This window comes from Solea senegalensis, linkage group LG12, assembly GCF_019176455.1.
Source record: "Solea senegalensis isolate Sse05_10M linkage group LG12, IFAPA_SoseM_1, whole genome shotgun sequence".
NCBI lineage: Eukaryota > Metazoa > Chordata > Actinopteri > Pleuronectiformes > Soleidae > Solea > Solea senegalensis.
In genome coordinates this window covers 13,506,660-13,635,378 of record NC_058032.1, presented here as the reverse complement: position 1 = coordinate 13,635,378, position 128,719 = coordinate 13,506,660, and the positions used below count along the sequence as shown (strand labels likewise).

The following is a 128,719-nucleotide window of genomic DNA, read 5'->3' as shown; positions in this document are numbered from 1 at the left end:
AAATGACCAAAACAAATGTATAATGTATAAATAGAGGATTTTTTTTGAACAGACAGAATACAGTGGATCAAGAGTCAGTGTTGTGTTGTCCCACGCCGAAGCTAAAATGAACACAATGAGCGTGTAGACACTTTTAGCTTTAGCACAACAGTGTGAAAGAGGATAGAGTGTGCTCCGTGAAGTGAGAGGAGCAGTTGATTATCGGTTTGTCTGTACACAGAGTGACCCTTTCCCATACAGTATACTCACGGGATCCATTCATAATGTAAACATATTGATTATAGCCACCAGTATTAACCAGCACATGAGCCAATTACATAATAAGTGAGACACAAGTTAGTTTGAGATTAACAGCAACATAGATGGAAAATGATATTTTCCATCCATCAATATCCATATCCATATCCATATCCATATGTATATGTATGTATATATGTATATGTATATATATATATATATATATATATATATATATGTATATATATATATATATATGTAACTTCTCTGGCTCCTTACATATAGAAATAGAAACTTAAAAGATTAAAGGATTCACGAGATATGAGGCAAATGTTTCATACTTGGCTGCCAGCTCCATCATTGGAGGAATTGTTTACACTTTGGGATTTTAGGCATCAAATTGCTCAGTACCCCACAGCAGGTAACAGTGATAGAGAGATAATTTAGACTATCTTCTTGTAGACACTTGTATATCTTGGACGTGCTTCGAAGCTGATTCCAATAAAGAGGTGAAATACGAGTGAGATGCATGTTGTCAGCCTTTATATGTGCCAGGATGACGGTTTACGGCCTCTCTGTTCCCTGGATGTTATCCACGCCGCTCGTTTCTGTTGCTCATGTGAGACTGCCACCTCAGAGGGCACAACCTCTGCCAGCTTCAATAAACACTCACTACCCATATCAAAATCTCTAAGCCAGACCAACAGCATGATCAAGAGGCACACCTGAGGTGAACCCAGAGGTAATCTACCTCTCAGCTCATCTCTCTTCGCTGCCTGCTTTGTTTATTTATCTCTCTGTCTTTTATATTCTATTGGCTGATGTTCTCTCCTGGTTTAGAGTGGGAATTATATACTTGCCGTGTCACTCTTACTGAATCTTCAACCATATCATGTCATGATAATCTAATACGCACTTGTGCCAGGGTTTTCCATTTCCCACTTTGGACCCCATGACCTTAGTCCATTTCATACGCTGCCAGGAGAGCACTATGTCAACCAAACCAAATCTTTTTTTTTCTGTCTCTTTCAATCTCTCACTTATTCTCAACTTGGATCCCAGCTTCCCAGCACAGCCATTTCTGAGAAGAAAAATATCCATTTGCTAGGGTCAGTGTTCATATTTTTTTCCCCCCTCATGGGGTGAGTTCACCTGTTGTCTACAAGATGAATGATTTGAGAACTCTGGCAGAGAAATTGCAGTAGTTAAACTCCATAATCCTCCCCGTCTTCCTAACAGTTGAACGGGCAGGTTCAAAAAAATGTGAATGGGAGGTGTGAAAAGGCCAACCACCGAAAGTAATTGCTGTTATGTTCACCAGCGAGAAAGAAAACATCTCACAAAGAAGCTGCTTGCAGCACATCATAAGAGCTAACATATCAAATTGCCCCCAGTTAGAAGTGGCACAGATTAAATCACTCGAAATGAGCTAATTCATTTTGAGGTATGAATTCTCTCTTATTTTGACACAAAGACCGGTTTCAACACTGCAGCACTTTCGCACATTGGAGGCTTTAATACGCAGCAAGGGCAACAAATGTGTACCCTGATACCCAGGCATCAGTAACCTAAGTAAATCAGTAACACGGCACTGTCAGGTCTACAAACCTGGCTCACCTGCGATGGTTTATGCCAAAGTAAAACTAGAGGGACAGTTGGATCGCAAACATCCAACAACGTTTTGTTTGGCAAAAGCTCTTGTAGTAAGCCTGCGTGTCACCTCCAAGTGTTTTGTGTTGGGAAATGATCTGGGTGGAGAACCTATTCAGTGACAGCCACTGTCCACATAATACATTCGCTGGATCTCGGTGTGTGATATGATATTTTCTCTTTGTTGGAATCTCACTGAGTCGGGATTACTATATTACTCTTTAGCCGTCATTACAATCTATTACAGTCATGCCTTTACAGCTTTGAACATCTTTGCAATCAGTTGTGAAAACGACCTCATCTAAACAAAGCGTGTCATGTAAGGGCTTGGTCAGATTAAGAGATATTAAGCTTATGGTAACAGACTTGCAAAAAGGTCCCCACCCATTGCAAAGTGTGTCTCATTGTAGTAGTATTACGCATGTTTGTTGATTTCTTTGTGATCATTTTAGATCTGTATTTCTTTGTAGTCATTTCAAGGCTCTTTGCAGTCACGTTGAGTTTCTTTGGTGTCATTATAAATCACTTTATGGTCTTTTTGGTCTTTTGCAGGCCTCATTTGTAAAGTCCTTGTGCCAAGTTAACCTGTTTGGAAGTCCACACGTGAAGGTCAGATGGTTTAAAACACATTTTAACTCTACATATCCACTGCCTCAATGATTGTATTACATTTAACCCAGTGTACACTATGTAGCTAGATATACTCATTCATTCAATTCCAGTGTCAGTATTGTCTCATGATTGTAAGAGCATGTTTTGTGCCAGTCTCTCCTGTAGACAAGAATCAAAACTTTTACTTGATGGTGGTGGAGGTGGAATTTGCAGCAATCATCGATTGACTGTTGAGATAAGTCTGCACCAAAATAGTAGCTCAACCAACAGGCCAACATTGCAATGCTGCCAAACCACCCGTGTGGCTAAAAATGAATTATTATTGTCATGGTAAAATCCTCCGTTCTTTCAACAGCATCAGATTATATTTCAAAAGCTGTGGCCTCACAGTTTACTCCAACAATCTGGACCTGCAGCTGTTTGTATGTGTGGTTAACAAAGGCCCCGCTCAAATATCTGCGAGGAACAGAGCGAAGAACCGATGTTTGTGAGCCTGCAAAGGCAGTGGATCTTTAACGATGTAATAGCAGGTAAATTAACAATTCAATCAGTATATTTTTGTTGATATGAAGCCTGAGGTCCTCAATGATTTATTTCATCTCATGAGATTAAATGCCGCCAAGCCCTGAAACAATTTGGATGCAGCTATATAAAACCGTGTATCACTGGTTTGCAGTGCCTGTGGTGACAAAGGCCCAAGGGAGCGCACATTTGAAGTGTAGCCTTCTTTGCTGTCGGTCACATGACACAAGCTCATTTTTTGTGAGCTGTGACTGGACTGCACTTGGGTCGAAAACATCATTATGATAAATTGTATCCCTAAATACGTTAGAATTAGATCGAGATGGCAAATAAGTATTTGACCAAACAGCAAGAGAGGTATTTTGACCTAAAAATGAATTCTTGAAATAAATGTCATGGTCAAGCTTCAGTCACTTCCAGTAACTTTCACAGACGAAGACAAAGAAAGTAACTTACTTTGATCGGAATATCTGCTTGACCTTGAAAATGGCCTCAAATCCCCCACTTTCACTTTGTGTTAAGACTTTTCTGCTGATCATCTCAGCGCCTTCACTCCACCTCATTATCTCTCCAAATATCATAACTTATTCAGAAGCCCTTAAAAGGCAGACTTTACCCTGACACAGCAATATCCAACAGGAATCCGCCAGTTCATTAAAAAACCTCATCAAACATGCACAACACAAACACGCAGAGACACACATAACACACACACACACATTCAGTGTTGCCCTGTGGAGCTAACCATTTTCCCTCAGCCCTCGTGTATAGTTTCAGATGTTGAAATTGTCCCACTGAAAAGAGCTGTTGTCGGAACACACGGCGTGAAAGGCAGCTTGGCTTCAGGCTGTGGCACATGAAAAGAATCGCGCTGTCCACAACCTGTGAGCAACCTGTGCAACTCTGGTGTGTCACAGGCAGAGCCGCTGACATGAAAACCTTTACATTATGTCGTCAACTGTCACACACTCTGATAATTTTCCCTCCTGGCATCCAGCATTTAAATTACCCGCACCTGGTTGCCATGTTGGTTTCATGTTTTTGATGAAAATCACTTGCCAACAAAGAATGCTTTTCAATAGTCTCAGTAGAATAGCTTAAGGCTTTATTAGGGACCATACGCCTGTCTGACAGCACAGTTCTGATGTTGTTTAAGTCCCATATGCAGCTGTGTGTTACTCACAGCATCTTAAGGTGTGCGTGTGTGTGTGTGTGCATGCTGTTGGGTAAACGGCCCTCTTCAGCTTTATTACCTGGCCATGAATCATGAGCCTTCATTACAGCCTGCTCATTGTGCTCTGAAGGTTAAGCAAACCAATTAGAGTTCCCCACACGCCGTTGGGGTTCTAAGCAACAACTGCCTCCCCATGTCTTGCATTTTAAACAGACAAACGAGCGCTAGGATTAAACAAAAAATAGGAAACTAGAAATGGAAATAAAGATGGTCAGGGGGCTGGAAAGGGTTCATGGTTAAGGGAGAAGAAAAGGAACTATTGAGAAAGGGGAAGAAGAAGAAGAGAGAAGGGGAGAGGAAACAGTCTATCATCGAGGGAAAAGAGAGAAAGAGAAAGAAAGAAGCCCTATTAAAAGAAATGACACTGTCATGGTTCACTGAGCGCATGCACTGGACGGCAGTACCCTTGTGCTTAATGCTTTCTGGCTGTCAGCGCCACAGTCAGCAGCACTGCCTGGCTGCTCTCAGGGGGAAACTGTGTTGGTCTATGCTCTCGATTAACTCTGCTGCTTATTAGAATAGATACTGGGAAAAGACTCAGCCAACCAGAGAGCAGATCCGATAGAGTGCAGACATGGTGTGCTGTAATCATAATGTGAAGTGTAATTTGGAAAAGTTCCTCTACAAGTCAGATCTGTGGTGCAGATACAGCCGCGGTGCCATCAGAATCTTTGATTGCGCCCACATTTGATCTCCGTCCGCGCGGGTTTTTAACTGATACACCAAGGCCTTTTTTTAATTGTCCTCACATTCATTTTTCTTGAGATGAATGAGAAAGAGGAGTTGTTAGTCATCAGGAAGAGGCCTGTTTGCATCTACGTCAAGCAGAACACTGGGTAGCATCTGTGAACGCAATAGCCTAGCTCATATCTAGGAGAGCACCCAACTGTGAGTAATGTCAAAGTACTTTTTTGAGAAACAGCAACAAAAAAATGATGGCTTTCATCCACGTGCAAAGTGGTTAAAGATGACTGAAATTGGTCCTTTCAGAACATTGCAAAGGAAGGTCACTTTGTCGGGGAACTGGGAGTAGTGCTTAGTACTGCGCCTGTTTTTGTTTTCCTTGTTTTGCAGGAAAATGCAAAATGTTCCATGACTGCTGACCTCCTTGTGAGTTTGTAGATATTATAAATAAGTGTGAACTTAACGCGGTGCAAATTTGTGCATATCTTGAAGAGAAGACAGAGGGACAGAGCAAAAGGGAAAGAGAGAGGGAGAGTGATCTCATCCAGGAGATATGAAGATGTGAGGCTGCGAAATAAGGCTGACTCTGCCACACTAAGTTGCTATATTAGCATTTCAGAGGATATAGCAGAGGAATCTGCTAGGAAACAGAAAGGCTGTATCAGCACTGACTGACACAACCAAGGACTAATGTTCAGTGAAAAAAAAACCCTTCCCATACCTCTTCCTCCTTCTGCTTTTCCCTCCAGATCCATTCAGCTAGAGCACCAGCCAAACATGAAATGAATGTCAGAGTTTCATTGCATCTAGTCTTCTTCTTTTTTTATTTGAGCTGGAATCAGTGTTAGTGCTAAGACTTCAAATTATTATCTCCCCATTTTTCTCCACTTGGAAAGGTCAAATTATGTAAGGTAAAAAGTTACTTCAGTGCTGTACGTCAGTACAACTATGCACCTTAAAGTTGTTCCACTTTATTTCACTCTATTTCAAACTAATTTACAATCAAAAACTTTTTACTTTAAGGGACCAGGTGTATTTTCTTTTTAATTTGATGTCTATATAGATTCCGGTAATAGGATAAAAAGTGTATAGGAACAAATTACACACTGTAGCTTTGACACCATCAACAAAATTAAGAAAATTAGTAATTCTGCATAATGAATACTTTATTTTAATTGTCGTAATGTTCTCCTGCAGTCCAGTTCAGGACTTGTAATTGTTTGTGGCGTTAGTACTTTCAGTTCCTTTAACTGAATCTTTGAATATAAGCCCATTCCACATAACCTGTTTAAGCCCAGATTTAAATGGGTTTTGGACCAGTAGGAATGTGTTTAAATAGTTCACATTGCAGATTCAAGTGACTCGGCATTGGATAGGAACACAACACCTCATTTCTTCTTCGTCATCTACATTTTGGCAGTGATGCACATGCCTACGCCTCATTTTACACATTCATTCAACTTCTTAACGTAAACGTAACCGTTAGTGATTCATGTTTTTCACAAATTGCTACTTTTTAGAACTTAGTACAGCACTCAATGTTTTTCATTTCATCATTTTGATCAAATGAAAGATCATTTGAAAGCAGGACAGAAGTAAAAGCTACAAAGTGTACCCACCATGGCATGTTCACAAGTTGCACAGTCATGCAAAAAATAAAAAACACCCAGGGCAAAACAGGTGTCTACTTTTGTGGCCTTGGATACAAACGTGGAAACTGAGCGACACCAACACCACTTTATGAAATTCCATTCGACACTTAAAATCCCACAAAGGAAGGTGAGACAGGAAGTCAGTTGTTTGCCATTGTGAGCTGGTTCTGATTAGTGCGTTTTTCTAATATTTGAAATGCATTTCCACTGTTTAATGTAGGCCTAATGTCAGTATTCTTTACATTTTACCTAGTTTAGTTTTATTTATTTTCATTTTATTGATGTTAATAATGTTTTTTTTTTCATAAACAATTCAGTTGTATGGGACCATGAAGCCGTCCTGACGATGCTAAAAAGAGCACTGTATTATTTATACAATGTTCTTTTTAGCATAAATGTGGAATATCTTCTATATTCATGATGACTTGACTTGTAAGTTACTTGATCTAAAGCAGCGACTCGACTTGAATGATTCTTGCAAGAATGACTTTCGGATTTGCTTGAGACTTGAAGGTTAAGACTTGCTTGCGACTGCCCCTGCAGTTACGCCGTCCAGTCGTCCATTTGTCAGATTTCCCTCTGTGGAACAGGATAAAGAGGTCACTGCTCCTGCCATGTCAGCCTGACCCGTTTAAAAGGCCACCATCATCAGAATGAAAGCACCTTCAAATGCCTGTTAGTGCTGAGCTGCGGCTTCCCATTCACAACTCTCTAAAAGCCCCACAACGCAACCTGATAACCGGTCCAGGTGTCTGGGTGGCGTCCAAATAGCTGCCTTTAGTCTTCATTCACTGAGAATGGTTCAGTACCTGCACCCTTGCTGTCACTATCTCCCCCCCCCACCTCTTTCATTCACACTCCTTCTCCCCCTTATTTGCACATCTACTTGTTTTCCTTTGGCCTATCCTGCTGCCGGGGAGATCCTGCTTTGCCTCTAAAGGACGATTCTGTATTGATAAGCACGATTACTGAGTGCTTTGACAAAGTCACTTCAGCTTGTATAGTCTTCAGCTCAGTGCCTTTCAGCACCAGTTCAACTCCATGCAGAGATGGAAGTCATGTTAACTGCAGTCAGCAAGTTTATTATGGCTCATATTGCTTTGGTAGCTGCTGTTTCCATATGATTTTTTTGTAATGTCACATCTCTTGGGATAGTTTGTATAAGGCGAGATAAAACCATTAAAGTTATATCTTAGCTATTTTATGGCCTTTGTACAATATTCATGTGCAAGGTCATTCTAGGTAAATTACTTTGGGGCATCCCTGGTCTCATATTGACCCCTAAGGATGTGTATTTCTTTTATTGTTGTTGTGTACAGCACCAAGTTCTGTTGCAGCTGTGAGATTTTGGATGTAATAACCTGTCTCTGAGACAATGGGTCTTCGGGTGAAGTTATACTCACAACTATTTCCCCCTTTCTTCTGTTCCCACACTCGATGTGCGAGTGGACATATCCCAAAGTTGCCAGTCGCCAAAGTTCATTTGCTGAATTAAAACTGGCTCTCTGCTTTCAAGCACCCTAGAGTACAATGCAAATGCTGGAAGTTCTCCCTCCATTTTGCAACTGGAATGCAAGAGAGCTAGTTTGACCCAGTTTCTCTATTAACACAAAATGTTCAACATGCAAAAAAGGGAAGATGAGCCTTAAAATTAGAAGACCCAGTTTATCCTTGAGGCACAGGGGTGGAATGAAATCTACACAACCTAGGAAATCTGTTTGCCAGGGAAGGAGACACCCAAGCCTTTTTGATATATTCATGTTCCACCGGGCACCTGCCTTCATCTCGTCCCTGCCTTTACTTGCTTCTTGGCTCCCTGTGTGGATGGCTCCTGTCCCACAGGCCTTCTGGCACTCCAGGTAATGGAATCATGAGGCAAGTATCAGTTAGACATTCAGGATGTAAAGGACGAGTATGTGTTCTCTGTCAAATCACAACCCTCACAGTGCCATCATTCTCGACCTGAAGAACGCCTTCGTCTGAATAAGCTGATATGGTAATGTCATTACTTATGTATTAAAGGGTTTCTAATATAGAATTTTAAAGGAGCTGCCAGCTTTTTAATTTTGCTGTCAGTTCTCACTGCCTGCAATGCAACCAGGGAATTATTTAACTGTACAATTAAAATACTGTCAAGTGTTTTCAGTTGTGTTTGCATTTGAATGTCATTAATGGCAGCCTGAAAGGCAGTCAGTGCTTATTTGAGATGACATGGAAAAGATGACAAGGAAAGAAAAATAACCACCCACTACATCCAAGGTATCCAGAAGACCATCTCATGTGTTCATTTATAAAACCATTAGTAGATGCCATGAAATGAGAAACCCATTTTTGTTGAGATCTACATGAAATCATGCAACAGCTAAAAAAAGACGGAGAAATTTGGATTTCCATTGTCCTCATTATATCGTGGCTGTCAGTGAGTTCAAAAATAAACCAAAGCACAAAGTGTCAAACTTAAGCACAATTACTCTCCAAGGGGAGACATTTACTTTTGTGAAATCTTTCAATTATTTCATGAAAATCCATCGTTTCGGCTGAAATATTGACGTACAGTAGCTACAGTTGTCAGATGGAGATGGAAAGTCAATGCATGCTAACACATATTTCTGGAAAGAAAATCGCAGTTGCTTCCTGCTATGGCGGCAGTAGGTTTTACCATATCTTCCACTCGTGCATCATCCCTCTCACTTATCTAACACCATTCACTGCAGATGGTGCAACAAACAACCGCAACCATTTGAGTCATGCTTCATGAAAGGCAGGCCAATTATTGAAAACATATTCTTTCAACCATTTGCTATGAATGACTTAAATTAAAGTGTTTTGGAGCCTCCCTGCATCTTAGAAATCTCTTTCTCAGGGTCCATTTACAACTGGGAGTGTCGATGGAAGGCTTTAGGCTTGGTTGCCGCAGTGCGAGGGTGGTATCACGATTAATTTAGGCTTGTTTTTCAGTGCTAGAAGCCACAAAAAAGCTCATTATAATCAGCTTGGTTTTGTCACAGTCCTGGCTGTCTCTCATCTCCCATAGAGAAGCAGAGCGATACCACCTCTCTGAATATGTATTGATGATGATTGCATGATTTATGCATGAAAGTCATGGTTCCTTAGGACTATCACTCATTGAATTAGAGCTTTTGTCACTGTTTTTAAAAATGTTTGTTTTAGGCATTCGAGTATACATCACTCACTCACTCCACTGAATATGTGTTGAACATGGCAGAATAACACGACTGGTGAATATTTACCAAAAGTTTGTTCAAAGCCTTTGGGGAACACAAGCTGTCATGCGACACTCACTTTCTTTCACTGATGCTACCTGCAGTTGGGCCTTCATAATTTGCCTCAGCCATAGACATGGAAGATGGTGATTGATGGTGATATGTGAGTCACCGGAGTGATCTCCGGAGTCATCTGATGTGGGTGCTGACCCTTTGATAAACACAGGCAAGACAAGGCTTTTGACACAGCACCAGAGTTTTCCCTTTAGCTCTGATAGATGATGCACTTTTCTGTTTTGTCAGAAAAGTTGCTGCCCTTTGCTAACCTCCACCTAACGTGTGTAGTGGGTGAAGAGATTCAGACCCTTTGTTTCATGCAGTATTCATTTCCAAGTGCTTGTTACGAATAGGCCCTATGTTTTAAATGTTGCTTAAATAAGAGCAGTGTTGTTACAACACAATCCTACACACATGCAGCGGACACGTCAAGTGAAATGCTTCTCATTCACATTGAATGGGAGAGGCCTCAAGCATCGCCACACTGCATCATAGAGCCGTTCCTTCCTCTGTGCTCACACGGTGTGCAACAGAAGCTGCAAACGCCACTTAATCAAATCACGTTATGCAAATACTCCAGCACAGATGCCAGCCAATAATCATGTCTATAGACTCCTGTAGTTTGGGCTAAAACAGTAAACTGCCTAAACTCTCGAGCTCTCGGACAAGGCCGGTGTCCTTGTTTGCTGGTATTTGTGTCGCCTGCAGTGGCAGACACAGTGCAGCATTATAGGAGCTCTTGCAACACAGTCGACACAGACGCTGATCTAAAATGGAGAGTTTGAGGAAATTAAAGCATGAGCAGTCCATGGACTGCAGAAGACCATGCAGAAACAAGGTACACATCTGGATCGCTGCTTGAAAACTACATTGACTACATTGGAGCAATTCTATATTCTATAAGTTTTGTACGAACATTTATTCCATCTACATGGTATTTAAGTTATAAGCTAAAACTATTTGTTTTGGTTGTTGTTCCTTTGTCATCAGTCTGCTGCACTGGACTACACAGTATACACTCAAATAAAATATCAAATACGCACACAAAAAAGAGAGAGGTGATAGCCTGGTTTATAGCAAGGTCTGGGGGTCTTGGGCTTGTAACTGGGTTGCTGGTTCGAATCCCCGCCAGGTCTAGGGCTGGGCTACCCCTGAGCAAAGTACTACATCCCCATTACTCATTGTTAATTGACCCCAGTTCTACTCAACTAAGTCAAGTGTAAAAGCAAATCAAAAGTCAACTTTGAATTGTTATGATTAAAGCCATGACCTAAGTTCACATCTTAGGTCTTCAGCTCTCATACCGCTGTTGGTGCCTGTCCTCTCCTCCTCTGTGGCGTAATAAACGAGCAGACACATAAGTCACTGACAGATTTTTGAATGTTGACTCAGGCAACTGACAGCTTAGTCCCACTTCAGAATGAAAGATGGATGGTGGCTTTCCTCACATCTCTGGGAAATGTCTGACTCTCAGGTAGCACTCCCCTCCTCCGTAGACGAGGCTGGTTTGCTTTGTTAGCGGAGGAGCAGCAACTTCATGAAAGTACAAACCAATCTGGAGCCTTTGATGTCAATATGCATGGCAACTCTCTCTCGCTGCAGACATGTATTTTCCCTCTTGCTCGTTTATACCCTCCCACGCTCCCTTTGCTCCCCAACTTTCTTCTCTCCTCACTCTCTCATCTCCCTCTGCTGAGCCAGATCTCTTCCCTATTCCTTTTTTTGCTCAGGTCTACAGACTGAGACAGATTTATTTAACAAGCTCCTGGCAGGCTGAGCTGTGGATGTGGCAGCTGTGGAGAAGAGGTTGATGTGGCCCTCTACCACAGGAGTGTGAATCCCGGGCAGAGAGTCTCCAGATGGCCTCGGTTTGAAGCAGTTCACTCCTGGTTCCCCTAGATGAGCCCCATACGGGATACAACTGCATATGTGAATACCAAATGCAGATTGAATGTAATTAATAACCTGACTGCATTTAGGTCTTTATTTACATGCTTCCCTGGTCATTTCCCCTCTTCAGTAAGTGTAGTATTTAGTCATTTCTCACACTTCACGAGTATGTGTATGTGTTTGTACATTCATCTAAATAATAAAACACACAACAAACCACAATCTGTGACGGATGCGTTCAGCTCTTCCTTCTTCGATGCCTCTCTCTTCTCTGACTTGTGTCGGCTTCTTCCTGCGTGCCTCAGTGCTGACACTGCTTTCCACTGCATTCCATCGATTCAGGAGACCTAAGTGATAGATGGGTTTAATAAAGCAAGGTGCAGTCCCCCCCAAATAAATGAGCAAATGCGGGATTTATTAACAACATCTGCATTTTAAGGGGAGTAAACAAGGCCTACGCTGTTTCATTTTACCCAAAACCTACAGTCTGTGCCAGAAACATTCATGCATGTGCAGAGCTGCACGTGCGCGCACACACACACACACACACACACACACAGCATGTGTGTACAGCATGTTCAACATTCTAGTCAGTACACTCATGGACATAATGCATTCCCTAGCCTCTTACCTTCACCTTAACTTTAACTGTACAATTAAATGATTAACGCTAACCTAACCTTAAAAATAAACCAAGCCTTAACCCTCAAAAAAACCTCACAAAGAGAGGTTTGAATTACAATGTGTCTTTGCAACCTGCGTGCATGCAAGTGTGTGCATGCAAGTGTGTGTATATATATATGCATATACATGATGCACACGTACATTTCCAATCACTGCCCTCTATCATCATGTCTTTCATCCTCAATGTCACTTGACTCTCACATCTCGATTCATCTTTCTCTTCCAATAAAGGGAGACCTTGGAAACTCTCTCTGCCATATCTCGTCCTCTCAGTTATTCATGTTCCTCAGCCTTTTTCTTTTGTCTTTCCTCTCTTGTTCTGACAAACGTTCCTTCCTTTTTGAAGCAGCACAGAGGGTGAGAGAGAGAGAGAGAGAGAGAATATTATTTGACCCAAAGTGCTCATCACTTAGTTGTCACCGTACACAATATGATAGTCTTTTTGTCATAAACAGCACTGTCCCTCTCCTTTTTTTGTGATGGCAGGCTACAGACTGCTTAGTGGTGGTGATTTATCCATGTGCAGTGCCAGTGGAGCTAAATCTCCACTTCTCTTGGCAGCGAAACAGAAGAGTATGCATGGTTTAATTTCAGCGCTGAAAGAATGTTGTGCTGCAGTAATAATGCGGGCCTGTTCGCCAGTGATTGGACTAATTAATAGGCTCACAGATGAGCCACGGCTGTCTAACCCAGTCATTGTGTTGGAGGATGAAAAAGCAGAGGGGGGAAAAAGGAGAGAGCGAAATATAAAGTAGTCTGACCTGTGACCTTTTCGAAGCCCCCGTAGAAACAGTGGGTTCACTCACTCATTTGCATGAAAAAGAAACGGAGGCAATAAAATACCAGATAATTGCCCTCACAGATGACTGCAATTTTTCCGAGCATGTTTTTTTAATATATTAATGACAGCATTTTGACAAGTCAGTCTGTAATTACAAACACATTTACCATCTCTTTCGCAAGGTTCACACACTTAAAAAATGCCCCGTGTGCTTCTGTTACTGTTCGCTAATCGCTCTCTCTCTCATATACACACACACACACACACTACTAAACACTCCATACTTCAGAGGACATTGCATTGACCTGGATTCATTTCCTGGAGACTTACTCTAACCTTAAGCGTAATTATTACTGGCCTAATTGTAACCCTGAACCTAACCTTAAAGCTTTGGAGCGGACAGCCCCATAAAAACGCCATCCAATCATATTGAACGGCCCGAACAAATGAATTGGATCGTGATGCATCAATCAAACTGCCATCTTGGGTAAGCTACTGCCAAGTAGCTCCAAGTAGCATCGGTGCTACTTTATGTCTTTGTGTTCTTGTCAGAGTATTTGTTGTTTTTCATCATCATGTTGTCTACTGAAAAGTATCCAAAAAACTTAGCGTCACTGAAAAAGTTACAGATGCTGCGCAGTGTTCGTGAATCTGTGTTCGTAGCCTCGGGGGGTCTGAAGTCTGAAGAAAGGGGCTTAATGAATTTAAAACGTAGCCTGCTCAAACGGTGTTTCCAGGATCTCCAAACCTACCTTTAACCTAACTTTAAAACATTTCTTCAACTGAAAATGTAGTCATTTACGTTATGGGGACTTGATTTTTGTCCCCATAATGATTTAGGTACCCACAACATAAGGCCTACCAGGTACACAATTAATGTAATTATCAACTACTAGTCACTAGAAAGTGTGTGTGTGTCCCAATCCCTAAAAATCCCATTTAAGTGATGACTTTCTGACCTTGAACAAACTTAAATGCTTGTGCATCTTTGTCACACACACACACATGCCACTTGTCTGTTCTCACATGTGAATCTCTGTTCATCAAGTGCATAATAAAAAAAAGAAATGTATTTACTTCAAAGAATTACTATCTAAACAAAACCAGCAGTGGGGGTGACACTGTTGTAAGAGAGGGCGCTATACTGCAACAGAGTGCTTCACACTCATTTGATTAACCCCGTTCATCTCGCGTAACGGCTCAGTATGGGGGAAATGTGCAACAATGCAAAGTACAGATGTATTCATTTTCTGTAGGCTTGTGATACACATGTATACCAAATGTATCCCTGCAGTGCCTGGTGAAAGTGGCACGTCCATGTGGACATTTGTAGGCTGTTGTTGGAGCGCTGTGCTCACCTTACACGCGGCACGCGCTTTGGAAGGTCGTCGTTTCTCCACATGCAGAGCCACTGGACTATTAATGAAGCTGTTTGCATGAATAATTACAGACCCAGATGCCTCTTACTCATATTTCACTGCTATTTGTATTACAGAGAGCCATCCGTGTTTTAAACCCCCAGTCGGTTGCACAAATCTATCTGAAATTGGGGTGTGGGGTGGGCAATTAAACGTTAATGCAATAGTAATTTAGCATCTAATGTCTGATTTCCAGAGGTCACTTTTAGGGCTTTTTAGGAATAAGTCATGGTGGTAAACTCTGCAGGTTGTAACACTTCCTTAACTCTTAAAAAAAGGGCTTAAACGTGAACTCATCACTGAATACTTGTCCATGTGGCCTCGTTTTTCTTCACTTGTAGCATAGTGTTTATATCGTGAGAGCACAGTGACATGATGTTCTCCTGTTCTCTGTAGCCTTTCATCCAGTCATCTGCTGTCGATGTCTTTTGGGAGTCGCTTGGCTCACAAATAAGAAAACCCTCATTCTTAAAAAATAATACAAGAAATAAATTAACCATTAACACAGTGACATATTACAACTGAGAAAAGTAATTATCTTAAATTTATGGGGGCTTTAAGGAATAAATTCTTGAATGATTCTTCAGTTACATGCTTTAAGATTTATACTCAGCTGAACTGCTGAGTATAACTTAACATCGCCCTTTTTTCATTTAAAGCATAACTAAGTGTGATCTGAGGCTAACTCCACCCAAAGCCTAATTTTGAAAAATGTCTAAAAGTGAGCAGGGAGCATGGCACATGGCATGCGTTCCTTTAGATGTTAATTATAGTTATTTTGAATGTGTTAGTACGCAGCACCAAACATGACATGGGAAAATAAAAACTCTGATTTGTGCCCACGAAATACTAATTTGTTCCCATGAAATAGGTATAACGTCCATTTATCCATCTTCTACTGCTTTATCCTCCACACGAGGGTCACAGGGGGGCGCTGTGCCAGTCTCAGCGTGAAATAGAGTGAAAGGCGGGGTACACCCAGGACAGAACGCCAGTTCATCACAGGGCCTCACAGAGACAAACAACATCCACTCTCACACTCACACTTATGGTCAATTTTAGAGTGTCCAATTTACCTAATCCCCATATTGCATGTCTTTGGACTGTGGGAGGAAACCAGAAAAAAAAGGTAGAAAAAGCCTGGCATTGCAAAGAATCATTGTTAGTGAGAGGCATTGAAACAGGTACAGGTAGCAACATAACCCCGCCTCCGCCTTGCCGAATGCACACGTGCTCCCACAGCAGGGGGATACAAATCCTGTCGGGGATAACTACCTTGGCACCAACTTTGTAACTCATTTCCAACCTAAAATAAAACTCAATCACACTATCTCTGTCTGTTAGCCCTCTTCGCTCGCTTTACTTGTGCAGCTCCCAATGGAAATTCATGAGAATGTTATTAATGTTATTAATTTTGTGCACACAAAATACTATCTTGTGTGGCCGTAAATCAGAGTTACTTTTCATATATACAGTATATGCTTTTGGTTGACATTTGTCTTACAGTGTTCAGACAATGACGATTTCATCACTTACATATCAAGTTCTTGCTCAAACTTTTTTTTTTGTCCATGTAAAGCGAGATAATGAGTTCAATGTTTATTGCTGACTTTTTAAACTGTCACTGTTTCCAAATTCAATATCTACAACAGCTTAAGAGCCACAAGATTATGTGCAGCATTGGGACCTCTTACTGTCCAGAGGCTGCTCATTTTTTGCCAAACAGCAACTTGTCTATGACAAGGCTATCTATATGAAGGACAAAAGATGTTTTAAAAAACTCTGTCAGTGAGTGAAATTAGATTATGTAGCTGACGGTTACACATATCAGATAAAGTTGAATCATGGTGCGCCTCCTCCTCGCAGCACAAAGGAAAAATCCGCTGAGCAGATTTGTCAGAAGAGACTTTAAGTAAAGATGAAAGTGAAGTGTGGGATGATCAACTTACACTCGATATGTCGTAGCACAACACGTCCCATCAGTTGTATTAACAGGTTCACATCCATACACAACTCCACTGATCGTATCACTGTTGAGGACGTCTACCCAAAGTCTTTGCTTCAGTAGAATTTGAGAAGAATTAATTTGTGAATTAAATGATACCCACCTTGCTACATCCTTTGTCTACAGGGCCCATAAAATATATCAGAACTAATTGCACAGCCATAATAATAATAATTATTATTATTATTATTATTGTTTGTTTGTTTCATTTAATTTATTTCCGTCATCTCACATCAAAAGACAGAATATCAACAGAAAGGAAAAATGCAACACAATACCCCAAAAGAATGAACAGCATCACTCAACATTTTAAGAAGAGATTTTGATGTCATTTTATGGGGATGTATATGATGGAGATGAAAAATGAGAGGTTTGAGCTTTCTGAGTGCTTTCTCCAATTGTGAAAATAGGTTCTAGATTGTCCATGTCTGATCTGTGAGCGATGGACAGTTCATAATAAAACACTGACCTTATATAAGACAAAGACAGATGCATTGTGCCAGATTTGATATCCCTTTACATTGCATTTAAAAGTAAATTAGCTTTAACTTAATCTTGCATATTTACATGCAAGTGTTCATTAACATGTACTGTCCCATTATAAATAAAAATAATAAAAGTATGATCATTTTACATAGTAATAGTATGATAAAGATTTTTTTTTAATATAGAAGAAGTATTAGAGTAATTACTGGACTTGCTCATAAGTGGTGGAGGTATTAACCGAAACACTTCTCATTCACTTTGAATGGAACAACATCAAGCGCACTGCATTGTGGGTACTCCAGGGAATGAATGTGGGCATTCACTTTGCTCACGCTGTAAGAGAAAGACGTTGAGAGATGTCGAACTTTCCAAACATCAGCTCGAGCCTCAGCCAATCAAAGCTCTTGGACAAGGTTGTTCTCCTGTTTACCGATGTTTTTCTTGGATGAAGTGCACCCTAAAATGCCCGACATGGTGCACACGACATCACGATCACATTTTTAAATTGCGAGGTCAGTGAGGGGCCACCCTGACGGAAATGTGCCCGGCAACATGAGCAACTCTTATGCAGATCATAACAATTGCTGCTCTTCCGACTTGTGATACCTTCAGTGTCAAACCCGTCCACTGTCAGTCATTAAAGTCATGCATGGGTGTGAGTCCAGTGTGATACCTTCACATGAAAAATGTTGGGAATTACAATATCATAATGTTGAAACGCATCCTCCCTTATGTCGCACACACTTTTTCCATTGTTATTACCAAGCTATTATTTGGTGAAACAGAAAAAAGATGTTTTACATAATATTACATCAGATTACACAATGCTTACCAATTATAGAATTAAACCCACTATTATGGGCCACACGGTGGTGAAGTGGTTAGCACTCTCGCCTTGCAGCGAGAAGACCAGGGTTCGAGCCCCGGTTGGAACAAGGGCCTTTCTGCATGGAGTTTGCATGTTCTCCCCGTGTGTGCGTGGGTTCTCTCCGGGTTCTCCGGCTTCCTCCCACAGTCCAAAAACATGCAATGTGGGGATTAGGTAAATTGGACACTCTAAATTGACCATAGGAGTGAGTGTGAGAGTGAATGGTTGTTTGTCTCTAGCTGTGTGTGGCCCTGCGATGGACTGGCGAACTGTCCAGGGTGTACCCCGCCTATCGCCCGATGTAGCTGAGATTGGCACAGCACCCCCCGCGACCCTCTGGTGGAGGATAAAGCGGTTAGATGATGACTGACTGACCCACTATTATATACCACACTGTTACTGCTGTTTCCCTGGTTCAGTGGAGTACAAAACACATAGTCCAAAAAATCCCAATCTTACCGATTCTGCCCGACCTAGTCACAATTATTCACAAATAAAGTTGCAGCAACAACTTTTTACACATTTTCACAGACACGCACACAGTCTGGTTTCCATTACTTCAGAGGATACTACGTTGACTCTGGACATGACCCCGTAATGTGGCTGTGTAAACAGGTTTAGGTCCCTCATGTATTTTGATATTTCTCTCTGCAGAACTTTCGCCTGTAAGGCAGTACATTTTCATGTGTCTCTTGTTAACTCCAACGCTCAACCTGCCACACTCCTTTTCCTGAGATCATAAAACACATCTGTAACAAGACCACTAAAGAACTGTCCGAGTCTGTGTCCTGACATCTGAGCCTTAACCAGCTCCTCTAAACGCCATCCGTGAGAGAGCGAGAATGCAGTCAGACCCAACACTAAACCTCCCCATGGGGTGAACAGGTGCAATGCCACCGTAACTACATAACAGTCTCTTTCTGCATGCACCTTCGGGGTCAAAATCATTGTGTATTCCAGAGCTGTTGGTTCAGTGCTGCTTGAGGGAGGGGAGTCCAAAAGCACAGCAGCGTGTTAGCAAGCTGTTGGAGCACGGCTGTAAATGATTCATATTTTACAGGCAGGCACGTTTAAGCTGGCACTGATTTTAAAGCCGCAGCTGAATGATGTCCTCTAACTCAAGGTCTGGGGTCCCTGAGTGGATATTACGCCTCAGGTTAATCCTATTAATGAGGAAGGAGTGATTTCCCATCTCTTCGTAATGTTGTTCACATATGTTTCAGGAGACTTTTGATGAAATGTGGCAATGGAGGACTCATTAGTCCAGGAGTACACAAGTCCCCACAAAGCTGATAGTAATCTGCTCTGGGGCAGTCCCTGCTGGCTTCACTCCCCTAGTGGGAACATCGTCTACTGCCAGTGGAATGAACAGTACATTCCCATCACACTCCGTTCCCCCCCGTCTTCTCTGGGGGCTCATTCTCTTGTCTCTCACTAATCTCAGTCTCCAATTCGCTCTTCCTCTCGTACACCGCTCTTCCCTCCATGAGCATGTTTTTGCCCCTCAGTCAATCCCCAAGAAGATGAAGGGGTGGGATAAGGTCGCAGCATCTGTGAAGGCTCTCATTGGGGCTTAATGAATATCATTAATTCAATCAGGGGACTTGTTGAGACGACCACAGCCTTTGTCCAGTCATGATTAAGTGATGATATCAGTTATCAATCATAATGGGCTTCTGTGGCCACGGGAGACAGGCCTCAGCTGGTGAAATAATAACACCTTGGTCTGATGATGGCAGGTAAGGCCATATGCATATGTGTGTGTGTGGGATACTGTTGTCTTTTACTGAGTTAGTAACTGCTAGTGCTCAGAGTTAGTAACCAGAGACTGATATCATCACTCATCATGTCTGCACAGTAAATACAGAGATATATAGCTGGTTAACTTCGCACAACAGCTTGCCTGGGTCTGTTCAAAGCCTCAGTCAGCGCTCACTAATAAACACATTACATCTTATCTCTTTAATTGGTAATTTGAAACATGAATACACACACACACACACACACACACATAATTACATACACACAGAAGCCCATGATTACATCATATAAAGGCTACATTGCAACATGAAATGGTTTGATCTCATTTAAAGCTGCAGTGCGAAACGTTTGGTGTCGTAACAGCCTCTAGTATATGTATACAGGAAAATGTGGCTGTGGTTGTGATCCTGACACTCAGGGTGATTAAGTCTGACTGTCACGCCCCCGGCCTAGGACCCATCCTCCTTAGACCTGGCTCTCTGCATGATCCCCACTGAATGACAAGTGAGGCATCCAATCCCCAGCTGCCTGATGCTCCACACCTGATCCCACTCCCCCGTCAGCCGGGGCTTTAAATACACACCAGGACTGACAGCTTTCACCAGATTATCGCTCCTGTTTTCCTGGATTTTTGCTCACACGTTACAGTTTTTGGAGTATTTCAACATTCTTCCCTAAGCCTGTTTGGACTGTGTTTTCACCCTACAATTTTGGACTTTCCTGCTCTGTGACTGCTACCTTTGTTCCCCCTAACTGCCAGTGTTTCTAAACTCTGCCTGTTTTTTTCCGACTCCTGGATTTTGCCCCAACCCCACCTGTACTGTTGTCAGGTTTTCGACTATCTCGTTTGACATTTTTTTCATTCTGTGTCTTATTTAACTTGTTTATTAAAAAGGAAAATAAACCGTAACCATCATTCTGCTCCTGGATCCACAAAGTTTTCCGGCCTCGTTGGCCCTGACAATGACGGTTATTTTTAATACAGTAGTATGAATGGCTCTTTTCATTTTCAGTTATTAATTAGGCTCATTTTTCTTATGGTCATGCACTCTCAGCAGACAGAGTTGATTCTATATTTGATGCAGCACTCTATTTGGTTGATGGTGAACTGCAGTCACTGTCTCTCAGCGTATTTATCATGTTTATGTTATTACATTACAAAAAAACAGCATTATTTGAAAGTAAACTACTGTTTGTTGGGTAGTGTTTTGGTGACCCCACACATATGATTTTACTGCATTCATGGGAGGTCAGATATCGGCTCAAACTCAGGCCTCCACAAACACTCTATTCATAATTCATCCATTATTTGAATGCTGCGAGCAACAATACGTTGAATAACATCCTAAACTTTTGAACTTTCTAAACTCTGTTCTCGAAAAGGTGGATGCTGGGGTGGCGGCGGCAAAGCTTTGCCAGCGGCAGCAACGGGAAGCGGCATTGGTGGTGGACCACCTTGGAGTAAGAGCGGATGTGATTGGACCGTGACTGACAGACTGTAACCAGCTGGCTGTGAGCTGATTACAGCTATGGTGTAACTGTAACCTGCATGAAGTAAAGTAATGCTTCCCTCATATAGTAATGTTATTTCCCAGAATGGTAAAGGAGTTGCTTCAAATAAATAAAGAAGAGAAACATGCATCCTACACATTCAAAATCAAATTCACCGCAGATTTAATTCAGTCCTGAACATCTTTTCACCATCAAATCACAACATCTTTCCTGCTCATTTCTGTCACTGCTGGTTGCTTGTTATGTCAGGGATGTTTATGCCCACACATGCTCATTGAGAACGCAGCAACTGCATGGTCTTTGCCCTCCAAGATTTAAATAATTCAATGAGAAGCGCAGTCTCAATTCCATTTTTATGTCCCCCCCAGTGGCAGTTCAAGGCAGTTTCAGCCTGTTTATATCATTGTCTCCCTTATGTGCCCTCAAACCAGAATTTCTTAATTTTGCATTTGGTTGCAGCCCGTGAAGCCTTAAACCTTTATGTTCTCTCCTGATTTTTAATGACAAACCCCACTAGTATTATAAGGATTCTGTGGCATTTTCAAAGAACTATTGTCTTGATAAACACTCACCACCTCCTATGATTCATGGCTTTGGATATTTAAGTGCACGTATGACTGTTTAAGACAATCCTAAGGGCAAATTCCTGAAACAACAAACAAAAACAACCCATAACCGAGACTCACTGAGAGCTGAAGGAATATTGTGGAGGACTATACTGAGCAGAGCAGCACCAGGCCCGAAGTGATGCACTGCTCTCATCTCTCATAATGTTATTAAAAGTTTGAGCCTGGAGGCCATGGAGGTTTAGCAGAGGATTATTATTTCAAGCTCGCTGCAAAATAAATCAATTCTTTATCAAAGTCCGCAGTCCCCATGAACTGCGTAATCAAATTGAACAGTGTTCTAGGCTAGTATCCCGTTACTGTTCTATTAAACTGAGCTATTGCTGAGGGAGATGGCAAATATAGCCTTCCACAAAAGACATGGGTATTATGTGCAGACAATTGAAAAAAAATCCAACAAATGTGGCTCTGTAAAACGTTTTTTTTACTAAAGGATTGTTTCCTTGAAGTGTTTTTTTTCTTTTTCTTGTCATTACCTCAAAAAAGGTGTAAGGTTATAGGTGTATGTATTTTAAATACAAGACATTTTACTCTATGCACTCCCTACACTCTCATCTTTGCATGAGGTGACCAAGAACGCCTCTCTGACATTTGGAGGGATTATATTGGCCTTAACTATTCTTATTGTGAAATCACATATTCCTGTAATGTCATTTGTAAACAACAATCTCTCCTTCTCGTTCAGGCTGGTAAGCTTCCCGTAACTTGGTCGAGGCCGCCTTGCAGGCTTGGCACTTCTATTCAGCTGCTCCCTGTTCAATAGTACCCATCAAGTTGCTGTTATGGTCAGTGAAGAAATGACTTGCTGTGTTTTAGATTTAGATGCAGCGCCGTTTCCATCATGACCCCCACTGTTTCCTTCACAGGGTTTCCAGTACTCTTGGCAGGGAATTCACCAAAGGAATCATGTGACATGCTTTTGTCTAGGGCTATGGATACATTGTGTGTCTGAGACCACACTGGATTTTCAAGCAGGACTGAATTTCAGGTCAGGTCAGGTTTGTTTGTTCCAGTTAGTCGTCACAGCATGAGAATACATAAATATTTGGATATAAGCATTTTTATCAAGCAACAACATAATGCTCTTGTGTCAGCAACATAAGCTGTACAGACTTGACCAATGCTAAGGCTGAGAGAAAACCAGGTCATGCACATTTCCAATAACTGTTACCCTGACCTCACTCTTTTGTGAGATATGAAGCTTGCAGAGCTCATTTTTAAAGACAAGAGCTGCTGGGACTAGAGATTATGAGACTAGACGAGCACCTCGTTCATTTTCTAATTCAAAACAAAAGGTATTTCAGCATCAAACGTCATCATGTAGTTGTGTATACTGTTTGCAAAACGGTTTCTTGAAACACGCGTGTCCTCTTTTCATGTGTGTACTGAAAAAAAAAAAAAATAGCAACTACTTCCCATGCAAAAGCATGCAGCACAACTGGCTTACAGTTAAAGTGAAGCTTTGATTGAACTTTTGATGATTGCTCAAAGGTGTTTCCAGGTACATCCTCACTCTATAGCTGCACAAGAAGAAAGAGACACGCTGCCTTTGGAGCTCTAATTAGGTTCTATAGGAGCTACTGTGACAGGAGCATCACTTCCTGTTCAAAGACCTGGACTATGTTGCTCGTCTCCTGTACACAAGCGTCTTCTTTCCAGCAATAATGAGTCGGGCACAGCCTCATGCAGGTTTTGTTTTTCACTGTCTCACATTCACAGGGTTTATTGTGTTTTTTTGTCATGAATAAAAAGCCACTGCTAGTATTAACAAATGTTATTCCTCTGCCTCTAACACACAACCACTCTCTGTTTTTTTTGTCTTCTGATGCTTCACTGAATGAATTGACTTCTCTGACTATGCACATCCTTGTTATTCATGTACTGTCTCAGGTCTGACAACTCTAATATGGTACAGAGGGGGCAAAGTCGATATGAAACAGGTCTAATTGTGTGAAAATGTGCATCGATCACCTGGTATGATCATTTCTTAGTTCTTACTAACTAATTTAAATTCTGTATCAATATGATTTCCGGCCCAAACCATGATTAGTCACAAATAAGTCATTAGGAACAGAAATTACATTTCTGTCTACCTGAATGTTGTTGTTTTTTTTAAGGAAATAACCATGCTTATTTGGTTAGTTTATTGCCACTTGTCTGCAGCTTAGCTTGATTATGAACGAAAGCAGCGTGTTTTGTGCGAGGTTTATGCCTCCTGGTAGCACCGCTAACAAGCCTTTAAGTGATAATCAGTGAACCATGGAGATGTGTTGTTATATTTGGACTTTGGAGGGAGCCAGACACGCTGTTTTCTGCCTTTACACTTTTTTAGCGCTAGCTCCATACCTAACACAAACAGAGGCACCAATCATCTCAATTAGTGGGTTTTACACAGATTATTTTAGAACATTAATAACACAAAATTAAAAAAAAAAAATTACTAGCACATTTGTCCATCCACTACTGATAATAAACTGTATATAGCTTTTAAATATAAACATGCTGGTTGAGTCTACATGGCTCTCAGTATAGTTCAGATCTCTCTGTTTGCATCACATGTCGATGGGTGACATTGACAGGAAACAGGAAGTGCTTTGTTTTATGTCAAGACCGATGGAGGCAATATCAATATTGTGTTTTTAGACACGCTCCCTTGCGCAGAAGAATACAGCATACAAATAAAATGATCCGCTTTTAGGAAACATGTCCGAGGTCAGTCTCAGATATTATCGCATATGACGCAGGGATGAGTCAACAAATTATGTAGAGACCTTCCTTTGTGTATGGGCTGATGTGTTTATTTATGAGAATGTGAGAATGTTATCATTCCCCACAGTTTAGTAAAACCCACTATGTCATGCACGCCCCCCCCGGGTACAAACAGTGTGACTGAGAAAAAGCTGCAGTTGAGCAACAAGATGCAATTGAACTTTCATCTAAAGCCAATCAGTGGTTTCTAGAGGGAAAGAGCAATGTGGGGAGCAATTACAACATGATATAAAAACTGTTATGATGTTTGGATTATGCATCAGACTGTAAAATCCAAAAGTGAAGTCCAATGACCGGCACAACCTTAGCAGTTACCAAAGCAATTTCGCTCTGTGAGAAATAACAGTGTTTGCCGCATGTGGCAGCTGATGACTGATGACCACTTCTCTCCGTGAATGTAGACCCAAGTGGGCAATATATATTGGCCAGCATGAAATCAAAGGGGATACTTTTGCAGTCATCTGCGTGTGGTGAAGCCTGGTGGAATATTAAAGTACATTGTCCAAAATGTAAAATCACACAGAGCACACAGTCCCTTCTATAATGGATTCTAAAAATGTATCTCTGCAGGACGACGTGGCTCCCGCTAGCATTCGCTTCCATATTGTCCTCTGTTCTCCACGTATATACAGACAAAACGCACACATGAATAAAAAAGCTGGTATAAATCGGTGGAAAATGGTTGAGAGGACTGTGAATCTTTGCTGGGGAGACTTCATTCGATGATTTTATCTTAAGAATAGCTGAATTCATTAGAGCAAAAAAGCTCCACAGGGATGTTGGTACATGCTGACTTTCAGCTGCAGCACCTGCATCTGGATCCTTTATTCTTCGGCGTGAGCATTTTGTTCCATCTCATCCCAGAGAGAGAGAGGTGGTGCTCTATTTAGGTTGTGTTTCCGTACATGGATTTGAAGATTTGCCCACCTTAATTTATACACAGATAAGCAACATCATTATAAACCAGTTAATATTCTAATAAACGGTGGTTTCACATGAGTCGTGCTATTTTTTTTTTTGGCAGAGAATTGGTGATAAAATAGCACTTCTATAAATGAGTTTCCAATAAATTACAGGCCGCTATCAGCACGTGGTGGACTCAACTTCATGCAGTGTTGGTAAAATCTGCCTACAACTGTAAAGCACTCCAATTAACGTTTATTGCAGATTTAATCTTTTTAATCCACACAATAATTGAGATGCAGAGGTGCTATAGGCAGATTATGTAACCTTCACACAGCACAAAAAGAGACAATAGTTACCACTTTAAATTCACCGTAGATAAAGATATAGCATGATATTGCCCAGTTAATATGAAAATACTTTAGTGAGGTGTTAAGATGGTGATTTTTCTTTGCAGATTGGTTTATTTAGTTAATTATGATTTGAGTACAGCTTTAATGTTTGATTGTGTACTAATGTTCTAACCCCCCCCGACAATCAATAATGTAATGCAGCCGCGGGATATTTTGAGTGCACAACATCTCCGATAAAACCTCCTCGGAGCACAAGTTTCACTTTTCTCAGATGGAAATGAGAAGTAGGAAATCATGACTGGGGTGTCAGTGAGTGAGGAAGGTTAAAGGTGACATAGAATGCTTGTATCACACATATATGTCAGTTATGGAGGTCTACATATATTAACTTGTTTTCATGGTTAAAAACCTCCTAATCGCTGCAAACGAGCCGATCAAAATATCTCCTCATCAAAACCACACCCCCAGAACGTGGACTGTGTTGTTATTGGCCAGGTACCTGGAAGTGATGTAATAGATAGGCCAGCTCTCAGATACACAGCTCCCCCTCTGGCACGGTGGATGCTCTGCATCTCAGCAGCTACAACAAGAGTAGTTCTTCTTCTTCTGCGGTTGAATGTACGCAACCGGATGTGCCCGGACTAGTGCCCGCACCAGGAGGCGCTACGGTGGTGAGAGGAGTGGTGAGGATTTCTGATGACGACATCAGATTAAGGAAGTGCCGATCCGCTTCGCAGAGCCCAGGAAAATAATACAACACTATTTTCTCAGCAGTGGCTGAACTGTTTGTTCTGAAACTTTAGGGTTTCATAAACGAGGTAATGACGCAGATACACACACACAAACGCAGCGCTAATTGGAGCTTCCGGTCTATGTGGGCTTTAAAGGGAAGTAAGCAAAAGTCTGAAAAGTGGTCGGATGCACCAAGGCAAGATGAAGAAGTGTGACTGGTAATCCCTAGCACACAATATTGAAGTGTACAAAGGCATAAACCAGAGTTTAAAGTTTGATCCACAAACTGGCGGTGGCATGTTACAGCAGAAAGCAGGATTCATGGAGCGTTTCTTGCCTCCTGACCTCGCTCTCCCGCTCTCTCTTTGAGGCTTTTCAGCTGTTTGAACTGCCTGCATGTGCTTTGTATATCACAGCACTCATTCTCTATTAACTCTGTACCCCATGAGTCTGAAGAGCAGAACGCTCCCATGAGAGCAGCTGTCTCTGCAGATGCTGGAACTGGCACATATTGCCAGTGATCACACTGTTCAAAGTCACATCATGGGCCTTGCCCATTCATGTTTAGTGAAACCTTAACAGCGTCTCCTCCTGTTTTTCTGTGAGTCACACCGACACTAGCTCACCATGTGCGGAGGTGGCGTTTTTATTGTCAATATTTAAATATTAATATGGGCAACATGCTATATGCAAAACATGGCGGACGTAAACAAAAATAACGACACAACACTCATGATGTATGTAAATCATATTCAATGCAGAACGCTAACAATATTTCAGGGTATTTTTTTTTTTTTTCATATCTCATTGTTATATGAGATATATTCCAGCCCTGAAGGCTTCACATATGAACTCCATGTGTAATTTCTCTCTGTCGTCTCTGCAGTCGTCGCTTCAAAGAGAACAATCAACAGCTAAACAAGTTTGGAATTGTTCTACAAAGCAGGCGAGGGAAGTATGCCAAACAGAAATAGCAATAAATGTGGGAAAAAAGTGCTAATATCAAAAGTCTGTCCAGATTTGCTCTGTTTATAATGACGACCTTTGAAGTGTATATACATTTTGTAATGGTATGGTGTGTGTGTGTGTGTGGGAAGCTGATCAATGTCAAATGCACTTGAAAGTCACATGCTTAAGGTGCACTTAAGATAGCTGAAGAGCCAAAGGGGAGAAGAGAGGGAAATGGAACAACTGAGTTGGAAAGTGATTTATTCATCGTGCCCTTGGAGAGAAAGACAGGGTGGACGACTGTAGTACGACTGCACAGTGAGGGAGCAAGTGAACCAGAAAGTTCCTTTTTTCCCCCCCTTTAGTGTTGGTAATCAAAGCATCTCTCACTCACACACACACACACACACACACACCAGAGCTCATGTTGGATCAGATTGGCTTCTCCAGCCACTGTCCCAGAGCCCACAGTCAGACATTCACATTCAACATGCGCGAAGTGTGTGATGACACAGTGGGAGATGATTCGTTTTTTTCTCTTAGTGAAATGAAATGTGCTCTCCTGCTTAGGCAGATCTGCTCCCCCGTGTGCTTTTCTAAAAGAACGGCCTCAACCCACGTGCTTGTTGTCTCTTTGTTTGTGTTGCCGTTCTTGCAGGAAAGACGGTGGAATTGTGTCACCCTCTTTAATAGGTGAGTAAACTAATTCCAGACAATACTCTCAAGAGCATCGTGTGCTGCAGTGCAGCAACAGTCTCTCCCACATCTTCCTAGCACTTCATCTCCCCCCCCACCCTCCCCCGTTTGAAAGCGGTCCAGGTCGAGGGGAGGAAGAGAGAAAAAAAAAACTGAGATAAAAAAAGAATCACAAAAGGAGAGGACAGGCAGTGAAGCAAAGGAAGAACAAAAAAGCAATATCCTTTCATGCTTTGTCAGAAATGGGCTGTTTGAATCGTACAGTAGCATTTCATACAGACAAGAGGCGGTTCCACAGGACTGGGGCAGTAAATAACTCCTGAATCATAGTGTCTGCATCCAGAAATGAAAGAAAGAAGGAAAAAAAAATGACTGGTGTTTTGCCATGGTGGTTGGATTTGTTATTTGTGCTGTGGCAGGCTGGATTTCTGGAAGGAGGAATTCATTTTACTGCACAATGCAGACCCGGGGACCGGCAGAATGACACATTGTCTGGGTTATCTGTAAAGAACTCCACTGACTTAGTGTATTTGTGAGGATTTACACTGTGGGAATAAGCAGGGCTTTACGTGATGAACTGGAGCTTTGCCTTGTTTGCTAATGATGAAAATGCCCTCACTGAAACACACACACACACACACATACGTATGTGTGCAGTTTGCTGTGTAGGCAGTTTGTGGTTATAATAATAATAATAATAATAATAATAGTACATTATCGGTGATGTCACAAGGCATCTTGCAAAGAGGGAGAGAGATCACTTGTGAGATGAAGTTGTCAATGAGGCCTTCAATCAGTGGATGCACAGCAGGAGAGCGAGAAGCGTGAAGCAGATGGTGCTTACTATTGATCGAAAACACACACACACACATATACTTCCATTGACTAATGGCTCAATATCAGACTATTACAAGAAAAAAAACCCTCAACCCTGTTTGTGTATTTGCCTGCAGGGGGGCCCGCTGATACCGACGTATGTAGTGTGTTAAACATATAAGCATAGTGGTTTTATTCAACACACAAAAACAAAAGAAAAGGTTTCAAGATTGTTGTGACACAAACACAGACACAGGGATCCTTTCTGTACATTTTATTTACAAAATGTATTAAAATTCTCTGTACAGCACCTCATTAACGAGGTTCGGCAAATTATGCATGCATCGCTTGCTCTTTTGTACCCACAACTATGCCTGGCTTTTTTTATTTTTTTTATTTATTAATTATTATACTTTTTTTTTGTTGTTTTTTTTTGCAGAAGGTGAGGTGTACAAAACGAAAAAGGGGGTGAAACTGATTAACCGAAGAATAACCAGGCCACGGGTTTCTACTGTTAACCTAAGGTTGAGGTGTGTGAGTAGCAGAGCTCGTCAAGCATCACTGATTTTTCACATGCAGTTTCTTAAAAAGGAGAACCAATCTTTCATCGTGGAATATAAATAAGTCTCATTTATCTAAATGTACACAGTTCTCAAGTAGTTTATTTTTCACCTCATATCTTTTTTTCCCTTTTTTTTTAATATATATATATATATAAAACTATCTGCCCATCGGTTCAGGTGGCCACGCATGTGACGCCCTGAATCCCATGGAATCACAGTCGTTTAGAGAGAAATTATTACAGCAATAGGGGGGAAATGTGCTAAGCGTCAGGAGTCTCCCTGGTATAAACTTGTACAAATCTATGTTTTCCCTTGTAATCGTATATTTTTCATTTACTAAGTGAAGTCACCAAACACTGTAATGCTCCTAAAGGAAGTCAAATTAAAAGCAAACCACAGCTCATTGTATCATCATGTGCAATCGTTAAGGAAAAAAAAATAATAATGTTACGGTAATCCAAAATACTACAGTTCAAAAGCCATTACTGTTATCCTTTCATTGGATTGCAGTTCATCTACAGCTGAATTACCCCTTTATTGTTTGGTTTTACTGTCATGTACAGAAGACTTGAATGACTTCAGCAGCAAACCTCTGCGAGTCAGTGCTCCTTTGATATTTTACAAACTATACGAATCAAACTGATTTGGTGTTGTCTTTTTTCTTCTTCTTTTAATCAAGCGTGAATAAATTTTTTTTTTGTATATTCCGTTTGTCATACAAAACACACTCATGGCAGTATTGGAAGTGCGAATAATGACCTGGTTCTGCGGTGCATCAAAAAGCCAAACCAGGTCATCTTCACATCTTCGCGAGTCTCTGTCGAACGTTCAGAAGACAGTGGCAGCAGCACCAGAGTTTAGAGTTGAGACTCTTCGTCATTTTGGGCTGAATGGCTGAATTTCGCTCCAATAGGTTCCGTCTGTCTCTTGAAACAAGTACAAGGTCACCACAAGTGTTTACAGCAGTATAAAAGCTATTGTCTACCAGTGTCTTACAGTGCACTGAGTCGATCTAATAAACCTATCTGAACACCTATATGACCAGTGAAAATCTGGCAGCAGAAGGATGATGTGTAATCTGATCATATTGATTACAAGAAACCAATTAGACACTTGTCATATAAGATTTGTCATCTATGTGGCACTTCAAAATGTGCTTAGGGTTGCAAATGATGGCTTTAATTCTCTCATTCACCGTTTCATGTCAAATGTATTTTATATATAGATTCTTTTTCTTTTTTTTTTTTCAAATCACTGCACCATTCTTCTGTTTTGTTTGAGTTTCAAGCAAAAAGCAGTATCAGTGTGAATGAGTTGCATTGGTTGGACTTGGAGTTCCATAAGGCACTGAGAGGAGGGAACCGCATCGGCTCTTCGCGCGACCAGTCCAGTCGTGTCGTCATTGCAGATTATCGTGCCATGTCCACACGAAAGGAATTTGGCACGGAGCTCAATCCCTCGTGATCCTGTCCTTTGATACTGTAGATGTTTAGTCACAGTTGTGAGGGGCAATGCAAGTGTTTCCTAAACCTGTGTCAACATACGGAGCAGAAACAAACACGGGGGAGATGTGAGGTTCCGTGTGAATGTCGGGGGAAGTTTAGCAGCGGCACAAAAAACTGCATTAAAACAACATGCGGCGCGTGTGGTGACTTCCTTTGATCAACGTGGAAGGCCTACACTTTTAAAACCTACGAATATGCACAGGATGAAAGAAACGATCATCGAAATGAATTTGAAGAAGAGTTAAACTCAGCTAATCTGCTTGTGTTATTATAATTTCCCATTTTCAGCTTTTCTTTTGACTATTATTTACTTTTTTTTCTTTTTTTGGGGGGTTACGGCGAAAACAATACATGCTGAGGTTTGGGAAAAACAACTACTTTGTTGGGTTTTGTATAAATACCATCAAAGAACGTGCATGAATCAGGATGTGGTGGGCGGACTGGCAAAAATATAATTATCCAAGAGACTGGGGTTCAACGCCCATCGCTCCTTTTTTTTTCTCCTCTTTATTATAATATTTACCTTTAACTTGTTTGTTTAGGATTAGGCACCAAAGCCACTTGGATAGACTTCCAAAAGCTCACAGTGTCAATCCTGCAAATGTCAGGGGAAACTAAATATGCATCTGCTGTCCGTACAATGAATCCTATTACAATATTTTTGCATGTTTTCTTGCCCCCCCCCCAAAACATGCAGAAACTGCACTTTAGGATGCTTGTGACAAACCTCGCGCTTAGCAAGAGCACACAGGTGCAGTCAGTCCTGTGTTTATCAGTGTTACTGTCGGCGCATGCTCCGTGTTAAACTCTGCAGCTTATAGGCTCTGCATTAACGCTCATTTCACTGCAGCCAAATAAGTAAATACATTAAAAACGGTACAGGTGTTCATCTTTAAATGTTTTATGCCGTGAGCTACTGAATTCTGTTCGCCTCCACCATATTATGATGGCTGCTGACATCTAATAGGGACTGTATATCTCAGACCTTCTTCCATGACGTAAATTTAGCCTAACTATACAGTACATACATAGCAACTCTAAACTAAGCTGTATATTCTGGTGTTTGGGCAGGTGTGTGTGTGTGTGTGTTAGTCCAACACAGCAGCCACAAACTATTTTTTCAAGCATCATCTGCACAGTGACACACACACATGAATTATTCACCATCACGGCGCCCCTGCAATTTCTCTGGACGGTGAGCAGCGGCGACGTACCTCTAGATCTTAACGCTCTCGGTTCCGTACACGTTGTAGCCTTCTCTGTATGTGGCAAAGTTCTGGGTGTTGGTCGGGGGAGCCGGCTTAAAATTCTGGGCATTCTTGGCCAATTTCAGCCGTTTGGTTTCTTGCCGTGATTTATAACAGAACTCTATCAGAGCCACCATCATGGCCAGCCCCAGCCCTCCAACCAGAATATAGAAGACACCAGCCACATTGCTTAGACTGAGAGCACTTGTCTTGTCCTGGGGGAAAGTGAATGGCAACGTTAAGAGTTTTGCAGTGGAGCAAGGACAACATCACACAAAATGCAGCCTGTATCCTTCACACTGAGCCTCACGTAGCCTGACTTTCAACAGTAAAAAATGCTTTCATGAATCATTACACTACATTTTACTGATGCAAGTTCATAAATAATCTACTAACAGCTACAAGCAACGTATCATTTAAGGTGAAATCAGGTGCTAAGGCTATAATTTTGACTGAAACGATTTTCCTATGGCTGTCACAAAGTTATGAGGAACTTCAGACTGCCATAGTCAAACCATTCTCCATTACGGAGCAAGAAGCCAACTCTTAAAACTCTCTCTGCTGGTGAATGTAGATCTTATGCTTCCCTACACTGCACCAAACGTATGTAAAATGGCTTCTTCTTGACCATGTTAGGAAGCTGGTCAGTATCGCATAGGTCAACAGCTCTGAAAATCCCTATCTTTTTATTTTATTTAAATTTTTTTAAATATCATCTTGGAGACATGTACGTATAACTCTCAAGGCAACATTGTCATACAGTACAGTCAAATTCATAATAGATGAATGATAGCTCCATTAAAGGATCACTGAGGATCAAACCATTTTGCTGCTGCTTACTTCCCAAACTTATTCATTAAAAATTTGTTCATTGGAGTTTTACTATTTGCAGTTTAACCCTATGAGCAAGTAGATGGATAACATAAAGCTACCCGGTAAACCCTAACATGTGATCTGAACCTTTGGAAGCATCTCAGAGGGTTAAATAGTGGGTTTATTACATTCCTCAACTTCTTATGATGTGCAAACAGAGACTCCAACTTCAACTCTGAACAGCCATGAGATGTGGAGGACACCCTACAGTGCCCGTGCCACTTAGAGAGGTTGAATTTGACTGACTCATCGCAATAAAAGGCTTTCGGCTGTTCGTCACACCACAGGAGGCTAAAGAATCTAATAGACACATCTCAGTGCAAACTAGTAACAACGCAAATAAATCAAATTTTCATTAACAGTTTGGTTAATAGAAACAGCAGCATAATGGTCAGAGTATCATGAATGTCAAGAGTGAAAATGAGCAAAAATAGCATTTATCAACAACTATTAACTGCTGTGATTCACTTGAAATCATGTATCTGAAAGGCACTTCCCCTTTAGCATTATCATTACTGTATTTCTTTTGTATTATCACTTGTCAAAAATGTGTCATTCCTATGGCATAAGAGAAAGAAAAAAAAAGAATTTGGGGGAAACAGTGCCATGTGTCAGTGCCACGTACAAAACTGTGTTACAGTTGGTGGCGCGGAAAAATAGAATACAAAAAAAGAGAAAATAAATTATGTGTAGCAAATAAACAAAATGTATACTAGAGACGTTTTGTCTTGCATATGAACAGTACGTCAAAATGCAATTTGGAATCAGTACAAAAGACCTGCAGCGACTGACCTTACTTCCAGAGTCCTTGGTTCCACATTCACCCTTATCGTACCACCATTTGTTTTTCAGCTTGTCTAAGATGCCTTGTTCACTGAGTTTCAATACTGCAAGGTTTACAGGAGTTCTTCACGTGGGAAATAACATAAATAACATTATATTATGTTATTTTATGTTATTCAACTTTTAAACTACTACATACTTAACAAAGCGATAAAGCAGAGCTCCTGGCAATGTCAACATCACAGAGAGCAGGCATTCTACCTATTACCTTCATAACCCCTAGTCTAAAGCCAGGGCCTGCCCATATCGCTTTGAGTAATCGGCAGACGCTGTTAGCGGGGTGACGGGCAGGTACTGAAACATACAATCTGCAAGTCCATGAATATCAAAGAGCGACATTAGTTTGGGAGCAGGAAATCAGTCATGGGGTTTGTTTTTTTGTGAACAGTGTTTAACAAATTCAGTCCAACGGGATCTTTGTCTTAACGAACAGAAAAAATGCAACTGACTATACTATACACTATATCTCCATTTCCACATTATCAGCGTACCCCTACAGTGGCTGACTCTGTCTGTCACTACAATCACACCAACACATTTGGAGGCATTATCACCCGTTTCACACATGACCGAAAGTGAAAGCTTAATAAATTCTTACCTATTCTGACATTTTGCGAAGAAAACTTTATCTCCAAATTACGCCAGATTAGTGTCAGGCGAGTGTGTCCCAATCAAAACGCTCAGAGCTGCAAGACTAAGCTCAGATTTATCAGTAAAATAATTCCACTCATATTTGCCCGTGGCGGCTTTCTCTAATGCCTGACACAGCTGTTTCTTGCTGTTTGATATCTCTAAGAGTTTTATCATAACCCCCCCCAATACTGCACGCCACTATAAATTACCATAACGCTCTAGTGTATCTGCATTACGTCTGAAAACTATCATAAAGCCATGAAGATCGCACTTTGTAGTCATAACATCATTTGCATTTCAGGTCAATCTCTCCGTAAACAGAGGAAAGCAAATTGGAGGCAAAGAGAAATAGTGCATCGATAAATGAGTGACCTGTCTTCTCTATGGGAACAATGTCCCCCAAGGGGATCCATGCAATGCATAATGCACTGAGAGAAGATTACACCACTGTATATCCCTCATAGCCAATCTGGAGAAAAGGACTGTGAAGACCAGACCATTGTCTTGGCTCAGAGAGACATTGATTAACAATGCAATTACCCAGTAACATGCTCTGTGTCTGAAACTCAATCTAGGCTACACTCTTGTTGTGCCTGGGGGCAAGCGAGAGCTGTGTCAACTGTGTGCGAGAGGGTGAGAAAAGACACCGTGCACATGGCTGTGTGCGGCTCCTGTCGTCCGTTGGAACGCGGAGCTGTGAGCACGACGCGCCAGAAGATGCACCGTTAGGGAACAAAAGCGCTCCGGGCTGCTTTATTCCACACGATCAGGCCTTTCCGCTCATTGGTGGAGAACTACAACAAGGCAGGAAAACGGAGGGAGAGCGCCGCGTATACCTGTGCGCGGTAAAAGATCACTCAGAGCTCAAGAGACAGATACTTTTGAAATGGGACTCTTGAGTAAAAGATGACCGAAATTAACCACAGGCGTTTCACGGTGCATTATTTGACCTGTGCCTCATGTAGCCTTTCTATGGTGATGCCTTTTTTTAACAGAGTCACAGCCGGTTAACTTATCTTTAAAGCCCAGTCCATGACAAATCCATGACAAATGACACTGAGGTTGTAATTATACAATGTGCCACCCACAGGACCTTGAAGCGGGCGTGTAATCCAGCCAGTAATCTGACCTATTGCGTCACATGTGGGCCATTTGTCATTAAATTGACCTGAACTGTAAACAATACGATGCTTCATGGCAAATAACCAGACTGACATTACACTAAGTTGTTGTGAGTGAGTGGGTGTTTCACACTCAGCACCATTAGCTCCCATAATAGAAAAATCATTCATTAACTAACCACAGAAGCAGAAGGAAAGATCTGATGGTCGGAGGGGTCATCGCAGTGTAGGTGATGAGTTGAGGTGCAGGAGATGCATGTGGTGGAGTAAGACCACAGACGCTTCATCCGAGAAATTATTCACAGTGAATCATAAAATCTTTTGTTCAATTAGAATTCTCACGTTTGACTGCAATGCTTAGTCCCCTCAAGATGCCGCTGTTCCCCTTGCTTTCCTGTCGGGCGAAACTAACTTGAATTTTAATGAGAAATAACAGTCTACGACGACTGTACACAGACAAAAGTCAGTGGGCGATCTGCCCTACAGGTTTGTAAGGATGGATGAAACAAGCTCAACCTTTCCAAGCTGTAAGGCAGTCAATCAGAAGACACCTATGGATTCTTATGAGCACTTGGTCTACTTTACGTCTGTGAACACAGCGGTGTCACCAGAGGCAAATGTTTATTTTTCTGTTGGTTAAGCAAGAGCTCCTTCATTTGATCTGAGCTGTTAAACCCACTGGTCAGACTCTCAGTTAATTTGGTTATCTGCTTTAGGGCAGCAGCAGGTTGCTGGGCAGTTGGTTTGGTTATGGTTGGACGGTTGTAACAGCCTTGCCGATTACTCTGCACTATTGTACCCGATTGTTGTGACATCGAGGCTGACCTTGGAGTCACCTCCCCCGCTGCCGCACTCTCCCTTGTCGTACCACCATTTGTTTTTCAATTTGTCCAAGAGGCCTTGCTCATTCAGTTTTAAAACTGCCAGGTTAACAGCATTTCTTGAAACGATAAAACATAACTTGTAAGAAAATGCACAGGTCCGTGAGAAATCTAATGCAAAGTAATAATTGTACGAAGCATCATAATGATAGGTAGCGGTAGTGAGACTACCGCTGACAAAGCAGGGGCTTATGCACATACTATCGGCTAATCAGAATGGTCTGGGAAAGGACAAATTGTTCAAGAATTGAAGGAATATGGAGAGATAAGAAAGGCTCATATCAGGTAAAGACAGTGTTAAATCTTGGAAAAGGTGGCATGAAGGGTTACATTGTTTAGAACTGAAGTGTGCGGGATGGGGACACTTGTCATTGAGAAGAGAAGTAACAACAACAAACATCATGCAATTAACATTCGTCACAAGTGACAGCGCAGCTTTTAAAGGCTAAATTGAAAAAGCATTGAACTGTTAAATTAAAAGTGACAACACAACAGTCAGGTAGGACAGCACATGGGACAGGAGGGAAGATTGAAGGAGAGAGAGAGAGGAGAGAGCAGCAGTAAAAGAGGCACAAATATGACGTGACTGTTAGCTTTAGCCTTAATATATAAATAGAAACTCTAAACAAATCTATAAAACAAACATTAATTATCATTATATAACTTTTTTTTATCCACTTTTATATTGTATTGTTACCTGCATTCATAAAAAAAAAACATATAAGAGGAGGGAGAGAAGAGAATGACAACAGGGGGACATCAGGGTAGGTGGAATACTATAACAACATGGAGGATATTGTTATATTATTCCACCCACCTTAATGCTGAGCCTTTGGGCGTCGCCACACCGTATCCTTTCGAGTCGAGGTTCCCGCCCACTTTCATGGTGTCGCACGGCTTCCGCTGCTCGATGTACTCGTTCATGGTGGACTCGAGGAGAAAGGCGAACTTGCCCTTAGACTTTCGTACCCGGGCTACGCCGTCAGGCGTGGTCTTAACAAACACTGAGGGCTCAGCGGATTTCATGTATGACCACATCTTCTCATACACTGCTATTTTGGATCGCTGTGCGGGGGGAAGAACAGGAGAAGAGAAGTCGTTTAGAGAAAAAAAAAAAAACCCAGCATTAACAGTTTGTTCTAATGGAGTTTGTAGGATTTTTGCGCTTAATGAGCACTCCCTTAAAATTGCCGTCATGAAGTATTAATAGACATCGCGGAAAGCAGCGGTGCGGTATCTTTAAATACTTCCACAAAATAGAGCGGGAGGAGAACTTTTGCAAGACCAAGAAGCGCAAGAAATTACAAAATCCATTTTTCTCCATCCACATTTATGTACTCTCGGAATATTGGATCTACAGTATGTCGCAGCTTGAAACTCCAATCCACTGAGTGTGACGAACGACCATACATCATCTTTACAGCAAGCGGTGTCATGCAAATTGGGTTTAAGCAGAAATACTGGCATTTGTGGGCTGGATTAAACAAAAAAAGAAGTTCAATCTTTTTTCTTTTTTTTTTAGTGACAAAAAATTGCAGGTAATAATCATTTACATGGAGTAAAAGTTTGTTTAAAAATACGTCTCAGTGAATTAGAGCCTTGGCTCGTAGATTCAATTGAACTCCGACACAATGATAGTCATTCAGCGACGCTGTCGTTAATGCAAACTCTCAACTGTGACTCAGAGTCGATGTGCAGAAGAAGCAATAGAAGTGAAGCAGAAAGTGTGTTATTCAGACAGGAAACCCATCACAAAGTGACACAGATGAGCATTTTCTCAGCGCCTGGGGTCAAGCTTAGCAAGAACTGTAAAACCTCTGGGACTGGAGCCCTATCTATAATAAGCCTCAAGTAAATTATTCAGTGCCACTGGATTTATTTTGGCATGGGCATTTCAGACTCTGAACAGATCCTGGTCCAAACAGTGATGAGCCAGTTCCTGATTGGCACTGTGTTTACTGAAGACTGGATCTCACATAAAAAAAAGAAAAAGAAAAAAGAAAAAGAGAGATACCCTCTTTCAGTAAAGGCCAGAGAATTGATGAAGTGGCTGGATGCTTTTCAAAAAGTGGTTGAATCAAAAGGTCCACTTTTGGTCAATGGGTTTGTTAATGGAATATGGATGAGCTGTTCATAGACCAACATCTGTCAGAGATGCTTTCCTGGGGCTAATTCTTTTTTTAAAACTCTCATAGTCATAAGCCATGCAGCAATGGTGCAGAAAAACAAGAAAACAGCAGAAATAGAACACATAATATATAAAACCGTGGTTCAATTATGTCTTATCACCTGAAAATTAGGAACGGATGTGTTATCATCACCTTTTTTGCACACAGGGAGCGGATCCTCTTCCATGGAGTACGTCATTTTGTACCATGTTTGTACAGTTTAGCCCAGAATGAAGAAATCAAACTCTGGGGTGGGCGTCTATAATCTTTAATGTTCTTACCTGAAGGTCACAGCAGTCTTGCATATACAATTAGACTGTGAGTGTAAAGCAACATTATATTCACTTGCAATATTCAACTTTACCCCTAGATGCCACTAAATCAGACACACTGACCCTTTAAGTAATTGTCAGACGTTCGGATCCCGTTTGAGCCAGGATTCAGCACTTGTTCAGCATGTAAAACGCATAACATAATAATATTCAACTGTGTTTTCACAAAAATAAATGTGCATATTATTAAATAATGAAAATGGAAGTCGGCCGAGCAGTGTATTTGGGACGACAGAAAATAGGATCTGAGCAGCAAACAAAATGAAATGTGAAAAGTCTCTTGGACTGAAGCTGTATTTAAAATTGCAGACAGAGGATATTTAAACTCTCCGGGGCTTAGAATGCCCAAACACATTTATCAGTGAATAGACTCATCACTACCCTGAATTGGTAAAAGCTTCCTTAATAGGAGTATGTAAAAGCCTATCCGTCTCTAATGCGTTTCTATTCATAAACAAAAGCATTAACCTTGACCCGACTTAAGTGCTCCACCGGCATGTAATCACACACTATTTTGTTTGTAGACATCTGTCATATAGAGCGTCAGACCAGAGGTGCAGATGAGATGTGATGGCAACAAGACACACATTTAAAAAAAGAAATAAGTCTGCATGATGAATGTTTCCTTCAGAAGGATTTCAAGGCGATGGCGGTTCTATTTTAATGCAAATACAACAGGGGAGGGAGACGAGTGGTAGGCGGTGGTGGCAAGTTGGATATGGATGTGATGTTTTTGTTTGCAAATCTTGTTCAAAGTGGAAAGGACACGAGTTTGGAGGACATTTCCCCCAAAGGACCGAGGCTCAGCAGTGGGAATGGCGCCTCAAATGAGGAGAGAAGAATGGATCTGTGCATTGATTCCTGATGACAGAGTGTGCTGCCTCAAAGCCTTATGAAGTCAATTGATCAATATCAGAGCAGGGACAAAGTGCAACAGAGACCGAAATAGGCTGATTCCACTGCAACTCAAGTAACCAATGAGATGCTCAGGGCCGTATGTGCTATGTTTTCATTTCAAAACAATTAGGGTGTGAGTTCAGTCTGTTACCTGTGACCAGCACCAACAGGAAACAGATTCCTGTTCCTCTACTACAGTGTTTTGCTTGATTTCAGAAAGTACTACTTACAAGAAACAAGAGCGGTGAGATGCAAGGACGGAGGATTGCTGTTATGAGACTGCCAAGCAGCTATAAATGAATCTGGAGGTTTCTGAGCTTTTCGTTGACAGCCGAGAGTCAATTTGTGGCCAATAAGAGCCGGTTAGAAAGGCAATGTGGGTAATGCAGCGCCGCAGTTTTCAAATGAAAACAGCCATTGTTTTTCAATGTCTCTATTTCGGGGGCGTTAAAAAGGCCGGCAGTGTGGATGACAGGTGTATAATACTGTCAACATTAGACAAAGAAGTAGTGTGGATGTAGCATGAGAGACAATAAAGCAGTATGAAAGCCCAGAAGGGGAGGAGGGATGTTTGATTATTTACTATTGATTGGCTGGCCCATAAATGTGCACACACACACACACACACCACAATGTATTGAAAGCCTACTCTCATCTCCATTACAATCTAATAATTTACGTTCTGGTCTGCAGTCGTCATTTAAAATTCAATTAGGGAATAATGGCTGCAAAAAGTCCATCATCAATGAAAAGATAACTTGCTGAGCAATTACAATCTGCCCTGGATACAGCTCTGTACACGGGGCTCTACTTTACACCACACTATAACTGCCCAATGCATTCTAAATGATCGTCCAGACGGTTAACAAGGAGTTTATAGCTGTTGTATAAAATATAACATGACTTGCTATGTGTTGCAAACAGCATAACCCTCCTTCTCCAAGTGTTTTCACACTATACTAAACAACCATATATATATGTATATATATATATATATATATATCGTATATATGATCTCAGGCACCCCTCCTACTGCGGTGACACAGTTACATCTTCTGTGTAGGTGTTCCTCCCACAAATCTGTCTGAAGCTGTGAGTTCCCTGCTCGATTCTAAATGGCATGAACACAAACTTAGGTGCCTCATTCCAGCCTGGTGACCGAGGATGAGGTATGATCACTTCTTCATCTTCTTTTGGCCTTTAGGGGTCGCCACAGCGGATCATCTGCCTCCATCTTGTCCCGTCTCCCTTGTGTCCTCTTCGGTTACACCAACTGTCCTCATGTCCTCCTTCAAAACATCCATGAACCTTTTCCTCCTATCCGGCAGCTCCATCGACAACATCCTCTGTCCAGTATAATCACTATCCCTCCTATCCCACTATCACTTTTCCCTTTATAAATCACAACAGACCAAATATAGTAGTCTGCTATAAGTTTTATTTAAACAAGAATGATGAAGCGCCTTGAAATCTCTTTCACCTAAACCCACAGCAGCAGAGGAACAGCACTGCGGTCTTATTTTTATTTACTATATTTGGACTGCGAGACACACTTCTGTGATGATCCAATTTGTACAAAACATTTCACCTTGCTTGGATATTTGCATCATTTTCAGTCAATCCTATTATTTATCAGTTTATCCACTCTAGTTTCCTGTATCCATTCAGTGGTCAACATTGAAATGTGTTCACACATAAGGGAAAACGTTACCTGTCGCCAATCGGTTGAACGTTTTGTTGGCCCACACTTGACTGTGCGGCCCCAGCATTCCTCTACAAAGCCAAGCTCACACTATCTAATGTACGCGGTCAAAAGATGAAAGTCAGACTAAAATCATTAAGGGGGAGAGACAGATTTGCTTTTAAGTATTTTACTTAATCTATTGTTTGAACACTTGAAATCAACAACGTCATTAAAATGTCTTACAGGGGACAAGTGATTAAAGTCCAAAGTCAAGGAAATTGCCCTGTTTGTTCTAAACAACCACTTAATATGTATTGATTTAGAGTTACGCAGCGTTTCCAGACCTCTGTCCGCTGCCCTTCGAACCACAGTCTGTTGTTTATTCGTCCCTCAGTATCTCAGGCTGCCTCCCTCACGCACTCTCCCCCCTGCTTGTATATCTAAATGCCATCTCAAAACACGCACCACTACATTTCCTTCAACTTTACTTCCCCTCTATTTCGTTTGTGGACATCGCCACTTTCCTCCAATATCCAGTTTGCCGGGACTACCTGTATCTCAAGTGCGGAGAAATGAAAGTTGAGGCTCTGTGGTTGCACTTTGTCATTGAAGTGCCACACACTGCGCCCTGAATACCAATCGCTCATCTTTGCTTGTTGCTGGACTCCAATAGCTCCTCCTGCGCCTGCTGTGCCACACATCTAAAGTTCGATAAGGCTCTCTGAGGACAGTGCTTTCCCCTCAGAGGTTACTTCTATCTCGCACGAGTCTATCATCGCTTGTGTCAGCTTTCTCTTTTATGCAAACAGGCTCTAATCTACAGAGGAGCCTCCCCCTCACTCAGCACTACGGTAAAACACAAAATGACAAGAGCTCAGGAAGTTATGTTACATTGTGCTGTGTATAATTGCAGGGCAAACTAAGGATTTTTTTTCTTTTTTAAATAAATAAATATCTGTGCTGGCTCCTCTTCCAGCCACCCTGGATAAATGCAGGTCTGCTCTCCACAGAAAAGCTACTTATTAAACATAGTGTTGGACCAAGCGGAGGCTATAGTGCCGCAAGAGCTGAGACGTGAAATTGATTTCAACGCATAGTAAAATGCGCCGGTGACTGCACTCAAGCTGTTGTTACCGCCACACCTGCAGATCAGCAAGATGCATGTTTGCTGCGAGGCTCTGACGAATGTCTAATCGTTTGAGAGGGTACAGAACACAGTTCCGTGGTATGTCATTACGCTGTGCAATTATCAGTCTTTCATTGTTACGCTGTTAAATGAGGTGCATAAAGGGACAGCAGTGTGGCTGTCTTTGATGGTCTCACCCCAGTCTTTACACATAATTAAACAGCCACATCAGCCCATTTTATCATCTTAACCATTGCTATGATCCGGCTTCTCCTTCGATTTCGAAACGTAACTGTGCCAAGCCGTTTGATTGAATACAATCCCATCAAGGCGACAAACATGGCCTTGCTGGTACAGCTCATCATTTTCTAATCATCCCGAGCCCAAATGTTCAACTGACTGCATGAAAAGACCCAGAGCGGGTATTAAAATCACGCAATTAAGCTCAGAGGTGCAGTGGTGCACGGCAGCTGCCGTGTTGAGGACGGGCAACACAAAGCTTGAAGCGATCTCACATTGTCTCAAGGTAAAAGCAACACACAGGCTGCAGACAGAGGAGAGGACGCCCAAACAAAGCAGGAGCGTCTGGGGGAGAGGAGCCAAGAGCAGGTAGAGCCACGCTGCCAAGAGCCTACAGCGAATTCACAGGCTGCCGCTGAGCCCGTCAACAGGCTCCCAGGCCAGCTGTCCTGGTTGGTTAGGAGCAGCAGAATTGGGGCTCTCATGGCCAATCAACACTTACACCACTGTCTTTGGAATTTCCTCCACAGCTCCTCTTCATTCCCGTCCCACAATTAAGACACACGGTGATGCAAAAAACTGTAACTGTCAGGTAATAAGCCATGTGTTCAAACTGCCAGCTTCTCTCCCCGAGGGCATTTCTTAAATAACAGAAGACGCTGAGATCATTTACCAGATTCTAAAACAGGGAAATGTTGATGGTTTTGCAGCTAATTATTGTGTATGTTCACATTATGGTATTTTCATACCACTACAGCCGTGCTCGGGAAAAAGGGTCACGACTGAGCATGTTCTCCTCTTCAAGTAACTTTGGAGGATAAACCAGGTGAACTCATCAAAAATGTAACACCACAGGTGTCAGAGATGATGACATATGTCTTGTTTGAAACATTGGAGTTGATTTAAAAATTTCCAGCTGGCTGATGCCACACGGGTCTAATTAAGCCTGAATGTATTTCCTGAAAAACAGATCTGAGATGAACTTAGACTCTTATTAATCAGTGTGTGTGTGTTTTTCTTTTTTCTTCTTGTCAGCCGTCTACAGCTTTAATTAAAAGTTCCTCGGAATAGCAGTTCACGCGTGTCATTTTCTATTTGAGGACTTGCAAAAGGATGTGAGTGGAACACTTGTTATCAAGAATACAGGGGAAAACGGTGACTTCATGACCACCTCTATGATTGTTCTACTTGCTGCACAGCTTCACAGTCACAGTCATGATCTGTAATCTGCATCAATACTGTCTGAAGACAAATACTGTTTATGGAGCTGTGTCGCATCTGTGATGAAAGGGAGAGTGATGGCACGCCTTCTGAGGTTCTGTGCGAGTCAAGTGTTGCTGTCATACATGTCATGTGCCATGTTGCCCATGATATACGAGCTTCTCGGCAGTTAACAACTTTAAACACAAGGTTTGTGTGTTTTTTGTTTTTTTTTGTAAATATAAAGACGCTATCTTTTTCGCCTTTCTCTAGAAAAAAAAACCATGGATTTGATTCTGCATGTTGTTGTTGTTGCAAATCAACCCAGGGGTAATACAAATGAATTGCTCTTGCTGCCAAGAGGCTGCAGCTGTGAAACATATGAATTGTTCCTCTCCTGCTGATGAGTAATGGGGGGGTGTAAGATAAAAGACTGTCATATTGCCTTTTCGTCATCACAGGCAGAGTGCAGATTCATTAATTATTTTTTTTATTTCTAAACGACTGGACCTCCAAAGTAGCCGGGCCACACGTTAAGACAACAGGGAATTTCACAGCAGAGCAGCTGACTCACGTTTAACATGCAGTGCTGCTGAACTCCTGCATGTGGTTGCCTTTCACAGCCTAACATACTTTCTCTTCAGATTTTAGTTAATTTATGACTTCATTCCCAGCTAGTCCCTCATGTTGATGGAAATATTTTTGCTTATTCCAGACTGCTCGGTTTGACCTACAGGGCTCTTCTTCATCAGGTCCAATTTGTCAGCTATGGCTGGCGAGCTAATTATATTCCGTGCGCTGACCCCTCTGAGTTGGAGCCTGATGTATTTGCTTTGATTAGCCCTTTGTTTTTATCACCTCTGAGTCTTCCACGTTGTTATCACACTTTCTGCTGACAGCCCCGGTGCCTCAAGGTTGCACACTGTAGAGCCGCCGCATCAATTTCACATTCGTGTCACAAGAGTTCAAGAACTGCTTCTCTGTCAACATGCCTCATTTGGAGCAATCCGGTGCAGGTCAGCAGGGCAAAAATGCAGGGATGGGTTTATTGAGCATGTTAAAAAAGCAGTTCTTATGTCTAAGTGCAAAATGTTCCTTCACATTATTTGCCATTGGGATCTAAAAGCACCTGATTAGTCTGGTGTTGTCTGCATGTGTGTGTGTGTGTGAGAGAGAGTAATAGTATACAGGCACAACTCACCCTAAAAAACTCTTTTGTGGAACCTGAGTCCAGAGTGCCATATGCTATTTCTGTCTGCTTGGCCAGATCTTCGGCACTTTCTATGGGAGAGACCATCCTCTCCACTGTCAAGAAGGCAGCCAGGTTGGCTGTGTAGGAGGAGATGATGATGAGGGTGAAGAACCACCACACACCACCGACGATACGGCCTGACAGAGACCTAAGCAAGGGGGGGGACACAGAATGTAATTACACACAGTGACGCACAGTGGTGCCCATGAAACCGCTAAGATCTAACCAGGAGTGTCTAATGTACCGAAATGCATTAGTCATCAGAGTTTCCTGGTAAAATCGTTCCAACAAGCCCGGACTGTGTCAGCAACTCTAAAACACCGCAACCCCAAGGCACCAGTTGTTTAAAATGTTGTGCAATCCAAGGCATTAAATGTCTGTTGAACAATTGGGGTTAAAGATCATTTCATAGCCTGAAGACGGGATTGAAGAGACAATTTTGTTGATGATGATTTCAGTATTTAAAACTGACAAAAGCCAACAGCACATACAGTGCAACAGCTGAGATGTTTTGTGTGAGGATTAAATTATCACAATATGTCATTTCTGCCACTATGTGTCTATCAGTTAAAACAATAACAAAAAAACATAACCGGGAAACAGCACGGTCGGCATCATGAGAATTGTTGCCTTGTTTGGTTTGCACTTTACGTGGCAGAACATGCATCAGTGAGTAGTTGTGATCTACTCACAACTAATGAGTGACAAATACACACAATAACATGAAAAGACAAAATACAACACACTGGCTGACATTTCATAGAGGGTTTGCCCCAGAAGTTATACCTGATGGGGGTAAAATCTGCCCCACACTAGAGGATAATTGGCCAGATTTCTGTCCCGAAATAGCCCTTAAGACAATCTTGGGTGTCCTCCAATTTAAGGTTGATTTGAACAGATAATCTAGCCAAATTAGCCCGTAGTGTGAGGAGTTAAGCGATGTGATTTTAACGTCATTGGACGCATCATAGTCTTCCTGATTTCAAATCGTATTTAACACGTTTGACATGTACGACTGAACAGCGATTGGGGCGTGAGCAGAACCCCATGATTTGTGATTCCGTCTTCACAACCATCCGCAGTTCATCCATAGTTTCATGTGTTTCTCAGCACAAGACATCTCGCACTCAACAGCTATTAACTGACGACGCTGACAGTCCGCCTCCATGTCTGTTTATATTCTGAAGTCACAATAAATTACGCAACTTTCTTTGAGATTCTCCCTGAAATTGTTTGATTACTTCTTGACTGGATCATCTAGTCCTTTCTCAGGATTAAAACATTGAAAATCGATAACAAAGAGGTCGTCAAACCAAAATGGTGCACTATAATAACCAAAATCACATTAGTCCTGTTGTATTTAGATATTGCATTGCAGAGATATTGCCGTCCCCTCCTGGTGTCTATTGCAGCTGACTCACCTGGGGGAGATGTCGCAGCCCTGCTGCATGAAGGCGCCCAGTGAGAACCAGAGGGAATTGAAGATGCCAAAGTCATTGGGAGGATCAGGGGGAGTCTGGGGATCTTTGGTCTCATCCTGTTCCTCCAGGTTCCACTCATAAGGACTGAACCGACTGACCAGGAACAGGACCACGCTCACCCCAATATAGGCAAACACTATACACATCCAGATCTCATAGGCCAGCGGGTCCAGGAAGGAGAAAACACCGGGCTTGGACTTTTGTGGCTTCTTTATCATAATGGAGATGCCCAAGCTCATAAACGGCTTGGAAAAGTCTATCACCTCCTCTCGAACCAGAGTAATGGTGAGAGGCGCAACAGCTATATCTGCTCTCTGGAAACAGGGACATGCATAGTGAGCATTAGTTATGGCCTGTATAAACAAATAGGTCATTTCAAATGTATGTGTGAATGACTGGAGCTGTGGAGAAAGCTTAAAACAATGTTGTTAGCACACAATTGTTCACACTATCCTAAGAAGCCTCTGACTGTGACACTTGAAGGAAGGCTGAAACGACAACACACATCACATACACACAGGGAAAAAAAGCAAGAGTGGCATTTGCACAGCGTTCCACCCAAACATGGCAACTAGAGATTCAGTCAATTTAAGTATATTTTTCTCTGAAATGTGTCGAAAAGCTCACTAAAGTCCTATGAGACTTTTTAGAGAGACAGCTTGGGAAAAAAAAATCCACCAAGGCAGATGGGAGTTTGAGTCACGTTTGACCAAATGCTTCCATAATCAGGACTCAGGAAGAAACAGTGGGAGACTTATTCAAACTTTTCAGTGGAACAGTTCTTAAAACAATTCATTCCATGCTAAAGCTTGGAGTGAAACTGCAACTGAATAATTGAAATGCTTGATTCAACCGTGAAGTCACTTCACGCAGCTATTTATTAATGTTATTTGAACTTAAGATTGACATAAAGAGGTTGCTGGCATTGAAAATAGGAAGAGAAATGAAAAAGGCTCGACTGTGTGCGCGTGTGTGTGTGAAATGCAGTAGGCTGGATTTCCCAAACCCGGCTTGTTCTGGCATTAGCTGTATTTGTTTTATTTTGCAAGCTGTTTCTCTTTATCCCCCTCATTTACTCTGCTCCTTCAATCACATTATGCTATCAAAACACATCCACCGAGGTGGCGCTGCCTTTTTAGAAATCACAATGGCTCCCTTTGTAAACGCGCAAAAGAAAATAATTAATCACATAAGACAGTCTTACTGCAGCTAGTGTGTGTGTGTGTGTGTGTGTGTGTGTGTGTGTGATTAATTAAATAAGTGCTTCTCTTCAAAGGAGCCACTCAGCGAAGGACAGTTCTTTGTGTTGTGCCACAGCGTCTTTTTATGTCAAACTGAGAAAACGTTGGACTGAGGCTGCACGAGGCAGAAAATGCTTCTTACAAGGTCAAACTAGGAGCAACACAAATAGACCCGATAAACATGACTGTTTTTCTTTGTGCTGTCAACACAACATTGTGAAGGGCTATAACCATTTAATCCTTGTGCAGGCGTAAGCAGCACTCAATCAATGGTGAGGGAAACAAAGCAATAAAGAGCAGCCTCGGGCCTAACCTTTAAAAGACAACTAAAATCAAATTAATTTACTGGTCAAAAGGTCACAATGTACAAAACTATTAGTCCCGGACCACCTGCTGTAAAATTACAGGCCTGGAAAGACTTGACAGTGACATGATTGAGATATTTGTTCGCCCTCCCCTTGGCAGGGAGTGGACTTTTCCCATTTGAAAGATAATTTGGTGGCTATAGCGCATCAAACCAGGCAATCTCTCAGTCTGATAGTTGGGAAATTGAACAGATGAGGAAGTCTAACCCCTCATGCATTTTGAATTTGGCCCCAGCTCAACTGTTGTGGCCTCGGAGAAAAGCGAGAAAGGGCTGGGGGGATGGGGGGGGGCTAGGGTAATTTTGTAATGGTTAAGGTGTTGTGTGAGAGCTCTGTCAGATGTAAAACATGGCGTGACCCTTTGCTAATGTGAGCGGTTCAACCTTAATGGAGCACTACACATATGGGTCTTGTTGTTTCAAACCACAAAGCATCATTTTGCTGTTGATTCTAAAGCAGACTTTCTCAGCTGGGAATTTACAATGTGGTATATTCATCATACACATCAAACATGGAACATAATTACACAATCACTTCAAAGGCATACAATCTTTCATTCATCAAAGTGATTACAGTGTGTTTGCCATATGGACTCATTGTTTTCATGTACCTACCTCTGTTTCGACTGTAAGAGAGAGAAAGACAGAGCACGTTCTAGGCTAAGTAAGAAGGATTAATTGCAATGAACAGCACTGAGAAATGATTTCATTTTCTCCGTCTCAAGATGATCACCAACTCCCCAATGCTTGAGGCTGCATTTCACAAATTCACTCACAGCTGAGCTTCCTGGAACAGCATCAGACTTTGAACTAGGCTTATGAGTTCACAACGGGTTGGTGATAACCTTAAGACAGAAAAATGAGATCTCCTCTCATGTTGAAGTTCCTTGCAAACTGTCATGTAATCAGTGAAACCAAGGCTCCCAGTACTCACCCCATAGACCAGTTCACCCACCATCCCGTTCCACGTCTTGGTCTCGGGGTCTCGGGCTCCGTACTTCCCATCCATTACTATAGACAGTTTGTACTTAATTCCAACATGTTTGGCAATCTCAGATGCTAAATCGACGCAGTAGCCTTCATATCTGTCATTCCCCTCCAGATGCATATAATTTTTCTTGTACATCACATAAGGAGCTTCCTGTTGATTTAAACACACGCTGGTTTATTACCTCCCAATGCCCTGGCCCACATTCACAGAAATATGCATACATGCACTCACATGTACCCATGCACACACACACACACACACACTCACACTATTGCACTCACTGCAGTCTCACACAGCCACAACCACACACACACACACACACACACATACACGCTAACACAGAGATTCAATATAATATAAGCTGCTAAAAACACATCCATGCAGTCATGCTTACAGAGATGATGCCCCGCGAACGCACAAATATGCTCTTATAACAGCAGCATGATCACGTTGTTGTCACCCTGCTCTTATTAAGCCATGGCAGCCGGCAGACACCAAGCCCAATGCACCCAACCCATTGTGAGCCCAGGGGCTCAACATTAGTGGCGTAATACAAGAAGGTTAAAGCAAGGGAGAGCAACGTTTGTTTTCATTTCAACAGGACAAAACAAGAGGCCGGAATGAGCTTTCGCAGGGCTGGGAGTCATTGGCAGGCGAGGTGTGGGTCAGCTCAGAGGTGGGTGGGGATGGGAATGGGGATGGGTTTCATAAGTAAATGCCAGTGACAGGAGAGGGATCAGAAAGTGCCCATTGTATCTCAACATATTCAAGCACATTGCACCAGTGCGCACTTAAAGACTGCTTCATTCCAAAAAATAAAAATAAAAAGATGTAAATAAAACAAGACAAAACAAAATTAGCCATTATTTGCTATTCAGAAAAATGCACAAAATACCCACTAAATAAAAAAAATAATTACATTAGGAGAGCAGGAGCGTGCTAGGTTTCCTCTCCTTTTCAAAAAGCTGGTGCAGCTCATCTTTTCTCTTTCTGAGCACATCATCAGAGTCAAACAATAGGGCTGCTCAGGAGAGCACGCATTGTCATTACAGCCACACGCAGTTAGAGTGCAAGTAGGAGCACAATGGTTTGTTTGTTCTGTGCTGAATGTATCCCCTCACCTTGCCTCCAATTCACGGTTTCCCGTGAGTTAACATGTGTTAACCGCCTTACTGTGTTCCTCATTTAGAAACGTTAAATGTTTCCACTCTCTACTGTGTGACTCCCTGTCTATGGATGAATGCCACAACGTCCTGATCGGGTTCTGAACAGTTTTCCTATCATTTTTTAAATGAGGCGCTGCGCCAAGTAATTATGATGTCATTACAGAGTCAGTAAATACACTTGCAGTGGTGGCAAAACAATAAACCTGAGTCCATACACTTAAAAGTAAATGAATCTAAAAATATGTGTTGTTATATTATACTTTGGTCTGGGGCTAATGCCCAGAATATGATTCCTACTGGAAGTTATACTTCAACACAGAACACATGAAGGAGCAATGCAAAATAGATTGGAGAGGTGATAAGAAGGGGAAACACCAAACCTTCTTATTCCTACTCCAATATTGTTCATTTTGCTTTGCCCGGCTTGAAAAACCATTGCAGGTTCACTGTCTAGTCATTCTTTCGGCCAGTCTATCCCAAGTGTCATTGAACATTTACTTGATGAGGACAGACAGGTCTACTTACGTATGCGTTTGTATGCGTTTTGTAATTGATGGAGTCAACCACTATCATATACAGTATACCATTATTGTGATGTCACTGCTACGACAGGCCACTGAAGTATGGGAAATCAAAATGCTTTGACACCCACACGGATACAGTTGAAACACTCCCCCCGGACTTGGATCGACTGTTTCAACGTGTAGTGAGTGGATGGAAAGCAACACAAAAAAGATGTGGTTCTACCCGCCCAGGACAGAATGTATCACTGATCGGAATCAACACCATGACCTTGAGTGGCAGAATACGTGAAACATTTAAAACTGCATGGAAAGTGTACCATAATAGTAGTGACCACAATCGTTCGGTTTTCCACTGAGGAGTCGTTGGAGACCTGCGGGTCCATAATATTTACAAATCGCGTGTACTCGTTCCAGTACCCGATCTGCAAAGAGAAAACAGCTGTTAGTGGTGCATTCAAACCCGACGGACAACATTGACTTTAATGAGCGTACAGCAGCGACACGTCGAAGCGTTACAGGGAGCTGCCTGCCGTGATGCCCGCCTCATTAAGAAAACACAGCGTTTTCTCGCTTTCCGCTGCCTCTGCCCTCAAGTTCGAGCAAAGCAGCAGCAAATGCAGAGAATACTAAAACGACACGCGCGGCTCAATAAGCTCAACATGGCGTACAGAGTTTATACCATCGTTACATACATTCATCATTCATCACCAATTGGTGCCAGGATCAAAGACATAAGAAAAAATAGGGTATGTGTTTTTTTCATCTGCATTTGCTTAAATAGCCAAAAATGCAGGTACAAAAGTGCAGCAACGTACAGCAGACAACTCCAACCCCTCCCAACTTCAGCTTCACAGGTTTTTACGGTAAATAATTGATATTCAGGTCTATGTTCTTGCATACATGATCAATAATTTAGCAGAGTAGCTCATGCAGCTTCTTGCACAGTCCAGTTACTCTGTATTCTGCTGTACAGATGCTTAAGTCAAACCAATGTCAAGTGTTTGTTTGCCCATTTGAAATAATAGCTGCTCTGGCTCGTGATGAAACGTGTTGCGTATGTGGCTGCCAAAAGTTTAACTGTTGCTGGCGACGATTTTCCACTTCACATCTGGTCTGCGTTTTTTTTTTGGGGGTCTCAGATCTTAAAACGGTTGTAGCCAGACAGGTGTACAGCAGAGCAGAGATTTCACACACCGAGTGGCGGCGCTAGAAAGCAGCAAACTCTCCTAAACCTTAGTTCCAGTTATGGATGTATTTAGAGCACTTGCAACACTCGAGAAAGGTCTTTTTTTTTCTTTTTCTTTCCAGCTCTTGACCGACAGCGATATTTGAGAACCGCTGCATGTGGGAGAGAGGCTGTGGGAAGCTGTGTCATGGAGTGCTGCTCCAGAGGCAAAGTCCCGATCTCACTCTGAACAGCTGGGACAGTGATCAGCCCCATACATCACGGATGACAGTCAGAGCTAAGATCCTTCATCCTCTAACTGTCACTGGGGTGACTGGGGGCTCCAGGTCCTGACAAACTGCTGCCCGGCTTGTCTCATCTTCCCTCACTCGCTCCCTACTGACCTCCTTTCTCCCACTCATCACATCCCTCCCCCTGTTCTCTCCTTCTGTTTGGCTGTGTGGGCATGGCTGTGAGGGCTGTGTGATGCTAATTGAAGTGTAGGCTTTAGAGGCCTGGGAGGCAGGCGGCATAATCACATGTCATATCAGACTGAGCCCACTCTTACCCCGCTGAAACAAGAAATTCACAGCTGTCTTTTCCGACCTGGCTAGGTTGTGAAATAAAACCAGAGATCATCATTTGGTCCTGGTTATAATGTGACTATACTGCTGGGAATTACCATTTTGAAGAGAAGCCAGAGGAATCCTTGGATCCCTTTGCAGTGATTGGTAATTTGAATGGTAATTACTGCCAGGAGAGGACCACATATCCTATCTGCACTGTCCCACGGCACAGAAAAAGTCTTGTATCATTATTTTGATAGGGCAGTTTTAGCGATCAGATTGCAAGCATTGTGTGATTTGTGGGGCTTTTACTGCTTGGCATGGCTCATCAGTGCTGCTACCTAACAGTACACTGCACTGTCCCCTCAGCCCTGCTGGTCCCTCGTGACAGGAAAAGCCCTCAGTACTTTATTTATAAAAGGGTTTCTGCTTCCACACAATCACACAACACAGTTTAAACTGACCTCACACCACGATATTGGCATACCCAGACATGTGGCCACCATCCTTGGGGTTTTGTTCTTTAGTACAGATGATCAATAAATCATTTAAAATTACAAGCTGGCCAGATTCCATGATTTTGAAAAGTAAGGAACCAAACTCTGATGTGTGCAAGCTGTTAGCCATGTCCTGACTTGATGTCTGATTTGACAGCGAATGGATGCGAGCCGAAGGAGGTCACTGCTCCGTCTTACCTTCCTTGGCCCTCCTGTTTTCATCTCATAGACATCTATGGTGTAGTTGGTCCTGCGGCCGTAGTTGTCAAACTGGATGTTCCCAGTCATACCCTGCACTTGGACCTGTCGTGAGGGCAGAAAGACACGGGCGGGGGGGGTCAAGTGGCCATTTATTCATTCATTCTACCACGTTTTCGCTCCATCGCAGGGCCAACAAACAACATTCACTCACACCAGGAGACATTTTCGAGGCATGTTTTTGGAACATCCAAACTCCACACAGAAAGGCCCTTGGTCGGACCAGCTCGCAAACCTAGGTCTTTTTGCTGTAAGGCAACAGTGCTAGGCACTACGCCACCATGTGGCCTGAAGTAGCCCTCACTTTGCATATATAGCTGTTATTAAGGTGCTCATGTCCATGGAGCTGCTGGAGTGTGCACAGTCTGTTAATCAAATGATGAACTGGATACGCTTTAATAAAAGATGTAGTTTTATGGTAATGAGGGCCTGGATTTGAGTGAGCTCAGATATCTGGAGGCAGAGGGAGGGGAACAGCTCTGCACTCTCTTCCCTTCTCTCTCTCAATTTCCATCTTTATCACACTCTCACATGCTATCTCTGCTTCACTTCTTCTGGCCTTTTCTTTAGTTATCAGTTTGCCCCTCTCTCTCTCTCTCCTTCTTTTACTCTTCTTCCCCTACCGTTTTGAGAGCTCTCTCGATGTCGATGCCTTGGCTCCAAGGTACAGCGGGATTGGCGAGGCAGTCTCCGGCGCTGCCTCGGCGAGAAACATCCACGCGCTGGCGGCGCAAGTATCTGAATGCCTCCGCTATCACCAGGATGGCGTCGTGGGTCAGTGCTGAAGTGTACTGTGCAACAAAACAAAACAAACAAACACGTATGGCAAGCATCATGGGTTTATTTACTGACGGAAACTAAATAAATGGTAAAAGCCACTCTGGAAAGAGCTTCACATAAACATGTCGTATTTTCAGATGAATCAGTTTTCAGTAAAATGGGAGGGTTGCTAATTGGGCTGGTGTGACGCATACTCACAGTAAAAGTAGTTTGATTTCGATGGATGCGAAAAGCCAGGTCATGTCTGACGGTCAGGACCTCTGTCACAAATTTTACTGCAGAGCTACTGCAGAGGCTGGAGAATTAGTGTGCCATTTTATCACCCCGCATGCTTCCCCTCCAACTTTGCCTGACCTTTTTGCCACAGAGAGTTGAGCCGCTTGTTTTTTTTTACCACCACACCGTGACAAAATCTAATTAAATGACATGCAAAATCCATGTCTTTCTCGATCATTGTTTAATTATATGGAAATTGAAGCGGCGACATAACCTCGCCTCGCACCGGCTATCAATATATCGATTGCTGGGAGGGATGCAAAGAGTTTAGAGAGTAGGAAGTGAGTCGAGGGATGTGAGGAAGAGAGAATGACATGTTCAAACACACTGGGGTTAGGAACTAATAGAGAGCACTTCAGACGAGATGATCGTACTCTGTATGTGAAGGGAAAGACCTTGCAAGTCAAGTACCTTTAGAGGAGTGTTCCTGGCTTCTGGGAATTCTCTTTCATCCAGCCGCTCCCAGCGCTGCATAAATTGCTGCACAATCTGGTTATCAGGGTTCACAATCTGAAACCCCGAAATGTTGGCTCCACCAGCGAAGACTTTGTCCAAGCTCACATTCGTAAATCCCTGCAATTAAAAACAAGAGAAAGCGGAATAGAAAACTTGTGTTGCTTCCTTCCTTCTTTCTCTTTTTTTATGTAACCTGGGGCTAAGCACCACAAAATATGAGCAGCTACTCTGGCAGCATGCACGGAGCATTTTATTATGAACTCGGTATTTGTCTGAGAAAACAACATGTGTTTCCCATTACAGCGGGGGAACAGTTCCTCTCAACACTTTGTGGTACAACCTGAATTTATCGACAAATAAACAACCTGCTGTTAGACACTCAAGAGTCCGTGTCGGAGGACTTTTAATTTTCATCGCGAAAGCTTAGTGCCACAGACAAATGATAATGATGAAAAAAAATAAACATTTTACAATGCACTTTAAAACCTTTGCTACTTCAGCTGCCCTAAAAATGCTATGACATGGCGTTGTTTGTTATTGTGATTCAAACTGCTTGTTTTTTAATACAGGATCGATAGATAGAGGATGGGCACGCGCGTATTTGTACATGCACATTTGTATCTCTAGCTGAGACTAAAACACATCACATGTGGCAAAATAAGCGGGTCCCACTTTGTCCCAGGAGAGCGGCTCGGTATAACTCACAAGATTGGCCAGAATGTAGTGGTAACCACGGCTGTTCTTCCCCAGGGTCACAACCTGTGGGAGGAAAAACATCAATACAGTAAACCACCCGTGAGATGAGAGCTGAGAGCCGCGGCTCTTGTAAGTGGCTGCAACAATCTCTGCGAAAAGCAGTAACGTCCGGCGAGCACACAGAGCGCCAGTGAAGTTGAAACAGGGCAACTGTGAGTGAGGGAGCAGTTTGAGGAGGGGCTGATAATGAACCCTTGAATACAAATCTTGGACAGGAGGTAGAAATAAGAGCAAGACTATTTTAAAGGAATGGTGAGATGTAGATCGCACTTTGCTTTGAAAATATCACACCTTTCGAGCATAACAGCATGTTTCAGCCCACACAGCCTGTCTGAAAATAGCAAGTGGTGTTCTAAGCCGCTCCATCACTGTAGTAGTTACAATATGTTTGAAGATTTTTCTTTTTTTTCCTCCTTTTGTTCCTTCGGGCCTGCGAATAATTCTGATAATGCAATTTAAAGTTGTGCAGCCATTTTGGTGGATGACTTGCTGGACATGATTTCCGACTGGGCCTCGTGAGGTCTGTTCCTTATGAGTCTGCTGCGGATGGACATCTGAGTGGCGGCCATGCAGAAACTTGTCAACCACACTCAGGTTTTCATCTGCATTCTACAAACACAGCCACTCGAGTTTACAGCAAAATCAGCATGTTTGCACATGTTCTGGCCCGGGCTCTGTCACAAAAACAAACTGTCAGTTTATCATCTGTTTGTGTGTCAGGCCGGGGATGGTGGGTATTTGTTACTGTGGATCGTTTACGACATTCCCACCGAGTAGGGGAGAGTGATGAAAAGCAAACTTGTATCATCACATCTCAGAGTGGAAAAAAAAAAAGTCTACGAGGCACGTTTTTAATTTCAAATGTCAGTATTTAATTCGGCGATGCTGAACTTTAACTGACCTGGAGACACTCGTATACAGTAGCACTCAACAATAAAACAATCACTCATGCTCGGACTTGGCAAACATACAAATTAAATAAACCCCCGAACGTCAGTGTCTCTCCCCTACGTGGATATCTGAATTGCTTGTCAACAAAGCGAAGAGACTTGTTTTTTTTTTGCTTTTTGTCACTGAGGAGAACAGAGCCCCACATAGTCGTTCGTTCATGCTATCATGCTGCTTGGGTGGGTCAGCCTTCTCTGACAGCTTCCCCATCATTAAGGCTATAAACCTCCAACACGGCAGGATGCCAGACAGAGGGAGCAAACCAGGAAAGTGAAACAGAAAGAAAGAGGAAATGAGCTGATTAGAATGCAGAAATAGCAGGAGTTGGCTTTTGGAATCCATCAATCAGCGTATAATGAGCAAGTGACAAAAAGTTCCAGGAAACTAAAAATCTCTGCAGCATTTCTAATGACGCTAATAACAATAAACAAAGTTTATTTATGTTGCACTTATCAAAACCAGAGATCACAGAATGCTTCACAGGGATTAAACAAGCACAACACATTCTACTACACTGATATCAGAGCGAGACAGATCAGCCACTTTCTCCTCTGCAATTGTTCACAAGTGTGACTTTTCTGACTTGTAGCCCGGCTGAGGTTTTCCTGAATAAACCTCATCGCTCCACCACCGCGTGTTAACCTTCACTCTGGCTGCAAGCCCTTGCGCTCACACCTGCCCTGGAGCTGAGCAGAGGAAGCTCTAGGTTCCCTGCATGCAGCCTGCAGCTCACAGCCAGGTTGGCATTGGCTACAAGCAGCAACCTTGGGATGGAGCACAGCAAGACAGCGAAGACACAGAGATGCACTGAACCTCCGGCCAGAACACACCGACCTTTCCCCTCAGCCTTTTTAATTAGGCAGACGGTAAGACTGGGCTCCCGCTGAGGAGGACAGATTTCATTGTTGGGAGTTGTGATACACCACCGACTGCCCAGTCCGTAAAATCTGCACAACCTGCGGACAGTGATAATTATCTTTTAACAATGTTAGTGAGAAGCAATTATCTTATGCTATCTTTTTTAAGTTTTTACGTTTTTCTGATCAAGAAAACATAAAATTAGACAATAATTTAGTCGGATCAGCAATGAAAAGTGCTGCTGAGTTACAGATGGTAAATACATTACACATACACATACAAAAATACACATGTTTTCTCTATATTTTCATTGCCGAAATGAATATAATCACAGAAAGAACAGAGCTGCAGTTGGAACACGATTAGCCTAGCCAAGCATAAAGAGTGGAAACAGTTGTTAACTCACTTCCTCCTCTTCATAATACAAATTGAACTGATTGGACATGGTGTATAAAGTTCACACTGTTCACAGAATTCAAGCAGCTCTGAACTTCTTGCGTTGATGCGTACATCAGGGCAAACGTCTTGTCCCTGGACACAAGACGTTTGGAATCACGAAGACTTTTCCGGCATCACTGTGAGGCCAAAGTGAATGAGCAAGAGGAGTCTTGGTCAGAGAAGTAACCATCAACCCCACAATTATTGTAAGAGAGCGTCATATATATATATATATATATATATATATATATATATATATATATATATATATATATATATATATATATATATATATATATATATATATCACAGAGATGGAAATAGGATATATATATATATATATATATATATATAGTGAAACGACGTGATGGTTAAAATGCAGGAGTTTATAATTCATAATCAGTGTGCAAAGCTTGTAGACTCACCCACAAAAGCTGTAGGTGTAAGGAACTTTTTTGTGAATGGGAAAATGGGGATTATTGACCGATCAATCAATAAATCATGTGAACATGTAGACACAAACACACGGCCACCCTTTCCACACGACACTGAAAAGAAAACAAAACGTGATGAGCGCGTCGACCCCTTCAACAAAGCAATTCCTCTTTTTCATAACATCCAGTGTGGCCTCTTGCACATCAATCCCCTATAGCCGGGTCTGCCACCTTTAGTTCTGCCGCTAAAGCAGAGCCTGTGCTTTGCAGGCTGTATTTTTATTTACTTATATATGTTTGTTTTTTTTACCCGACTAACAATCGGAATGACCTTGACTTTAGCCTCATCCAGACTTGGCTGCCTGCTAGCTTTAGAGCCTTAAATGTAAAACTACAGCAGCATATATTCAATAAACGCTGGGCTGTTTTCCTCTTTGACCTTTCTGTGCTGTGGAGTTTGCCACAGCACAGAAATGACAGGTTCCCCAGAGTTTGTAAATATCATACCATTTACTGAGGCATAAAAGAGTGCAACTAATGATCCAATTATTTTTTTTAGCCTCCTCCTTAAAGCTCCAGTGTGTTACGGTCACTCACGGAGCTCCTACCTTCTGCCAGTGCTTCGGTAAGACATTTGTTTATGGTTAAAAGTGATGCACTGCAGCTCTAACCACATAAACTGGTGAGGTGTAGTGTTTGTTATTATTGAACAAAAATAACAATTGTGTGACGGTATTCGTTTAAAAAGGCTGAACTGGCTGAACCTGTTGAGCCCAACATGTTAATCATATTTTCATTATCAGTATGTTAATTACAAGCTATATTAGCGGCATCGTATCATTTCATAATAACAAGAGCTATCATGAGCCAATCAGTGTTAGTGAAGTGCTCCACTTTAGGGAGAATCAATTTGACCTCTATATGCTGTGATACAGAGGGCCTCCCCTCTTCAGTCTCTATTTCTGGTCTTGGTAGAAGTGCTCTTGGTGCAGCCGTCTCTAATTAACAGCAAGCAGTGGCTGTGGCTGAGATGATTTTCTTGGCAGGAGCCACGTATGCCCCCAAAGAGAGCATTGGCCTTCCACCAAATACAGAACGTTTCAGTAACACCTGACTCACATTCAGATTATTATGATATTGCTCTGGAATGTAGAACCGATATGAGACATGATACCCCGGGAGGAAGGAATCACCGACACTGCAGCTGAGACGTCCTCGTGCTGGTGCCAAAAGTGAAAGGCTTAGATGTCCTGCTTTGTCCTCACTGAAAAACAATCAGGGTCATTTTACTTGATTGATGGTCGGACAAAAAAGAAAAGGTTAATCTGGTTTGCAGATGATGTTGTTATAAGATTCTTGTATTCTCCACATGTACACACAGGTCTCAGCCTCTCATTCAGTTGAGGAATTCACATTCCCCTCAATGATAGAAATTTAATATAGTTTTTATTCAGTAATGACAGTTGGCTGTAGAGATTAACATCAAGCAAGGAACCGTTCAGCTACTGATCAGGAGTGGATCTCATATCGGTAGACTAACATCCGTCGTCAGGGATCCGATCGCAGTACAGGTCTGGATGGTCCTAATGCATCTTGAACGCATCCTGAGATCCAATCATAGAAACCACAGTTGGACGCATGTGTCCACATTCCAGCGTATATTTGAATAAAGGGCAGGGGAAGCCAGATCCAACCATACGTGGTCACAGGAGACACCAGGATCCAGGGTGCATTTTAATGTGCCAGGTGTGAACAGCTGCAATCTGGACATGATTAGATCACTGAGGAGGACAGATGTTAATATCAGGTCTGAACGAAGCCTCAGTCTTTCCCCCCCCAATGCCAGGTCGTGTTAGAAAACCATTTCATGTGGTGAGTTTTCTGTCATGACTTTTTGGGAAATTCATGTTCACGAAACCGTCCATCCATCCATCCGGTAAAATCCTTCATTTGGATTTTATTCTCATATACATAATACCGTTATCTGTGTGTACCAACATGTTTTCAATATGGCCACTGCTTTGCAGAACAATGACTCCACCCACTCCTTTATCGTCATCCACAGCGCTCATTATTAAGGACCTCCCTTTTTTACTGCTGACATTTCTCCATAAACAGCTGCGAGAGCCATCTATTGTCCATTCTCCTCCACTCCAACAACAGCGTACAGTATATCCCAGGATCAGATCAGGTTGTCTGCCGTCTTGAATTTGAAATAACCCAAAGATTTTGAATGTGGATTTTCTCCATTCAAGATCAGACACAGGGATATAGAGAATCTCCAGCTCTTCTCCAAGGTGATGCAATATGTCCACCCTTCACGCCTCGAATGTTGTCCAAACAAATCCCCAGTTTTACCCCGCTTATTTTTCTCATTCTGTAAATCCCTTTCACTTCCTACAATTTTTTTTTTTTTTCCCCTCACCTCCCTGCATGGAAATGCAGCTTTGCGGCTGGTTCTCTTTGAATAGCTTAGATGCCCTGGGCCTGTCCCAGGCACTCTTCTATTTCTTTTTCTTTTCTCTCCTACACAGTAGTTTGCTCTCTGAGCAGACACCAGCACAGGAATCCCGCGAGAAGCACAGAAGCATGTATGGATGGATCGCGTCAGACACGGGTTATATATGGGCTTTAAAAATATCATCATTGTGAAAAATGGTGGCAACACGATCACTTGTATTTTTTTTGTTTTAGCTGTCCTTTGCTGCCTCACACATTCCTCTCAGCGTATACTCTCATAAACCCAGATGGTTCAATGAAACAAATTTCTTGGATTTGAGTCAGGGACAGAGCTGGCAGAGGCTCTCCCATTTTTGTCGTAAGGGAAGGATTGCCATTGGGTTAATTTATCTGCAGTGCAGTGTATTGACGGAAAAGTCCTATCGGTGATAAATTCTGAGTGGTTGTTACAGCATGAAATGATAATGGCGCGGGTGTAGTATTCTCCTCAGCATCCCAAAACAAATTCGTTGGGAGACTCACTCTGCTCTTACGAGCAAACACAGCAGTGCCTGATGCAGCAGTATGCAAATACTCTTCATACCGTTTTTCTACATCATGTCAAGTGATAAATGCGGCCAATAAAAATGACATTCAGCTGAGTGTGCTCGCGACCGGGGAAGCGGCACATTCAGTGTTTCGTCCACTGCATGGGCTGGGATCAGGGCCAAAATAATGAGTCCATTAATCGATCAGTCAGTCAAGTGGAAAATGAATCAGCCGCCGCTGAAATCACCATTTCATTTTCCTTGTTGATTCATCAACACAATGCAGAATTCTTCCTTCTGTTACCTCATTTTTTTGCTGCATTTCTGTGCTTTAAGTATCGATATTCGCCTTTTTATCCACGCAATTGAATTGGCATTCTCTCATTGAAAATCACATTCATGAATTAACCAAAAAACATCATTTACAAATCATGTACATCCTCAGTGTTTGCAGAAGTCCATGGACAGAAGTAAGTAGTAATGCACTTACATCCCACAAATATAGAACCCACTATGTGCTGTATATATTTGAATTATATAATACTATTTCTTCTTATTATTATCATTGTTAATGCATTCATGTTTAAGCAGCATTGTAGTATTGTAGGCGGGCAAAGTGAAGCTAATTTTACCTGCTTAATATTTAATGTGTTGTTTATTTCAGAATTAGTAACGTCTCGCTAAGCGATGACTATAAATCTCATTTACACTTATTAAAAGCGAACTCTTCCTTCTAAAATCCAGTAATATGGAGTAAATGAAATGTACAAAGTAAGTCAATTGTACTCAAGCCAAGTACTTTGCTGAAAATATGCTACCACTGCAGATCCTTTTTAGCAATTTAGAGAATAAGGCAACAGTGATGAAATGTTCCTCACTAAGTTAGAACCACAGGAGGCTGTGACCATGACTAGATCAGAGAGTTACTTTTTTTCAGCATTATCACCAAAAGTGTGGAAACTTTTTAAAGATGAACTCTACAAATTCAGTGAAATGAACAGCTTGATACATTTGATTTGCTTATTTAAGTGTCACGCACTCGATAGTGTCCAGCCTAGGGCTTATGAGACACAAGCAGGATGCAACGATGACCACGTAGCATTGATCTTTTCTCATTTGGTAGTTCTGCACGTACAAAAATGTCCATTCCAATTATAAAACGGAGACACTGAGACACTGATTCCCCCCCCCCCACACCTGGATCACTGCAGTGACCTTGACGGACTGAAGTGACAGGTTGGCCTTACAAGACACAACCAGCCGACAGTTTCTGAGAGATGAAACTCGACATATATCTGTGCATAGTCACAGTTTAATAGGACAACAACTGCAAGGTGGAAGCAGTGGGTTTCCTTATAGCTACCACCGGGTGCCATTTTTTGGTGTGATAGCCCTCATGGGGGACAGTCCATCCATGTTTCAGAGCATATTGGTACGGCCCAGTGGATGGCGGCTGCAGAGTGAAGTCCAACAGCTTGCCTGTGACTCATCCATACTGGCAGCGCTAGCAAGATTATTTCAATTTACTCTGACAATAAGTAACTCCCAGGCTGAGGTTGTCACTAAAACAAGATGCAAAACTGAGCAAACTGCTGCTTTGAATGTGTGTTATTGTCAAGGTTTTATTTCCCTTCTGTGCAAAAACAAATAGGGGAGGTGGAAAAGAAGAAGAGTAAATAGTTCGTCGACGGGAGCAACGGCAAAAACCGGAGAACATGAAGACGGATCACTGCCATGCATCCCAGTAAAGCAAAGAACCGATTTAAGGCAGATCCACAAATATAGTGCATTCTTAGAAGCTGATGCATTTTCTTAACGCATAACGAGTGTCCTCGAATTGCAAAGGGAGGAGATTTGCAGCATAAAGAATTAAATTAGATGCAGCAAATTAATCCAAAAAGAAATTGTGCTTTAAACTATGACTCTGGGATCAAATTAGATTCATAAAAAAACAAGGGAAACTAACAGTCGTTGGGGGGATATTGTGAGGCAGAGAGAAGCCAATATCTAAATGAATGTTAACGAGCAGAATCCAATTCTGGAGCTCATTGCCTTATAAGCAGGCAGCAGCAGGCCGAGAGGTGTAGGATGGTGTGGGGCAAGTGAGCAGAGGGGATGCATGGCATAATAGCCACTCATCCATTCATGGTAATTGTGTTTCACCTACTACAAGGACTGGTGGACCTTTCATTTTCTCCTCGGGCAGTGGGAGTGATAGAAGAACAGAGTTTTTTGGGGTTGTTAAAGGAGGATTAAAGAGGATGCAGCTCTTCAAATGGCTGCTCACACTCAGACCTCTCAATCTCAGGCTCCCGGGCAACTTCAGCATGCACTGATTTAAAAACAAGCCGGCCCCAAACCCGGCAACCCAACGACATCAAAGCGAGCTCCTCCGACAGGTGGCATTACTGCCTTTGAAAAAAAGTTTACTTCCCAAAGATTTATTAGCACCTTGTAAAACCTGAAATGCAAAACCAGCAGTAGTACAAAGGAGGGCAGCATTTTTTTATTGACACCGCCGTCCTTGTTAAACTCACGTCCTCTGACCCGTTAGGATTTCATGTGAACGTAAAGTATTTTTATACTTCTTTGTGTTATTTCCATACATTGATTTGAATTTTAACACAGTGCCACATATTGATTTTTTTTTCAAATTGGTCAAATATTTCACAGTAGAGCTGAGTGGTTAGATACAGCAGATATCCCGCCACCCTCTCTCTCGCACGCACGCATGCACGCACGCACTCACACTCACACTCACACACACACACACACACACACACACACATATGCTGTATATTCAACACATTAAGGGGTCTTTGCAAAAAGGCTTAACATCCATGTGTATTTGCATATTGAATGGGGAAGTGAGACCTGATCAACTTAGAGCTGTCCACGTGTGATCAGATCATCTGAGATGGATGGATTAATACCAGGAGCGAACTGTCATCTTAGAGTGATATGCAAACAGTGGGATTAACACATCTGCTATTAGCAGCTGTGTCCTGGGGATTTAGATGTGGCATAAAATCTATGCCAAACCAACGAAACTAGGAGGGGTAAAGAAACTTAAAATATTGAAGTAGAAGCCCCAGAAGATACAGATGGACATTACAGGTGTTTCTACAGTGGATGCGAGACTCACCTCTTCTAATATGGTGTTAATCCGGTCCACCTCGCAGTCAATCACATAGCGCTTCTCCTGCCTCCTGTCCATCTCCTCAATGATGCGCCTGAACTCTGCTGCATCCGTTGTGCTGCTAACGGAGCGAGCGGTCACCTGCCAGTTGTTTGCGACGGCCGCCTCCATGATGGCCTGCAGTATGGAGAAACCTGGAGGGAGGGAGAGACACAGAGAGAATGGCCGGGAGGATGAGAAACAAAAGAGATTCTTGCTGGAATTTAAAGGTCAAAGGCCATTTCGTTACATTTTAAAATAGGAGTTCTGTCGAGAGTCTAGACTTTGTGGACCAGTGTGTGCTACATTTACATGCTGAAGGCAAAATCCTAATGAAGTGAGAGGAAGAGGAATTGTATCTCCATATTATTAAAAGATCAGCTAGTGACGCCACTGCCATTGGCTCAACCACGTGCTAACGCTGACAGAGCGGTGACACTCGCTGCAGCCCGTGTCTCCTCAGAGGGTTGTGCCAACTCATTTAAAGATAAAGACAATGAAAGATTCATCCATGCCAGTGGAAGAAAGAAATGATTACGCTACCAGAAGAATGGGGGAATGAACCCTTCTAATGATTAATTCACATGTGAATTATTTTCATTTAACAGAACGCTCAGACACACTATGGTCAAATCACAGACCACAGAATGAATTATGTCGTCCTGTTTCTGGGGGGATAGATTGCATGTAGCACAAGCTGAAATAAAATTTGCTTAACGCTTCTCTACTGCACAGCGGGTGACAAGGAACAAGAAGATTATTAATGAATATCAAGCACGCTGCTGGTATTCCAATAAGCTACGGTCAATGCAGTCACAAACTGTATATATAACAATCCGTGGTGTAGTTAGAAAATCATTCTGGCACAAATGCAAATTTTATATAATGATTAAAACAGTTCAGAATGATGTAAAGTGTTAGCAGCAGTGTGCACAGTATACATTTGTCATATGTCTTTTTCTTTTTACACAGCGAGCCATTTTTCTCTACAGCCTTATCACCATTCAACCGGCTGCAGAAGACCAACAAAGCCAGCATACGGTGCAAAGGAGGAGAACAGCTTTAACAAGAAAACCACTTTGTGACTCTGTTCATTTCTCTAGTTTTGCGTTTCCCCTCTTTCCCATTTCGTCGGAGCGGTAAAACTCGACTTTTATTCTCGACTAGGAAATGCTCCGAGTCCGCTGCACGGTGTGTCACATGGTCCTATCGCCAATGGATGACCTTCTGGTGAGCCGCACAGTGAGTAGCACGCACCAACATGCATTGTGTCATCGGCGCGGTACAGCAGTGGCGCACTGCCTGCCTTGAGACATCAACATGCCAGACCTCAAGGTCATCTGGCAGCCCCATTAGCAGGTCACATCTCCAAGGAGTTCACCCTGTAGTTTATAGTATGGATGTACATTCAGATGATATGTTGTAAAGGTGCAAGTGTCTCTTGTGCGTTACTGCTGGGTCACAGAGTGATTTCAAAGCACAAACACCATGGGACGCAGAATAAGAAGGCAGTGTCGTTTTAAAGGTATAACATGTGTTTGGAAACAAAGCCACATTTTACTCTTTTAGAATCTAAAAGTGATCATGAGCTTCTTCCTCAAATGGCATTACTACTACACGAGCACTTTCCCTTGCATGCTTTACCTTCTCACCGCTCTCCTACCTAAAGACGTTACAGAATGAGGGTCTGAATAATATGCATGCATTATTCATCTTCCAGAGGCATATGCTCTGAACCTCACCCACCACATGCCAGCTGGATAACATGGCAGTCTTCCCGGCAATAAAAGCCTCTCACTTTGAGAGATGTCATGTCGATTAAATGGGTCAAAACGCTCTCTGTTGGTTTGCAGTTGCAGGATTACGGCTGACGAAGGTGAAGAAAATGCCATTGATCCATTTAACACGTGGTAATGACGGTGGGTGTGCAGCATGCCGTGCATATGGGCTGAAATTATAGGGTGGCCATTTGATTCAGGGCTGTAGGTGTCTTTTTTGTTTACTGTGGTGAAATGTCTGACTCAAATAGCACGAGAAAATGCTCTCACGGGAAGGCTCCGGGGATTTTTGGATTCCTGGATCATCCAGGTATATGTAAGGAGTGTTCAGACAAAAAAACAACAACAACAAAAATAAATAATAGGCTCCTTTCCTATTCCCATTTCTGAGGTGCAGGGAAAACCATGAATTATGCTAACACTTATGTGAAAGAGGGAAACAATGTCCTGTCAGTCAGATTAGAATCACAGAGGGCTTTTATTTTGAAATTGCTGATTTGCTCAGTGTTTGTCTCCATGTGCCTCCGGCGCACCCGAACTGTGTGGGAACAATTGGATTCATTTAAGATTCACGGAAGAGCCCAGGCCTGCCTCGTTTTACATTTGTATGGAAATTAAGAGATGGAATCTGGTGGTGGTAAATAGTCTGTCCAAAAATGGATTACTGTCGCTTGTTTTTGTTTTTTTTTTTGGTTTTTTTTGAACATCAGCTGAAAGGTTTGTTTTGTGATTGAGACTCCAAAATCAAAATGCACACAATCTTTTGAGCGCGATGGAATGACTGACAGCCGCGACAGCGACACTGATAGCTCCTTCATCTCGGCCAGAAAGTAAAAAATAACAATAAATCATTCTCTTATTCCATGTGTCTCCGCATACACACCAGTTACCCTTCTCAGACCGGTGTCCAATTCAAAGCTCTTTGGGGACCACCATAAATGCCTCTGCAAGTGATCCTTATTTCCAACATACAGGGACACAATAAATCCCATGAGCCCCTCCGCTGTGTTGCATCAATCAACCGTCAACTACATAACCTATGGAAGACAATGCCAGGATTTCCTTGTCACCATCTAAATCCCCATGGTTTGAATGCAGCAGCAACACGCAGCAGTTTCTGCTGATCATGACTCTCAGTGCTAATCGTTGTATCAGCAATACAGAATTGAGTCCTCGCTGCCACCAGTTACATGCTCTGTGTGTAAAACACAAACACATACTATATCCCTAGATGTGTATTCATACCTGTTTGGTATAAGTTTTTATTCTAGTGGTATGAATTATATGAAGTCTAGTAATATGCGTAAGAAAATACAAAACATACCATTATTGTAAGCACTGTTTTTGCTTTGCAGAACATTTCAGGTCAAAGTTGACCCAAAGCAGAAAACACTCTCACTTTGTCAAGGCTGGACTGTGGCTGATTTGCACATAATTGAAAGTGATTGTGGATTGTTCTGAGATGCTTGCGTTTGCTTTGCTTTTGTTTGAGCGCTTCAGCTGCCGTAGCCAGTGTGACCTTTGACTCCCTTTTCTGCGTTCAGCCTCGAGCCTTGGTTTCACGGATTTAAAGCTTCGACTTGGTGAGAAAGGAAAGAGGAGTTCCAGTGGTTGTGGGACGACTGAGAGGGAAGTGCTCTGGAATGGGGAAATGTCAAATTTATTATTATTATTATTATTATTTCATGTATTTGTCAAGACAGAGACAATGGCTAACTAGTTGTACCAAACACTTCCTTCTTCATTCTGACGTTTCATTGGGAGTTTGCCCCCAATGTTGAAGCACAGACAGTATCACGTCATTAAAAGGTCACCAAAATAAAAGCCATTGCCTTGAATGGAAATATGGATATCTGTAGATTTAAACAGTGATGGATGTATTTGAGTGAACGTCAGTTAGAGTTGCAACAAATGATTACTTTCATATTTGATTTATTGATTAATCAGGAATTTGTTTGGTCAGAAAATGTTGAAAAATGTTGATTTGTGTTCCCCAAATCTCAAAATGATGACGTTATCCAATGTCTTGTTTTTAATTTTAATGATTTCTTTGACAAACGGAGCAATGAAGCCTGAAAATGTTTACATTTAAGAAACAAGAAACAAACTATGTTTTAATTATCAAAACAATAGTTGATGATTCATATACTAATCGATTCATTGAATAATCGTCAGTACACTGTTTACCAAAATATATAAAATGACTATCATCATTGTTAGGTATTGTACTGCAGAAATGTTACATATTATATCTTAAATCTGAAACACACACTTAGTATAATTGCTGTATGTAAAGAGCCACCATTAAAAACTCAGCTTTTAAGTGTTTTCCCTGTTTAAATCATATCAGAGTCGTGTTTGGCGTCTCAGTGAGAGTTGCAGTCTTCTTCTTCTTCTTCTTCTTCTTCGTCTCTGAACCGGATCTTAACAGGATGAGTTTTGAAGCGTCACCCGTGGCGGCTCGGTGGTAATTGAATTGAGTTGAGCATCTAATCTCATTGCCCAGCTCCTTCGGTTCCCTCCATCTCATTAGGGTTCAGTGCAGAGTGTCACAGCCTTGCATCTCTCTCTCTCTTACTCACAAGTATCCCTCAGCTGATCCAGGCTAACAAGACAAATCAGAGAGACCACATTTCTCTTGGCATGCAACTCCGTATTAGCCACATCTCACAGCTGATTTTAGAGAGCCAGCGTTACCCTGTGTTCACAACACACTCAGTCATTACAAGGTATTACACTAATCCACCTCATTCCAAAATCTAATCCACAAATCTCATGTTAGGTCACCGTTAACCACACTGCAATACGCAATAAATAAACGGCACAACAAGCAAATGGCCAAGGAGTAAAACAGCCATGCACGCTGAACTAATCTGTGCAGGATCAGAAAGTAAGGTGCACACCGAAGAGTAAGAGGCATCGGTGGTTGAGCCGACATTAGATGTGGCAGCGTTATTCCCCAATTTACCAATCCTCTGGTAAATGAGAGTCTTTGGGAGTCTTTGAAACAGTCTGCTGAGCACTGCCCGGGGTCTCAGAGGGCAACAGAAAACAACTGAACTGAAACCACTGATATAATGGCCTCCACTCATAATTGTGTGTTTGGGCTTGATATTCAGCCTGAACATGGGAAAAGAAACAGAACTTTAAAGATACCGTTTTTTTTTCGTTTTTTTTTTTGTAAATACACAGTGAATCCTTTACCTTTCATGGTATCAAGCTATGCAAATATTATATATATATATATATATATAGTTTTCACATAGTGTTGGAGACGGGACTCTCACAGGAGGGCGTCGCAAAACAAAGGCAAACGTTTGGGCAACTACACTCTGCAACAATACATGAAGCGATTGAATATCTTGCCAGTTTGCTTTGTTTTACTTTTATTACGGTTCCAGCAGGCATGGCACTAATGCTGGCACACCGTTTGGGTTCAACAAGGGGGCATTCAGTTTGTTTATGGACCCGAGGACTCATCCTCCTTCTCCTTCTCCCCAATTAAACTATCACTCTGATATGGAGTCGAAACCAAACCACCTGCAGGAATGACCGGATTTAAGTGTGGAAGAGAGATTTACGATTACAATCCTACTGGATCACAACAGAGCCAATTGGACACGAGGCAGATGGGAGCAAACAGGCAACATCGCTGCAGAATGAAAATGAGTTCAGAAAGACTTCATGTCTGATTAATATTGATTGTTTTCTTTCTCCAGGGAGGGGAACATCAAAAGAACTCTTCTCATCAGCACACACACACACCAACGTTTCCCCCTCTTTCTCCTCCTCACCCATAAATCACAAGTTCCATCCCTGAAGCATTGTAACCACAGCGATGTTTTTCAAACACATCTCTGAACAAAAATAGCTGCTCGATCAGGAAATATCATGATTATTAGTCAGCAACTAGATTTAGATTAAGGCCACATCTGTTTCCACCATCCTCTCCAGCAATAATAGACAACTATGTTTTTTTTTTTGTTTATTATATTCCTTAGAATTGTTGCATAATCTCTGTGAAAGTGTTAGAATCTATTTGTTCGCTTGATTGGTCAAATTAATCTTTAGTGCCGTGCCGAAAGCTTATAAATGACGGCCTGACATGAAATACACACTTGCATTGTTCCTTTTCTGTCAGACAGATGTGTGACTTTTGTGCACAAACTCCAGATTAAACAGTTTCAAAGTGGTGAAAAACCTTCTCTTGTTGACATAAAGGGAGAGAACAGCACAGCCTTCTGTGGAAACAAAGCCGTGGGAATCATTTTTGCTCTTCTTTTAAAAATGTTTGCCAATTGTTTTTGTCCTTTCTATGTTGCACTTTCTGTTGTTTTGTCCACATGTCTCGTTTTTCCTCGTGCCATGCTTTCTAAATTATTTTCCCCCTCTGCACATCAGTTATATTCTCTTGGTTAAAAGCAAGGTCGGACAAAACTGAATCACAACAGCCTTGGCTCTTCAACAAATGTGTTTAAAACAGGCTGTGGTTTGAATTATATGGACTTTATTCTCAACTTCTACAGCCGAACATACACAGCAACAGCAAACATGAGTCACATCAGTGGTTTAAAATAAGTTACACATTTGGAGACAGGTTTTAAACACCTGATTATTAATATAGGATAAAATACAGTTTTAATTGGTCGGATTACTTTATTATGATGTGAAGCCAGTTCTCCTTTTCCCATCCCACAACTGACATAAAGCCTTAGTCACTCACCATGATTGTAAAACTGTTTTCTGCCAATTTGCCCTACACTTCTGTTTAACTGCTGCTGTTTCGTCCACATGGATTTTGTTTTTCCCATCGCCACGTTTTCCAAATTATTTTTTCCTAAGCACATCAGTTACTTTCTCTCGCTTAAAAGCAAAGTCGACAACAAATTGGATCAGAAGAGCACTGGCCATATTTTTATTTTAGGCGGAGGGGGAAATTTAATCATTGCCATGTCATTGCTTTTGATGTTTTCCTATTTTTTGGTCAAGACGAATGCCTTCCAAAGCGCCACAGTAATTAATCATCAAGCCAGCAGTTCGCCCACTCAAGACCGCCTGAGAAAGTCAGCAGTGCACAAGGTTGACTTAACTTCCAAGCAACTCACAGCAGAAAGTGTTGCGTACATAGAGCCCATGACTCCTCAGGGGCGATTCAATCATCAGCGTGTGAGATGATGCTGACCACAATCACCGGAGCTAAAGCTTTAGTTTAAATTGAATGAATATACCTGTATGTCTGAGTAGTTATACAGTATATGACCCTATAACAACACAAAGCCTGGACATATGTTTGCCATTATTATTCACACAGTGCTTGATTGACTGTTTGCATCTTTACTTGATTATCAGCGTTTATCCACATTGCATGTATCCCATTAAAGTCGATCTCCTTTCATTAGGACCCAACTGTTGCTCGTGTTCTTTGCAGATTAAATATCCATCCAACTGTGAAGTGGCAGCTTCTATTGTTTAACCGGTTACAAAAAAAGAAATAAATCTTCAAGTGTGTCGTTTATGTTCGTCAGATGTTTCGCATGTTCATAAATCACTGGAGTGTATTATGACTGACAACACGGTTATGTTGAAAAATTGCCAATATTCCAATCCATGTTAGAATACATGTAGTTGTATGTGAATTATTCATGACGGGATAATTCCTATGCAGCAGCTCTCAAAACAAGATCGTATCTCAACGGGGTAATTCTTAGAAATCATGTCTGTAATGTGCCTGTAATCAACAAGCATTGGGAAAAGCATGAAGAGCTCCGTCAACGTAACAAAATAGTGCATTTTTACATTTCTATGTATGTACAAGTTGGAGGGAGACAAAATAATTGATTATAGAATTTAAGTTTTGGTGCGTGTTTGCCTCTGGGATAAGTATGTGCAGTGGAGATCTACAGAGCAGTACATTTTTATTTTCTCTCGACAAATGTGTTTAAAGCGGGTTTGCATTATATGGGCTTTATTCTCGACTTATACAGCCACAAATATACGGCAGCAGTAAACACGAGGAGCCAAATCAGTGTCTGTATAAAATAAGCTCCGGATTTTGAGAGAGGTTTTAAACACCTGAAAAAATAATATACAAAAATACACTTAAAACTGGTCTAATTGCCTTATTATGGCGCAACACCACTTGTAGATTGAAAGTGTGCAGCCAAGACGGTGACGTGGGGTTTACAGTGCTGTCCTAATAAAAAAACACAGGGCATGTCAAATCAAACAGAAGTAGCATGCTGTCTATATACTGCATCTTCAGAAGTGCACACATGAGGCGAGAAGCGCTCCTCCACCGAGTGAAAACACACCCACGGACTTTATTCAGAGCTTCTCCATCTCTGCCTTCTCTCACGTTCACTCCATACTGTGTCACATTAGCATTATGCACGCGTGCATATACTAATGGGCATGTGCGCTCTCCAGCACTCACGGCTAACACATATTTGTGTGTGTGTGTGTGTGTGTGTCTGAGGGCATTGATCGTAGAGAGCAGAGCAGCTCTGGCTAATCGGCACAAAATGAAAAATGAAAAAAAAAAAGGACTGCCATGGAAAGAAATGGGAGAAAAAAAAGGTCAGATATTGTTTTATTTTTGAGGAGGACATATAAATATTTCATTTGTTATTTTAAAGAAACAAATTGGCCCTTTTGACAAAGTGTAACATCAAAGCATTCATTCTGTGCTACGGTTGCTCGAAGCAAAGGCCGGGACATTTTGTTGTAATGAAAAAACGAAGCTCCAAGCAGTAATTTCATGGCTGCTGAAGCTAACAGTGGGTAGGTGGTAAAATGGCTTTATTCCAGGTTCAGTTAAAAGAGGACACTGACGGAGCACAGAGGTTTATTGTGTGCTTATTGTGACAGACGACGGCTCTCATGTGCCCCCTTTTTCTTTTTTTTTTCCAGGCCCAGGTGCTTGACTTTCAGTTTTTTCAAGGGGTTACTGAATTACAGAGGTTGCCGCTGCAGGTCAGACAAACGCAACATTGGGGCGTCACTTTGGCCCCGATACCCGCTTTATGAGTGCAAAATAAAAAGACGACAGAAAAATGCAAGTGACGCAAGTTTCCTTCACGTCGCTCTGATATTATTTTCTCTTGTGCGTTTTATGGTTTCTCTGATGTGCCCTTTCTTGTCAGCGTGTCCAAGCTGATTTACTCTCCTGATGCATGCATAATTCAGTCGCTATGAAGCCAGCGTGAAGGAGAGGGCCGCTTAAGCACAAGAGGCATATGTGAGTGTACAAAGACTCAGCTGGGTGCAACTGATGTGCCATTATAGCGGCCGTGATGAGCCCACAAAGCCAAGAAAACAAGCTGCAGTGTATGATACAAACACGGTTGCAGTTGGTTTTCACACTTATCCTCTCACAGTGAGAGCAGCGAGTGTAAATCAACAATTATGGGTGACCATATTGTACGTCATGAGACTTATTATTGTTATTATGATTATGATTGGAAGGAAATTTGAACATTATTTCAACAGAAATCAAAAATTGAAAGAGAAAAGACAGCTAAAAATCAAATTACAAACATGTCACCGTACCTCCTTACGCTAAAACAAATAGCCATTTTTTATGTCTGCCTCCCCGTGTTTAATAACTGGAATTTGGACTCTCCTTAATGCATTTGGCCATTCACACGCCTTGATTTGCTTCCTTGTTTACAACGGTCAGCGCCAAACCACAACAATCAAATTAAAGGATGGACTTGATTTACTTTGCCATCAAAAGCATCCAGGAGAGCAGCGGGAGGCATTTTTTAAGGAGAACAAAGGTAACTGTCTCCAGATACCCAATTACAGGGAATTGCTGCAGACTATGGGAGCAAGGTTCACTTTAATTGCAGTGTATGTATCTGCACCCCCCCCCATATCTGTCTTTCTATCTACAGTAGCTTGGCAGGAATTAGACGACAAGCTCCGATGTGGCGGTTCAGTGGTGAGTTATGAAGGTTTAAAGACGGAGCAGTGGAACTTGCCCAAATCACCACTATACAGTGAAAGTACAGCCAGTCTGAATGGCAACCACGGCAAATATACCAGAAAACAAAAACAACTTAGTGGAGTAGACAAGTCGACAAAGCGTGGACTGAAACCAGGGTAAATATTGGTGCAATCTGATGCCGTGTTTTCATCATGGCACAGTTATGTTCGGTACCTTTACTTGGTAGAGAGGGGGTGTGCACTGTGGCCACCTCAGTGAGACCCGTAGTGTAACGCTGCACCAATGAACAACGGCGTTGAAAACAATGGAGGACATCCAGCTGCTCGGTTTGTGGCTGTTTTTCTCAACAAGACGCCAACGTTTGTATGAGAAATAGACTGAAAATGGGATGTTTGGGGCCGGTTATTTTGGTACTATTCCTTATGTAAGCGCAAAAAATACGAACCGTGCCGCACCATTTACTGTTTACGCTCATTTTTTGTTAGCATGTGCTCTCAAACGCTAATATCGTTTACAGCTTAGCACTGTTTGAACAGTTACTGTCAGCACCCATGGAAGCGCTGAAGTAAATGTTTAGCTGTCGCTCACATATTGAAACTGCAGCTGGAATGACGGGTGATCCAGTGCACCAGAGACTGACTGCCATGTTTATTTTACACATGAAACCTGAAACTTGTGCATAAATCATTAAAATCAAAATGTAGGTTTTTGATTTCAATGAATCAATGAAAAAATGTAGTTTTTTTTTTTATAATATAGGCATAATCAAACATATTTGATGTGTGAATCGAAAAGAACAACAGTGTAATATGTCTATTTTATTTTAATGTAATGTGTGTTGTCAGAAAACAATGCGCAGATTATAGAATGATTTGAATATTTTTAGTGAGTAATTCAGTGAATCATTTAAACACACAGGTATGATATTTACTGCATGGGTTTGAAAGTGAAGCAAATTTAAACAGTTACACTACATTCCTTTTTCTCAGGGAGTTTTTTTCCCCGTCTATGTTCTGCTTTAGGACATGTGGATGAGGCGACTGCACCATGTCACTGCATGGCGAGCAAAGGGCCCACCCCTTAGATGCAACTTAACACGGTCCTTGGAGGAAACAGTGGACAGAGAAGGGCTCTGCGGTTGCTTCAGAAATTATACCTGGTGAAAGCTGTTGCAAAAAGAACTGCAAGTGCTTGCACTTCAGGTATTGTTGGAATTGCGACTCATTTTGCAGTCGGTCTGAAAGGATGTGCTCGACTATTGACTCTGGCAGTGGAGAAAATTCCGATTGAGAGTCGTGTATTCCACACAGCGAGGGACAGCAGCAACCACAGGTTGATATCTGATGTGATCGTCCTTAGCACACACAGAGAGAGAGACATGGTGCTTTAAATCACAAAGTAGTAATACCATGTTAATTGGTTAGAATGTGCCATTGTGTTGCAGTGTAATGGAATTTGATTTTCATATTCTCGTTTGTAATCTATGATTTCACGTCAAAAAGTCATCAGTATTTTTAGTGGTTTACAGGGCAGCAATGCTATGGACAAAGAGGCCTGTTGTTGTGCTGTTACCTCTCTGTACAAATTAAAGCTCGATATTATCCCTGAAGTCTGTCTATCACGTTTTTATATCAACTTCATTGACTTTGACATTACAGTTCAATAAAACTATAACGATAATATGCACAATAACACAAATAGATCAAACTTGGCGTATGCATATACTTAATTATTTACATTTTTGCTAAGGTAACAGTGTCTATTGTTGACTGGGATCTGGGAAAGATCCACGCGTGAGCTGGCGATGACCACTCTGTGACCTGCACACACTGTCCTTTCCTGCCTGTCTGTCTGTGTGCAGCATGTCAGAACTGTCAATGTCGTTACAGATTCACCTTGCCAGATGCAACACTTAGGCTGAACTGAAGCCTTTTCTACCATGTGTGGTAGAAAAGAGACGCGTGTACGTGACTGTTGGTCACGGCATTTTGGCTCAATCACCGTACGCGTCTCCTTTCACTTTTAGCAGGCGCGTCATGGCCGCCCCTCTACATGAGGCACAGTTGGAGGGGCAGCAGGTTCTGGGCTAAGCGGCCTACATGTGGTGTTCCTGACGTGTGTCCAAATGCTGACCTTTCTTAAAGCAGTAACAAGGTACAATGACAGGCTAACATTGTGATTCATGACAGTCAGAGTGTTAGGAATTTGACAGTTTACAGAGGCTACTACCTTCCTACGTACTGTAGTCGTGAAGTATGTACATTTTATATTATGTAAATATTTGAAAACATTTTTAAGATATATTTATGTCCTTTTTATAGCTAATATTGCTTATTCCGTTCCTATTTCTGTATCTGTAGCTTTACACATACTGTATTTTACTGCCTACTTTGTGGTTATGTGTTGAATTTTACACAGGAGGAGCCCCACAACCCTCATGTGGTGGATAAAGTGGTAGACAATGAATGAATGAATGAATGAATGGATGAACGATAGCTCTTGTTTGTACCCAAATGTTTAAATGCACTTATTCTAAGTCGCTTTGGATAAACGTGTCTGCTAAATGACATGTAATGTAATGTAATGAATGAATGAATGATGAATGAATTTATGTCTTATCTTTATTGCTAATTCTATTCCTTTATTTTTAGTATTTGTCACTATTTGACATTTATGTGTCCTCAGAAGAAACTTTTGTGAAAAAGCAAATAAAGATGTCGTGATACAACGTGCACGCTAACAACGTAAAAGCACGCGTGCTTACTGGCGTGCTCCATACCGTTGGTTGGCATCAGTTGCTATGGAAACGCATACATTTGCGTGCACGGCAGCCTCCGCCGATCCTCTGTCCCTCCCCTCATCCGATAAAAAAAGAAGGGGAGGGAACTCAACGTTATTCAAACACAAACTCCGCCAAACTCCCAACTGGACCTTTAATACAAAGCAAATCAGTCTTTTGATGGATGCGGCTATCAGTCCGATAGATTAGGTTTTATATGTTTTACCATCTCTGCAAATCATTTTATTACCCAGCATTAGAGGCCCTTATCACACTTTCTCACTTCCTACCTTATCGTTTTAGAAAAAAACTCACACAGTACATTTAACTGTATTTACACATGATGTATAATCCTGTCTGCACTGCTCATTCAATATAAAGACTTAAGCACCGGCGCTATTTCGCATTAAAAATTACAACTCTGTGGACACAGACAGGAAACATTAATGGTTGAATTACAGTATAATAAATTAGCTCAAAGATTAAAACAGAAATGACACACTTATGAGGGCAATTTAGCCCTTTAATCACTGATCAAATGAAAAATGAAAAATAGAGATGCTTAATTTCTCACACGTTTTTGGAAAAAAAAAAGGACAGGAACAAAATGACTTCAACTACAGGCCTCTCTTGGCGGGGTTGTTTTGATCGATTCAAAGAGCACATTGTCAAAATCGGAAGGAACTCCACTGCAGCCTTTGTTCTAAATGTCACTTCGACTGTTTCTTGACAGCGGCCAAATGAATCCTAAACAAGTATTACACGTCACATGAACAGCATGGCAGCAGCGTGCGCATGTCCCCTGTCAGCGTTGCACTGGTTCCACTCAGTCATTCCTGTCACATGCAGTGAGTCTCTCCTGACCGAGTCCATAGCACCCGAACACACCGCACAGTGTGTTCTGTGTGGAACGAAAATGAATGATCGCAAGCCTGCGTTATTATTTGTTTGCCAAAAGTTTGTAAATTAAAATTGCTGTAGGAGGTTGACAGTTGGGTGAAATTGATTTTCTTTTTCTTTTTTTTCCAAATCAATTTTAAGGGAGTTTACGTAAAACCCAGCAAACAAAACATTGTCGCTTTAATGGTGGGAAACCAAAATTGGAGTGTTTGATTTCGGTTTATGTTCGGCCTGTTCTGCCTGAATGATAATGACGGTACGCGTGACTCATTTATTTCTTTGTTAATACAACAGCACTCGTGCAGCATGTGCGCATTTTACTTCACTTGGTTTCCATCCTTTTTTCTTTCATGTTAGCTATAAATAGTTGCATTTTAAGACCTTTAATAATAAATGTGACACTGCTTCAAACGGATACTGCTTAAAGGCGCGCGTAAAGGACAACATTTAGATTTGCACTCATCTGTATTTCATTAAAGGCTGTTCTCACGGGCTACTTCGGCAGCGTCTAATGATCAATACCGTGCATGTACCCTATTGTTTCAGATGTGTTTACTGAATTGACTGAGCCGCAATGGAGGTCAGTGTAAATATTGAATGAGTGAATTGCCCTGGACTTTGTTTTGGACTGAATGATTATTCTTCAAAGTTCATTTGACTTCACGGTGTAATAACGACTTGTTTAAACAGCGCACACCATTTCAACTGTTGCTTCAACTGTCGGCAGTTTCATGATGAAAGGTGTGGGCTTTCTGTGCAGCTGCCGGCACGCGTCAGATCGTTTTCCTCCTAACTGTATCACATTCAGAACATTGATCGGTAAAGGGAATAATGGAAAACGACGGCAGGAGGCCCAGCACTGTTCTTCATATGTCACCAGTGCCTCTGAATGACAAAGGATATTTTGAGTGAGGTTACAAATCCCGTGTCTCTCAACAGCATCATGGATTAAGGAGGTGTCATCTCCGGGTCTTATCACAAAATAACACCAGTATTGCTCTGTACAGATTGGCTTTCACAACACGTCAACGGGAGATGTAACTGTCAAGTCATTCTATCGGTTATACGCCGACACCATAACATCAACATTAAAACCAGTAATGAGTTTATGAACTGCCTCTGAAATGTTGCGGCACATCAGTGATATATCTGTGATCTGTCAGGAATTCAAATCTTATTTTGTAGTATTTTCATATTTGTTCTGTTTTCTAACTACATGAAAAATCTAACTTTTTTCTATTAAGAAAGTCACAGTGACAGAGCACAGCAGGGGAGTGACATGAACACATATATAGTTAAGGGCCTGGAGGGAAGGATAAACATACAATTGACTTTTTACTAAACCACTCCCACAAACCGTGACAGGCCCATCATAATCTGGTGTATGTGACCTGTGGCCTGCCAAGCTTTGAATGTGGAGATATACAGTATACTTTACATTTAAAGTACCTGGCTATAGTGGTGTCGCAGAGTCTTTGAAAAACCCTGGAACACACAAAATCAAATGAACAAACTAAAGATATCATCATCAAAGATATTGATATTAATATATTGATTAAAAATAGAGAGAATTTAACTTAAAGATACTACAGTCTAGGATAATCTGTGTTTGATCCAATACAAAATTATATACAGAACCTACTGCACAAGCCCAAGGTGTATAAATAAAATAAATTAGGGAATTAAATGAGGGACTAAGGATTGACTTGCAACTTGGAAATGGAACACAGAAATTTAGGTTTTAATATAGAACACTTGTCATCACAATATAAAAAGCCGGAAAACCAAACTAAAGTCAGAAAACTACTACTACTGTAAAACTGGGAACTGGAGTTTCCTCCAACACTGAAGATTGAAAGAACAATAGGATCGGAGAAAAACACAATAAATCAACATATCAGGTGAAATATTACAAGCCTTGACTAGATAAAATTGTCTTTTAAACCTCGGGATGTGACTGCTATTGCTGTGTATTCTGTTTGTTTGTTTGTCTACATGTGGTGGACTTCCCGGAGGTGACGTTGTGAACATTTAATTAATGCATGATTTAACAATAACTGTAACATTCATTTTTATTTATTTATTTATTTAGTTTATTTATTTACAAAAAACATCAACCGAAGGCTAAATATCAAATAACCTACACTATTTGCTTGGGGTGGCCATATATTCAAATACTGCACGTTCATGTTATGCACTTACGCACTAGACTAGAGATGTTCCGATACCATTTTTTCCCTCCCGATACCGATTCCGATACTTATGCTGTGGGTATCGGCCGATACAGAGTACCAATACCGATACCAATGTGTTATAAAAAAAAATATATCATACTACGCCTGCATGACTGTGATATGATCGTTATTGGTGGTAAGGTTTGGCTCAGGTTAAACCCTCTGTAAAACATGAAAAAATACAGCAAATGGACACCATTTATTTTTACCAGTGATATGTTATTTCGTTTTTCAGCTTGTACGTTTGTTTTGACTCTGGTCCAAACACCGCAGCACTGGCAGAGCTTCATGTTTCCATGACGACTGACCGGGAAAGGACGCGCGTGACATAGTTGTTACATGACTCCAGATTGTTAAAATGAGTCTCTGAAGTAACGCTAAACTTTAAAAACAGAGGCATACATACGCAGGACACAGGTACGCTGGGTAGTTAACGGAGCTAACTGGTAAATACTGCCAAACCGCAACAACTTTAGCACAGACCATAGGTTGTTTGTTCAGGATGGGGTCACTCCTTCCAAGTGCACCTTTCAACACCACAGACGCCCTACAATATGTTCTTTATGCAAAGGAAAATCTTAAGATAAAAAAATGATCTCTTTGACATTGCAGCTACTCATTAGCATACTAGCTCTGTAAGAAAGAGCCACCATGTGTCAGCCTGCGATGCACGGACTATCTGGATGCTATCGGATGCTAGCAGGTCATGCCACTGGAAACATTCATATACATGAGCCCAGCGCTGTTTGCGGGAATTGCTGCCAGTGCTTTGACAGCTATGCTCCAATCACCAAACTCAAAAGGATGAGTAGACTCATCCTTTTGAAGAGGAGGCAAAATAGAAACCTAACAGCAAAACAGGGGGACAAAGTGAACACACTGTGAGGCAGAAAGTGAGAAATTCATAAATCAGGTGGAGGGGAAATAGCTGAATCAGGGTTGATTGTGCCTGGGAGAGACAATAAATCCTGTAATCATCTGTCTCCACTGCACAGACCTCGCCATTATGTGCCCATACCTGACCAGCACAACTGAAAGGGCCGGATTCATCTACCTTCAGCCGACACAGCCCCACTTTTTTCACAGATATCGTGTGTGCTAATGCACACTTGAAGTGCAGGAGCGAGAATATTTGCTTCTGCAGAGGTAAGACTTAAGCCAACACAAGATATTGTTGAAGATGTGTCGCAGGAACAGTCACATTGTCTGGTGTGTGTGTGTGTGTGTGTGATGTGGCAGTGAATGAACAAACCTACACACAAACACACATACACGCACAAACTTGTTTTGGAACCTTGACATAAAGCATTCCCCGCGCCCAAGGTCAGTGTTTATGTCAGAGAAGGTCCAAAAGAACAAGTACACGCATATACAAATGCTACCATCAAGTAGCCTGATAATAGAACACAAAAGATAAAAGAGAAGTGACTCATTTTGCTGGTAACAAACGGGCACAGAGGCTCCATTTCCCCTGCTGTTCCTTCACCATGACGTGTGCTTTGAAACATCTGTCTGATATTGGTATTAGGGCACACATTTACCTTCATTTCCTGCCAATACATGGAAGCCTGAAACATATGGACCATCACCCTGTGACTGAAAGCACAGCTCTATGGCCTAAAAGCATTTTAAACCAGCCCAATAACAGAGCCAAATGAATAGTGTGGTTGCAATTAATCTTTTCAATTGACTGAATAAAACCTTGCGGCGGAACTCAGCTGAATGCTTTTTTTTTTTTTCCAAGTGGTACTGCTTTTTCGATCCCTAATGGAAGAGTTTAGAGAATAATTGCAAAGTTGCTTCTGGTATTGTGGAAGATCAATGCTTTTATCAAACGCAAATTAAAAGGCCAATAGGCACTGAGGCACAAAGTTGAAGTAATGCATAAAAGATAGGTGAGCTAAAAACAATCTAAATAATTAGCCGAGAGTGTTTGGAGAGATTAAAAATGATAATTAAAATGAAATAACGTTGGGAACATGACAAGCGATGCTGATGAATGGTTTCTTGAGCCGGTCAGACAGGGCGGTTTGGGGGATGTCAGGATTGAAGAAAAGTTCAAAATAATCCAATCCATGAAAAACAAGTTGTTGTTTTTCTACTTTTCAGTCAAAACAAAAAGCAACAGGCTTAACAAAAAAGTCCTGCACCCTAGAGGACTATTTTCCCTTGTCACCTCAGCTGGTTTCGCTGGCAGTCAGTGTCCATATTGCCAGGGGAGCTGCACTACCTGATAAGCAGAGGTAGAGGCTCTCTGACACATCTGTCTGCTTGATGAGCCAAGTGTCAAAGCCCCCCAAAGTGCTGGATGGAGTGCATCAATAAACGACTTTAATCCCCCCCTGGGGCCAATGTCCTCTTACTAATAAGGGATCGTCTTACACCACTGGCAGTAAGGAGAGAGGTAAAAGTGGCTTGGCATGAGCCTCAGCACGGGGCGTTGCGGCACAGGGAATTGTCTGTGCACAGGTACCAGACTGTAAATCACACACACCTGCTGTTGCCTTAATTGCTGGACTGAATTGGTGTTTTATTCGCTCCCGTTTCTCCACCACTTTTTGCCCTCTACCACTGTTTTTACTCTTCCGAATATAAATCTGGTTTTCATCGCTCTTTTGCTCTCTACCACCTCGTGTAACAGGCTCTTTCCCCTCACACCGCCCCAGACGTCATCGCCGCACAGACGGGAAAGGCAAAGCAGAGGAATGGGGGCGATGGCTACACCGCACTGGTTGTGCTGAAGGACGTGAGGGTTGCAAGCTTCTGCAGGGAAGATCCAACGAGTGTTCTAGTCAGCGTGACCCTAATTAACCACACATTATCTGCAGGCTGTGTGGAGGATTAAGGCCCTCCGTTCTGCAGCCGACAGGCCTGGAGACCCAAAGACAGTGGACTCTGCGCTACAACACACTTCATATTCTGCCTTGAAGCAGGACAGAGAGAGGAGGGGGGCGAAGAGCCGGACCATAGTGGAGAGCACACTGCAGAGAAGACAGGTTGCTCGGAGCATATCTGTAGGTCAGGACCTTCCTATAATGAGCAAATAAACACAGCAAAGCCAAGCTGCTATGTGCAGAGCGGGAGGAATATGTAGCCACCCCATTTGGCAGCCCCACAAATAAGAAGACATATTGTCTCTTTGCCTGTCACATGTTGAACACATCCTTCCTGTCTGTCCAGGTGTTGTTAGAGTAAACTGGTGTTTCTGTGGGAGGATTGGAGATCATCATTCTGTTGCGAGATAATGAGCTCATTTTCTCATTTGACATCAGAAATCCAAGAAAGGAGCGCTACACCATGTTGACAGGTCATCACACACACACACACACACACAGCAAACTGCTGCATTAAACCAGCGTGTATTATCAACCATAGGAAATCCAATCTTAGAACCTCAAACAACAACAACAAAAAAAAAAAAAAACCCCACATAGATGAGACACAATCATCAGCCACCACAGGCAGACAGGGACTCAGACTTCCACGGAAAACATTTCAGCAGCAGCTGTGACATACCTCATTTCAGATGAAAGATGAGCCAATATCAACAACATGATTAAACAGAAGATTAACTGACACAAACCAGCCAACTGCAAGAATAAGATATGCCGTTTCCTTAAATGTTATTACAAGTATTACGAGCTGATAGTGAATATATTTTACATTTACACTACACAAAAACTACTGTATGAAATAGTGCGGCGTTAACGATACAAGCATTTATTGGGCTTTCCTAAAACACCACATGGTAATTCCGCGATCACTGGAACATTTCCCCCGTGAGCTGTCACGTACCTCGGTCCGTGTCGTAGAGGTAGACGAACTTCTGCCACTTGTAGTGAGAGAGCAGGCTGAGGACGGCCCCCCGGAGGGCGGGGCGCATCTGGATGACAAACTGCACCTCGTTATCGGTGGGGTAACTGGGCGTGACGAAGGAGGTGTGCAGGGCGCCACAGAAGGAGGTCAAGGTGTTCATGGACTTCCTGTCGTAGAATCCGAAGATGGCGTACACTCCGCGGGAAAACTGGGAGCAAACTGCGGGGACATCAGGAGGGGAGAAGATGTTAGTCAGCCAGAATATACAGTATGTATTCACAAAAGTATGCCTCATCACTTCAGGCGGCCGTTTGACCCACCGCTAATGACCAATTATAGGTGAGACTAAATGACCCGCTCTGACAGCATGACCAGGGAAATAAAATAACGCATGTATTATTGATTTGCATTTCTTTCTTTGTCTTTTTTTAATCTGTACCAAAACTTGACATTTGCATTTGGCACTAATAACAGATCATTTTACACAACACCAGAGCTGAGATAAGTAAATGAGTTGACTAACAGAAACACTATTCAGTATCCTTCAATTTGTGATACAATTAAACGCAACCTCGCGTCTGCTTCTCTTTGTCTTTCGTGACAGAAACTGTCAAACTGTGAACTATACTGATAATTATCTTGCGACGCATATTTACCCCCATTTCACACTTCTCATATTTGAGTGAAGAGAAATCTTCCATGTCTTGCAAATCGAGAGGAAAAAAAACAAACTGACGTTGGTTTTATCAAATCATGGGATTGAGAATAAAAAGCCTTTGCGTAATTAATCATGATATTTACACAGTGGCATCTCATTTTGTGAAGAAAAAGATTCACGACAACAAAACACTCAAACAGGAAGTCAAATGAATCTAGTATCAAGGTTGTCAGCGAGAATCCTGCAGGTTTGTTTGTGTGTTTGCATCGGTGGGAAAGTGGCGGGCCGATAGAAGCATCACGGTGTTCAACAAAGGTCTGCGGCTCCCACCAGTTATCGCTCAGTTCCCTCATCCACAGCGATCGTCTCACTGCAGTGCTCACAGTCGAGCTATGAGCTACCGCCGTCACTTTTCTACCTCCTACGAAAGAGCTGCAAAAGACGACTCTTTCTGCCTCCAGTAAAAAAAAGAAAAGAAAAAGTGAATTTCCACCGCTGTTTCACTTTTAGTGACCTCGTGTTGTTCAGTGCGCACAGTCTTTGTTGATGCCATAAAACAGCTGCTCGGATGAAAAATGGTACGGAAAGAAGACGAGGCCCCTCCCAAAGACAGAGCAACATGATTAAACAGAGGATTAACTGACACAAAGACTCAGGGAGGTTAAAAAAAATCAATAACAACTCCGTAATAGAAGCCATTTTATTTTCTTAAGCACGCATATCTTTGACTTTTCTTAACTGAATGTTTCCTCTTGTTTGTGTATTCCCCGTGCGCTCTAGAGGGACGCTGTAAGTTGTCAGGTTGGTGTGACTTCCATTCAGGCATAAGCCATTAATGTGCAAACTAATATTCAGAGCAACAGGTGTGTTTTGCTTTTATTACCCTATCATGAATGGCTGTGCACTTATTCTGATTGACTCTCAAGTGTCCCCGCTGGGTAATCAAGCATTCCTAACATCGGTAAACACTGTGAATATCCCAGTACAATGCGTCGGCTGACATGAAGGTGGGCTCTATCCGACGGCTTTGTTGAACAAATGATCCTGATTGGTTGACACATTTCCATTCAAGTAGTATGCTGGCAAACATCAGACATGGACTGAGCACAGAGACGTTTACCAAACTGAAAAAATAAATTCTTTATCCGTCCTAATCAAGCACAAAATGCAATCACACACCCTCACGCACACTCAATAACCACGTCTTTCTTTCTCTCTGCTACAGTATGTGTAAAACCCTTGTGACGCTCAAATGACACATATTCGGGTCTTAAGCACAATTGCTGAGCGAGTGATAGATCTAGTCACTGCAGGGATTTGCCTCCAGCTTTTTAATTCTTTCTCGCTCCCTATCTGTCCTGGTACAGACACCTCTCCTACGGTATAAGCATCCATCCTCAGCGGCACACACACACACACACACACACACACGAGCGGGTGCAGCAATACAAGCACATGTACGCACACACACACACGTAACACCGCCTCTTGATAAGTGAATCAACAGATGGACAGCAGTATTGTGGCTAAGTGCCGCAGGTTGAATGGTGCAATGTCCCTCACTGAATGGGAGACAGTGGGAGTTCCAGACCTCATTGAGGCCCAGTTTTCTCTTCACTTTCTCTTAATTTGGGCCAGTACTGACACAGAAGTGATCCTGAGGGAACAGATCTGGCAGCCTCTTTCTCTCTGCTCGGCTGTCCTCTGCTTATTAGGTTGAGCTTAGTGTAAGCTCATCCGTCAATAGCAGATATGTCCACCTTCCCGTCCAAATACCCACCCACATTTGTGATAACAGTGTCACTGCGCTCCCTAACCTTTTCATGTTTGCCACACTATTGTACTGATAGGTTTCCCATGAGGCCTGGAGTTTCTCCGGTTTCCTCCCACAGTCCAAAAACATGTGGATTTGGGGATTAGGCAAATTGGACTGTAGGTTAAAAGGATGTCTCTATGTGGCCCTGTGATGGACTGGCGTCCAGGGTGTGCCTCATGTTTTGCCCCATGTCATCACCCCCGTGACCCTCATGTGGAGGATAAAGCAGTGGAAGATGAGCGAGTGAGCGACGTTTCCCATCAAAAGAGGTCCAATAGCAGCAATATTCATAGTTTTTCCCCAGGGAACTGAGGTCTTATAAGAATGTTCTAGACCAAGAGTGACCTGTTCTATTGGGGGGGGGCACTCACCTTCTACTCTAACGGCACCAGATCTGCCAGCATTGTGTAACTCTGCCCCTCAGAGCTTTCTGCCTCCAGAACTGCACACTCCTGAGTCTGTGTCCTCACGAGCATCATTTGTGACAGGTTATTCACAGCCACATTCAGTACATCGCTCTCTCTCTTGCAGAGAATACATGAATATACATATATATATATATATATATATATATATATATATATATAGATATATATCTATATATATATATATATATATAGATATATATCTATATATATATATATATATAGATATATATATATATATACACATGCATTGCCACCAACTGCAGGTCGTTGTTAATGCATCATGCATGTGGTTAAGAGTGCCTGTATACACTACATACAATTAACGGAAGCGGTGTTATTGATTTTCAGTGGTGCCACAGGCTGTGCAGTGCATAAACCTCTGGCCAATCTCCATGGTCTGAGGATAACAAGCCACACCACAGGTCTCAAGTGTCTTAAGCTGCTGAAGGTGTTCATAATGGTGGCATAGTAAATCTGAACTTGGAATTAAACGTGCGGTTTATCGCGTTTGATTTAACAAATGTGTCACCGCAGCAGTAAAGGTGCAGGCTATCCTCTGCAATTATAATTTTCCAATTAAGCGATGTGAGAAAACAGCAGTGAACAGTTTGCCGCTTCACCCAGGGCCAAGCAAAAACAAACAAACAAGTACCGGCTCTTTCAAAGGACCCGCAGTCATCACCTAATTTCTTCTTTTTTTCGCTCTTTTCTTAAACATACAAATAAAGGCAACTTTAATCAAAGAGCACCTCACAAAGCGATCAATGTGTGGTTTAAAATCAGTCAATTTCATTCCTTATGCTAATCCCTAATTAATCCTCACGCATCCAGTGATGGACTCAGAGTGTCTGAAAAGTTGCACATATACAGGAGACGGTTAAGTTACTATTCAAAACACAGTAGAAACTACACACAAAAAAAGACAAACCTGTCACAGTATTCTGCAGAAAATACTGTTAGAAAAAGTTAAATCAAGTAAAAGTTAGTACAAGTATATCCATACTCATATGGAATGGAATTATAGAATACAAGGTATACAGTATATGTATTCCTCCCCTCACTTTGTTGCAGTACTGACTCCCTCCTCCTTCCTCACATCTCACATCACTGTCTGCCTGCACTCTCCTTCTCCTCTATCCTCACCACTCTATTTGACCTCGCCTTTTGTTGCCTGTCTTTTGCCTGGGCCATCTGGTCATCCCCCAAAGCATATATCCTCTTCAAGCATGGCAGTATCTCTCTCCACCTGAATGCCCCTCTCTCTTTTCTCCTTCTCTTCTCAGATTGTTTCCCCTGTAATGTTGCCCCGCTCCATCAGTGAAGCAGAGATTGGTGTTGGACTTGAGTTGAGAGGGGGAAAAAAAAGAATAAAGGTACTGTACAGGGAAAAGAGAAATACCCCGACCACAGACGGACCCTCGCTCCCTCAAACTGAAATAATTGTCCCACTGTAGACGGTCGAAATAACGCAAGCAGTTAATACAGTGTGCAAGTGTCACCTCAGGTTTCAGCGATGTGAATTCACTCACACAGTCCTCACACCGCCATGTGCACGCGCGTCGTTATTAGAGGAGCTTGAATGAGGAGTCGTTACCCACACAAAGATAATTCTCTCTCATCAGCTCCTTCTCTTTTATTTGTCTGCAAATTCACTTTCATCTTTCTTCTTCTTCTTCTTCTTCTGCAGTTAACGTGCCGCCTCCTCCTCCCCCTCCCACTCCCTGCTGCAGGGGACCATGCATCCCATCTCCAGTTCACTGGTCAAACACACACACAGCGTGCCGCCCTCGTTCCCTGCTATAATCAGGACACTCGGCAGTGCTACGGGGATGTTACATTTCTGATGCATCACTTGAGATGGCTGGCCTGGAATGCTAGTGCAGAGGAATATGTGGTTTCCTGCAGGGAAACTAGGATCATTTTTTTATTTATTTATTTTAAAAGAAAGGGGAAAAAAGAAAGAAAGAAGAAGAAGAAGAAAAAAAAAAACACTTTTACTCTGAGTATTTAGATTTCTGCTCTTTTGCGGCCCATGAGCCATAGCCTTGCACAGCCTGGGGGAGGGGGCCGTGAACTGTAAATGTCAATGATGATTGTATCTCTTTAGCTGTTCTTCTCTCTCTTTTTTTTTTCCACAAAAACGCACATCCTCGCTTTCTCTCTGTGGCTCAGTTGTTTTTTCCTGTCAGCCACTTGTCCTCCATTTCTTGCCTGTCTCCCCGTCTCCTTCTCCCTCTGGTCTTCATTGATCCTCTTGCACGGTGCCCACCTCTCTCTCTCTCTCTCCCTCTCCCTCTCTTTCCCCAGTTTTCAGCAGTCGACTTCAAAACTGGCCTGTCCTGCTCTGAAGAAGGGATGCTGTCAGGAGGAGAGCGCTCAAACACGCCCCGGGGTTGCATCAGCTTTTGTCATATAGAGAAATGTGAAGTGCTTCAAACTGTTACGTGCAACGGCAGAACCAGACTTAAGATCACCTTAACGTCAGTGGCCCTGTGAAATGTTAAAAGGAAGCTGGAATGCATCCACAAATATAGTCTAATGTGTTTGCACTTTGGATTATCTGCTGGTTCTGGATGGCACCAGTGCACACGTATAGTACATAACAGATTTAATTCAATACCACTGCAGTTCTCATTTTCAGTGGGCACGACGTGACGATCGCGTTATCCTTCTATGAAATGTTAAATGCAATGTTTCCAGGAATATGTAATTAAAACATCAAGACGCCCTTCTGATGTTACATGGGGACAGAAACTCATAATGCACTCATTTTTTTTTTTAATTAAGTCTCACCTGCATTTTGTCATAATAATGTTTAGTAAAATTGGAAAACCGTTAGAATATTGTGACATCTATTTAAGCTAGCCCAGGCAGTTGCGGCACAAATTATAATTCAACAATTAATTAGTAATTCAGTTTATTAAAGTAAAATGTATAGTTGGACAGTGTAGGTGTATGGCAGATGATAACATGTACAAAATAGCTCTGTTTTTAGAATTTCTCTCCTCTTCCTTCTCCTTGTGTTCCACCTGCCGGATTGGGAATCTCCAACAAGAAGTACCTTATCTTCAACAAAGTACAAGCGATCCACTAGTGACTTCAGGGGGGATCTGTGTGTGTGTGTGTGTGTGTGTGTGTGTGTGTGTGTGTGTTCATGCACATGCATGTGTGTTTGACTGCTAGGGTGTGATGATGGATGATAGGGCGCCTGCAAATGCTCCATCACGGCAGCCTGTTAGCCTGGAGCTCACACATCCAGTGAACATGACAAAGACAGGTTTCTAACTTCCTTAGTACCTGTGCTCAATTTCTATTTGAAAAATAGCATTTTCATAGCAGTTGATGCCGACCTGCACACTGTACTTACTTCAGGACCGTTTAAAGCTGAACTATTCTACAATAAGTGAAGCCGTAGATAAAGCAAGCCTAATCTTTTGTTTACAACAGAACATAAATGTATAGTCCATGCGTTTGTGTCTTGGACAGATGGAAAACTTGTCAAATATAAGGAGGAACCTCACGCGGCAATTCAATGTGTGCGATTTTTGACAAGTTTCTTATTCACAGTTACAGTTTTGATCCAAATGTAAGGTGAGAAATAACAGCAGGTTCATTTTCTGGTAAAGATGGACACGATTCATTAGATTCACCAGTGAAAAGTACATGGGGAGACTCTGCCGCACATATTTTTAATATAACACATGAAGCCCACCACATGGCACAGGAATTATGATGGGAGTCATTTGCGAGAATGGGCAAACTAAAATGTTGTGCTGTAAGAATGCATTGGATAAGCACTTATTACATAACACAGGGATTAAGTTTTAATTCATTTTCTAATTTGTGTTAAAAGGACGCCACTCACTGGCTAAGTGAAAACATTTAAGTATTCTGATCAAAGTTTCACATTTTACTTTAAACGGAATGAATGGAATACTAATGGCAAATGTATAAATTCTAGCCTACACAAACATACCAATGAATTTCTGTCTACATAAACCACTGCCCCCACACTGCACCCGAGTGTTTTCAGACGGAGGTTCAGGGAATGACTCAGTATTAAAATGTCACCGGAAATCTGCTCAGTAAGCAGAAATAACAGAATTAAAAGCTGACAAATCACATCTGAATTATGTGACATGAATCACGGGCGAGGATTATGTGCAAACCAACGATTGTGTGCACATCATTGCATACAATCATTTGGAACAGTTTTTTAGAGGTGAGTAAATGAACAGGGTTATAATGTACAAGAGCACGGAGACACTGCTACATAACGATGGGTTTAATGAAGCTGTGTTGCACCTATTAGGATTTAAAAAAAAAAAAACATGTAATGTTATACACTCAGTGTTAATGCTGAATGAAATGCTATTTTTGTTTTTTTCATTCTCATTCAAACACAGCTCATATAACACTGAAATCAGGGCGAGCTAGTTGTGAATTACATATTACATGTTGCAAGTGAAATGAGATTAGATTAGAATAAATAAAATTAGAGTGGACTTTATCGACCCCACACTGGGGAAATATACTTAACTAATGAAACAATTAGCTAAAATTACAACAACACAGCACTGAGTCCTATCCATTGGTCTGAAGTGAACGTGGCATTAAAAACCTACAGAATATTAAAAATATCTGACACGGCTGCGAATGGAGCTGTGACGATGAAGAAATGACCCTAAGGGCCAGAGCTGAGGACAGACGTGGCCCCACAAATCACTTGCTTCTCCATCACTGGACGTCATTAAATATTCCTCTCTCCTCTTGTTTTTCTCTGCAGCCCTTCACCCATCAGCCCTTTCTCCTCTCCGTCTGCCATTTTGATGATATAGACTTGTACCTGCGAGAGGCTGGTGAGGAATCCTCGAGGGAGTCGATGACTCTCGACTCCGTCTCCCTCTGACAGATACTTTCGCCTGCGAGGTCTTACCATCATGCCTTTGTTTGGCCACAGTGCGACAGACAGGCAGAGAGCACTTTGCAGGTCAAACAGACCATCATGTCACTGAGGACTTGAACATGCGCCGCTCCTCCTTATTGTCATGGAAATGCCCTTTGTTTGACAAACAAGAGTCATTATACAGAGCAAAAGAGCAGAGGGTGTGAACAAGAATGGCGTGGAAATGTTCAATACGGCAGCCATTTTGGAAGTACAGATAACAGTGTTGTGATGTCAGCCAAGAGACCGGACGGTTTGCTGAATAATTCAGGGGAAATCAGTTTGACAGGACTCGACCAATACATGCGCAAATCTCACTTTGCATGCCCGCCGGTCGGCTGCATACCATCTCCTCGACACATGTAATTAAGGACTATCTATGCATGCTGATAACAGACTTAAAACCCTTGGCCTTTGCTTCACCTCGAGAGCAGTGCCACGGAATCCCAGCCCATCACGCTGAACAAATAACAACCTCTTCCACCGCAGGCTCGTACAGTCCACCATTTGCTGCAATGCAGAGGTGAGAAGAGCGCCGTAGAACGTGACTTCTCCTCACAAAGATTCCCTCACCTTCAAAAAAATATGGGGGAACGCTACGGAGCAACGGCAGCTGCTAATCACTGACCATTTGAGTATGGCTGTATGCATTTTTTAAGGGGGATTCAGCAGAGTATGAAACATGTAAGGCTTATGATATTCTGTAATTGGATTTCCCAGAAAGCCGGTGACAAAGTCCCTCACACACCACTAATCCTCCCAATCAGCACTGCAGGCCTAAATCATGCTTTCCTCTGCAGAGGATGGGAAGCCAAATGAAGCGTGAAGCGACAGGAACAATGCAGGGATTGCAAAATAGAGATGAGTGTGTGGATTGTGCCACGACTGCATGAGGAGAAACGGCCACAGAGAGCGGGGGGGTAACATGTCCCAGCACTCACGACCCAACACACCCACGATCTCCGCGCTGGGAGAGGGATGATTTAGAGAGGGCAGAACTGGGGGAGACATGTGGGGAGTTCAGCATGTCAGAGCACAACAGCAAACGCTCAGACTGCAGCTGTCAGAAGTGGTCTGGACTCTGTGCTCACAACAAACTAAACAGATTAGCTTTGCTGAATCGCAGAGAAACAGTTCACTTGAGGACTCTGTGACGGATACATTTCCGAAATGAAGGAAACAAGAAAACACAGCTCCGTCAAAAAGATCATTATTGTTATTTATTTTTAAATGCTTCTAGAGGATTTGCCTGGAGTATAGGAGAGCTGACTTCACCAGGGTAAAGATTTGTGGCGAGATCTCAGGTATAGAGTGCTCCACTTGACTGACTTGTTTTGAATCCAATTCTACCCAGCAGGGGAAATAACTGGCAGCTGAAAACTTCCCCTTTTCGTGTTCTTATTTGGATCCTTGGGATAAGGGGGTGTAAATAAATAAGTCAAAAAAAAGACTTTTCTGGATGTCTGGTAGGCGCATGTATTTTTCTATCAATGTCAAAAAATGTGAGTGCACTCTCCTCAATACTGTGTAGCAATTCTATGCACTCTTCAGTCACATTTGTAAAAACTAGTTTGCATTGTGTCATTTCCTTTTCCCCTCACAAAAAAAAAAACAACACAGCAAGAAGTCTGGAAATCTCCATATTGCAGTTAGAGTGCAAACCACCTGAGTTTAATGCTTCCTGACTGGTCGTTTCTGTCCTTTAGGGCAATTTGCGATCTCTGCGCCTCATGTACGACTTATGCACACGTGCAAAGACGAGAGAGTGCCACGCGGAGACACCAAGAGGAGGAGAATACCTGCCACTCTCACGGGGTCTGCGTACGCTAACCCTTTGCCCTCAATATCGTTAATCAAATTACAATTCATATCCTACAGTGGTAACACAAAACAAGACATTTGCACTGATCATAGGACTGAATATTACAACAGCACAGTGTTTAGGACCAGTCTCTCGCAGCTCTTTACCTGGAGAATATTTGAAAAAAGTCAATGAGGACAGGAAATGGGACGAGTAATTTAACCTTGAAGAGATCACTTTAAGAATTGCCTTAATCCAGATCTGGTTAAGTATGTAGAGCCCAGCACCAGTTTTCATCTTATTAGTGCCCTTGCTGAGACAGTGCTCCGTCCCTGCATGATAATGCTCAAGGTAGCTGAGAGCAAGAAGAGAGAGAGAGAGAGGGAGAGGGAGAGATGGAAAACATAGGGCTATGACTATGAGTGAGCCGTGACCCTATATATTCCAGGGGATGTCATACAACCCCTTCAAATATTACTACTTACTGATATTACTTTTCTAAAGCAAATTTCTCTCCAAAGAACAATAAAAGGTTTTCACCAAAGAGCTTCACTTAATGCCACTTCACGTCAGAAGAAGAAGAAGCAGGAAAAGAGGAGAGCACAAAGTTTTTCTTGCATTAGATGAAAAGATAAAAGAAGTGCTCCACTCTATTTTCAATTGTCTGCACACACGCCTATAATGTAGAGTGGTGGCACTAGAGTTTTTAAAATACCAGTCACAACAAACTGACTATAGGCAAACAAATGTTATATTGTCCCTTCCCCCCAACTACCTAAATGTAATGTTTTATTTGTTGTGTATAGATTACTGCCATGGTATAAAACAATGTGGACAAATTCAGTTTAATCCACTCCACAGACCAGACTATTGGCAGTCAATGCTGAATTATTCTTTTTTCAAATAAGTAGCCCACATAAAACGGTTTACTAGATTAAATGACATGTTCATGGCTCTGGTCAATGGATGAACATGAGGCAGAGCACGAAACACCATCTCTCAACATGGGTTCAAGAACAATAAGAACCACATTTAGACAATCAAATACAAGCCATTAGGGGTGTGACACAAGATCCTGCATGATCAAACTATTACAGGATTTCTCCTCCAGTAACAATTTGTCTTGCTATGTTTATTTAAAAATTATTCTTCCCCTCCCTTATCTGCTGATCCACAGCATTACGGATAATGTGGGAAGTATATGGACCCCAGGCAAGATTTTGGCCTGCAAACTAGATTTATTCGGCCCGTCACGTGAAGTGTCGGAGCAAGGGGAGTATGTCTGATATGCTGAGACATAAAATGAGATGATGCTCAGGGTCTGTGGAGAGCTACATAAAGCTATTGCAAATATAGACAAAAAAGAAAACAAGGATATGTTGCCCAACCCTGCTGTAGCTGATACAGTTATAATGTCTGGAGAGAAGCCAGTCAATTGAGTTTAGGCCAAAACCTTTTACAATGCTACAGTGAAAGAATACTTTTCATGTTTACTTAAAGTCAGTGTTAAAGGAATACTTAGCTCTGTATTACTAGAATAGGGCTAGTGTTTTTGAGTTGAGAAACATCTTTATTCTTGTCTTCGTTACGTGCCCACCAGTGACACTTGGTCCTGTTAGCCTAACTGTTAGCAAAGATGGCGGACACTGTTTACATTCTGGGAATGAGTTCCCGTCAGACACTCGTCTTGATCTCATGAGCCCAATCTTTTTGTTTCATCTTGTCACTACTCCAACAAGTCATACAAGCTTTGATGATAAATAAACACATGTGTGTTGCACCTGTAATGTTGAAAATAATGACACAAGAAGCATGACTGCTACAAAACTGCAACAGGGAACGTGCACAACTCCCCTGTATGCCAGCTAATAACAGAATGTCCTATGGGGCATGCTTTACTGCTACGTGCTACAGTATATGCTTTACTCTGGGAAAAGGCCCTCAAATTGGGAGTGAAATGTTCACAGACTTTTGCAGCATACCCAAAGTCTATCCACTTCCACTTTAGGAACGGGACTCGTTCATTATAGTCGGAGTAGAAGTGGGAGCACAACAATTGTGACTTCTCTGTGCCCTTGACATATCACAGAAAGGGATTTGACTAAGTGCAACTGTCCCTTTAGTAAAGGTGGGTGATACGAGGAAATTAGATTGTGAAGGATTAGAGCAGGGGTGTCAAACTCATTTTTGTTCAGGGGCCCACATACAGCACAATTTGATCTCAAGGGGGCCGGACCAGTAAAAATAGTAAAATAATAGCATAATAACATAATGAACAACAAGAACCCCTTTGTTTTTTCTCCTTTGTTTTACATTTAATGAAATATCTTGAGAAATATAAGTGCAATTTCAAAAATATCATGCCTAAATTTACTATTTACACAGCACACTGATCTATAAAGGCACAAACATTTAGTCACGGGTATCTGGAGCATTTGACATTACGTTTAGGTTAGTGTGAAATTTTAACAAATTCATCTTGTGGGCCGGATTGGACCCTCTGGCGGGCCGGTTCTGGCCCCCGTGCCGTATGTTTGACACCCCTGGATTAGAGCATGTTGACGATCGGAGAGAGGCAGAGAGATTATCCAGATTTCTGCTGGCTGGTCTTTCCAGCTCAATGCTCCCTTCTGGAAAGGGTAACCAGAACAAGTACGGCGGGCACAACTCGACTGTCTTTCTGAAGTTAGTTAGTTAGACAGCATCTTGTTAGCTACTAACCAGTTAGTTAGACATTAGTCAGTTAGAAGTTAGGTTGTAAAACCGACAAGTCGTACAGGTTCTGATGATAGATAGATCTACCAAGGCGCATACGAAGGCGATAGATAACAAAACATGGCTTTGACGATGCACCTTAAAGGCACTTTAAAGGCAACGGTGCTTTGATACCAATTACAACAATGAACAGATAAATAGAATGAAAGACAAATAGCTTTGCCTGCTAGAAAGTTCTACAGAGATCGTAGTGCCGCCTACAGGACATCAGTTTCTTTGAGAGAAATGGCGATCAACCAAACACAGAAAGTTTGGTTGATTTGAGCGTAGCAGGAAGCCATGGCTGTTCAAATCTAAAAGGACACTCTCACTGTCTCACTGTCCATGCTCCCCACGGACACACCTCATTTCATCATGGCGGCCCGTCAAACACGACACATGGTGGACTAACTGGTGAGGGAGTCAGAACTGAACTCAACATTGTGATGCCTCTTTATCTGTGACGATGCACACGCACACACACACACATTCATACAAACATGACTGTCGCAGTAAGGACTGCTCAAAACACGCACTAACTCTGCGTTACAGCACCCGTTAGTGTGTCGCGATGTAATAATGTTGTTCCACTTATTGTGCGCACAAGATAAAAAGAGAAGTTAAGTTCTCGTTTGTTCTGTCACTGGGGATTTTTTCCCTTTGATTTTTTTTGTGTGTGTGTAACAGGTGTTCAAGGTTCTGTCTATTTAAAAATGCAATGTATGGTTTCATTCATCTCCCTGCTCTTTTTCACTCAATCAAACACACACACAATACGCACGTTCTACCAACATCAAACAGGAGTTTAACAATACAATTTCTCAAAGAAAGAATCAATTATTTTGGGGGACAAGCCCCAACGGTTTAGACAGCAAAGAGCTGAGTTTCATTTTCCCTTAACCACACATCATGTACGTTTTATTTTAATGGTAAGTTAATGTGAACGTGCATTTGGCCACTTTCCATTCCACAGCCATCGGTCTGGTGTTGAACGTGTTCAGCTCGATCCCCCAAAAACACATGCACAGACAACATTTAGCTCTCATCAGTTCGGCATAGCAGGTAGTAGAGATAAAGTGAAAGGCACTGTATCTAACGGCAGTCGAGTTCACATCACACACACACACATGCACACAGAAACTCCGTGCCACTCTCTTCCACGACTCCCTTCTCTCATAAACATAGCTAAGCCACTGAAATCTTCCAAGTCCTTTGTCATCATATTCTGGCGGTTGCAGGCTGCAAAGGGCACCAGCATCTGAGAGAAGCTTTCTATTGAGGCCTTTCAAATGGAATCACTCCAAAACGGCCTTTTCATTCTGCAGCTGCGATGGATTAGCTCTGTCATGGGTCCAGATGAGGTTTGCCTTCCTGATCTGCACACCACACCGTGGAAAATAAAACCATGCCACTGAGATAAAGAAGGCAGGAAAATAAAATTAAGGGACAGGAACTGTGCCAGTGGCCAGCCAATGGTCGATGATAGAACACTTCAATATTTCATCGCACAGTCATGCATGGACACACAAACATTAACAGCAGCATGGGAGCAACCACCCACAGGTCTTACGTAGCCATGTGTGAAATGGCAAGAGCCACACAACAGCATTCTCCGAATTAACCATTGGGGGGAGAAACAGAGGAGGAGCATGGTTGAGTAAGCACATCGTGTTCACTTCATTCTCACTCATGGGGATAGTGAGCACTATGGACAGGGGAACCACGGTAGGAAGCATGTAAAGTGAGACCACGCCACTGTGTTCTATTTAAATTGATTTCTCTTTTACACCAATAAAAACATCTTGGAACACTTTTCCCAAAATGAAAGGACAACAAATCAAAGAAGCCTGGAGCTTTATTGTTGCCCACAACCAAACTCATTATAGGCATGCATCACTACAGCGCCCACAGGCAACGAATTTGGGCAAAATCTCTATCTAAATGCAAAGGGGCAGAGCCATAACTGCACTTTCAGTGGAAAATACACTTTGCAGCAAAATAAGATTTGGCACACTTTATGGCTAAGATTTCATACCAACTCCTTTCCCATCTAAGTCCAGTGTGTTCTGATATGACACCATCAGTTTATCCGACTATAGCACTTGAATATATCAAATGTATTCACTAAAATTAAAATTTGGAAAGCTTAGAAAATGATAAGAACACTTACCTCCATATAATTTCACATTTACTGTAAACAGGGATCGCTCTCCTCAGATGACTGAGGCCCTTTAAGTTTAACTTTTTCCTCTCAGTAGCGTACTTCTGGGGACACTTCAGCCCCCATAGCAGCCACAGAGTGGACACTCGTCACTATCATGTTGCTGTCTGAGGTAAAACCACTGCACTAAATATCTGCGACAGATGCAGGCAGCAACGGACCAGAACGCAGAGGGAGTCAGAGGAGGACAGGCTCAGGAAAACACTCATTTCCAACAACACAAATGTGTGCCACTGCACCACATTCACAAATTCAGTAAGTTCAAGCATGTACGAGTATGCGTATTATGTCAAACACCTGTCGTCTCTGCTGTTACAGACCTTTTGACTCACTCTCCAAATCATTCCCAGCACGTATTACTTCTGGCCATTCGATAATCTGCTCTTGATGGCGTTCATGCACGTTTCATGCGTTCACCGACTGTGGATTAACAACATGCGTTACGGTGACAACAAAACTGAAGCGATTTAAGTGGACCTAGTTTTGGCGAGATATTTCTGTTTCAGTGTCACGAGCGGTTCAACAGTTCCAACATGTCATCAGCCGACCGTGCTCTGACATCGCTGAGGTCTTCACTCTCCAACTGCAATCACAGTTGACGTAATTGTCAATAAATTTGCCCCGTCCCCAGAGGTGTTGCCATGCATTACGCTTTCGTTATAAGCTGTGGCAGGACATGTCTTATTTGCATCTCTGCATCACTGCAAGGAATATGCTAATCTCTTCTTTTTTTTTCCTCCTCCTCTCCTTCGGTCTGTATGCTAGACTGCCCATACACTAGTTTCACAAGGTTATGATGCTTCACTGGCCTGGCGACTGTGAACTGTCACAAGCAATCAATTATGATGGAGCCCTTGTTTCTGCACAGACATGAAGCGTTGGCAGGGCCCTGCGTCAGCGGCTGCCTCTTTTGAAGCGGGCCAGAAACGTGCGGATCAGTCTGCTCAGACGGCAGATGGAGTGATGGAAGCTGGAAGCCCCTTTGCACTGTGATCCAGTATTTACTATTTGGAAGAGTACATCGTGACACTCCCTGTTGGTGTTTTGTATTCATCACAACACTATACTGTATGTCCTCTTCTTTTCTTTTTTTTTTTGCCAGTCCTCTGCAAAATAAATCATACTCCACTGCACAAACGAAGAGGGAAAGCGAAACAATAACAGCTGATAATTCAGTCCAAATTAGACAGGAAATATGTGCCAATCAATGCTTTACTTGTAGATAATCGAAGGCTCAGAAGTGTTTCCTTTCACAAGCCCTGTGACCTTGGTTAGGACAACGTAGTCAGTAGCGTCTATTGAGGGAGATACAGAGGTTCTTTTTTCATTTGGACCCGGTGTAGACATACCGATGCTGCAACGTCCGCTGAGGCATGATGTGCTATTTCAGCTGAAGTAGAGGATTACTGATTCAGTGATTATGGCTATTGTAGAGGAGAGAAGTGAATGGCCAATAGTCAGCTGAGTGTGACCGCAATGGCTGCAGGGACATAGCTATGATGGGCTTTGTGCGAGAAATTATATATATATATATATATATATATATATATATATATATATATATATATATATATATATATATATATATATATATATATAAATAAATATATATATATATATATATAGATATATATATATATGAAGAGAGAGATGAGAAAGACAGAGGAAGGGTAGAAGAAGTAAAGCTGACTGCAATGTCAGAGATCTTTACAGACGAGTTTCCTTTCTTCGTCTTTGCCGCCTCCATCTTTGCCTTTTCACAGTCAGTGCGTGAGGACAAACATGTTGAAAAGAAGAATAATCTGTGCTCGCCTTGAGAGATTTTGCTCACTGACAAACCTAAATGGAAAGCAGCCCATTACATGACGCTGGGCTGCTGGCACACATGTCCCTGACGCACCTGAGATGAATAGTTGACAATATCAGCTTGGCCCGCCGCTTCATTTCACTGAGAATCCAGCACATGCACAGGGTTTTTCCTTATCATAATCAGTTTTTTTCCTTCTTGCACAACAGCAAATATGTTAAGTGCTCCACCAAGGCGTCGTGTGTACCTCTGCATATATGCGTTTGCCACTGCTTTATATATAGTCAGCCAGCTCTTTTTATTCCTCACAATGCGATGCTGATATCATCTTCAATAAGGGAACACATACTTAGCCTGTCACTGTTGACTTATAGCTCAGAGACCACCCTATTATTTGAGCAGTGATAAACAGATGTGTGGAGCATATAAGGGCTAGATGGGCTGTCATATTACATCATGTCTGCTGAAGGAAGAAAACCAAAAAATCTAAGCCTTGCATTCATGGCTTTTCTCATAAAGCTTGCGTCTGCGTCTCACCAATTGTTCTTAAATGTATTCTACTTAATAATTATGGGGCACAACCGCGTTTTTACAACTCAGCCGCGGCATGGGTTGTTTTTACAGATGTGGACATTTTATCGCCGACCAAACTCTATCAAAATGTTAAAGGTTTATGAGCAATCCCATATGTCCACTGATAGAGTCCAGAAATACCACGCTATGAATTATTATTAAATCATTTTTTTTTTTTAAAAAGCTGAGTCATCATCTACGCATCACAATGAATTGTCGGGTGATGATGTCCTCAGGTTGCCATGACAGTCCGTCCATAATGATTTCACCTCAGTCCCATCTCTCACTTGTAATTTATCACATTTGCCCCAGAAAATTGAGCAAATAGATAAAAGAAATCAATAGAGAAGCCAGATAGCCCAACATACCCCCACAGTGGCTCTGAACACACCACAAATGATGGGTTACTGTCTGCATAAAGATTTTCTTAAGGTAGTGTGTATCCATGGTTTGATTTACTGAGCATCCGTATGAGAAATCTCTCCCTTCACTATGTGTTTTTCTTTTTTTTTATTTTATATTCCGTAGCCGTTGAAATGGCCAAGTGCCCAGTGTTTGTGAAAGATATATGGAGATTTGGAGAAACAACAGCAGCGAGGGAGGAAAGCTGTTGTTTTATCAAACAACATCTGCCAGCATCATTGATTCCAAGACAAATAACACTCTGACAGCAACACTTCTCCTCAGGTTGGGTTTAAAAGTATCTTTTGATATTCTGATTAAAAATTCATTGGGTTGAATCTGCCTTGGGAGTGTGTTTTCAATTCTGAATCTCATTATAACTTCACCAATATCCCTGAGAATAAATAATAATAATAATAATAATGAAAATGACAAACAAATAAGGTCAGATTCATTTTCCCTTAAGCGGTTTGCCCTTTGGATTTTGTCCAGTTTTTAACTTGCTGTATGAGACTGCTTTAACCTCATGAGACCACAGCAAACAAGGCCTGTCGTGCTGTAATGTAGCAACACTTGCAGTATCAGTCAATGTTAGTTGTATTTAAATTCTGACACGTTCATTGAAGTGTTCAGTATCGGTATTGGTGCAATGCTGGTCAGATTATTGAAAAAAAAGAAAACACAAGTTCCATACAATCCATAACTATTGTCACATAAATGCTTCACTATAAGCACAGACTGTGAAAATGTGGGCTGTTTATTTCTTCTTTCTCGAAGCAGCAGCAGAATATTTGTTACAGCTGAAACTTTTTCTTTTTTTGTCCCCCCACAACTAGGTTGTAAATGCATCAGCACAAAATGTGTTGTCAACGGCTCGGCAAATTTCAAGACGTAAAAACAACTCTTTTGGACTGACATCCGTATCGGTTTGGGATATTGTTACTGGTATCAGACCAAAACAAAGGCATCGTTCAAATGGCATTAAACCATCCCTGGCATACTCAAATCTCAGCCAGATCATTCAGGATCGATGCTCCATGTCATGTGAGCTGTGCTGTCAGTCCTCCTACCCCCACCCCCCCCCGCTGCTGTTGCCCCTCTCCCCTCTCAGAGACCTGCAGCTCCCACAGCGTGTAACTTCACCCAGAGCTGTTACTGTAACACTCCTCTGCCAGAGGTTCACGCGCAGCCACCTCAGTCTTCCTCGGGAGACAAACTGGCTTGCTGGCCTCAAAAATCCCACCGCGGTGTTACTGTTGGGAGGCTCTGAGTGTTTTGTGCCGTCATGGTGCTTACCCAATAACATGATACACTTCTCTCTTTTTTTCCCTCACTCCTGGCTGGCATATCTTTCAAAAAAAAGACATCTTCCGAAATGACATTAGCGATTTTCTGCACATGAGATGCAGGGATGGGTTAGCGATATTTTCACCATGACGTTTACTTAGGGATGAACGATGAATGGCGTCACAGGAGCTCTTAGCAGTGAAATTTAGTCGTGGTCACATGTGAGGAGGGAGATGGAATGCGTTGGTCTGTGAACGTGTGACTGCACAGGCCTGTGTCTCTGTGTGGCTCTGTGCATATGTGAACACATGAGCATGTGCATCCATACACAAACCTCCATCTGTGACTCCAGCACAGCTGGACGATAAAGGCATGTCCCAGTCCAACCCCCATAGCCTGAAGATGAAGTCTCTCCCTCTCTCTTTGGCACACACACACGCACACAAACATTATTTAATCAAATGTGTTTTCCTCTTGCTTTCTATCTCCGTCCACCCACCACTTTGTTCCCCTTCTCTTCTCTCTCCAAGCGCCCCGTTCCATGTTTCGCTGCTCACACCTTTCAAGCTGAGTTACATCCTTGTGAGGACAGTAAGTGTGGCACTATACCGCCATCACCTGAGGAGCTTCTCTCGATCATAGCCGGCCTCTGACAGGACACGCGAGGCGAAAACACGTCTCCCCGTTGCCGTGTTTACCGGCCATTCACACAAGCACGATAATACATGTGAAGTTTGCACAAGGGCTTGTTTTTCCATCGTCACAACATATGGCATTTGCCACATATGCTCAGTCAGAGAGTAGGCCGCCAGTGTAAAGAGACTCCGGTGTTTTTTGGGCAACATTTGTAAAGCTGGAATTGCCTGAGAGAGTGTGAAGGTCACTGAAGAAGCGGCTTCTAAGAATGTGTCGTGTCTGGACAAATGGTTGACTAATTATGGAGCGTTTGGGACGATAAGTGGGTCAAAGTCATTATAAAGTACTTTGGAGATCTCCAAATGTAAAAAAATAAAGCTGATATTTTGATATTTTAGCTGCAGTAGTTGTATATAATACATGTACAGACAATGTACAAACAACTCTTAATAAATCTTAGTTAATGGGAAATGCCTTTTGATATTTATGAAATGACTGCAAAAATGTTTGTTTCTCTCTAATAACGGCAATTTGCAACGGAATGTCTTAACTATATTTTTTCTAAATTGTTGAAAGAAATATCGCATTAAAGGTGCTTTTATCTTTGTTTGAAGATGACAGCGTGGATTAGCTTCATATTGTCAGTGTAATTGCTCACGTTTCGTTAGCACTGTAGCATTGTAACTGGGCTACTGGAATGATCATCATAATTGCGGAGGCTACAGTAAATGCACACGACCTGCGTGCATTTTGCCTCGGTGTTGCCTGCAGTCGTCACCACAAAAAACCCTGCCGACTCCGGGGCTGTGTTTCAGTCCAGAAACTGAGAGCTATGACAGATAACGACACATTTACCCACACTCACTTCTTAAGTGGTTCTCATTGACCACAACTCGACAGTCAGCAGTGAATGAAAAAAAAAAAAAGCTCCGCGAACACAAAACCATTTTGAGGAGTGTCACAATGAACGTGGCGCTAAAAAAAGGCTTTTAGAGGAAAAACCGCTTTTCTTTGAAAAATGATTTGCCACGAGTTGAACAATTAATACCGCCCTCGTCTACAGTATGTCGTAACGTCATGTGACTCGATCTATCTTTGCTTAACACAAAACACTGAAAACAAAGGGAAACTGGCTTGACTATGATTCAACAATTAGAAAACTAAAGAAAGACAAGAGTTTGCTGTTGTTCCAGCTGAGCACTATACACAGAAAGTGGTACTAATGTTCTGATTCATACCTTTGTAGAAAGCACAATGAGTGTTTCCCAGAATGTTGGGTTTTTTCCTTCATCTGCCCTCTATTTACAATGAGACACACTGATCCTTCCAGTCACTCTGCTTTTCTCTGTTGCCTCTCTTCTTTCTCAGCAAATGTAATTCCATACTCTTGGTACAAGGCCGTTTTCGAATATAGTATCTAACTGCAGTAGGAGAAGGTGGGTTGGAGGTGCAGCCAAAGAAGCATCTGCTTATGCCAGGGGTTTAAGGACCTGAAGGATTCAATAAAAGACGGGCTAGGCACATGTAAAAAGGCTGGCAGAGAGGACACAGACCATTAGCCTAATGACAGAATGAGAAATGAGGAACACGGAGACGAGATTCAAAAGCCAAGCTTTGCAGAATCTGCCTTTATAAAAAAATCAAGGCCAGTGATCTAATAAATAGCATTGAACAGGGAGGTGGAGGCAGGGCAGCGGGGGCTTTTGCCTCAGGTGAAGGAAAAAGAAGAGGAAGAGTAAACAGAAGAAAAAAGGGAAGGTGGTGTCATTACGTGAGGAACATTAACGCTGCCCGCGCTGCTTTGTTCAGACCAGTAGCCTTTGCTTTGAACTACTCCTCCGTGAGTGAACCCGACTCCCAGCTTCCCGCCATTATCGGCCCAGTACTGGTAATTACACATTTCAAAAAATTCTGATGTCACTTCAAAGCAACAACAAAGTACAAAGCCAAGCCTCAAGGATTAGTGAAGCCACACGTTGTTTTGCTGCTGGTCACTAATTCAATTAATAGCATGAGGCTTTTCGACCACCTTGAAAGGAATTATTCTGACGGCCGTCTGTGCCTTAATTATACATTAAACCTATGTAAATGAAGATAAACCCTAGCGAGTCTTATTTGAATGTCCTGTATGCCACATTGTCTTCTTTCTCTCCCTCCATTATAAGACTTTAAAGTACATGGAAAGCAATAAAAAAAAAATATCTCCTTGGACTCATTCACCCCACAGGACAATTTGAACCAGCTTGCCAAATTTGAATGATTAAAAACTGCTGCTAAGTGTTTAAAAGAAATTTGAAATGATGTAAATTTCAGCAACATTCTCCAGTATGAAACACGAGGGCATGTCCACTGAACACACACACACATATATACAGTATACATACAATTATTATGAGCAGGCGAACGTCGCCGCTCGTCAGTATTTGTGTAGAATATAAATGTAAATGCTCCAACATCAAACATGTAGGGAAGTGATGTTATCCTACTTCGGTCCCCACTACACCAGCAGAAGTCTGTTTTTGCATCCACATGTTCGTGACTCTGCCATTTCAGCGAGCAAGCAAAGCAAAGGCAGTCGTGTAAGAGCAGGTGCAGTTACTCACGAGTGAACAGGTGAGCTCGCTGAGGGCTTTTTTTTTTATATCACAACAGCTTTTTAGAAGGAGTTCTGCTAACTATGGTACCAGTGCGTCATGGAGCAGTTATTATTTTAACACGCCTGAAAGACACTGGCGAGTCGTGGTCTTCACTCCACAGTTGTAATTAACATTTACAACGTGTGAAGAGGAGAATCTCTGGACTTGCTTCACACGCGCTTACAAGGGGGGAGGAGTGATGTACATGATGAATCAGAGGAGAGGACTCCGTCCCAGAGTAAAGCGAGAATACACACCAAGCCAAAAACATCAGCTGCATGGAAGGAGGAGTCCAGACCAAACAGTATAATAAAAACAGCTGTCACTTCAACGACCCTTCCAGGTCTAAGGCAGCCACATCTCATCTCAATCAAACCAATGAGACTTGCCTCAAAATAGCTCCACTACCCAAAACCGACACAAGTGCCAATTCTGTAAATCCCCCCCCCCTGTTTCACATTGTCCAATCACAAATGTGTGTGCTGTTGCTCTCAAAGGTCTGAGTCATCTACACAGGCTATCGATGACAAAGGGAATCCGCATGTCCACTAAATAACTGTGACAGCTTACAGGACAAACATCGGCGCTGGAAAAATATGAAGGCGCTGAATGCAGGAGGTCCTCACTTACAAGCGGCCCCAGCAGATAAACGATATTTAATAGCCACCATCTCTATTTTGTTCATGACATTGGAGACAATTTGAGGTGCTTGTGGAGGATTGTGAGCTCAGCGTGAGCTGTGCCGTCTGCCACAGGGTACCACCTTCAAAAAAGTCTCAGATTATGTATCGTACAAATCAGATTTTAAAATAATACTCCATCCTAGACTGCTTTCAAAGCTCTGAAGTGACTGATTATTTACCAAACTGTTCTATATTCACGTAGAGGACCTGTTATGTAATTGGTTTGATTCTTCTCTGGGAGCTAATGCTGCAGGTTAAGCACCGGGCCGATCATTCATATGCACCAGACATTTGACAAATTCCCCTCCTCTTTTAACATCGTTAAATTGCCCATTTTCTCTAAGCACCGATTTCTTTGCATCATTAAAGGTTTAATAGTTTTCTTGTCTCGGAACTTCAATGCAGTCCTGAGACAGTGCTCTTGACGGAGACGCTGAGACTTGGCAGAAAGAAACAAGAAACGGGGCCATGGCTCCCACAGGAGCCCCTTCCTCTCACTAAAGCTCTCTCTGCCCCTGAATTTAATTAGATTCTAATATCAAGCCTTTTTCTCGTATGGTTCCCTTCCTCCTCAACATGCGTGAAATTGCACAGGACTATATCTATTATTTATTCTCTCTCTCTCATTTGCTTATTGTTTCTTGAGGATACCTTCGTTAGCGCTCCTGCAGCTCTGCTTCTTGTGATATGATGCTCTGCTTCGACTCGCTCACTGCTCAGACGCACCTCCTCTGCAGGTCTAAGCCTTACTCATTTGCTGGCATTGGTTAGAGAGCTATGGATTCCACCCCCCCCCTCCTCTCCCCTTTCACCCAATGACAGCATTGTGAGGTGCTATGAGGGCTGGGTGCTAATGAGCTGACTCTGCAATGCTGGGGGGGAGATGCTTGGTAACAGTCAGAAGAGGGAGCAGGCAGGGATGCTCTGGCACATGGAGTCAGAGGGGCCATTATGACCATGCCACACAGGGGTTAGACGGACTGGAGCAGTCACACAGAGCTATGTGGCTCCAGCGTCAACCATTCAGCCAAACTGAAGCCATCATTTATGATGACATCCCAGGATGGCAATCTCAACTCTATTTCGTCCACTCGGTTTCTGCTGATTTCCAGAAACGGCTGCCAAATGTGAGTGCAGAGAGAGGACGTTAGATCAGCTACAAAACAGCTACGTGCACCACTTGCAGCGTGCAATGTATGCAACATAGGATATGGAAAAATCTAAACACTATACTGCACTCATTTGTATCCTGAGTGAATGATATGTGGTGTAAAACTCCTTCAGTGCAGAGTCCTTCGTACAAGCTTCGTATAATAGTCTTCTTGAGACCAGCGTTTGTCTAAGGAACCCATTTTCTCACGTGGAATTTGTGCATTTGTGAAAACAGACAGAAAACAGTGAATATTCCATGGTAACACTGTGCAATGCATTAGATGAATTCTGTTCGTAAATGTTTGCATAATTCCCACTGAGACTTGATGAGCCAGAGTGAAGTGAGGTGAACTTGCAGGCTGCCTCCCCCGGACTGAGCTGAGGCGCCTATATGAGCACAGACCATAATATGAGTTTGCCATGAATAATTCTGCTCAGGACAGAAGTGCTGAGGATCTGGACAGGACTGAAATAGAAGCACACTTACACGCATGGGTGACTGAAAAGCTGTTGGACGACTCCAGGTTGTCGACGTTGTAGTTGAGGTGGAAAGGCTTTTCAGTGGTGTTTTGGTTGGTGTTGTAGAGTTGGACCGCGAACCTGAACGCGCTGTGCTCCTGCACCGTGGACCGCATGAACAGCCCCCCTTGATGAAGGGAAAAAAAACAAAAAAAAACAAAAAAAAACAATCAAGATCAGACAACGCGCTCACGTTCGCTTCCATGCGGTTAAGTCTCGTGTCGGATCGTGAATCCATGTTTATTCAGTGGGAGCATCATACACATACGCGTCCCACGGCGATTTAAGATTGTTCCCATCATGCATTTTGACAATCGCGCCTGTCAGTAACTCTTCAGGTCGAGCTGATCGCCTCCTGTCCTCCTTATTCATTCACTCCATTCATTTCCACATGCGACACATGCAGCTTTTATCTACTTTTCATCACCCAGCGGCTTTGGGCTTGTAGCATAATCAAGTTACAGGCTCGAGGACTGCGCAGAGCTCCGCGCTCTCACCAGCACATCTCCCCGATGCAAAATTGCAATGTTGCATTTGATTCCTTCATACACACACACACACACACACTTAACACAACACAACCATCTGCAGCCCTTTACAACAAACACACTTACCGATATTAATCTGATTAGGGAATCCTGCGAATGATCTGTCACAGAGCCACAGGAGAAACAGAACCACGCGCTGTGCCATTTTCTCTCCGACCTATCTGTTCAACTCCTTAAAAGCGTCTGTCTGAGCAGATTCATATGTTCGGGATGAGAGCCGGGCAAAATGGAAATCCAGTGGATAGATGATGGTCGCTCACAGCGCACCAATTAGGTTCATTGAGGTGCAGCCCAGCTGCAGAGATTTTTTTTTGCAACTAAGAAAGAGAGAGAGAGAGAGAGAGCGAGAGAGAGAGCGAGAGGGAGGGATGGAGGGGGAGGGCCGGGGAAGACTAATCTAAACTCCTATTGGAGCAGTCGCTGTGCGGGCCAGTGTTGGTCAAACTTGATCTGACATTAAATTTTAAAAAAAGAAAAGAAAAGAAAGAAACCAAGCCCGTCAGATTATGACAAGTGACAAGTACTTGTCATTATTAGTCCTCACTGGTCAACATTGAGACACCACTGCAGTCTCAGGTGGACAGTAGCATGTGCATAACCCGCATGTCCACTTCCAGCAAAAGTGTGTGTCTCTACGAGCCATGGGTCCTTCCTCACTCACTCTGTCTCCTTGATCCAGCTCAAAGTGTTAGTGACAGAAAGAAAAAAACAAAAACATGCACGCACACACACACACACACACACACACACACACACACACTCGCACAATGCCAAAGCAAGAGCAGGGAAAGAAAGAGTCAAAAGAGCTGTCTATGGTGCTGAAAATCCCCACGAAATAACTGTAGTGCATTGGTGCATTGCATTTTCTATCTACTTCACCTGAAATGACAAGGATATTGAAATGTCAAGCGTTTAAATAGCATAAAGTGTACAATCATTTTAAAATGATCTTCTTTTTTTCTTTCTAAAAGTCTGAGAATAAGCCTTTACAAAGGCTGGCATCTATGACTCAACAGCAGCTATCCAGAGTGTGCTTTCTACACAAACAAAGACATAAAGGACATCCTAACACGCTTCAGAAAGGAAGGAGTATACTACATGTGTAATAATATACAGCCTCACCATTGGATGTCACTAATTACTTCACACTGGACCATTGATGTTATAAGATAGTGATTCTATTTTACAAAAATCTGCACCTCCACATTCGTCTCAGTCTTTAATGGGGCATCTATCATTCATATGATTCTGCCTAAGAGCGAACAATTAAGGGATTACTGGTCCATTCATCACCCTGAGCAAAGCCATTGAAATTGAGTTTTAATTGCACTGCAAATGGTTGAGGCATTGGTAACGCAATTTACTGAATTGCCTTAACATATAGGAAAAGTGCTTCATCAGCTTTAAATGTCCCAGCATTAGGAGGCACGTGTGATGATATTGAGTAAATGGCAACTGCGAGGTTCAGGTTTTGTGCAGCTGATCATGAACTACAGTGGGATTATAGTAAATTCAGTTTGAGCTGTGTTCTATGTTAACAGGAAGGTGAATATGGATTTAGATTTGTGTCAATATCATCAAACAACAACAACAAATGAACCACAGCATCAAAATTCACAAATTGCAAATAAATATTGATCGACTGAATCATCATTCATTTGAAAACACACTTTTTGTTTGCAATGATTGGTATTTCCCTTGCTCCAACTCTTTTGTGTTTGTGCTCCCTGGTTTTTTGTTTGTGATTGTGACCATGGGCGGGCCTTAGGGAGCTGCCTCCTGATTGGCTACTGAGTTTTGGTGCAATAGTACACAGCCTTGGAGTCACTTCCCATCTGGAACTTGTTTGTAATATCGCAAAGATAATCTGACAAACATTAGATACTTACGATTATTATAAGTACTTGTATACTATATATATATATATATATATATATACAGTATTATAATTAAGTACTAGACGTGGGAAACTCCAAAACTCAGTAGCCAATCAGCAGGCAGCTTCCTAAGGCCCGCCCATGGACAGAATTGCGAACAATTCTGATTGTCACAAACAAAAAGAGTATTTTTCAAACAAATGAAATACAATCATTTTGAATGATTAAATGGATTGCAATTTGTGTATTTTGTGCGTTTCATTTTTGTTTGCTTTCAAGTGTTGTTTGAAAATATTGACACAAATCTAATTCCACGGGTGAACAGGTAAACACTTGACTCATAAAAACTAATCTAAACTAACCATGTTGACGAGTTTGAATAATATCAGCATAATTGCAGGGATCATGTGTCTGAAGGTGTGCCGTTTATCAATTGTGTCAATAAAGTGAAATGACGTGGAATGAGCTGGTCATCGGAGAGAGAGAGAGAGATTTCCAGTGCAAACAGGGTCAAAGTTGATCTCTGTTCCCACATCTCTCCAGGCCTCTGGGGATGACATCACATTGATTCTGCGGTCTCCACAGCCTCTGTGTCAAAGTCATGGGATGTCAGCTGCTTGACCTTAATGGCTGAAGTCATAATGACCAGTGTCAAGCTGCTGACCTGCTGACTTCTGACTCGGCTATCTCTACAAACTCACGTCATCACTGAATGTGAGGTGGGGAAATAAGAGGCCACCTGTGCTGCAGTGATACTGTGATGTTGTGCAAAATAATTAACTGAAGAATACCAAAGGAGCCATTTAATAGGTCATTTACTGTGCACGCTGGCTCTCAATGTGAACCCGACTAATCATGGATCATTTCAAACAGATCTCATGAAGGAAAAAAAAACACATTATTTGCTAAAAGGGGAGCCAAATTATTGAGATAAGGCCTAGATATAATTGATATTAAATGGCAATGATTGTGCTTCATTATTTCCAATTTAGAGAAGTTGGCCATGCCGCATTATACCCTATCCTAAGTCTCTGCTGGAATTCAATTTTGTCTGAAAATTCACAAAAATAAAAGGAATTATATGATATGCCCTTTTGGATTTGAGAACACTCACAGGAGTGTAACTCCAGCAGGCGAAATAAAAAGACTGAAAAATAGATGAAAAGATGTTGCTTTTTATCTCATGATGATGGGGATGATTCACAGGATGTAGCTCAGAGCAGTGCAAGCTTCACCAGCAAGAATAATTCATTGCCCCCTCTCCCACCTAACGCAACCCAATAAGATCTTCATCTCTCACAATACGTGAGCAAATACTGTACGTTTAAACAATAGAACATTTATTTTATTTTATTTTTTTAAATCCCCTTCACTGTCTCTATGGGAATCAAGTGACCAAGAGTGTATTTATTTTTTTTAAATGTGATATTTATCATGATGATGAGCTCATTCTCAAGCATGGGTCATGATAAAAACCTATTGTCATGATAATCTGCTCTCCACAGGTGTAATCTGATTGTCTGGTGGCAGCCTCTATGACTATAACATATGTATTAATGTTGATATTATTATGTTAACATGTCAATATTGTTAATATTACAATGAATGTTTTTGGATTAACATGTAATGATTGCTTATTTATAAGCCTTTAGAACAAAAAGGGTGCGCCATTGCAGTCTAATAACAGATAATAATCCGAAATGTGACCTGTGATTTTACCAGTGACACTTGGTCCGGTTAGCGGACACTGTTTACATTCTGGGAATGAGGTCACTGGTGGGCACATAACAAAAAAAAAGAATGAAGATATTTCTCGACTCTCGAGGTTGGGAAACACAATTTTTCAAAAATACTATTCTAGTAATGGTGACGTACTTTTTGTCAGACATTTGTCATGTGTGTCTACAACACTTTGGCCAACTGTGTTGTCATTAGAGTGGATAAATAGTTTTGGTTGAGTCTGGGTATCCGTGTGAATTTGGGTTGAGATGTGCAGGAAATGCTTTGAACCTCTACAGGCACTAAAGCCTCCTGGTGGAGTCAGGTGAAAAGAAGCAGCTGGTGACGCCGTGCGCAAAGGAGAAAGCACATGGCTGTCTTCACCCTCCCCAGGTGGGCAGCGGGGGTTTACACAGTGGGTCCCGTGGCACATGTGGTTTTGGCATTTATGAATGGCAGAAAAGGAGGGTAAATGCCAAAACATAAACCAAAAAAAAAACTGAAGCTGCAACTGGCCAAAAGGTTCAGCATAATTCCCATGAACAAGAGAAAACGAAACACCCCGTCACACTGTTGTGACAAGATTTAACTTGGCTCAGTGTGACACATCTGGTCAAACTCAGAGGTTTGGCAACCAGGGACTTGCAGATACAGAACCAGGTGTTTGGAGAAACTCTCCAATGTGGTCCACATTACCTCAGAGCTAATAATCAGAAAAGTCGCATTGCATCAAGGCCACATGTTTTAAATCAATGCTGATGACACAAATTCAGATTAAAGACTCGTCCTCAGTGGACAGGTTTTTAAGGAGAAAATTTCAGAGAGAAAATTGCTTTTCATGGAAGAAAAAAAAAAAAGACATTAAACAGTTTGTAAAATTCAATATTTCTTTTACTCGCAATGTGCGAATGGAACTGGTCACATCGCATTGCGTTTCCTTTGCTCACATCTGACTCGACTCACCTTTCATATCTGCCTTTTTCCTACCATTTAGTGCAGCGCCTCACATCAATCCTACCCTGCTGAGGAACTAAATTGAGTAATCATAGAAATGGCTTCCTCTGGTGAAAGATACATAATGAGAGGGGTGAATTAGTATTGTAGGAAGGATGCAGTTAAACAAGCATTATGCAGCTCAAACTCAATGATATTTGAGTAGCTATTCCAAGAACCCATCATTCTTGGCCAGATGTTGGAGGCTGATAAGAGACTCTACTCTCAAGGAGCTCTTCTTTATTCCGTCACTGCCTCTTGCCATGAAAGAGACTGTTGGAAGGCAGTGGCCTAAGGAGACACAGAAGCACTTGCCATTATAGAGAGTCACACAGATGTTTTTTTAGTTGTTTTTATTAAGGAAAAGCTAGAAACAAATCCAGGTGAATAAAACATCCAAGCACTACAACATGGAAATCACATTTGGTTAACAAAGTGTAAATAAAAAAACATCTCCAGTGGGATACATCTCTGTGTACATCAAGAAGTAGAACATTCTCATGGAATAGATGTTTGGGGGATTCGTTGTTAAGTCTCATGAGGAAAATAAAAGGCACCATGCAGCAAAAGACGAATAACCCGACACAGTTCAAGGGAGGGGAAAACACCCCCCCCTTTCACTGTTTGAATGCCATTGCGTGCTGCGTCACAAACCCATCATGCACTTTGGCTGCCCAGAAAACAGTCTTTGGCCTGAGTGTGACAGAGGCAGTGTTATCAGCTGCACAGGCTGACACATTTCACTCTCTCGCCTCGGGCTTTGCACAGTCACAACCAATGCGACCCCAGCAGCCAGCACAGCGTGACAGGCAGACATCTTCACCACATGATGTTTGAACTGCGTGGAGCAGAGCGTCTGTACGCGGATGTTTGCCGCCCCATTATAAACAAACATTATGTACAGAGCAAACATCGTTAACATACGCATCTATACATGTGTACACTTGGTAAACCCTACACGATGAGTGCCGACATGGGATTTGGCGACAGGTTGTCAGCAGACAATTTATTGACAGTAGTGTGATAAACAATTATCACTGGAGCCATTAAAACAACATAAAATATCACCTTTCTTTTTTTTTATGGTTTTCTAACTTATTCAAACGTGGATTCTTACATTTATTTTGTTATAGTCGTTCATTCATTCATCTCCTATCGCTTTATCCTCCACATGAGGGTCACAGGGGGCGCCGGTGCCAATCCCAGCTGACATAGAGCCAAAGGCAAGGTACACCGTCCATCACAGGTCCACATAGAGACAAAAATAGCATTTAATTTAGAGTCCAATTGCCATGTTTTTGGACTGTGGGAGGAAACCGGAGAAAACCCACACGTCCACACGGAGAGAACATGCAAACTCCATGCAGAAAGGCCCTTGATCCAACCAGTTCACGTACCTGGGTCTTCTTCATGTCATAGTATGATTTTGCTTTTATATTTTGTCAGCAACAAAAACATAATGAATCACCTGGAGTTAAGAGAATAAAAGCTGAATCTTAGATTCCATAAGAGAGTCTGATCTTCCACTTTTTCTATCCTTTTTACGACATAATGTTGTGGCGCAGCAAAGGCGAATAAATAAATAGGCACAAACCAACACAGCGTTGCTGTGACTCAGCTTAGATTTCAGCGAGCCAGTCATTTTACACCACTGAAAGGGAGTGACGGGGGTCTAATGGCGAAGGCAAGTTATAGTGAGCAAGAAAAAAAACAAAAAAGGAGAAGAAAGAAATGAAATGCAGCCAAGAAAAATGCTGAAAACAATCCCACAGCAGCAGCAGCAGCAGCAGCAGCAGCACAGTAACAACAACAGCAGGCTGTTATTTTCCCATCCCCCCTGGTCTCTCCGTTGCCATATTCCAGTAACAGGAGATGGGTGTTGCTCACTGCATGCGTGCCTAATTGAGAGGAAAACAAACTGGTTGCTATAGATAATGGGAAAGGTGAGGTAAAATACCATTAATAGCCTGTGATCCCTTTCAAATAATTAGCAGAGGCCACTGTGTCACGTTACCAGCAGTGGTGTCCCAGCCATGGGTGTTAAGATAAACCCGCTAATATAAAGAGAAATCAATCTCACTAACTTCTAGTGTATGATGGATATTCTTTGAGTAAATGCCACAGTTTGAGGTGCTTCAATAACTGGGTTACAAAAGGTTTAATGTCAGATGAACGGCAAACATGACGAGCAGCCACTAAACGCGCATAAATCCCAGTAAAGAGCGATGACCGGCGAAGTATAATATTTATCTTTGTATAACAGACATGCAAGTCTTCAGGCACATTTAGTACATGGCATTAACCTAATGGCACTCTCTTTCAGAGTTGCATTAAAGCAGCATTCAAGGTCACATTACAGGAGGAGAAGACGAGACCAACAGCATACGATGAATGATAAACATACTATACTTCTTAATAAGACCTCGCCGCAGTTATGACGACACATTCAGTAGTGAACAGTATGAATATTGCATGTCATTAATGGATCAAAGAATCAGGAGGTCAGGAGCCAATGGATGTATTTTTTTAAGTGCACTTGTATCTATGCTAATGTGTGTGTGTGTGTGTGTGTGTGTGTGAAGATGGATGCACCTGCTGTTAGCCCTCACAGTCTGTAATGCTTCAGTTGGTTCATTGTTAGCCCGTTCTACTGTACCTGCAATTAAATTTCCAAAGTCATAGGAGCTTAACTAATTACTCCCAGCAAATGGCCCCTCTTTCCAACGCAAATAACATCGCAATATGCTCTAATAGTGCAGGAAGCCATAACACGGGCTTGGTGAATCTCGCGCTGTCAATCAATATGAAATTGGATTCGCAAATATAATGTGGCGTCAGCTGTTTCTCACACGTTCATTTGACAGATAAAACTGTAATCAAGCTAATGCAGCGCTCTCAGTAGAATAATTTAGAAGTGCAAGTTGAAATGAGGCTTTTTTTTTTTTTTTTCGTTTATTTCCTTTGTCCTTTTTGCCTTACCGCAACAAAACCCAGCAAGTCTCAACTGCAACATCTCTCACGTATGATACTCGACAGCTCGTCTGCACACGAACGAGGATGATGCACTTCTTCCAAATACAAATCACCCCGGAGATATCACCTTGGAATATTAAGTCTAATGTAAAATGTCTACATCTTTGACGTACATTTGCATATTCTCATGTGGCGTGCTGTCAGTGGCATCAGCGGGTGGTGCAGGAAGAGGCTTCAGTGTTTGTGCCGTACGGCATAGAACCATCGCTAGAAATATATCGTGACATCAGCGAGGCCACAGTGCGGCCCATAAACATCACCTGTGGAACACAAGGCCTTCAAAACACACTTGATGCCGGCGTGAGAGCCAATTAACAGTGATTCATCATCATCATCATCACGAGATAAATCAGCATGAAACACAGAGAAAAAGAGGTTACATCCTAACAACAAATACCGTAAATGGAAAGACTTGATTCATTTACATGAATCCATACGAACGTGGTTGCATTTACTTTATACTTGTGAACACAAAGGAGACATCGAAATGACCTCGGGGTGAAAATACTGCAAGATGTCCTCATAACACATGACACGCTGCAACGTATTGCCTTTCAGTCTCAAACTGTCCTGCTGAGTGGTTTTCTGCCGGGGCAGATGTCTCACTCTCACTCACTCTGTGACACATCATATTGACCACTTTACCTCCATTTGAGAGTCGTGTGTCACTATGTGTGTGCGTGCGCGTGTGTGTGTGTGTGTCCTACAAAAGTAAAACAAATCTGTAGAGAATGTATAACATTCAACATTTCCCACTTTTTTTATGCAGTTAAAAAAAAAGTAAAGTATAATATTTCCTTTTCTGGCTGGAAAATAATATAGCCGTACATTTTCAAGAGTGCTTTGTAAGTAAACACGATGAAGATTGTATGCGAGGAATAAATCGGGTGGATAAAAAAAAACTTGGTGGCGACGATACTTTCACAAACAAAGCAGAAAAATAACTTGCCACACAAATAATATCAGTATAGCGTCATGCCATGACAGGTTTATGCAGTCTTTTCCCCTCTACTGTGAACACCACAAGGGCTGCCTCATACATACATACGCTGTGTGAATTATATATTAAGTCGAGCTGCAGATGCACAGGAGTGCATTATTTACCGATGCCAGCAGAGGAAACACAGATGCTCCACTCTAGATGTCTAGAACCTACAGCATACACCTGGCAGATGGAGGGCTTATTCAAGTACTTCAGGTGTTCATGGAGATTAAGGATGCCTCTTGCTGTTTAACTGATATCAACAGAGCTGTCATGCATAGTATGAATGATTTTTTTTTCAATTAAAAGAGAAAATCGGGTTATAATTTTGAGCGACGGCGTTCCATTTGAATCGTAACGTGATCACTGGCCGCGCTGCGATGAGCTACGACGCCTGTGCTTTGTGACATTTCATCGACAACGTCGCACACGTCACTTTTTTCCTGAACACCACATTCCTCTTCAGAGTCATTAAATTTTCACAGGTCTTGTGTTTGAATTCTGGGGGTAAAGTGCACCCGATGTGTCATCCGTGTGATCTGACTCACTGTGACAGAAGCCTTTATTGCTCGGCCACATTAACTCTACGTGTACAGTACGCTGTATAATCTCCATTTGTTTCGACCGGTGGTGGACCCATGGTTACAGCGGCAATACCGCAGCTCATTTATGTGACATGAAAGCAGATGATGACTAAAGACAGCTCAAGTGGTGACAACAAAGGCAGGGAAAAGCCAGAGAAGACAGAATTGGATTGATCCGCCTTGGAACAAACAAATTGCCCTGTCACCGTGGAGAATAGTGATATTTTATCATATATTTCCCATCAAGGAAACCACCGACTTCTGTTTAACGTTATGCATAAATTACACACCCTATGGAGTATGAGTAAATATGAGAAATTTAAACAATAATGAATAAGTGGCTGTAATGTAAGCCCACAGACGAGTCAGTCAAGCTCAGTAGGAGTTTAGCTTTAAAAGTGGTTTCCAGGAACACATCTGAACTGTAACAAATTGCTCTGAGCTGTGGGATTCATCACTGTCAGACCTTTTTTTTGCCGCACTTCCATAGGTCACGACGAGTCGCCTAAAACAAGGATTTTTTCTGAAAATATGGCACACTTATTTTAAAACCACCTGACATTTTAAAAGGTTAAGCTCTCTGGAAAGGGCAAGCTAATTAAATAATTTCCTCTCAAAGAGAAACGATATCAGCTAATCACTGTGGAGACAGATCTTACAAATATTAGATCATCGTTTAGAAGCACTTTGGAGGAAGCAGTGGCAGCTTGTCAGGCTGACAAATACCAAATATTCTCCTTTTCTTGCAGTTTAACTGTTGTTTTTGAAACAAAATCCAATCTCCACTCTAAGCCTTGAATGAAGCATGACACGGAGCCTTCCAGTTTTAGAAAATGTGAAGCATAATAATCAGCAGTCATTGGTTCTTTGCCGGTTGCAAAAAGGCGCTGCGTTTTATTGGAAGTCTATTGGAAAATGAGCCTACTTCTCATTTGATTTAGAATGTCAGCAAACATTTCCCTGAAGAGTTAATGGCCTCACTTGTTTGAGGCAAAATGTGTTAATCATTTGCATTTAGAGGAAAATAGAGGATAAAGCACAGCAAGTGGACACCAGTGTGACTGACAGCTGGTATCGTCCATTGCAGGTGGCGACTGTGAATGTCATATACAGTCTCTAAGTGCTTTCTCTTTTTCTTTTTTGCCCTCAAACCCCCAAAAATGAGCAACATAAGGGATCTTTAGCAGCACATGTCAGAACAAAAACAGTTTTTTTGTTTTTTTAAAATGATTATTATTTCATGTAATGTGGAGTATAATTATACAGCATACTGTATATCTTCTATTATTACCTCTTGTTTGCTTTTATGCAGCAATCATCACACTTGTGTGTGAGTGGAGGGAACAATGCTGAAAGGCTTTACTGATGAAAAAATATTATCCGTTTTCCAACATCAACCATGTGTGCATTCTCGCTATGGTTTGGATTAACAGACCCTTAATCAACCATCAACATCTTCTGGTCTTGCTTGATATCGTGTTTGTGGTCTTCCACACTGCTTAGGGGAATGTGACTTTTGGACAAATGACAACACAAAGGAAAAGGTGGAAAATATGAATAAATATGAATTCAGTCGTGGAAAAACAACATGCTTACATGAGTCTAAATCAGTGATAAGGTGTTGCCATACTCACTCAAAAGGTTTGGATTAGGGTACAATCCACTTCTTCAGCATCTTTAGAATCACATATCTGAACAGCAAACAATTCATGAGATTAAAAAGCTAAGTAGCTATAGCTAATACAACCTCCTAATGACCGTTGATGGCTAGAATTCAGAAACCTGCATAATCACGCTCCATTATAACCTTTCAAATCAGCTCTTATCACTGCGTGAGAACAACAATAAGTTTTTACCCGATTTAACCTAGAGGTAGAGCCTTTTTGGAAAAAAATAAATAAAAAAATCTGAACCACCAAAGATTCCCTGTCTTCAAGATTGTGTGTCTCATCTCTGCAGCTTCAGTGAATTTAAGTGGAGCGGTAAGATCTTACATAATAACCCCATCATAAATGATAAAACTCCCCCACAATGCAGTGAAGTGACAGACTCGAGAGGTTTTTTTCCGACTGATTGCTTGGATATTACACATTAGTTCTTGACAAAATGAAAAACTCATCACATCTAACAACGTGTCCTTGTACCTTCTGCGTTCAAGCCCACACAAAACGAAACCCACTAAACCCACGGCCCACACGAGAACCACTCCTGTAACTGAAGAAACATGCAGCGTGACTACAGTAAAGTAGTTCGTTGTCACTTTCTCTCTTGGTCGAACCGGACGAGAGGCCGACTCTTGTGTCAGGATCCACATGTATAAACATTATCTTGATATTTTCACTACGACGTTACGTCCGTGCCTTCGCGTGAAAGAATGCATTAGCGTGATTACGATCGGCGCAGGGGTGATAATGCTCTGTGCAGGCTTTGTGATTTCAGATTTGACACAGGGGGCTGTGATATAAGACTGTATCCTATCAGACAGGATGGAATGGATGGACGAGACTGGAGAACTAATGCAGAGTGACACTCACTCTCTCAGCAGCTCCACTAATGGCCGTCAGACAAACAGAACTGGTTGGCGTGAAGGGCACTGGGTTACAGGTTTATTCCACCACTTCTCCATCTACTCAGATGCATGCAGTTATTATCGTGTTCACATTTAGAAACCAAGGACAACAAAGATACCACTATTACTGAAAAATAAAACGATATTGGATTCTGAAGAAATAATGTATCGCTTTGTTGTTGTTGTTGTTTTTGCCTGACTCCAGGCAAAACTCCAGGGTATCTCTAACTTATGCTAACCAATTCATCCTGGCTTAATCCACTGTACGGACGTCAAACCAGGATGAGAAGGTGCGGCTTGGTCAAGCCAAGTTTGACTGATCCTGGTAAGAGTCCATACACACACAGCTCTTTGTAGTAGAACCTGAGATCGATCACAGATTCACCGAGGCAAAAATGGAGAACACACACGTCACCAAGCGAGCAACAGCTCATAATGTAAAGTAATGAAGAGAAGATGTAAAAAAACAGAACAGCTCAGACAAAAAAAACACATGCAGATAATTGCAAAATAACAGTTTTGATACTGTTTTATAATGTAAAGTGAGGTTGGTTTCTTTGACGACGTCCGAATTTTTCTCATTTTTATTTGCAAATGAGCTCCTTACTCACTTACCACGGCTCCACTTAATCATCATATTTGCAATTTCAAGAGCTACCTCTCAGTTTCATTAAAAAAAAAAGAAAAGAAATTGAAATCAGAAAATCTCCTTCACGTTTCCTGGAAGATGTGGACCTGTGTTCAGTCCAGTGACAGATCACACGAGATCAACTCTAACACATGAGTTTTCCTCCTGCGCCTGCAGGGGAGTGCGTTTTGTGAAATGATTGATATTGTTACAGAGTGACATTTGTGTGCTATAGCAGGTTATTGTCAGTAGAAGGCGCTAGGGCGTTCCGCACTGTAGTTATTGAAGAGTTATTGCCTGCATTAAAACCAGCTGAATGGAAGATAAAGTCTCTGCACCCGCACAAATACACGAGCCACTGACTTTATCACATACAGCACAATGCAGCAAAGTGTGCCTTTATTTAGATTTTCCATGTGTTCATTTGAATATCAAGGTAATGCAGCTCGCAAACATAATAATAATAATAATAATAATAATAAAAATAAACGTAACGGATCATCTGTGGTGAGTTCAGCTGTGTGATGCTGAATATAAGATACAGCTCATGCAGATGATATGAAAGGGTATATCACTGCCCTCTTCACGGACTTCAACATCCCTTGCAACCTCAGCCGTTTCTAATCGTCTCGACCACTGCAAAACATAATTGGTAATCACTGTAATATTTTAACGCCGGTTAATAAAACTGAAAAAACATTTTCTCGAGATCACAGAATAATCAGTTTGTTATCATGAGAAAACGACCCCAGCTGAGGCTCAGTGACACCTCAGTGACCCGCTGCTCTAGCTGATGACTTCAGAAGCGTCCAGACAAGGGGACCAGGTCATCTTCACGGACACCGAACGATGATGACGATGCTTGAGGTGCAGTCACATCTCGGACCAGTAGGTGCACACCATACTTTGGAGAAGTTTCTGTATTGTGCCAGGGCCCAATTACAGCATATTATGTGGACTCTTACGACCCCTTTTGGCTTTGGAATCAAGGTTATAATAATTTTGATTTTTCATTAGTTTTTTTAATTATTTTTAACATTTTGTTTTTTAAAAAAATAGTTAGTTTTAATTAGTTTTAATAGGAGGTTATTTTTATTCAGTTTTAATTAGTTTTAGTTTTTTTGTAATGTGGAGTATTTGCCAGGTGCTAGATGCAAAAAGGTCATAATAAGTATTCTGTCATAAAAGCCCAGCAAAAGGTGTCAACAAACAATAGTCAACAGACTAAAGACACACATGAACCCAATAACATAAATCATAATAAATGACACAAGTACAGCCTTATGTCACACATTGTAAACAAATTGAAAACATTTTATTATGAATAAAAACACAAGAAAAACAAATACACTTCACATGAACCAGAAGCATTATGTATGAAATTAATTAAAAGGACATAAACTAACATTTTCACTACAATTGTTTAAGTTTGTTTTGTAAAAACACAATTCAGTTTCAGTTAATTATCTTTTTTTTTTTTTTTTTTAAATAACTTGTTTACGGTTTATTTTTATTTCAGTTAACAAAAATGTTTTTTTTTTTCAATTTTAGTTTTCGTTAACTATTGATTACATGGCTGCATGGATGGATTTTCACGTCACATAATCTGGCAAACACTACAAATAGTAACCCCAAGGTTATCTCTTGTATCTGAACTTGGCGTCCAAAGATCATCAGATCTGATTTTGGACCTGAAAAACGTGTGTGTGTGGCAGCACTTTCCCTGAGAGGATGGCATTGGCGCTGTCCATGGTCCTGCAGGGTCACTGAAGTGTGATAGGCTGTAAAGCCCCAGCAGGGAGAGTCTTCTCCTTAAATGATGACTGCTGATCTGAATTTTATCTCTAAGTGAAAGACACAGTGCAATTTCTGCCTGTGTTGGACCTTGACTGACGCACAGCCTGTGACGTGCTGGTTTGTAGATTCTCCGTCTTGTGACATTTTCAGCTACTGGCAGCCTTTATGCTGCTGCTGGTTATAAATTATCAGTAAAGAGGAAGTAACCTTTTATATTTGTTATCTCCAGTGATGGTTGCTGGAGAGGGGAAGCTCATTTCAGGCTATTTATACATACATTCTGCAATCAAACAACTTGAACTAGGAAATGCGATAATTATAATGTTGAACTGAAATGCTATAATAGTGTTTTTATTTACAGTGCATATGTACAAATGAAAATATATATATATATTTTTTTTTAAATATTTATTATTTTTCTTTATATGTATAATTATATACTATTTTTGAATACTATTTCTTTGCTGGAATTTTTTGAGTGGACAGCAAAGTAATTATTTCATTGTACAGGGGAACGTGTTTCTTTACTGTGCATATGACAATAAACACTTTGAATTGGATCACGCAAGATGATCCGCCATGACACGTTCTAGTGCTCATTTAGTATTGAAATGTAAATACAACACAGTTTCAGAGGAAGCTGAGCTTCTCTCGTTGTCTTAGAGCCACGTTGTCTCGCGATAACGCGCTCATTTATCTCACTATCGCGGGATAACGGCCCGTTATTCAACCACTCAACAACACATCAAACCGTCAATTCTACATAGATATAGGATATATAGATATAGCCTTTCATGTGAAAAGTGTCATGGCTTCATGGTTTCCAGGTTCGATCCATCCATGGCCACTCTCCCTTCTGTTAGAAGCTCGCGAATAACTGTGAAGCGCGTTTATTTCTGATCAGAGTGACAGCTGACTGAACAGACTCAGTAGCAAGATTAATAAATCCTTGTTAGCCACCACGGTAACTTATGTGCTACTGCTATAATGCAACCAAAGTCCCAATTTCTAGTAAAAACATCTCCAAAACTCAATTGTTTCCACTGAGTAGACACACTATGTATTTCTAATAGAGATGTGGCTAATTATGAGGCCTGACAGCCACAGTGCAAAATTAAAAAAAGTGTTGAAAACAACACAAGGACACACAAACAATGTACAGGTAGGACTTCACTGTAAGACCTTCAGGACGTTGGTTTGTGCTGTCCTTACACTTCCACACTTCTGGCAAGCTACTCCTGACTGAACTAGAAAAATCATTCATCCGTTTCAGAAGCATTAATTCCAAATGCATTCATTCATTTTGTTTTAATGGATATGTCTATTGTAATTTAGGTGTGTAATATACACTTGATCATTGTGCACTTGAAGGAGGAAAAAGCTTTCGCCCAGGTCGAGAGAAATTATCTTTTGGGTGCACTCCACGAAATTTAAATTTGTTGAATAGCAGGTTGTCAGCTCCCGTCTCTCGCATTTGTGCTAGCGAAAAAATAGGAACCAAATCTTTTATTCCTACGCCGGAAAAGAAGACCGTATAAAATAAGGTTTCTCCACTTGGAAGACACATGATTAAATGGAGAAAAAAACAGAGGTGAGTGTCATATTAGGGGCGATTACTGTTATTAGATGACTGCGTGGCCCAGATACTTCAAAGTGACTCTGCTAAATAGACTGCTGGACATTTGGATAATCTATCTCATTATCTATCCATCCATCTATCAAATCCATCTTATATGTAAACAAGTAATCAGAACTTGAAACACTGGCAGAGACTTTGCCTCTTTCCCTTATTTACAGTAAACTTTTTACTTTGATTACTCTATAAACTCCTCACATTATAGACTCCATGATCACCCAGTATCTTTGGAATAACAAACATCCCATATTTGGAAGAGATCCACTTATACAAACTCAAGACAGGGGGGAGTTTTAGTGTTAACCATTTTAATTTCATTTGCATTTGTTTTATTTTGAAACATCAACAACAGCCTGTCGTCAAGAGCAACTGCTACAAAGAGACTGCTCCACATTTAACCCAGGGCTTATGCACTTATCTCCCACCAGATGTCCCTTATTCAAATACGAGAGGAATAAAATAATATGCACCAACTCACATCTGGAAGTAGTAAACACTTGTGTCAACATCGCGTGCACCTCCCACTTCAGATATTACAAATCTGTAAATTACCTCAAATAAAAAAGTGCAAACTTAATAGATCCATCTTCTTTATCTTCAGGTTGGAGACAATGTTCAGAAGTTCATTCGAGCCCAAGAGACTCAAAATCACACATTCTCAAAATGTCACCACATACGCTATTACTGATGGCTGAAAATCTTACCTTTAAAAGTTGTCAACTACCAACAACTAGCAACTACTTTGCAAAATTATTTGAAAAATGATTGCGAGACAAATCTTAAACTGCAACCTCAAGAGGAACTTTTCTATCATAAACAAAAGGCACGGTGCAATGCTGGCTACCAGCTGCGGTTGTGCTGCGTCGAGCTCGTGTCTGGTTGGCATCAGATGGAGAGAGAGGCAGGAGGTGGACTAGCGATCTGTGAAACCCTCTATGCCCCCCCGCGACCCTCATGTGGGGGATAAAGTGGTAGAAAATGTATGCCGATATAGCCTAGACACGAGAACTGCAATGAAAGTTGTCAGTTTTATGTCATCATGCTGGTAGAATGTCGAAATCATTATCAACAGATCTTCTCTGTGTCTATATTTGATGGGAACCATCAAATGGTGGGTGACAAGTTACAAAATAGCCTCACACGTGCGGTGTGAACCAACGTCAAAGACTGGAAACTGCAGCTGTTGGCACTAACTGTGAATAAAACATATTTTCTTAATGATGGCTCTTTAGCCTGGGTTGCGCGCACACGATGGATGTAAGTGTGTAAAATGTCCATGTTCCTGTAGCTTGCAGGAGAGAACATGTCCAAACCTAAAAATGCTATTATTAGACAGTAGTACCTGAAATTAAATAAGTTTCCCTTGTGTTAAATCTAAATTGATTTTGTGAATTGGAACGTCAATTATTACTAGCTTGTGACATACCACGGCAAATTCTGAACTTGTATCCTGACTCTGTCCTACTATTACATGTCGAGAAACCGCTGTAACACCAGGTTTATTTAGCACATGCCTGAGCATCGCATACACATGTTGTCTGAGCTAACCACACCACTCCAATGCAAATGCCAATGATCACATCACTTGACTATAGATGAATAAAGATGGTTTTAAGAAAGCAGGCTCTCACATGTGCACACACACACACACACATAACAAAACAGAGCCACGGTACATAACTGTAATAAAAGCTAGGTGTTTAGCCAAGTGACAGTGTTCATTTGTCAGCTCGCAGACTGCTGGTGGTTGACTGTTTGGAGCACAGGAGTAGAGAGGATATGTGTTGTTGTTGTGGTTGTGTGTGTGTGCTGGTGGAAGAGGTGCTGTGAATACAAATCACATTCACAGGGAAGAAATAAAGAATGAAATGCTTCAGATGCAGCCCTGATCCGCAGCAATTTAACAATAAATACGAGACGATACAATTCAATTCATTACTCTGTATAATTCATGATAGTGAAAAGGCACATATCGGTACTGTATGCGCTGTAGGCATCCGTTTTGTTTTGATGAGGGTTATTTTTTTTTCTTTTGTTCGTCCATTTTTATGAGTTATCATGTTGACCGGGAAGTAAACAGACTCTACCACTGTGAGACTTCATCTTCCTGGCTGTACATTATTAAGACATTATATAATCTGTCCATGCAGTGGCCCTGAGCACCAATGAGGCCTGTTTTGTAACATCAGAGAAGGCAAAATGTCTGCAGTAACCGTATTGAAATGAAAAGCTCAGCCTTCTGGTGTTGTCGGGAGATGCTGACACGGCAGCAGGCTGCTTCAAGCTGTGAGCGCCATGATGTGTCATTAATAACATTGAAAACTTTAACATGAAACACAGCAAAGTAGTATCCCTCAAGGACGTTAGTGGGGTCACAACAGTTTGTATGCATTTATGCTGGCAGCGTATTATGTACAATGCAAAACAGCCTTTCATTCAGTACTTTGTGAAATCTCATTTCACAGATTTCAGTTCTGCACCAGGTCAGAAAGTTGAGGCCTAAAGTAAAATACAATATCCACCTGAGAGTCTTTGAAGACCCCGTACCATGTGACTAATTCAATTTAGTTCAATTAATTGTTTTCAATTTATTTCAATTCAATTCAATATTCATATTCAACATACAATAACAGACCATGTATAAACAACTCATCCACATGTTTCATACAGTGTATGATCGAGCCCAGGGGTGTCAAACGTACGGCACATGGGCCAGCACCGGCCCACCAGAAGGTCCAAAGTGACCCACAAGATGAATTTGTGTAAACTACTGTTGTATTAAAGCTGTGGCCTTTGCGTGCAGGGAGAGAGAGAGAGGGAGAGAGAGGGAAGGAGGGAGAGAGAGTGAGCAGCGTCGTGCATGTGTGTGTGAAGAGAGAGAAGCCGGCATATGGACAGAGTTAGCATTAGTCTCTATGAAGTGGGGTAATTATGTGTTGTGTTCCAAGACTGTAGAGAGAAACAAACGCTCGGACTCTTCCAGATCACCTGAGTGTCCGCATGTTCATCCCCTATGTGTAGAAGTAAGGACGTTAACCTGGTGCAGCCACAGCTCCAGCCCTGGAGGTAATAATATCTCCCCCGTGCTTCACCGGCCACTGTCCAGAAGCAGAGCAGGAAAGTTAACACTACACTGAAGATAATCAACTACAATTATGTAGGCATTCCTAATTTGTCCCCTGGGGTTGCGTTTTTATTAGATCAGACTGCTCTGTATGTGCCCCCTGACTCACAATGAGACCTCTGATCTAGCCCTTCATTTGGGCTGTTGCTTTTATTTTTCTCCCTTTATTTGAATGTAGATGTTGAGAAATCTACATTCAAATAATCAGTGTCACAGTTTTCCCCTCGTCTCACTTGTTGGTTTAAACCCCATACAAACAAACAGTTCTGCGACAGCCTTTAAGAGACACTAGATTGAGTGACGCCAAAAAAAAACAAACCTCATATTGCTCAATTATTGTGAACCGCTGCAATAAAATAAATGAATACGTTCCAAACTAAAATGGCAAAGCAGAAACACGGGTTGTT

At 41.8% G+C, this 128,719-nt stretch overlaps 1 protein-coding gene across 3 annotated transcripts; it reads right to left on the bottom strand.

Annotated features, from left to right (window-relative positions):
• Positions 1-29,379: 29,379 nt before the first annotated feature.
• On the bottom strand, positions 29,380-109,675 carry LOC122778223 (glutamate receptor 3). Of its 3 annotated transcripts, none has more exons than XM_044039861.1 (16): positions 109,437-109,675; positions 108,791-108,949; positions 84,484-84,723; positions 65,017-65,204; positions 56,156-56,209; positions 55,406-55,567; positions 54,562-54,729; positions 53,879-53,983; positions 51,770-51,874; positions 49,706-49,912; positions 47,107-47,480; positions 45,635-45,833; positions 37,604-37,851; positions 36,731-36,845; positions 32,403-32,650; positions 29,380-31,213 (listed from the first exon to the last, which is right to left on the bottom strand). In XM_044039861.1, the coding sequence occupies exons 1-15, from the start codon at positions 109,513-109,515 to the stop codon at positions 32,405-32,407; spliced, it is 2,649 nt and encodes an 882-aa protein (XP_043895796.1). In that variant the 5' UTR covers positions 109,516-109,675; the 3' UTR covers positions 29,380-31,213; positions 32,403-32,404. The 3 variants fall into 3 exon arrangements, with proteins under 3 accessions (XP_043895796.1, XP_043895797.1, XP_043895798.1); XM_044039862.1 differs by lacking the exon at positions 36,731-36,845 and adding an exon at positions 34,101-34,215; XM_044039863.1 differs by lacking the exons at positions 29,380-31,213; positions 32,403-32,650 and adding an exon at positions 34,107-34,215.
• Between the last annotated feature and the right edge of the window lie 19,044 nt (positions 109,676-128,719).

Bases quoted from the DNA above. Each gene is read 5' to 3' on its own strand.
- LOC122778223 (XM_044039861.1), bottom strand. From the start codon at position 109,515: ATGGCACAGCGCGTGGTTCTGTTTCTCCTGTGGCTCTGTGACAGATCA. The intron at 51,875-53,878 runs GTAAGACGGAGC...TTCTCTTTGCAG, and splicing joins AAACAGGAGGGCCAAGGAAG to ATCGGGTACTGGAACGAGTA. The intron at 47,481-49,705 runs GTGAGTACTGGG...CCCTGTTTCCAG, and splicing joins TGGGTGAACTGGTCTATGGG to AGAGCAGATATAGCTGTTGC.